The sequence below is a fragment of the Bolinopsis microptera genome, chromosome 7 (genome assembly GCF_026151205.1).
Source record: "Bolinopsis microptera isolate Bmic1 chromosome 7, MBARI_Bmic_1.0, whole genome shotgun sequence".
Lineage (NCBI taxonomy): Eukaryota > Metazoa > Ctenophora > Tentaculata > Lobata > Bolinopsidae > Bolinopsis > Bolinopsis microptera.
In genome coordinates this window covers 14,679,326-14,823,504 of record NC_087078.1, presented here as the reverse complement: position 1 = coordinate 14,823,504, position 144,179 = coordinate 14,679,326, and the positions used below count along the sequence as shown (strand labels likewise).

The 144,179-nt window shown below is 37.8% G+C and overlaps 4 protein-coding genes across 12 annotated transcripts in view; all 4 read right to left on the bottom strand.

Annotated features, from left to right (window-relative positions):
* The window catches only part of LOC134818933 (uncharacterized), a 16,872-nt gene extending 6,701 nt beyond the window's left edge, over positions 1–10,171 (bottom strand). Inside the window, exons 1-6 of one of the 2 annotated variants that reach the window (XM_063828657.1) lie at positions 9,974–10,171; positions 9,569–9,746; positions 9,313–9,363; positions 8,918–9,090; positions 8,171–8,284; positions 7,778–7,919 (exon numbers count right to left, since the gene is read on the bottom strand). In XM_063828657.1, coding sequence (XP_063684727.1) covers positions 7,839–7,919; positions 8,171–8,284; positions 8,918–9,090; positions 9,313–9,363; positions 9,569–9,746; positions 9,974–10,135 — 759 coding nt within the window. In that variant the 5' untranslated portion in view covers positions 10,136–10,171 and the 3' untranslated portion in view covers positions 7,778–7,838. The remainder of the gene's footprint in view (positions 1–7,777; positions 7,920–8,170; positions 8,285–8,917; positions 9,091–9,312; positions 9,364–9,568; positions 9,747–9,973) is intronic. The other variant, XM_063828659.1, reaches the window with a different exon arrangement.
* A 9,999-nt stretch (positions 10,172–20,170) lies between these two features.
* Positions 20,171–21,863, bottom strand: LOC134818189 (uncharacterized). Its single transcript, XM_063827630.1, has 2 exons — positions 20,773–21,863; positions 20,171–20,571 (listed from the first exon to the last, which is right to left on the bottom strand). Exons 1-2 carry the CDS (start codon positions 21,859–21,861, stop codon positions 20,494–20,496), a joined length of 1,167 nt encoding a protein of 388 aa, XP_063683700.1. The 5' UTR covers positions 21,862–21,863; the 3' UTR covers positions 20,171–20,493.
* A 17,900-nt stretch (positions 21,864–39,763) lies between these two features.
* LOC134818928 (hemicentin-1-like) lies at positions 39,764–135,960 on the bottom strand. Of its 8 annotated transcripts, none has more exons than XM_063828645.1 (56): positions 135,859–135,960; positions 135,557–135,585; positions 130,926–131,216; positions 130,465–130,630; positions 130,015–130,145; positions 129,242–129,411; positions 128,932–129,070; positions 128,051–128,136; positions 127,632–127,830; positions 127,013–127,143; positions 125,328–125,566; positions 124,876–125,065; positions 124,565–124,697; positions 123,823–124,070; positions 122,860–123,013; positions 121,158–121,301; positions 120,576–120,983; positions 119,484–119,717; positions 119,136–119,274; positions 115,796–115,947; positions 115,223–115,492; positions 114,854–114,997; positions 113,870–114,040; positions 113,568–113,722; positions 113,207–113,337; positions 112,795–113,012; positions 112,313–112,576; positions 110,996–111,169; positions 110,745–110,849; positions 109,414–109,598; positions 109,135–109,222; positions 108,734–108,869; positions 108,345–108,472; positions 107,125–107,227; positions 106,751–106,912; positions 106,478–106,590; positions 106,180–106,362; positions 105,817–105,915; positions 105,557–105,697; positions 103,419–103,544; positions 103,152–103,301; positions 102,063–102,235; positions 101,750–101,879; positions 100,616–100,742; positions 100,074–100,385; positions 99,442–99,881; positions 99,181–99,326; positions 48,276–48,420; positions 47,426–47,713; positions 47,028–47,235; positions 43,479–43,532; positions 42,712–43,245; positions 42,385–42,503; positions 41,910–42,056; positions 40,885–40,988; positions 39,764–40,598 (listed from the first exon to the last, which is right to left on the bottom strand). In XM_063828645.1, the coding sequence occupies exons 1-56, from the start codon at positions 135,912–135,914 to the stop codon at positions 40,449–40,451; spliced, it is 9,762 nt and encodes a 3,253-aa protein (XP_063684715.1). In that variant the 5' UTR covers positions 135,915–135,960; the 3' UTR covers positions 39,764–40,448. The 8 variants fall into 8 exon arrangements, 6 of the variants coding, with proteins under 6 accessions (XP_063684715.1, XP_063684716.1, XP_063684717.1 ...); XR_010160703.1 differs by lacking the exons at positions 39,764–40,598; positions 40,885–40,988; positions 41,910–42,056; ... (4 more) ...; positions 47,426–47,713; positions 48,276–48,420 and adding exons at positions 77,363–77,823; positions 78,603–78,703; positions 79,465–79,611; ... (4 more) ...; positions 85,230–85,517; positions 86,020–86,164; XR_010160704.1 differs by lacking the exons at positions 39,764–40,598; positions 40,885–40,988; positions 41,910–42,056; ... (4 more) ...; positions 47,426–47,713; positions 48,276–48,420 and adding exons at positions 77,363–77,823; positions 78,603–78,703; positions 79,465–79,611; ... (4 more) ...; positions 85,230–85,517; positions 86,020–86,164 and having other exon boundaries at positions 99,442–99,875.
* LOC134818864 (uncharacterized) lies at positions 71,893–73,213 on the bottom strand. Its single transcript, XM_063828557.1, has 2 exons — positions 72,301–73,213; positions 71,893–72,098 (listed from the first exon to the last, which is right to left on the bottom strand). Exons 1-2 carry the CDS (start codon positions 73,129–73,131, stop codon positions 72,021–72,023), a joined length of 909 nt encoding a protein of 302 aa, XP_063684627.1. The 5' UTR covers positions 73,132–73,213; the 3' UTR covers positions 71,893–72,020.
* Positions 135,961–144,179: the final 8,219 nt, after the last annotated feature.

Here is a 144,179-nt window from a genome sequence, read left to right as displayed (position 1 = left end):
TTGTTATTTATCAAGGCAAGATATACAAGCAAGTTATTGGGATCCCGATGGGGACTAATGCAGGACCTCAGATTGCTAATACTTATTTACATGTGTTTGAATATGAGTATATCAAGAAACTCATAGAAAATGGTGATGAGGTTGCACTTAAGAGTTTGGAAAATATATTTCGATATCAAGATGATCTTATTTCGTTTAATGATAGTGGTCTATTAGGGAATATTTTAGGAGATATCTATCCTACGGAGATGATTGTAAACTGTACTAATGTTTCACCGCGTAAGTGCAATTATCTAGATTTATGTATTAGCATTTACAGGGGCAAGTTTAGAGTAACACTTTATGATAAACGGAAAGACTATAGTTTTAATGTCATTTCTTATCCTTTTTTAGATGGGAATATCCCAAAGAATCTTTCTTACGGGGTATTTATTTCTCAGCTTGTTAGATTCGCTAACATTAATACCACAGTAGAGGGATTTTATAGTAACATTTGTGACTTAGTTAAGAAGCTTGTAAATCAAGGCTTTATTCCTGCTGCCTTGCGCAAAAAGTTTTTGAAGTTTTACAATTCTAAACTTAATATCTGGTGTAAATTTGGGGTAGATATTTACGATCGTGTTATCAAAATATTTGATTAGGAATGTGTAGACTGTTGATATGTTGGAGTAGTTCATATTTGTTTGTCCTTCATATATCGCTTTTATTAATTTGGACCTTGAATCTTGAGTGTAATGTGCCTTTTCTCTTCGGCTCACGCTTCCCGCGTGTGGTTGTACCTGGAACCTAGATTGAGTTCCTATTTTCACCTTATTTACATTATTTGAGTTATTTCGTGCGTGTCTAGGGATCTCTTTGGTGAGATGAGTTGTTGTATTAGTACTATTTAGTTGACCTAGTTTATATTCTTATTTTATTTTATCCTTTTCAGTTTTTAGATGATTTATGTTATTTGCATGCTCATGTTATAATAGAGTTTGAAGCATTGTTGCGTTTTGGGGCTTTGTAATACTATGACGGCATTGCTTTGAATTTGAATTTCTGATGATATTGATTTTCACTTTCAGTGCTATGTAACCTGGCAGTAACGTTGTAAAGGACTTTGAGGGGGTCTGTAGTCCCCCCGCATAGTATGTTTGTGTTTCACTGATTTGTAAACTGAAGACGTAAATAGTTCAGTATAACTGTATAAGTACAGGGTGAGCCAAAAGTCAGTACCCATACGTTGGGTCTTAAACCTCCGCTGTGTTTTAAATTTGAGAGTTGTTGCTTTGTAGATGGCATACTGTACCTACTTGTTCGAGGATTCCGTCGCCAAAATTTGAAAATTCGAATATTTTAAACCACGCCCATTCAATATTTAAACACCTATATTGTTCTCTCTGAACATGCTGGAGGCGTAATTTTTTCAGAGATGGTAGATTATTAAATGTTGCATCTGATCTGAAATTGACGTGAAACGGATTTGAAATGACGAAGTTATCAAGCATTTTGTGTATCTCGTTAACAAAATCGACTGGGTTTGGACCCAATTTGGACTTTTCCTGGACAGGGTAGCTTGGGAAAATAATTTTAAACCCAATCAGTCTACCCTATTAACTTTGAAACGACAACTGAACCCAATCGTCACTAGAAATAACTAACAGATAAACAGGTTTCCAAATACCGCTCTAGTTTAGCTGCTGCCTGGTTTCTAGTGCTATAATTTCGGAGACAAAACAGAGACAATATTTCATTAATGTTAATTTTATTAGGCTGGCTGCCTTCGAGCTGAGAAAAGTTGTTGGCAACTTGATCTTCTTCGACAGACAACACGTCGTCGGGAGTAGGCTCTAAAGTGTTTCGCCTTTTTAACGAAGAGAAAAACGCCGTGTAAGGTGGAAACACAGTCGACGTCAGCTTCTCAAGGTTGTCAAAGTATTCGTACGGAAAGAAACTTTTTGGGAGTGTCGCCCCGTATGCTCTAACGAACTGGTCGTATGTTGACCCGGCTGCCATTATATAGTTTGTCACATCCAGAAACAAAAGGTTCTCGCTGGATATGGCCGAATATGACGCTCCTCGTTTTATGATGTAATTCATATCCTCAACCTCGAAGAGAACTGAGAAAAGCTGGGTTTTCATAGGGGGATATCATATTTCTGGCCGCAAAATGTTAGCAACGGCATGTCTCTTCATAAATGTATATGACTTTTCAACTGAAATGTAATAGCAAGTCTACCCGAGAGAACTCGCAATGGATGTGTGTTTAGCTTTGATAGTTCATTGTTTGCGTTTGTTTGACTCCGCTGGATGAGTCACGTGACAGCTTTCCACATCAGCTAGCCGTTGACCAACCAATGAGAAATCAGCGAAAAATTTGGAACAATGTCTCCTCATAAATCTATATTACTGTTCGTGAAATGTAATAGCGAGTCTACCCGAGAGAACTCACAATGGATGTCTGTTTAGCTTTGATAGTTCATTGTTTGCGAATGTTTGACGCCGCTGGATGAGTCACGTTACCGCTTTCCACATCAGCTAGCCGTTGACCGCGAAAATTTTGACAACCATGCCTCTTCATAAATCTGTATGAACGTTTATCTACTGTAATAGTTGTTAAGTGTGAGACTCTTACTCTGTTGAAGCTTGTTGGGCATGTCACGTTCACTATATAAACTTTGTCGATTTATATTATATCATAACCACTTGTTTTAACTTTAGATGTGAGACTTGTCTATCTATAATTACCTTACCAGTAATTATTGCAGAGATAACATTTCATTAATGTTAATTTTAATAGGTAATTGTAATATAAAATAATTACTACTTAAAATCTCACACAAAGTCATCATAATATTTCTGCTTAAGCAGCAACATCGTAACACTTAGCGATGGCAAAAAGATAATCCAAAACTGTATCAAAACTGTCAAACTTAATTCTCGCGAGGGACTCTAGTTTTGGTAGTTCCACGTTGATTTCGGGTGGGCATGTAGATATAGGGCTTCGGTGAGGAGGTTTTGTGTTGCTGAGAGGTTTTGGTCGGCAGCTTCCCGCTTTAATTCTGCTCTGAACTCTGCTTCTCAGCTACTAAGTTGTCGTGGGAATGAGGTTTGGCACCGCTGGCCAAGGACTGATCTCCATGGTCAAGGATTACATGACATTTCTTGATTCTGTACTTCTGGCATCTCCAGGTAGAGGTAGTAGGGGTATCTCGATCCTTTCTCCGGGTGTAGAGGAAACTGTCTGTGTCCAAAAGTAGTTGAGCTCCTCTTTGTCCGCTGATGTACTTGCTGAAGGCAATCATGAATTGATACTGTGACCACCATCTCTCTTCCTTTAAATATTGTATTGATCCGAGCTGTATAACAAGCCTACTAATAGATTACAAGGTCTCAGGTGCCTTTCGATGGCGAGATCTGATCTAACAAGCTTACGTGTTCACGAAGCGTGCTGATAAAGATACGATCCACTGCTCCTCAAGCATCGAGATCCGACCCAAGGCTCGGGATCTGAACCATGGCAGGCCCTCACAAAGGATCAGAAGACACGAGATCTGACCCAAGTAACCTTTGTACTCGAGGATGCGACTGACAGGTGTCGATAACATCAGCAGAGACGCAGTAAAACAGTTAGCTTTAAAACGAGTGTATAAGACTTTCACAACAGCTTGTACAACCTAAAATATCCTTAAGACATTTGTGTTTTGACGTGGACGTTGTTTTTGCACCATGAGCACTTGCGGATGTTTTTACAAGAATAACACCAGCCGCTACAGCTACCACATTTTATTTTGATTTTATGACCAGAATTATCAGTTACATTTTCATTCGCTGCCATCTTGAATTAATTCTTATGCTTGTGGAGGCATTAGAAAATAAAAATGTATAATCTATCTATAACGTAAAATATATCTAGTGCAAATTATCAGATTTTTTCACGAGAACCGGAGGTCCTGTATGCTACAGAATCGTGATCTGAGTCTTATCAACGAGATCTAAATTGTAAAGTAAAATCGGTTATTTGTTAAAAATATAGGCTAAATCAGACGTTACAATAAAGTGCCCTTATCTTGGGCTTATCACTTATCAGTATGATAATATGTCTAGTTACAGTTTATTGAGTGAATATCGATGTTGTGATTGTATTTGTTTGTGTGATATTGTGTCGTTGTGTAGTTTTGTGTGGTGTATGGTGGCTCAGACCCCCATCGTTTAAAAATTGATTCGAAAAAAAACCCGATGCCAAATCGTTTTCTACTCTAATATTGAAATTGAATTGGAATTTCATGGCTCAAAGTCAAACCCGCCATGCCGTTTTAAAATTGATTTTTTTAAACCGATGTCAAATCAATTTTGATTGTGACATAGAATTGGAATTCCATCGCTCAAACCTGTGGTCAGATTAGAGCGAGGGTTAGCCGTTAGATGTTAGAGTTTTGAATTTGAATTTTCCGTCGTGTTTAAATAAGTCACGTGATCAGTGAAATTCGAGTGTAGATTGATTAATTATGATCATCTTGTTGATTACGTAATATGAATTTTTATTTTTACCCTTTATATCTATGATAATATGTATTATATCAATGCGACAATTTTTAAATTTAAATTCTACCCAACTTCGCTCTGATAGTGATAGTGATACAAAATTAGAAAAAAATCGATTAGATATTTAGCTTAAGTAAGTAGTTTGAAAGGTGCTTGGCAAAGTGCAAGCTAGGATGATGATTAATCAATAATCAATTATCACTCAACTGTCACGTGACTTTTTAAACACGTTCTCTAAATAGCTTGCCCTTTAAATCCTAGCCCTCTAATCTGATCCCAACCCTAACCCTAACTCTAACCCAATCTTTAACAAAACATATCTTCAAGCATACGTTACCCTTCTTAAGGGGGCATACCCGAAATCTGTCCAGACCAAATGACCTCATAGGCAGTTCAGTGACCTTCTAGCGCACCGTTTCCACACAAAAAAAAATTATTTTGAGAATTCCCATTTTTGTAATCGAGCATTTCCTGGTTAAGAGTGCAATTTTCGGAAAAAATTATTTTGTGGTTGAGACGCTATAAGTTAATCATTTCTTGCGGTATCGGGTTGAAATTTTGCTCGCCGTTTATACGCATCTATGTCAAGGTGTGTGTAAAATCTTGATATCATATCTAAAAAGGCTGGTGTGTTATGAGGTCATTTGGTCTGGACGGCACAAACCACTGTTTTGGGGTATGCCCCCTTAAGGGGGGTTCACCCTAATTTTCTTGTGAAATGTGATTTCGAGATAGCAATTTACCAACAAACTAGGGCCTGTGACCGAACTTTTGAGGGGGTTCCGGAGTCCGGGTTCCCAACGGTGCCCGCGGGAGAGCCACGCCCATTTTTGGTCCAAATTATGCCCAATTATGCCAAATCATCTTAACATGCTCAAAACCCAGATTTTAGGTGCTCTACTTGTAGTTAGTGGTACCCTGAACTCGTATATGAATTTTCATAAACATTCGAGTTTCGACAAAGTAGTTTCCAGAAAAACTTTGAAAAAATATGTCGATCCGAGTCACATAACAGGATCACACAACAGGATCAATTGAAATATGTAAGTTTTTTTCCCCAAAATTTTTAGAAACCTAAATTAAAAGTCGGCCTTTTTTGGCACCTTGCCCAGATTTTATGGGGGCGATACCCCCCCCCCCCCCCCCCCCCCCCGGCCCCCGTTTCCTGTACCCCTGGGTTTTATCTTTAAAGCGGTGTTATTAAATCTCAATTTATTATTATTATTATTTAAGACCGTTTAAACAAGACACTAATGCTTCTTCTGCAGCCAGACACAAAGGAGAAGAAATAAAAATGATGTTGAAAGTTTTGCGGGATGTGATTTTAGTATTGCTGAATCCTCTGATTCGTTACTGCATACAGCCTGCCCTTCAATACGCTCTGAACTTGGTATTTGGACCCTGGAAGAAATGTCGTGGTAATGATCTGGCTGATTGTTATGATGTTTTCATGAACCTCAGATTAAATGTCTTGTGGTACAACGGACTTCACTGGTTCCTCCTCAAGTTTAACAGAAAAGTTGACATAAGCGTGATCGAGCAGGAAAATGTTCACTTGTATACTGTTTCGCTTCAAGAGTTTGTTTTTGTGAGAATGATGCCTGGAGTCGATCTCTATGATATCGATAAGCATCCTTTCACCTTTTTTAGTTCCCATGACCATGCAGCACAGGTGCTTATCATACCACATGAATCAGTTTACAGGTACCTTATGAGAAAACCAGAAAGGAATGGCAGCAACATCACTATATTACACAATATTGGCAGGTGCGGCTCAACTCTGGTTGCATCTATGGTTTACAAGACCAAACAGTGCCAAGTTCTAGCAGAACCATTTCCGTTATTGATATTTTCGACCATAACTAACATTGCATCAAATGACCGTCCTCTAGACTGTAAAGATAATCTAAATTTTCTAAAAGCAATCTTGCTTCTTCTTTGCAAGGATCCAAACAAAATCTACTTTATCAAACCAACTGGAGCTTATACAGGAAACCTTGTTCACTTAGTCCACAGGACTCTTCCAGGAGTAAAAGAATTGTTTCTGTACAGGTCGTTAAAGCCGACACTCTCCTCATGGCATCGACTGTTTGGACAGGTTCTCATGCAAACTGTACCTTTGGCAACAAAAAGATACAGTTCGATCAAATATAAACATATTTTTGATAAAATTGGTGTTGCTAATTTAAGCGCTATCGAGACATGGTTTTTTGTCCTACTTTGTCAAATGCATACATTTTATCTGGAATCCCATGAAAGGAAAAGCATTAAGTCATACAGCTATGAGTCACTTGTACACGATAGGGAAGGATTTTGTAAAAGTCTGCTACATGAGATAGGAATCAAACAGGACTATGTTGCAGCTGCTCTTACTGCCATGGAGAAAGATTCTCAAGAAAATTCTGTTTTCAGTAAACGTAAAATCGGAAGAAATACTGGCTTTATTTCTATAGAGGCTTGTAAGTGGGCTAAAAAAGTGGCCAAAGATGAGTTTGGGATAGAGCTGAAAGGGAGTGATTGTGAGGTTTCCAACATGCCAAATCGTTGGAATTCTTAGAATTCTTGTTACAATTCGGGACACTATTTTCAATATGGAAAATCGTAGGACTGAAGAAAGTTAGATTAGCCTGTACTGTAGACAACATCTTAGACATCAGACGTTATTTGACAGGACATTGCGTGAACGGACATAATTTTGAATGAACATTAAAATGAACACTTGAAGGCCGATATTTAATTTAACTACCTTATCAGACATTCAAATGAACACTAGGGCCTCCAGTGAGGGCAAGGGGGATTGACCTTCAGTGGATAAATTAGTTGATAAACATTCTATACCCTCTGTAGACGAGCTGATTGAAAAGTTGAAGGATTAATATGATTAAAAACAGGACAGAATGTATCGTCCAGAATGTATCTGTCCTTAAAAACAAGAGCAAATTTTGTATCTTTTAGAAATATTTCCGATGTAGCTCATATTCTGGTTTTTAAAGCTAAGTTTTGTAAATTCTATAAGTTTTTACGATCATAACTTTTATAAATATTCTATAGATTTGTATTACAAATAATTATTAAAACCTTTGTCAAGAAGTTGTATATTATTTGTTGAAACACGTGAAAATGATAACAGGTTTCAATGCGACAAAGCTGACAGAAAATTGGCCAATCATTCTCAAATTTAAGGAAAAATATAGTTCACCTCCCAACAGTAAGCAGATCAATTAACCACGGTGAAATGATAAGAACTTACCCTCGCAATCAGTAAACTTTCCAGCAGACACTTCCTCAATTACATTCACATCTCCCTTTATCTAGAGAAACTTCTTCTGACAGAACGATAGCATCGTTTCTCTAAACAGGATTATTTCGTGTATCTTGTGTACTTCCATACTCTGTACAATTTTTGGTGTCATGTTGCAACAAGAGCTAGTGATAACTCGCATTAGGAAAAATCACGATATCAAAAGCCAAATCAAAGCGTAAAATTTGAAACGAGAAGGATCAATTGGATAAAAACAACTTTTTTTGCATATTATATATCCATTATCCATGCAGAAAATAGATTTGAGCCATCATTACGTGCACCGACAACATATACCAATATTTATTTATTTATTTATTTAATATATGAAATAAACCGAACCATGCAGAGAGAAGCTAAAGGCTTGGCGTGGCACACATCCGTAACTGCCTTGTCATAGAACACATTCACTGCCACTTCTACTTCACTGCGTGTCTTGAGGGTGAACTCTTGGCACTGAGAATCATCGTTATTACGAGGGATCGGGGGAAACCAATATATATAATATATATATAATATAATAGATATCTCTCTCCACCATGAATATTTATTTTATTAATATTTGTTTTATTAAAACCAATATCAGGGGATCAGGAATAGCAAGATTTGAAATCTGCTTAAGCGAGCAATCTTTTTGTTGCAAGTTCTCATTTTCGTGGGAATGTAACGCCGACTTATTGGGACAGTCATACACTATAATGATACATAAATACAATAGTAGTTATTGACATTGTACTTCAAACTGAACACGAGCATACACAGTTAAACAACTGTCATAAGAAATAGTTAGTTGTCGTACAACTACTGTTTGTACAGTAGACTGCCAAGTGCCAGATCATCAGATCATGTACAAATAAGAAGCAGTTACATAACGTGTAGCCTGTAGTCTGTACAGCTTGAAACTCGTGCAATATGGAGAATTTTATAAATAATTGTTTAGTACGTGTCTTTATCATGTAATTTATCATACCATTAAAATATATTGAATAATTTAAATTATAGACAAACATTTTAATATATAATTGATATAATAATTATTATTGACATGAATATTGCTCAACTAAAGTGAATTTGTTCAATATAGCAAACCTTATCGGATACGTCAACCAAAGCGTAATCAGTGTAATTTTCCAGAAGATTCCTGTAAAAGTTCCTGATATTGCGAGCCTGGGTTGCCGGGTCCCTGTTGTAAGGAGGAACATCCATCACTAGGGGTTTCTTGCGAGTAGACTGTGTAGGGGGTGAGGGTGCTGGCTTCTTGGCTGGGGTAAAGTGTTTTAAATAGTATTTGGCAGTAGTTGGATATAATTGTTCAATAAAACCCCGATTTACCGCGAAGTTTGGGGAAAGGAAAAATAATTTAGGTTCGCCGTAGATCAAGATTTTCATTGTGTTTACAATGTATTATTTAAAAGCATTCGATTGGGGTAAGGAAATGGCCGCGGTTATCCGGCGTTGTTATGTGTTTATTAACGGGCAATTACCATGCTGGACAGTGGACAGCCGTGACGCTTTCAAAATTCTTCTTGGAACCTCTATAAATAAATAAATTACCGTACGCGTAGGGCAATAAAAAGTACAAAAATACGACTTAAGGATAACGATGAAGGTGGGGAAATGCTCTTTTAACTGTTTATAGTTCAAAACACCATTAAATCCAGCATCAAGACTCTGAAAGATATTAACAATTTCAGTGGCTATTATAAAAATCTACAAATCTCCCTGATCTAAAAAACGTACCACCCCCATTCTTAGCAGCAGCAGCTCCGATATTCTCCTTGTTAGCCTCCTTCTCAAAAAGATGCCCGTTACTGATGTAGTCTCCAGCCAGAGGCTCTGTTTCTGTCACACTCATCACTTCCCGCATGTCTTCGTCTGATGTGGTGAAGTAGTCGCTTGTTGTCTTGAACATTCCGTTCTGGGGAGGGAGCATTGTTTATTGTTTAGTTACGATAAATTGCAGACATTGACAAAACAATCTTTTGTACAATTTGGGTAAATCCACTTATACATATTTAGCCACCTAATGCAATGTATGGTGTCATATTATATTGGGAAACTGATTTACAATTGCTTGAGGTTTGGTACGTTAAGCGAGATAAGTCTGATAACTCATTAACAAAATCATACACTTTAAAAGTATACCTTATCATAGTCTTTAGAAGTAGGTCTCACCCCGACAACATCTCTGAGTCCAACTGGCCAGTCATTGTCATCACTAGAGCCGGAGTCAGAGTAGGAGTCCTCTGAAGCACTGCTGGAGTCAATGTCATCGTCAGATAGCAGGTCGGGCACGTGACAGCTCATTACACGTGATCTAACTCATTGTGCTGTTACATTCATGATGCTATGAAGAAATGTAAGTTTTATTATTACAAAATATGTTGCAAATCATTATATTATATTGATGGATTAGAATAGAAATACAAATCGTGCTCTATAGCATGCATGTGAAATAACACAAGTATTTTTAGAATCGATTCTATTTTTATCGTTAAAATAAGATTATGTAAATTTATTGCATATTCAGTCATAAACTCTTAAAATTTTATCAATTAAATCAACTTGATTTTATAATAGAAGTTGATATTGTGGCAAAACAAAAGAATCTCAAATTTATAAAAAATTACCATTATTAACAATAATTAAGGTTTAAACACTTTATTAAATACAATCTTACTATACTTACCATTTCCCTGGGGGGTAAAAGGGATTTAGTTTTTCGTAGACGTCCTCCAGGCGAGTATCGCGATGAAACCGTGACAGTTCAACACGGCGACTGTTACACTATGACGCGAAAATCGCAGGACCTTTTTGACCATGCTGTTCCTCCGCAAACTCAGGCGGATTTTGAAGGTCCTCGAATCAGCTTAACCTTTAGACAGTTGGCCTCGGCACATTCCAGAAAATCTAGCAGCCATCAGCTGCGACCTCTACCCCATCATAAAGTGAACCAGACCAAACGAGTGCTGATACTGTCTGACAGCAAAAACTGTAATTTTGACTGTTCTCAATTTCGTTCACCTGTCATAGCGTTCCGGGAAAACTTATTTTTCCTCCGCGACTTAAAGGAACACCGGGAATCGATTCAACAAGCCGACATTGTACTCATAAGTGCTGGCATAAACGATATCCAGAAAAACAGAGCGAGTGCCGTCCTGCTGCATGATCACATCAGAAGTTTCATAGAACAGTTCCCGCGCACTATGTTCTTATTCGATGCAGTCAGTCCACTATCGATACATGCTGACCGATTCAACACCCACAACGACATTATCCAGTACCTTAATGAACTCATGTTTAAGTGCTCCCTTCACCATGACAACTTCAGACTCTTCGACAACTCAAGTTTTAGTCTCGCTCACCTCGCTCGTGACGGTCTACATCTTAACTATATTGGACAGAGTGTATTATCAGATTGCTGGGTAAACTGTGTGCTCATTGGACTGGGGTTCAGGCGAGGACCCCTACCTCTACGTGAGCACTTTAAACGTATGATATCTTATCCAATCCCTGGCCACTTTGGCACCTGAGCACGACGTATTTTATATCTTAATGTCAAATTATCATGACAAAAATATCGAATCCTGAACAACTTTCCAGACTCGCGCTGAGTCGCAAACAATTTCACTAATCAAACAAACGTAACTTATTTGAACAAACTCTTACAATATTTTTTCAAATCAAATTCAAACTCAAGCACAAAGCACATAATACAACCAACTACTTAAACGAACTTTTCCCTTATCCAGATTCCCTACCTTCTCACCTTATCTATCACACCTTATCAGCAAAACGCGAAATAAACCCTGCTTGATAATAGTCCACGTCCCTACATCATAACAATCATTTCATATTATCTAATTCCTAACCTCATGCCGTACTCAGACAACGACGACGCAATATTTACACGATATCTACACAGATATTTACACAGGGTACACAGTACTCATTATACATACATCACACATTACTGTACATTTGACTGATCTGTACATTTGACTCTGTACATTTGACTCTGAACATTCGACACATACATTACTGTACATATGGAAATTAGGCTCATGCACGGTGAGCTGCTGCCATCAAGTAATAGAAGAGAAGTTAAAGGTCAATCATAAAGGTAAAGGTGAAGTTTACTCAATTACTGTAGATAAGTCACGGTACTTTCTACACACAGGACTGAAAGTCTTCGTTAGAAGTATCTGACTAGGTCACGTTATTATTATCATATTTTGTATTAATAGTAAGTCTATACTCTCTTAAATATATCATAATATAACTATAATACTAACGAATATAATACATTATCTCATAGTTCTATGAACGAATCTCAGCGTTGCAACAAATGTAATACACGTATTCCTAAATCACGTTCGTTCCTAATTTCGCAGTCACTGCGACAAAATAAAACATATGAAATGCATGAAGTTATCTAAGTCTGAGGCAAAAATAATTGTAGATTCTGGCTCTGCCTGGATATGTTATGACTGTATTTCCAGCGCCTTACCAGTAAATGCATGCCCCTCGGCAAAGCCACCGAGACAAGGGCCCGTCATAGGTCCTAAATTTAAAGTCCAATGCACATGCTGCAATGGCTGGATTTACTCCCCCGCCAACCTGAAAACCTGCCACTGGTGCGAATCTAAAGTACATACCAAATGTCACTCCGACTTATTAGGATGCAGAAATTGCTGTGAAAATATGATCCCGGGATACTATGTACATTGCTATCAGCTATACTCATTACATACACATACTCACGCCGACGTAATCCACAATCCCTACGATCGCTATCAGTTGATTAACGAAATAGGAAATTCAATTGACCAAGATCAGGAACTCGAATATTGGAATGAGATTTCTGATATTTTAGTTAGCTGCAATTACATGGAGCCGACAAATGTAAGTTCGTCAGGACCATGTGATCTTAAGATATTTACCTTAAACATACGGGGACTTCTTAAAAACGTAGACAAATTAAGAGAAGATATATTCACGTACTCGAAGTATGATGTCCTTTGTTTTAACGAGACTAATCTCTTGCAGGATAAGCTTCCTAATGGTATTAATGACCTAGTGCTTGAGGGATTTTATGAACCACTGTTACGAGATCCAATACGTAGTTCTGGTCGTGGTGGGGGTTTAGCAATTTATATCAATACGCGCGTATGCGAGTCTGAAAATATTGAAAAATTCTTTCCCCAAAACTTTGATGTGACAGACAAGAGTGGTGAATTCATGTTGGTAAAACTCCATAACTGCAAAGGCTTTAACAAAACAAAGATAATCGTCAATATATATCGGTCACCAGCATCAAAAAATCCTGATAATTTTAACAAACTCATTGACTCCCTATTACACGGCATGGAAAGGCACTCGAGAAAACATACTATATTAGTCGGTGATTTCAATGTAGATCTTACACATTATGATACTGACAAACATAGTCAAAATTTGATTGAAACTATGACTAAATACGGTTTCTTTCAGCTAGTCTCACGTCCCACACGTATCACTGATCACAGTGCCACTCTTATAGATCATGTTTACAGCAATAACGTACAACACACACACAGCTGCAATGTTCTTACTGTTGACCTGTCTGATCATCTAGCCACTCTTGTTACTATCTCACTTGGGCAATACAGCCACATTGCAGGGAGTAGAAACAAACGACACAGAGTCGACCATGGAATGAATATTGAAAAACGTATGTTTAACGAGTCGAACAACCTTAAATTTATAGAATTAATTGGATCCGAAATGTGGGAGGAAGTCACACGTGAAAATTGTGCTGATGAACAATATAACAAATTTATTGAAATATACGGTCAGCATTATGATGAGGCATACCCAGTGAAAACCAATCATGTGCGCCGCAAATTTGAAAGGCAGGACCCCAAACCTTTTATGCTACCCTGGCTTGAAATTGCATGTGCTCGTAAAAACAAATTATTCCATGCCAAAATAGTGGACCCAACGGAGGAAAACTACAAGGCTTACAAAAAGCATAAGGCATTCTGCGACAAGCACGTCAATAAGGCAAAAGACAAATACTACAAAACACAATTTGATAAGTATAAAGATTGTTCAAAGAAACAATGGCAGCTGATCAACACTCTACTTGGCAGAAAATCTAAATCTCATAACAAAATTAAACTCCAAAACGCCGACGGAAATATCATAAATAGTGACAGTGATGTAGCTGAGCACTTTAACTCTTACTTCTCCAACATTGCCACAAAAATCAAAGATGCGATCAGCGCGCGTACTGTATTCGATCCAGGGGGTTTTAAACATTACCTTAGCAGCCCAGCTTCGCAGTCTATGTTCGTAAGACCAACTACCGAAAGTGAAGTTGAACAAATTATTAGCAAGCTTAAGAATAAATCCACTCAAGACACTAAAATTGAACCCCTAAAAATTGTAAAAGACTGCCCCTCCTTCTGTAAAGTCTTGTCCATAATCATTAACACATCATTTAGTCAAGGTATCTTCCCATCATCTCTCAAAATAGCTAAAGTTATACCAATTCACAAAGGAGGCAGAAAATCCGACGCCACTAACTATCGACCCATATCTTTGCTGTGCACCTTTTCCAAATTGTATGAAAAACTTATGCATAATAGAGTAATGGACTTCCTTGACAAGAAAGGCTCGCTCTTTGAAGGGCAATATGGCTTCCGGCCAGGCCGATCCTGTGAGCATGCTCTTTTGGATGCTCAACACACGATTCTGAATTCCCTTGCCAAAAAGGAAGTTGCTCTATTACTCCTAGTCGACTTTAGTAAAGCTTTTGACGTTTTGTCTCATGATGTATTGATTGACAAACTCCAGCACTATGGAATCCGTGGGCAAGCTTTGCAATGGTTTAAATCCTACCTGAGCACACGTCAGCAATATGTATGTTTGAATGGTATTAAATCAGCTCTTAAACCTATTACATACGGAGTTCCACAGGGCAGTATTATGGGACCTTTGTTATTCCTAATCTACATCAATGATATGCCAAATATCAACAGTATGATAAAGTTTATACTCTACGCTGATGATGCGAACATCATAATAAAAGGCAAAAATGCAAACGATGTTATACACAAATTCAACCAATTCTCCCACGAGTTTGTACGCTGGGTTGACTGTAATGGACTTGCACTTAATCTAAAAAAGACCTGCTATATGCTTTTCGGTGTTAGAAATACTGATAATACTCCAAATATTCATATTGCAGACACACAATTAGAACGTAAAAGGGAAGCACGGTTCCTTGGCGTTATAATGGATGATAAACTAACATGGTCTAAGCATATATAGCAGCTGTTAGATCAAAAATGATGCGGTATGTAGGAATTATGTATAAAATAAAACGTCACCTATCGATTCAAATAAGGCTACAGATATATCAAAGTTTTGTTCAATCGCATTTAAACTTCTGTTCAATTGTATGGGGGTTTGCAGCAAAAAATCACATTGAATCACTCTTCTCACGACAAAAACAGGGTATCAGGGCAGTAATGCCAGGTCACATTAATTACTTTTACAAAGACGGTCGACTGCCAGAACACACAAAACAATTTTTCAATAACAATGGTATACTCACGGTGCACAGTGTTATTGTAAAAAACACACTAATTCTCATGCACCGAATCAAACATTTCCGCAGCTCAGTCCCTCAACAAATCTGTATGACTATCCCAGAAAATGCACCCACTGCAAACTCAGATCACGTGACTGCAGCATCCTGGTTAGCCGAGTACAACACCACACATTTCAGATCTTCGATGTTCTTCAAAGGACCTTTACTCTCAATTTATGCTGTAAATGCAAATGTAAGCACCCTACCCACACTTTTTTCCATAAACCTTTTTAAATCGGCTACAAAACGCATGCTCTTGAACCTGCAGAGTGAAAATGACGATGACACGTGGCCCAGTTTCTTATTACATAATATTCCAGGTCTAAGAAGGTCACAACGTGTCTGAAAGTTACTGGACACAACGGTCATTATATCAGTTTAGTGAATTAGTTAATTAGTTAATTAGTAAATCAGTTATTAGTCATATGGTTATTATTAAGTACTATATATTATATGATATTACAAAAATAAACTATGAATATATATTTGCACACAAAAAAACCAGAACAAACTGATCACAGACTAGCGGCAACTAATATTAATGGATAAGCCACACATCCTAAATTCCAGGTCCATTATATTTACACTGCCACATTCCCCACTATCACTATTTTCCTATCAGCACAAACCGTAATTAATTGATTTCAACAATCACAAACACTACATATCCAAACTAATGGCATGGCATAGCAATATCTACGATATCCTAAATCAGTCCCTAACAAACTTAGCGCGAGTCTGAAGGGCTGTTGGAAGCACAGGGTGCTCCATATTTTGTTTTAGCAATAAACCTTTTTTTTTCATTTTCTTTTTTTATAAATTTATTAACTGCGTGCAAATTTGTGTTTCAGATTTGATCTATTTATGATATATATTTATGATTATGTAATAAAGTTATTAATATTATATTCGTAAACATTGGCTGGCTTACAAACCAGTCCCCAAACAAACAACAATCAATTTAAAGATAAAGTTATACTCACAATACAATAACACATAAGTGCTGACCTTTGACCGGCGATAATTTCGGCTCTAGGAACAATATTTTTCCATGGGACCAAAAGCAGCTGATAGATATCACTCCCTCTATCAGAAACAACTATACAATCGATTTCGAGAGAATTTTGACCCCCCCCCCCCCCCCCCCCCCGGCCCCCTTAAGATATTGAATCAAAATACAAATGATGTCTGGAAAACTGCACAAAAAATATCGAAAAACGGATCAGATTACCATTCCATAATAGAACCACGACAGTGCCCTCGGGATCCGGATGTATAACCCCAAAGTGGAGTCTTATTTCGGAACAACTTTTTCACGTCATTATATCATTTAACACAAATCTAACAGCAATTATTTTAATCGCAGCAGATTTATTAATATTTTGAATCTACAATGGATCACTACTGAATAAATGAATGGCAGTAATAAAAAGCTTTTACAATCAAAGCTGATGTGATTATATAAAAATCCACTTTTAAAGTACAGGTATCGGCCTTACAAAATGACAGGCCTCACAAAATGACAGCCCACATAGACCATGCTGTAGCTTAGGTTCCCTATACATTGAACCCTATTCCTTTTACTGTATGAAAGAAAAAGCATTAATTAACACTTCCCAAGGAATGATAATGACATAGAATCTATATTTCTTACATAAATATGGACGTTTTTGCTGTTCAGTCATTGCCCCGTCAAACTGTTACCCAGCATGGAGACCAAAGTTTAGAATTTAACCCCAGAAAACCAGGTACTACCATAACTTATGTCAATCAAAGACTACTCTGGTCAAATAAAAAACTGATTTAGTGACTTTGGTAGAAGAAATGACAAAAAAATGACCTAGCCTCACAAAATGACAGTGTTATGCCTCACAAAATGACAGTTTTATTTTATGATACAAAGATGGCATATTTATATTGGATGCCCCTTGCCTAATTATTGGTATTCTTAAACCCAGTAAGCTTATGATGAGCCTAAATGTGTTTGTTTGATCATCAATTGTGATCAAAATGCCTCACAAAATGACACCGAAAAGCCTTACAAAATGTCAATGTTTCAGATTGAATTACTTTCATTATCTAAAATGGATCAGAAACAGTCAATACAAGAAGGGGTTACAAATAATCATAATCTGACAGTTAACAATCAAGTAGCATTAAAAAAGTGCAGTTCTGATATCAAAACTTTGATTTCAAACTCTTTGATTTCAAATTCTGATTTCAAAACTCAACGAAATAAAGCTTCTATTTTGTGAAAGCAGAGAGTAATAACAACTCCTAAAACATGTCAAACGTTAACTAAACACTGAAAAGTGATCTATCCAGTCATAGAAAATATCAAATATAACCAAATACTGTGTTCAAGTATGAAAACAAAAAATGATTTTTACGCCTCACAAAATGACATTTAAAAAAATTTTTCAAAGTATAAAAAATGTTCCTTTTTTGATATATTCTAGTAAAAACAGAACTGGTATAATATAAACAACATATGGACATGTTCAAACCTGGTTGGTGGTTTTGTTTCACTGCCAAAATGGGCGATTTTCTCATTTTTACAATAACTCCCTTAATAATTACTCGATGGTCTTGAAACTTTCAGAGATGACTATAATTGTGATAAATAATAGTCTCAGGTCATCGGCTATGAATAATATTGTAAAATGGCCCAGTTATGTTGAAAAATGTAACATTTGGTTACACTTTTCAATGGCTCAGCCAATTATTAAATTTTAAAGATTATTGCTTCACAAAAATGTACTTTAGGTATTTGCTTAGCTGTGGAATGAAAAAAGGCCCACTTTTGATTACATAAAAAGGCCCAAAATGGACATTTTGTAACATCTTGTTTTCATGAATCTATCTTTATAGTTTGTTACAACCACAGCTAGTGTAGGATATGTATTTAACCCTCAAACCATGTTATTAGTGCAGCAATTCTTGTATAAATGCATTACCACAATATTGGTATATGGTTCATAATCAATAAAAGGCCCATTTCTTTGAATAACGTAACATGGTTACAAAAGAGTATGTTATACAGTGTTGTTTGATCTAGTATTGGTTTTAAGTTGGTTGATGCATTAAAATAAAGACATGAAACAACTTAACAAATTAAAAAAATGATAATTGGGACCAAATTATTGAATTTTGTAACAATTTAAATGTAATGTAATTTAAATTGACAATCCGCGACAGAACGCGGTAAATTTAATCAAATGAATATAGCTAATTAGATTAAAGGTTGGATATTTAAAAACTTTTAATTTATATATCAAATTTTATAGAAAATAGAAATTGGGCCCTATATATTGAAATTTGTAACAATAAAATGCCAGGTCACGAGTTTATCCACTGAAATGGCAGAATTCCATGTCCATCTATGGACTTACAAAATTCAATGTTTTGGGCCCAAGTACAAAATATGGTCAATAATATGGTTGATGGAACCCTTATGACCTAGGCAAACTGGTCTGAACTTCAAAAAATATAATATAGCTTGCCTAACACCCCTCACACTAGGATACATACTATATACTATACTCTATACATTTACTTTCTAATGTTACATTATTCAAGTTCCGCAGCCATTTTATCAAATTATACGAATAAGGATTGCTTTACAATTCTGTATGAGATCTAAAAACCATGTTACCAGTACAAGAATATATTGAACATTCCAGATATAATGAGCTTTGTAGTCAAAACATAAATATGTTACAAAATTCAATGTTTTGGGCCCAAGTACAAAATTTGATCAAGAATATGGTTGATGGAATCCTTTGTGACCTGGAAAAACTGGTCTGAACTTCAAAAACTATAATATAGCTTACCTAACACCCCTCACACTAGGGTACATACTCTATACACTTACTTTCTAATGTTACATAATTCAAGTTCCGCAGCCATTTTATCAAATTATATGAATAAGGATTGCTTCAGAATTTTGTATGAGAATCTAAAAACCATGTTACCAATACAAAAATACATTGAATATTCCAGATATGACCTTGGCAGTGAAAACATAAATATGTTACAGAATTCAATGTTTTGGGCCCAAGTACAAAATTTGGTCAAGAATATGGTTGATGGAACCCTTTGTGACCTAGAAAAACTGGTCTGAACTTGAAAAACTATCAAGAAGCTTCTCTAAAAACCCATTGAAAAAGTGTAACATAGAAATGTGTTACAAAATTCAATATCCAGGGCCCCCAACTAAACTGCTATATCTCAGGACCTGAATATGTTACAAAAATTCTGATTCAAGGGTGCCCTCAGTCAAAGGGTCTAGTTTTTGTCAGTAGTTTCAGTTTTTCTTAAAATGTTACAGATTTCAATCTGGGGGCCCAGAAGTAATGAGTGGGAAAAATGAAACAAAACCACCAACCAGGTTTGAACACGTCCATATATATCTAACAGTAAGACACGTGAAAGAATAATGAAACTTTTTCCCAAATCGGATTTGAAGTGATGCCGTTTTGGGTTGTCATTTTGTAAGGCACTATCTCACGCGAAATTGCCAAACTTTTTTTAATCATCCTTTTTCCTGTAAAAGCTATTCTAATCTTCAATCTATTATATTTATCTAACTGTCCTAGGTGAAATCAAATTTCTATAGGCTGCTGTTAAAAAATGACAGCCGTGACGAAATTGTCATTTTGTAAGGCATGTTTTTTTGGAAGATTTCAAAGATGACAATTTTTATCGCAAAATTTACGGTTTTTCAATCAAATCAACCCCCGGGAAGAAAAATATACCTGTTGAACTACCTATCTGGATAATAAAACAAGAACAAAACTCATTTTTGTGCATTTCAGAGCCATCTCCTTTTTCGTGTCATTTTGTAAGGCCGATACCCGTACTTTTTTTAATCAAATAATTTTACAAATTTTGATAAATAATAAATTTTTTAAATCATTCAAGTATAGATAAGAGTTTAGTTTGAAGATCAATCAGTATTTGTGTTTCAAAGTACTTTAAACTAAATGTACCCCTAAAGTTTGAACACTGCACTAGATCTTTCTTTTCAGATATTATTTTGTAGTTGCTTACAGATTTCGTTCAGCTCATTTTGCATTGATGCTAACTTTGCTAGCTTGGACACCTGAAACAGTACCAACGATTGTTAAACAGCTTGTCAAACAAATCAAAGATTGCTTAAATAACATGAAGGTAGCACATAATTTTGGCAATGCACCTAAATTCGACTTTTCGAAATGATCAAAGAAAGATAAAAGATCGATGTTTGAGAACTATTAGAAAGTAAAAATTGGTAACTTACAATTATAATTGCAGTGCTACGAACCTGATTTTCCTCCAAAAGTTCTCCCTTCGCTAATCTCTCCTCCAACAACTTAGCCTCCCTAATCTGTTTCATCAGCTTCAATCTCTCCTTTTCCAGTACTTCCTTGGTCCCCTTCTCACTCATTCCAGGTTTTCTTAAAGTTGGTTGATCAGCATTCAAATAGCTTGCACCTCTTCCTCTACCAAATGAAGAATCTGGCTGACGATTGTTTCTGTCTATATGTTCCGGCGGAGACTGGACAACATAGCTTCCTGGTCCTGTGTTCTGGTTAGTGACATGGTAACCTTCTTGTGCCTGCATGGTAGCAGCTCGACCACGTCCGTAAGATCTTGGTGTTTTGTTCGATTCAGTTGAGTTGATTGAAGCAGACTTACTTGAGCTTGAAGATGGTTTTCGAAGTGCTTTCCCAGCTGCAGAGGTAACATTAGACGAGGTTTCAACAACAAGAAGTGACGAACTTTGAGGTTCAGCTCTTTCAGGTCTCCCATTCTTTTTCTTTTTACTGGAATGAGGCTTCCTTGGTAGGACTGGTTGAGAATATTCCAACTGATCCTGGTGATCAATCGACTCATAACTGGCAGGTACAGTTTTGCTGTATCCATCATAAGAAACCCCATTATTATAACCACCCTTCCCACCTCCAGTCCCTTGTGCCATGGCAGACCATGTATTGGAACTGGATGAGAAAGAATTGACCACCTGATGCTCCTCCACCCTTTCTCCGTTCTCTGGAGATGAGTTGATGGTGAATGCTGTAGAAGGCATTTCTAAATCCCACTCATTTGATAGAGTAGCCTCGATCTCGACGGCCTGCGAGGGTGGGAGGTGAAGTCCAAAGTTCCGTTCAACCATCACCAGCTGAGGCTCAATTATGGCCTTCTTGTCACAATTCTGTAGATGTTCTTGAAATTGGGCCTTCAATATGACATGCTTTGCGTCGTATGGGCACTGAGAAAACTCTTTGTCTTTGTGGTTCTTTCGGCACTTGATAAGATGATACGGTAACCTCATCTGAGAGACCCTATGGGAGGGATCATAGGGACAAGTCTCTAGTTGCTCTCGGTCTGGATTGACAACAGCGTGCGACATAGCTAAAACAGAAAGATGACTGCATGTTAGAATCTAGATGACCTCCTCGTGACTTGTGGGTGCAATATAATTACTATAATTATTTAAGATGAAATATCATATCTAACTAATAATCCCAGAATGTGTGTTTTCTGTCTGTCTGTTTGTAATTTCCGAGCAGCTTAATCAAGAAAACGGTAAGAGTTACGTGGGCTGATTTTTTCGGTAAAGTGCCGACAAAACTCTGACGAAGTTAAATGAAAAAGGTTTTTTAAATCGGTCGGTGGTAAGTGGTTTAATTGACGGTTTTATACCACAAATGTTACATAAAATGGCTTGAGCAGAACGGCAAGAGTTACGGGGCTAGCTCTCTCTGCATAATATTATGTAGCGTATATATTACATGGCGTATATTAGGGGAGGGAGAGCTCAAACGGTCTGTTTGGACTGTAGAGAGAGTTCATACTTTCATACGACATTGTAATGCATGTTCACAAATATGATAGGCGGGTGTGGTGCATGGTGCTAAGGGTTAATTTCTATTGTTTACTTGATACCATTGGATACGACGTGAGGGCACTCCGAATAGAATTGCTCACCAAATGCGGGTTTTGACTCAACAGGTAATTACTCCTACCCTTTTTAACTGTGGCAGTGAAATCCCGGCCGAAGGCCGGGTTACACTAGTATTAATAATAATAATAATAAATTAATGTTATTTTTATACAGCATCAAAAGGTTAAATAATTTAAATTTAACCCTTATGCACAGCTGTAAATGATACTTAAATTAACGAGAGTGTGCACCTTTGCCTTAGACGGAGGTGGAACAAGAAACTGTTCAGAAAACAGGCGATAAAAACTGTAAAATATAACGTGACTAAATAAGGCAGATGCACCTAACAAGCAGATATCCAAGAAGGGTTAGCAGGTTTTCTAACAGAGGACTAGAGGAAAGGATAATGACTACAAGAAATCGCAGTATGAAACTCAACAGCCTAACAAATTTAAAAATCAGGTTTATAAAAATGAAATTCCCTGATATATTAAAAATTCTATAAAAACTCAATAAAAATTCCTTAAAAAATCCATAGAAATTGTAAAGACTCCAAATATACAAACAATCTGAAGTTTCCAATATACAATAAAAATTGATTGAAGAGGTTTACTGCAGAACAGTATCTGATGATAAAGATTATATCTGAAAATCCAATACAGTCATACCAAACAATATATTTGATTCAACTTTCTCTCTTTTAAAATTGTTTTGAAAAGTTTTGGTAAATTGTGCAAGAAAAAATCTTTTACTTTAATTTTTCGAAGAACATTTTTTTTTTTAGAACATTTGAATATAATTTGAAACATTACAGAAATGTTGTACAAATCGCTCAAACACACACACTAGGTCTTAATTCGGTTAAGTTCCAATCAAAAATTAAATGATTCTCAAAATGTAGGTGTCTAATGAAAATGTGATACTGTGTGACAAAGTTAAGAATGTCTTAGTGAAAGAGAGTTAACTGTCGATAAATTCATGTGAGGTACTATCGAAGTTCAAAATGTTGTGATGGGTGACATGATAATGACTGATAAGAAAAAGTTTTCATGTCAACTGTGCCATAATCCAGAACAGTGTGATGACTGTCAAAGTGTCGACCACTAGGTACTTGGACGAACAAGTGTACCCGAGGTGTTCTGAGATGGCATGCTCGGGAACACGAACGCGCGCTAGTCGCTAGGGCAAAAAAAGAAATGCACAGTAAGCAAGTTAAAAAAAAGGAAAATTAAAATGCCAAATGCAGTGAGCCAGTAAGGTGCGGTCGTAGGAGCAAGTGGCTCTGAAGACTAAAACTGATGAGACTGATGAGGCTGATACTGAAAATGAAGACTGAAAGGGGGGAAGCAAAGGAGAAGGAAAGGATGCAGGGGGACAAGAAAAAAGAAACAAGAGTGGAGACAAACCACCTGCTGAGGTCTGGCTAAAATCAGAATGCAGTGAGCGGCCCGTGTAACAAAATCGTCCGTGGCAGTCTACCCCGTACGCAGACTACGGTCCAAGATTTCAGGCGCCAGAATACACCTTTTGGTGCAGAGCTGGTCACGACCAGGGTCCTCTCGGATACCCCGTCTCGGAGGTCGGGCCAATGGAGCGATCCATTGCTGTACTAACAACCATTGTAACCCTATCACTCTGAAGGCCCCACAGTTCCTACATGGACGCACGGCCGGAAGCCCATGTAGGGACGGAAAGTCCCAAGAGTCGCTCATAGCATCCGTCACAGATCCAAAGCAGAAGGAGAAGGAAAGAAAGAACGAGAAAAGCAGAAGAGAGCTGGCTGAAGGACTACTTTCCATCTTCATCACGAAGGCTGTCTTTGTGCTTGAGGTTCAGACTGTACATTTCTCTGATGGTTGAGCATGAAAGTCTAATCAAGTTCACATCCTGCTCGTTAAGGTTACCGTAAAGATCTTCGGTACGAGAGAGAGTGTTGACAATGTTGTTCAGTCCGTTGTCATTGCTGTTTCCCAAGCTTTCACTAGCTCTGGTAAACTTGTCTCTGATAGCCTTCCCTTGTGGGCAGGAAGTGAGAAAGTGTGTTTCATCCTCTATGATCCCGGTTGATCCTTTCAGTTCACAAAAGGTGCAAGTTCTGCTCTCTAGAGGTGTTTTGTCGTATCTCCCAATTTCTATGCTGAGTCTGTGAGAACTGCACCTTATTTGAGCTGTTGATCTTCTGTCATTGAGAGTTCTTGCATAATCGAGGTAAGGCTCCCATGCAAAGACTGTTTTGACGTCCTTGTAGAAAGTGAGTTTCCTGCTCTCGTTAATCTTTGATCTCCAGGAGTCTGTAAAAAGCTTTTGAAAGTTATTTACCAGCTCGTCTGGACTGCAAGCGTCTGCAAACGCAGTTGCGTTGAGTAGAAGCGAAGAGTTCCTTGCATATGTTCTAGGATCAATGTTGTTGAAGCACTTGATGATGTTTTCTATTCCAGAGTACCACGAAAGATGCAAGTTTATTTGCTCAGTCATAGCAGCCTTCACCAGTTGAGACGATGGAAGACCCATTATCCTTTTGAAGTATTTGACACTTAGTTTTAATACTTCGATCAGTAGTGGGTACGAACCTGTCTCACCCCATGCAGTTGCATTGGTAGCCCGTCTGTTTATCCCAAGGAGGAACTTCAGGTGACGGAGGTGAACCTGCTCGATTTGTTGCTTTGCCATGTGGGTCATTGAGTTGTTCAAGTTTTGATCCCTCATGAGGCACGAAAGAACTTTTGTTACCTCTGGAAGAGTGGGTGCCCAGACTTGGCAGCCGTACAGTAAGATGGGCTTAACCAGTGAGTTGAAAAGCTTGTGGAAGCATGAGGCGTCAACAAATCTGCGATCGATTGTGCTTCTGAGGCTGAAATATGCTCCGAGCCCTTTGCGGTAAAGAGAATCAGTGGCTTGTCGGAATTTACCATTGCTACTGATAAGAATGCCAAGATAGCAGTAGTGGGAGACCATCTCGATGTCGTTGCCATGTGCTTTGGGACGCCAACTAGGGGTATCCGGAGCTTTACTGTTGAAAACCATAAACTTGGTTTTGGATATATTGATTTCCAGTCCCCAGTTATCGCAGTACGTCGTGATGATCGTGATTAGCTTTTGCAGCGATTCTTGGTCAAGGGCAAGAATAACTAAATCATCAGCCCAGGCTAGATGAGTTACTGAAAGTCCTGCAAGCATGGGGCAGTTGGCTAGGGCTTCGTTGAGGAGATCAGAGAGCTCTTTGAAGTACACCTTGAACAATTCTGGACTAAGAGGGTGACCTTGCTCTGTCCCTTTCAGGATACTGAAGGCTTCACTGATTTTGCCATTGATCTTTATATGTCCTTCCGACTTGCTGTACATGTCTTTGATGATGTTGTAGAACCCACCATTAACACCATAACATGATAGTTTGAATAGGAGGGCCTGTCGACATACAAGGTCAAAGGCTTTACGAAGGTCAATGAATATAGCAAAGACCTTCTGCTTTACTCTCTTGTACTTCTCAATGATCGATATCAGAGTGAAAATGTGATCATTACATTGGCTCCCTTTGGTGAATCCAGCTTGATTGGGCGGATCTGAATGTGTCGTTTGCCGGTGTGTGACAAGTCTCGATAGCAGCATTGTTGACAATAGCTTGCCAATGCAGCTGCAGACTGCAATAGCTCTGTAGTTATCGGGATTTCTAATGCAGCCTTTCTTGTGTAACGGCGTTATCACGCTTTTACTCCAAAGATACACACCTGTGGTCAAACAGAGATTGAAAAGTTTAAGAAGTAGATTTTTCATGTTCTCGTTTAGGCTTTTGATCATCTCGTTACTGACATGGTCAAAGGATGACGCTTTGCCAGTCTTCAGACTGTTGATGGCACCGTTCAGCTCTTCAATGGTAAAAGGGCTGTTTAAAGCTTCGTTTGGCACGGATCCTTTAGCAAATGTGTCAGCTTCTTCAAGAAGGGCTTTCTTAGTAAGACTGTCAACAGTTGGGTGGGAGTCGGAGTAAAGATCAGCATAAAAATTCTGAAAAGTTTGGAGAGATGTTAGACATGTTTTGAAGTGCATGTAAGTAGTATAGGTGCATGTAAGTAGTATAGGTGTTTCTGAGATCAGCATTGCTAGATTTATACAATGATATACAAAAATTGCTTTCGTTATTTTTTAACTTTACTTAGCTTTTCTACACGGAAGTGGGGTCTGTTTTGGAGCTGGAGAGCGTCTACTTCGAAGAAATTTAGACAAGTAACATCCGTCAAAGCGAGACGAAACTTTAGATACCAATATTTCAGTAACAAATTTTTGAAAAAGTTTTAGTTTGGTCCTAATTAGATCGCGTTCACGAGAGGTATACAACGAGTAGCAACAATTTGTTACCAAAAATTTTGTCTGACTAAGCTTATTATGATCTTGTACAAATTATTTCAAAATATTTGATATCGTATGATCATGAGTTATAAGCATTTAAGCAATAGATTACCCATTTTTCGTCTTTTTTACTTGATTCACGATGTCGATCTTTCGCAGCTCGGCGAGGCCCAGTGATTGCGATAAAAATTATTTGGGAATGAAATTAAATTATTGGATGCTAGGAACTAGAAATAAATATACTGAAATACTGTGATTCCATGGAGAGGTCTAATTCTAATTGGAACCATCAAGGGGAATGAAATTAAATTATTGGATGCCAGGAACTAGAAATAAATATACTGGAATATTGTGATTCCATGGAGAGGTCTAATTCTAATTGGAACCATCAAGGGGAATGAAATTAAATTATTGGATGCCAGGAACTAGACTAGAAATAAATGTACTGGAATATTGTGATTCCATGGAGAGGTCTAATTCTAATTTTGATTCACGATGTCAATCCTTCGCAGCTCGGTGAGGCACAGTGGTGCATCTCGCCGATCTACCGAAGGATTGATGCATAACAACAAGACACGCGCTAAAGACGCGCAGTTTACTGAGTGATGCCCACGATTTCTTTAAACACATTGATGTCATTATAATTTAGCGTGACCGGTGATAGTACGAGAATGGAAACACATGTATAATTTACTAAACAAGGATTCTACGTTAACAGACTTGACTTCAAAGATAAGTTCTATTAACTCTCGTGCTAACTCTCGTGCAAACTCTCGGGATTGTAATTATAATTATATTCGACTGAAAGAACGTGATAGATTCATACTGATCCATGATCCATCTCCATTATATAATTTTTTCTAAGGGGTCGTTCTCATATTACGTAAGATCAATATAATACTTGAGCAATTGTTTACAAAACAGTTCTGGTAAATCACCTTTCTTAACTGTTAACATCGTTAAATGGTAACTTAAAATATAGCGATGATATATTATGGTCAATGTCCCGGGACAAACAAAATTTTAAATAAAACCTTCAATGACAAACTGAAAGATGTTTATATAAGTCAAAACTGACACAGAACTCATATTTGTGATCTGGTATTGGTTACTTAAACTAATTTAATTGAACATGAAGTTTGACGTTGGAGCTTTTCACTTTACAGTTTAAAAAACCTTTTCTAAATAATTGAATAGGGTGAATACTGAGGGATCGTTCACATATTACGTAATCGTCTTTTGGAACATTTTTACCCGCCGCCCCCCCCCCCCCCCCTCTTCGTGATCAGTTTTACACATGGTTATTATGTCAAAATTACACTAGCGTAATCATTCGGAACCCCCCCTCCCCCCAGCTGATAACGTAATATGTGAACGACCCCTGAATAGTGAATACTAAATAGTGAATACTGAATAGTACATTAGGCACTTGCACTCAAGCCAGTAACAATATTAACATTATTAACATTTATTAATGCTTTCTTCACCCGGAAAACCCTGTTTTACTTCTCCCTCGGTGACACAAGACCGTGAGCCGTGACACTTAGTCACAATAATTAAGTCATAAGTCTTCTATTTAACCTAATACTTATAAAGTAAGCCTCCGGAAAACAGGTGCACGTTGTCGGGTGCACGCTGTCGGAAATGTTGTTTCTGTTGCTGATCCAAGATGATTCTTGTAGATTTGATTCAGCTCAGCAGTACAATCACTGTCTTCAAATAAATATTGTCCCAGTTCTGCAGTCTCGAGTGTTTTTGCCTAGAAGGCAGATCTGAAGAAATACGTGTTATATGCAACATTTGATAATATACCGTCTCTGAAAAAATTAGGCGTTCAGCATGTTCAGAGAAAACAATATAGGTGTTTTAATATTGAATGGGCGTGGTCTAAAATATTCGAATTTTTAAATTTTGACGACGGAATCCTCGAACCAGTAAGTACAGTATGCCATCTGCAAAGCAACAGCTCTCAAATATAAAACACGGCGGAGCTATTAAGGCCAACGTATGGGTACTGACTTTTGGCCCACCCTGTATATATTTATTTTATTTCAATTTAATTTAATTGAATTTATATTAATTCATATATGAATTAAATTCAATTGAGCTTACATTCTTTGGGGGGGGGGGGGGGGATTTTTTATAATTTTGACACGGGGATATACTTTAATATACTTTAATATACTTTAATATACTTTAATGTACTTTAATATACTTTAATATACCTACATTTTGTCCATCCAAATTTTGAACCATATTAAAGTATATTAAAATGTAGGTTTTTTTTCCCAATTTTGACCCGGGATATACTTTAATATACTTTAATATACCTACCATTATAAAAAATTATGTGAAAAATTTTGTTTTATTTAATGTATGGATTAGATTTATCTTTCATGTAAAGTTAGTCTTGTTCAAAGATATTGATACTTGACCAATTTATGAGCCAAAATATATGAAGTATGAGTTCAGGGGACTAGCAACTGGCTTATCTTCTAATCTACTAATTGTAGGTATATTAAAGTATATTAAAATGTAGGATTTTTTCCGATTTTGACCCGGGGATTTACTTTAATATACTTTAATATGGTTGCCCCCCCCCCCCCCCCCCCCATTCTTTATCATTTGTTTATGATAAACAGTTAAATATTGCTAACTGTACACATGTCCCTACTGCGTGTAGTAAGAAATTGTGTGCTATAATATGTAACTAAATGTATGTAACATGTTATGTTATGTTGGCTCGCCGCTCGCGTTGGAATGTTCCCAGATCGAGAATATTACTCTTTACCAAAATACACCCGTATGGTGTAAGTTACAAGATCACGAGGTTGATAATTTATCCACGTGACCGTTTGGCGCGCGGTGTGCACGTGGGCCCGTGGGAAAAATTTCTGATACATAGTTCAATAATGGAAAAATCAAATAAATGGAATGGAAAATGGTCACGAAAAGTCAAAAAATTCGACTATAAATTTGCGAAATTTGTGCTTAAAATTATGGTAACCAAAATTATAGTAACCAAAGTTATTGTGACCCAAATTTGTTGGCCCTAAGGTAGAACATATTGTTATTGTATATCAATGGATCAGTGGTAACTCGGTTCACTCTTTCCTCACTTTAAATTCTGATATATTTCTGCACGAAATTAAATTTCTAACTGTTTACTATTTCCATGAGGTTTAAAACATTAGGTCACCTGATCAAATCTTTTCTGTTTTCGCTCGAGCTCGCTGTTTCTGGACTGTATGTGCTCTAGGTTGACCTTCAAGTCAGTTATCTCCTCGCCTTGCTTTTGTTGAGCCCGCTTGTAGTTGTTAGCCAACGTTTCTTGATGTTCTTTCTCATCCTCAACTTCCTGTAACAAAACCAATTTCAGATATTGAATAATTCAGAAGACATGCTGTATTTCATAACTTTCATAGGATGATTTCATATTAGTGAGGCGTGAGCCTCCTCATAGTGAACCATGGAGATTATGGTAACCAATTATAGTCACCGAATTTATTGTGTCCAAACTTTGTTGGCCCTAAGGTATTCCACGAATGAGTGGTGAAAGTAGGTCATACCAGAAAGAATTATCTCAATCGGGCACTCAGTGACTCAGCTATTAAGGCCAATGTATGTGCACTGACTTTTGCCCCCCCCCCCCCCCCCCCCCGGCCCCCCCCCCTCCTATATATAGTTATACCTCGAAAGTCAAGATGGTTGCACAAATCAAAGTAGGCATTTATATAACTTGCGACTAACTATCTAACTAATATTAGTTAAGTATCCATATAATCCGGACGAATACATTTTTTTCACAGTGTACGCTAAAATTTGTATCATATAGATACTGCTGTAACAACTAAGTAACTCGGTATGAAACATGTTATTTCTGTTTTTCTCGATTTAATACATATTTATTATACACAGAAGTCCACGTACAGACAATAAATGGATATAATGTCATGCGAAGTTGTGTTTACCCCAATCCAAACAAGTGATAACCAGGTAAAATTCGGAAATGGACGTGTGAGATTGTTATCCTGCAAATGCTAAAAAAGTAGATTTTACATGTAATAAAATCATTGCCGGCACCGTAACCGTAAATTGTGAATGACTTGCTTTCATAGTAGCGCTGTGTTGCCCTGACAACCGAAATTCCATCCGAGATCGACCAGTAATCGCATATAGTACACCATATCAAAAGATGAAAGTTTAATAGCAACACATTCCAGAGATTAGGTATATCATATATGTGTGTGTGGTAAACTATATTATATAGTCTGCTAGAATTACATTCCGTTCATATAATATACAGTATACACGTATAATACATGTATAATATTCAACAATTTCGTTAATTTGTCTCCAAATTACACCAAATTTTATAGAGATAATATATCTGTGTCAAACTAAGATAAACTAATCAGTTTCGTAATCTTTGGTTAATTACAGAGGGTGACTGGTGTCGCACGCCAGGAGCTAGTCCATAGCATCGTAGCATGTCTCATTAAGTGGTACCAAGCATGTTATGGTGATAACGATTTCATTATTTCAAATGAATTTTTAAGCTATTTCAAATAATCAAGGAAAAATTAGTACCAGAATGCTATGAGATCTGACGGTGTCTTTTAGTGCGCTCATCGGCCTAGTATGCAGCCCCAGTTAATTGCATTCTGATTGAAGAAGGTCCCCTTGTGATCTGATAAGCCCAGGAGGAGCATTGAAATGGTGTGGAGGTTGAGGGTAGATTTCGCCATTTTCTTTATTTGGAAACGGAGGGTAGTAAACCATATCCGATGGCTAAATCGATGGTTCATTCCAGTATAGCCGTATAGGTATTATGACAATCAAGGCTAACCAACCCTGAAACGCTAACACCGCATAAGTTTGCTATTCATGTAAAAGTACCAAACATTTGAAACCGACCAAGCGGTGTATGTGACTGTCCGCTCTAGAGTCCCCCGCTCTAGAGTCCTACAGTCTTCATAGTATGGGTCCTATAAGGGAGTTCCGCTATAGAGTCTTACCCAATCAATTTGCAAAATTGCACTCAGCAATTGGCCGAAACTAATTTGACCGCATAAACAAAATTAGTTTTTTCCGCCTAGAAATAATTTTGAACATTCCGTGCCAACAAACCTCAAAATCGACTTTTCCATACACCTCTAAGTCTAACTATGAACCGTATGAACATATTGAATTTACAATACCTTGTATGTTGATACACTTTTGATAAACTTTGAAGATAAATGTATTGATTTTTTTTGTATTTGCGTTTCTTAACTTATACATATTTGCATCTGAGATTTTGTGTTTAAATATGTTCAGTTCATTACAATTTACAATGGTATAATCGCGTATTATATACGCTAATGTAACTGCGTATAATGCGATTACACTCGAATCCGAGTTCGATTATTACAGTTATTTCACGAGGCGCAGATAATCGGGATTTGACCGGGATGACCGGGATGACCGGGATGACCGGGACCAAAACTGGTATTCTCATATTTAAAGCTGCAACTTTCATTAACATTATAATTGAACAATTTGAATAAGTAATAACTAGAATATTAAATTAGAAAAGACTAGAAAAAACCCGTCAATATGGGGCATGGGCCTAATGTACTACACCAATAATGTTCATGTACTGATTACTCAAGTTCACCCTCATTCCTCATTCCTCAATCAATGATCCCTCAAATTATTCAACAGTTTTATTCTCCAATTCCAATTGACAATTATTCCTCCCCAACATTTTCAATTTATAAAACAAACACTGCTCACAGCTCACTTTGTTATCATTAGATTTTCAAGTCTGCAAGTTCTGCAGTTGTAATTGTTTACATTCCATCTCTTATCAGTTATCTGCATAATGCAATTGCACATGATTAATTTACAGACAGGATTTACACACACAATTCATTTCACATTTGATGAACAGCATCAATTATGGATTGATGATACAAGATTTTACACTCATACTACATAACAGGTCATGTGACCACCTGGTGTCAAGTCAGGTGACATAGTAAAGAGTAGGGACAGCTCCTTATATGGCATAATTGTGTTTTTAAGTTCAGAGAAGTTCTGCACTCTGCCGTTTATTGCCTTTTCTTGTTCTGTTCTAATTTACAGTTTAAAATCACAGTGAATGAAATTTTGTAAAAGATCTCGGTCAAAATCCCGGCAAATTTGAGTGATTGACCGGGACCGGGACCAAGAATCCTGAATTAACCGGGACCGGGACCGGGATCATAAATCAGCATTTGACCGGGACCGGGACGAAAAAATGTGACTTGACCGGGACAGGGACCGGGATAGCTCAAAATTGCCAATCCCGGTACCGGGAATCCCGGTACCGGGAATCCCGGTCGTTTACTGAGGGTGGGGGGGGGGGGGGTTCACACGGATTTTTTGTGAAACTTGGTTTCGAGATAGCAGTTGACCAACAAACTAGGACCGGTGACCGAACTTTTGAGGGGGTCTCGGACCCCAACCGCCAAACGGTGCCCGCGGGGCAGCCACGCCCATATTTAGTCCAAACTAGGCCAAATTTAGCCAAATACCCTCAACATGCCCAAAACTCAGATTTTATGTGCTCTACTTGTAGCTATAAGTGATCCCCTGAACTCGCATATGAAATTTCATCAAGATTGGACAAAAGATTACTGAGTCATGAGATAAAAACTATATATCTAAATTTGGCCTAGTTTGGACTAAATATGGGCGTGGCTGCCCCGCGGGCACCGTTTGGCGGTTGGGGCCGGGACCCCCTCAAAAGTTCGGTCACCGCTCTTAGTTTGTTGGACAACTGGCTCGAAACCAGATTTCACAGCGTGGTCAGCGGGGCCCTTCGTTACGCCACTGACTGTGATATATATATTAACAAAGTATATGTACCGTTGTAAATCATTCGGTGTGGAAGATTGTTCCTGCCCATGTATAAGTATTGCTCCTCCACAAGTTCATCTAAAAGGGTCAGCGCATCCTCGACTGCGTCGTCATGTATGGCTCCTCCAAACTCAACTACTTTCTTTATAAGCGTGCCACACTTCTCTCCCGCCGTTTTGATAATGTTTTTTGCAGTTCTGCTTACAGGTGATCCCCATGGAGCCCAGTATATCCAATACCCTATTTGGGATACCTGTTAAATATATTTTGTTTAGCATGTTTAGAATATTGATAGCTGAACTCTAGCTTGTGAGCCACTGATTCAACCAAGTTCATAATCATATAATAAAACTATGTTTCTCTGAAACTGAAGCCATGATCTAATTTAAACGTCGTATCTAAAGGGGAAAATAAATTTAACTGGTGTTCTATTTCCGTAATTCATTTATTACGAATGTTCATTTGAACCAGTTATAACATCGAAATCACATATTCTCGTTTAACCAATTATTATTCACCAGATGCTGCTAGCATAATAGCTATTATGATTTTTTTTTCGATTCCGATTGGAAGCTGTGTAATGTGATACGTGCACATGATACAATATAGTGTGTAATATATAGTGCGGCACTGCTAATCGTTTTGAAACTTGCCGCCAGCCAGTCTGAGGTGACTCATAGTCTATGCTGATAATAGCTTCGCTTCCCTTGCGGGATATATCTGCAAATTATCAGCTCTCAGTGTCCACGAGTTTTAGTGCATTATATATACTATAAGTATAGAATTCCCGGAACGTATTATAAATATAGTGTGAATATAATGTATTTTAGTGTTATGTTATTAAGATTACGGACTGGAACATTATTTATTACTCGTGTAACAATAGACAGATGATAATTTCTGATTATTCTGATTTCTGCGACAAATGATACTGAACTGTTAGAATAAACGACGTTTCAAAGTAACAACTTCGTATTCATGCTGACAAAATTGGTAAACAATATGTGAGAAAACTGTCTCATAAATGTGAGAAAACTGTCTCATAAAATTTATAAATATTATATTGTTATGGAATGGAAACGTTTTAACCTGGTAAAGCTAGACCACAATTCCAGTCTACGCCCTAGTACAGTGTACACAGCATGAAGGATTTGTTTCGCTTCTCAAATTAAAGCCATATAATATGTATATATGTTTAACTTTACTCGATTGATGGCTAACTGTGATTAATCATTACAGAAACTATAATGAACCTATAATAATAGTATAGTGTAGTGATCTCTGTAGTTGTCTTTTTGAGTTTCTACCCTTGAAACCGTGTACATAACTAATTAGTGATATCAAGCCGCAATCTGAAATATGTCGAATCTAAAAATCGCTTAAATCTTACCTAAAAATGGCAGTTCAGCCTGAGTGTGGACATCGTTAGAAGTTAGTAATCCAATTCTGCGAGAGAAGATTTGCCCAAAATTTTTTACCATACTTCCTGTTAATATATAAGTAGTAAGTAAGTAATACCAACCTTATTATTACAGACTGTTCTCAGTCTCTGGTGTCGATCACCAGTGCTGAGTGCCTCTGCCGCACCAAAACAACTTGCAATTCAAAAAGGCTTCCGTATGTTTTTTATGCGGGCTACATCGTAGAATACACATGCTAACACCACTAATTTCGCAGCGGCTTTTAATCTCATGCTGCAGTGTAAATAAAATAGAAGTACTAATCGCGAAAAAATGTATACGACCACACAAATTCAGGTTATCCCATGCTGGTATAGTTAGTTAATCTAAAAATAACCATATAATAAGACAAATTAACTAATCTCCATGCCACATTCTTGGTAATTACGGAAGGTACGAAAGAAACATCTTTTATTTATAAAATCACTCACTCACAAAATTGCCGACCCATTATCTATTGAATGTTGAACAGTTGAAGTGGCGAAGATCTTTTAAACAACTTACAACTTACAATTTACATATCAACATTATTGCTGCAGCAGATACAAATAATAACATTATTATATTCACACTCGCTTGAACAATTAAATTAATTAGGAAGTTGAACCCTCAACTTTTAGTTTTACTGTTTTTGGCTGGTTACACACTTGTGTAACAATGTGGCTGTTGGAATGTCCGAAGTAAAATAAGTGTTGAGATAAAAAAAACTGATAAGCATCTACTCCAGGACCAACTGCCAATGAGCTTTGAAAGGTTGACACAGTAAATGGACAGAACTTGTGACGTAAATAAATTTGTTCATGTTGACCTCCAACTCCGACAGAATAGTAGATCAAAATGATTTTAGCTCATTTTAGCTCGTATTCGCTACAAACTACAAAACTTAACATATTTTCTAAGTTCCAATACAGCGATCACGACTGTTCTGACAAAGCACTAGCAACTAGGAAGGTTCTTTAAAATTCTTTAAAGTGTCATAATTACTAAAATCTCTTCTTAACAATCAAGTTGTTGATCCTAGTTCTATACACCTAAACGAGTACAAAATGACAGCCTTTCAAGTTGAATTTATCGATATCCAGCTCAGCATACGGCTTTTTTTAACCAATAATGGGTATATACCGATGATCGGTGAACTAGTAGATATTCGATTATATTACCATGAAACATAGTATTGTAGTTAAAAATCTTCCTGAATGTGTAAATATAACATAAAGAAACACGTACTAGTTTGCTGAAACGAAAAGCAACTATTTAATTAAAATAAATGAACAGTATTCAAATACACAATTAAAAATACAAACTCCAACATAATCGACAGACAAACTCAATAAATGAAGATTTCGTCGTGAAACGAGCTATATATACAGCTATAACGTAGCGCTCGACTCCAGTCTGAACCAAAATTAAGTCGCGTTCGTAGGAAATTGACCACCAGCTGCTGGTGGTTCGAATGTTGGTTTGCACACTACTGTGGTTGCGAGAAGCATTATTTGATGCGCGCGCGACCCAGTAGTGCATCGCGCTACAAATTCTAATTGGAACCATCAAGGGGAATGAAATTAAATTATTTGATGCCAGGAACTAGAAATAAATATACTGGAATACTGTGATTCCATGGAGAGGTCTAATTCTATAAATTTAATTGACGATGTCAATTCATGGCAGCTCGGCGCGGCACAGTAGCGCATCTCGCCGATCTAGCCAGAATGTGTGAGAAGCCTTAGAATGTGTGAGAAGCCTTATTAAGTGCGCGGCGCGGCACAGTAACGCATCGCGCTACAAATTCTAATTGGAACCGGCGCGGCCCAGTAGTGCATATGCATTGCGCTACAAATTGTTTACATTCTTGCAATGCACGTTGCACAGGATAGGAAACCCACATTTCATATAGTACATGTACACGTTTTAGTCTATGTCATAAACGCCATGAGTTGGCGCAGCAAATTTTTCCCTCCGATTTTGATAAATTTGGTACTAAAAATTGTTTAAAAATGTGAATAGAACAATCCTATTGTGTAGCAATTTTTGTTTAAAATGTTGTATATAGCCGAGTTGGACTGTTTTTGGCGCACCTATAATTTTCACAGTTCCAGTCTGCAGTCATTTCATATTTAAAAATAATTGTTATAGCTCGTTGTAATCAACTCAGCGGGACGAAACTTTTAGTATCAATATTTTAAGTGTTAAGATTTAAACATTATTAAAGGAACATAATTATTTTCATCATTTTTTAAATCTGAAATTTTGAACAAATTTGTAAAAAGTTTTTAATTTGGTCCTAATCCGATCAAATATTATAATTTTAATTTTGTACCAAAAATTTCGTTTGACTTAGCTTATTAAGATCTTGTAGTGCGATGCATTACTGTGCCGCGCCGCGCATCAATGAGGCTTTTCACAGCGAGAAGATCGGCGAAATGCGCTACTGTGCCGCGCCGAGCTGAGATGAATTGACGTCGTCAATTAAATTATGAATTAAGATCTTGTACAAATTATTTCAAACTATTTGATATTGTTTGACTTTGAGTTTTGTCATACGTTGTATGACCTAATACTAATACATAATAGTAATAATGACCCACCACGCACGAGTGCGCGACTCCACCTGTATCGTCAGGGCTCCCCTGTATATTTCACCGCTCCTACTAAATCGCTCGCCCAAATTTAAGAAAATTCTTGTGAAAAGGCCCTTTGGGTGTGAAATTGATCTGTATCGGTGTCTTTTTGGACGCTGATTCCGAATGGCCCCCATGACGTAGGGTAAAAATGCTTCCCTGGAGAGTTATGGGCAAAAAACCGTTTTGGTCACGTGACAGGCCAGTAAAACATTTGACCATTGTTAATGATCTGGCCCGGCGCGCGCTACTTCGTAGCACTTGCCATCGAGAACTTGCCATCGAGAAGAAAGCGGCGCGCGCTACTTCGAAGAAATTTAGACGAGTAACATCCGTCAAGTAAAACATGAATTCGAGTGTCTAGGCCGGCTCGGGTTAGGGTTAGGGTTGTGGTAAGGGTTATGGATAGCTTCGGGGTTATGGTTAGGGTTGGGATCAGGGTTTATGTAAAACCGTTTTGTACGGCTGCAAAACCATAAAAACCAAAGTCACGTGAAATTTGAAAAGCGACCGTAGGGCCGGGTCACGACGTGATACAACTTAATAATGAGTTATACGCTTAATTGATTATGTCAATTCATCTAGCGGGAAGCATAATTGAGTGCGCGGCGCGGCCAAGTAACGCATCGCGCTACAACATACATAGTAATAGTATTAATATTATATGTAGTCACACGCTTTCGCCCCGATACCACTAAGTGAAACGACAAAGAGGGTCACGACGTGATACAAATAGTATGTACGCGTTCTTCACTCTTTAAGTAATTCTGACGGGATATATCTTTATAAACCGTAACCCTTCGTTTTGTGCTTCGAGTCAAACAGGAAAACTATAACCGTTGAAGAACTTAGGCATTCAACTTCGATTTACCAGCCAGAAATAGTCCTAGGGTAAATTACTAAATTCCTTGCTCTACATTTACGATCTTGAATTTTTCAAACTGGTGCATGGCAGGTTGAACTTGAACACTGCCAGTAAAGGGCACATATTTATTGACTGTCCAGCCACAAGCTCTTTCCTACAGGGAGTAAATCTGTTTATTAGATCGAATATTGACGCAAATTATGACGACCCATATCGCCACTATTTGATTTGCTTAAATCACAGAGATAAAAGTGTTAACTTCATAAATTCGGTTTGCTGTTGGTTTATTGGAAGGAGTTTCCAGAACAAGGAACCCCTATTCTGGGAGCGATATCTTAAACATCTTAAGCTTTTCTTATTAGGTGAAAAACCGGATATTATACGGTGCCTTAAAGACGTTATACCTTGATGACCATTTTATACCCAAAGTTCTGGATCCACTATACACTCTTGTTTAATTATTTTCTCGAAATTACAGCCGTGCCTTACCTTAACCCTTTATTTCACAAGTTGTAGCCAGTGGAGTTATCTCCACTACTAGTATTGATATAGAGTCACATTTAAAACCTGTAGTATCTCTCCTTTTTCTCTCCATCTTATGTGCAGTTTTTTACTCTATATCCACTGACTTTATTCGACGTTTTATCTAAAAGAATAAAAAATTGTGTGCGTGTGTTTTTATATTTATTTTGCTACGGCGCATGTGAAACCCCAGGGCATCCAGCACCGGAGAAGCTGAAATGACACTCTCTGAACCCTTGGTGCCGCTCAGATTTTCCCTCTTGGCTGGTAAGCGGAGTCATGATCGATTAACTCAGCTTCTTCGGTACAACACAGACCGGAGGGTATTATTAGCCGCTTTGCCGGTGGTATCCTCCTGGTGTCCTGGGGTTTGGCAGGTTCCTCATTTAAAAAAAGAGAAAAAAAAATATTAAAAAAAAAAAAAAGAAAAAAAAAGGGCTTCCGGGAGTTAGTCAGTAGTATATATTTCTCGGTCAGTAGTAAATATTTCTCGGCTGTAATCGGGTTTCCGTTTATGAGTTTGCCAACGAAAACAATGCCTTGAAATTATATTGTTATCTTACCGGTTATTTGCTATGTGATTCAAATTCAAAAGTGGTGCACAAAATTCTTGGATGATTCCTATCTATTATGTATGGTTCCTTTAGTACAAAACAAACGCATTTTCTCAAATATGTTATCAAACTTTCATAATCACAATTTAGCAACAATACAAAATAAGAAGTGATAAATAACAAATAATGTAAGTTTGATACAAATACTGATGCCTCGGAAAATTTTAAAATCACAAGTCCTAATGGCTCAATAATATGATTCGGTTGTGCCAATTTATCATACTAGATGGCGTGTATCTACAAATATCTACAAATACAAAACGTGTTAATTTCTTACTTACAAAATTTTGTGAACTTGTCAAAAATAAATTAAGTGTCTGCTATCTCAAAATTTTGAGACAGAAAAAATAAAACCGGCCTAGAAAAATAACTATTATGCAGTAATCATCACCAATGGTCAGAAAACTAACGTCCAATAATAATAATTTAAATCATAACAGTTTTAGTATCAAAAAAGTCAATACCCGTCCAATGTATTTTTGCTGAAAAGTGCACTGTGAAATCTACTTCTATATATAAATTCTTTAAAAACCGCATCCAGTCTTAATCAACATAATCCAGTCTCAGTATACATATTACTCATTACTGCTTTTGAGAGTATCACTATTTACAGTATTAAAAAAATTGTTGTCCAATATTTTTCTTTCTCATCTGAAAAATAAAAATGCATCTCAGACTCTACATCTCAGGATCTATGAATCGGCTTTTATTACCAGTCTGAACTGTAACCTTTAGCAGGCTGTTCTCAATCAAAATTAGACGGCACGTGTGGGTCAGGACTTTCTCTAACATTATTAGTTGAGGCCAGCAGTGAGAGTCGTCTCGTTGGCTCAGTTCTCTCGTCTACAGCGGGGAGACCACCACTGCTCGTCAGATCCGTTCCGCTCATGTAACCCTGTCAGAGAAAGGAATGTGAATATTTATATTATTCCAACAATAGTTCAATATCATCGACCAAGGTTCTCTACTTTGTTGAAATTGTCCCTACAAGAACTGTCCCAAAAAAAACTGTCCCGGAACAAAAACTGTGCTCTAATTCTTAAAATGGTCACTAATTGAGCATGATTACTCATGCTGGTTAACACACAGACACTGATGATATTACTGATGATATTACTGGTGATATTACTGATGATATTACTGATGATATTACTGATGATATTACTGATGATATAACTCACGCTAGGGCAGGGGGAGGAGCTATCCCACGGTTCATTAAAATGGTTTGGGATTAGCCCGATAGTTCTCTCATCATCCTCGATCAGACCTGCTTTTTGAGAGTAACCTGAACAAATGATAGTTACTTAGTTAGTTAGCTAGTTTCAGGACTTGTATTGTAACTAACATTTCTCAATACGCTGGGAAATATTAGAGAACAAAAGCAACCGTTGAAAATTGACAACATTTATAATTTTATCCAGGATTGTTTGCTACAGACAAAACTGATAACAACGTGAAAGTGAGTGTTAATGGTAATGTTGCTGATGACAGCGTTAATGATGACAATGTTGATGATGACAGTATTGCTGATGATAGCGTGAAAGTGAGTGTTACTGATGACGTGTTACTGATGACAGTATAACTGATGACAGTGTTACTGACATGAGTGACACTCATTGAGGGTTGCTGATGACAGTGTTACTGAATCAGTAACACTGTCATCAGTAACACTGTCATCAGTAATACTGATGACAGTGTTACTGATGACAGTGTTACTGATGACAGTGTTACTGACGACAGTGTTACTGATGACAGTATTGCAGAGGATAGTGTGAAAGTGAGTGTTACTTATGAGTGTTGCTGATGACAGCGTTAATGATGACAGTGTTGATGATGACAGTATTGCTGATGATAGCGTGAAAGTGAGTGTTACTGATGACGTGTTACTGATGACAGTATAACTGATGACAGTGTTACTGACATGAGTGACACTCATTGAGGGTTGCTGATGACAGTGTTACTGAATCAGTAACACTGTCATCAGTAACACTGTCATCAGTAATGCTGATGACGTGTTACTGATGACAGTGTTACTGATGACAGTGTTACTGATGACAGTGTTACTGATGACAGTGTTACTGATGACAGTGTTACTGATGACAGTGTTAATGATGACAGTGTTAATGATGACAGTGTTGCTGATGACGTGTTACTGATGACAGTATTACTGATGACAGTATTACTGATGACAGTGTCTTCCCAGTACCTGAACTGTCACTGTTGATGTTGAACTCGTTCTCGTAGATACTTGAGGGGAGAGGAGGAAGGTTTCTGGTTCTGTCCAGTGAAGGAAGCTGGTTGTTCCGGCTGGAAACTTTCGGTACAGAGAATATGGGGTTCTCATTCAAGGAGGCTGGAGTAGCAGAGGATGTGTCATTTGTGGTGATAATATTATTGTACGAGACAAATTAAACACATGCTATTTGCGGTGATAATACTATTGTACGAGACAATTAAACACATGCTATTTGTCGGTGAAACCAACATTTTCTATAAATGCCCAAAATTCTTATTGTATTTAATATCAGAGTTCATATATATGGAAAAAACCAAGTTACTGTAACCACGCAAACCAACTTCGGTCGAAGTTAACAGTGGTCGAAGTTGGGTGTTGGCTCCATCTTGGTGACAGTAAAGATAGAACCATATTTACAACCAATCTGTGATGATCGAAGTCTTACCTGAGGGAACTCTGTTGAGAGGGGGAAGTTCTTTACTAGTTCTATCCGGCATCAGGAATAGAGCAGGATTCTCATCTGGTGGTTCCACAGTCGGGATATCGTCATCACATTCTATACCACTGAAATTAAGTGTCGTGTTATAATGTGGTAGGTGTGGCGTGCGCACTAGATGCGTCAAGCGTGTGTTTATCTAGTTAAATATCTTTTAAACTCGATTGGTGAATGGTTTGATAATATTGGTAGTGAATATCGATTTAGTAACTTCGTGGGTGAGCTGTTGCAGGGTATAATCAGATAATTGTAGTAGAAGTGGAATTAGTTAGTTACTTGATTGTGGCTCTGAAAGGTTGGACAGATATGATCGGTGATAGGTGTTCTTGACAGAAAGGTTGAAGAGGTGTGATGGGTGAAGGGTGTTCACGAGAGAAAGGTTGAAGAGGTGTGATGGGTGAAGGGTGTTCACGAGAGAAAGGTTGAAGAGGTGTGATGGGTGAAGGGTGTTCACGAGAGAAAGGTTGAAGAGGTGTGATGGGTGAAGGGTGTTCACGAGAGAAAAGCTGAAGAGGTGTGATGGGTGAAGGGTGTTCACGAGAGAAAAGCTGAAGAGGTGTGATGGGTGAAGGGTGTTCACGAGAGAAAGGCTGAAGAGGTGTGATGGGTGAAGGGTGTTCACGAGAGAAAGGCTGAAGAGGTGTGATGGGTGAAGGGTGTTCACGCGAGAGGGCGTAGTGAGGTGAAGTATGCTCATGGGAGAGGGTATAGCTGAAAGGTGAAGTGACAGAGTTGGGTGAGGGGTGCTCATGGGAGAGGGTGTGATATGATGCCATCCTCAGCTTCTTGGGAGTGTAGATTACATCGTGCCTGGATATAAGGGATGGTATTGGTTCGTTTAAAGATTTAATGAAGAAACTTTATAATGAAATGAATTTCGAAATTTGAAATGAGTGAAGTGATGTTGATTGTCATTTGACAGATTTTGCATATTATGTGATGAGACAGAGAAATGAACTCCCTCAACCAGAAAATAACAACTGTATAATTAAGAAAATATATTATCATATTCAATATGTATAATCAAAAAATAAAATACACACCTCTCGTAGTCCATATCTTCGTCCTCACACGATTTAACTTCTCCGAATATGGACCTGGAAAAATAAGTGTAATAATCTGAAGAAAGTTCAGGAAGTGCCGGAAGTTGTAACGAAATGGTAATGAAACTTGCAACTTCATTTCAGTTTATATATTTAGCAGTTACCATGCATAGAATATTCATAGAATCACAGAAATAAACATGTAAGAGCTAGAACAGAATCACAGAAATTACACATAAATCTATTTAATCTATTAAATTACATAATTTTCACACAAGAAAGTGTAAAGAAGAACCCAAAAAAAGGGGAGAATCTATACATGATAGGTAAAATAAAATACAGTATTTTCCAGATTCAATAGCTAGAACCCAAAATCCAGGATGGTCAAGAGATTAAACACATAAAATAAGAGTAGTGTCGAAAAAGTTGTATATTAAGGAGTACGTTAAGTTGGGAGAAGAAGAAGAAAAGGACCAAGCTCCGAGGAAACTTACCGATTGTTGCACCGTCAGGATTTCTCATCATTACCATCCACCCGATTAATGACCCGAAGACAAATTACCATTTTACTGATAATTGAGTACAACCCAGATTTAAATGCTGACTTATTACACACAGCTGCTGACATGCCAGTTAGTTACTCCGTTATAAATTAGGATATCAGCTAATTAACAATAAATCAGTGTATCTAAACAAATAACACAGTGGTTAATGAAATAATAAAATTTTCTTGGCAAATCTGACAAATGATTTAACAAACCATGATGGATTAAAATAAATCTTAATTTTTTAGCACTCTATTAAAATCCAATGAGAAGTAAAGAAATTAAAGAGTTCTCCTTAAAATTTTCGTTATAAAACTTTTAAATTGATTGTGTAGTAGTTTTATCGCAAAATCAATTAAAATTTTGAGCAAATTCTTCGTACACATTCATTCATGCAAATCTGATATATAATAGCCGTTAATACAACTCAAATAAAAACTGTTAAAAATTCTTCAATTCACTTTCGTCTGTTCACTGTCCTTGAATGAGTTTAATATTTCGCATTGTGATCTTGACCTAATTACTTAAAATGTTCTTTCTTTTCATCTATGAATTTTAGCAGAAGCTTTAGTGAGCGCAAACTGTACTGGCGGTCGAATCCTGCAGGCAGATCTACTTGTTAGCCCGGAATATGGTATGAAGTTCCGTTTTAAAACTCGACGGGCTCGTCACTGCACGGGCACTGGATGTGCACGTGTGGTAGCACGTGCACGTGCAGTACAAGCCACGTCACAGCACGTGTTATATACGGACCACGTACATTGCACGTGACATACGCGCACTGCACGTGGTTAACGTTTAAACAGTGCTTCACGAGCACGGGATAAGAAGGAGATGCGGTGCTTGCAGGATTCTAGTTCAACTCTTCTCTACTTCATAGAATTCAAAGTACTTAGCTTGTTATGAAAAGAATTTAGCTTGAAGTTGTTTTGTAGGATCAAAGAAATATTTTAACAAAGAGATAAGCTGCAAACGCGTTTTCAGCTTGTTATGGTAAAGTTCGTAAGGATGTGCGCTAAAAGATACATGAAAAGGATGTCAGTTTGGGGCTTACTTCAAAAAGAGGAGGTTTTAAGAGAACTAAGTTCTAGAAAGAGCATGAGAATTCCTATATCTAAACGTATGTTTAAACTGAAGAGAGATCAGATAAACCGGTCACAAAGTTTAATATAACTGTTATATGTGTATATACGGCAGTTATAAAATAGTCCAATATTATAATTATATCTCGGAATTTACTTCATATCAATTGTCAAATAAACCATCTACAATAGTACAATGTAGATTCTACATAAAATTAAGTTTTAAAATTCAAATGCTAAAAACTAAATATTAATCTCAAATACATGCTTCTCTTATAGCTAAACAAATAATGAAGGATATAACTATAATGCAGCCCCGACTATAGAGTTACTGATGGGCGGAGCTAGACATGGCTCTGAAAGGATAGATACGAACTGGAGGAGGTTCATTGCTGGTTCCGGCTACCTGGTATCTAGAGGTTGGCACATTAACACTTGCTGTAACCATCTTGCAGGAGACCCAATTTTTAAACTTTTGACAAGTAGTCATGGATCTGACGACATTCCCGTCTATATAACTTCCGCCCCGGGGTTTGAGACTTGGAATACCTCAAGGGCCCCATTAGAAACAAATTTGGCTTGGGTAGAAATTTTGGCTATGGGGCAGTTTTGCGCAATTGACCACGCCCTTTTTTGGCGCTTTTGCAACTTTAGAATCAAAATAACTCCGCTTCTAATTGGAATTAGAAGCTCAGCTTGGCTTCAAAGTTGTTCAGAATCATCACATTCAGGGGGGTAGAGCATAATTTTAAAGTCAACAGACATCGGGTTGTTGAGTTATGTGACCACACCCTTATTTACCCTCGCGAGTCGTGATTTTCACACTAAATACGAGATATCTCGGCTTCTGATTGCGCTACGTGCTCATCCTGGGCATTAAAATGTTCAGAATCATCACATTAAGTAGGGTAGACCACAATTTCAAAGTCCTCAGATGTCAGGTTGTTGAGTTATTAGGCCCCAACCTGTTTTTACGCTCTCGCGGGTAGCGATTGCAGCGCTTAAAATCAAAATAACTCAGCTTTCAATTGAAGTTAGGAGCAAAACTCGGGCAGCAAAATGTTCACAATCATCACATTGAGTGGGGTACAACGTAGTTTCAAAGTCCTCAGACGTCAGGTTGTTGAGTTATTAGGCCCACACCATAATATTTACGCTCTCGCGAGTCGCGAGTCGACACTTAAAATCAAAATAACTCGGCTTCTGATTAGAGTTAGGAACTAAACTTGGGCATAAAAATGTTCAGAATCATCACATTGAGTGGGATAGAACGTAGTTTCAAAGTCCTCAGACGTCAGGTTGTTGAGTTATTAGGCGGAACCCTATTTTTATGCTCTCGCGAGTCGCGAGTCGACACTTAAAATCAAAATAACTCAGCTTCCAATTGAAGTTAGGAGCAAAACTCGGGCAGCAAAATGTTCACAATCATCACATTGAGTGGGGTAAAACGTGGTTTCAAAGTTCTCAGGCGTCAGGTTGTTGAGTTATTAGGCGGAACCCTATTTTTATGCTCTCGCGAGTCGCGAGTCGACACTTTGTTTCTAATGGGGCCCTTGAGGTATTCCAAGTCTCAAACCCCGGGGCGGAAGTTATATAGACGGGAATGTCGTCAGATCCTTGACTAAAGTAAGTTTTGCGAATATTCGGGAAATGGTGCTGGAAAGATCAAAAAATTGGGTCGCCCCCAGACTGATCTTTCTCGAACCACAGACAATTATCTAATTATAGAGCGAATTTGACAAAAAGGTTGCAATCAGCGTATACCCATTAGGGATAACTAATCGATCAGATGCTTTAATTAGATACGAACTGTGACAACACGAATCACGGTACGACACGAACAGCTATAAAGTGGGATACGCGTGCACGCGCTGGTGCACGTGCACGTGCAGTGTGCCAGGGATATTATAAATAAAACTTACGCCTCGTTATCGTAGACGTGGTTCTCAAGGTCTCGCTCTGAATCTTCTACAGGAGTTGGAGGTGGTATCTTATCTTCTTCTGGGTGGAGCGCGTTCTTCCGCTTCCTCCTCCGGTAGAGTGCGAACAACATGACAGCCGTGCAGACTGCTATTATAAATACTAGCAGACTGCTGGCACTTGCTACTGTCACTACTTTTACTGCTGACTCTGAAAACGGGGGGTCATGAATCATGATTACAAGATAGAATGCATCTAGCTTAAATTTAGCTTATACCTAGTTTACTTACTTTAGGTTACTTTAGGTTTACATCAATTAAAAAGAACAATGTAATCCAGAAACGTTAAAGAACCAGGCGGCCAGCTAAGTGTGTAGTAAGGATCAGTTGACAGGACTCACCAAGTACGAGTTCAGTTTCCATGATAACAGGTTCCCCGACACCATTGCTAGCAACACAGGAGTATATACCCTGATCATCACTGGTAGTGATGTTTATCAGCACCAGACTACTTCCCGGCTCGTTGTATATCGTTACTACTGAACTTGTTTCGTCGCTAGGGAACTCCTTGCCTGACCGTCTCCAGGTGATGGTTGGTTTGGGAACTCCTGAGGCCTGACAGAGCAGCTCTATACTCTCTCCTGCTTTGTCTCCACCAGTTGCTACTATCAGAGTTATCTGCGCTGGTTCTGGTAGAGGAAGACACGGTTAGTTGAAAAGATATTAAAGATGTGAGGAGTACTAGTGTTTGAACTTGACAAGAATAATATAACGATTAAGGGATCAACCACATGTGATGAATATGAGTTGAAGTTGAGCGTTTCGTGATGACACGAAATCTAGAGATGCTGGTCACTATGGTGAATGGTGAAGCTGGGAGAGAAGTGAAGATGGGAGAGATGTGAAAGTTGTTGGGTCTGTCAGCAGTGGAGTAAGCAAAAAGCAACAATCGGAAAGAGAACAAGCTCAGCACCGCAACCTATCCAATATATTAATGTGTGAAGTGGGGCGGTTGTAATAAACTGATATGTATAGCTGATTGGTGACCAGTCCGACTTGCTAATTTGCTTGCAAAAGCGATAAAATTAAAAAGGATCGATCAATCAGGAATTGCACTGAATATGAAAAAAGGTTTTATTGGTCAGTAAGTGAGAGCGTGTGAAATATATCACAGCATGAGATGACAGTGATAAAGTGAAATGTGAGTGAAATAGTGAAATGTGAGTGGGATAAGAAAGTTGCTACTCTAACCTCTTATTTGAAGGTAAGCAGGTTGAGATATTTGATCGCCCTGCGGGTACTCCACCTTACAGTGGTACGGTCCCATATCTTCTTCCGTTACACTCGATACTGACAATTTGTACTCCACAAACAGGTCCTTTTCCTCTTTTGTCATCTAGAAAATGCAGTATTAGTGGTTCTGATACGGTGAAATTAAAACGGACAACAACTGTTGAGCATTCTAGTGCTATCGAATCAACAAGTATGACTTTACGTAATGGCACATTGGTGGGGTTTCCTTTGTAAATGAACAAATGCCTAGCCCCAAACCAACGATGCGTACCCTCAATTTTATCAAAAAGACCCACCGAGAACCACTCTACGTACCCCTCTGACCGTTCCCTTCCAAATTTATAGGTCCAACTCGAATCCCCCTAATATTTCAGCTCCATAAAACTAAAGTTCGAGTATTGATAGAAAATATACATTCTGGGTACTTATTAATTAAACTATCTTATGTCCGAATCTTCTCTTAGGCTTCAACGGAATTTTTTATTTCCTCCAACACTTTTGTACGAGTTGTGATGATCTATTTTATTAAATACGGAACAGTACTAGTAGCATATTAAAACATTTAATATTCCAAATCATTTACGATTTACAAAGGGTTACACAAGTATGAACGAGTACCCTTTGTACTAAAAGGTTTTGTACTAAAAGGTTTTGTAGTTTGCATTAAAGCATTCAAACTTTAAACTATCGCCTAGGAGGCACTCTATAACTCTATAAAATTGTAGACTGTAGACCATCAATACTGCACTCAATTCTGGTAGGAATCCACCATTTATTGGTGTCGCACCAATAAATGCAATTTACTGAAACTCGAAGCCCGAATCTCAGTTGCATAAAAATTACACATTCTGTGGTATGACTGTGAACTAATTACACCGGGCATTTGTACGCATTACTACATTGTTACAATAATCAGTTCAGACGGGGGGTGGTTTATGACTTTTGGGTTTTGGCTAATTATGTAAAATTCAGTCATTTCTTCATTTCTTTACCAATACAACCATCGTTTACTCAATATTCTCTAATAGTTGATTTAAACTTTTGGCTTTTGTTTGTCTATTACATTTTTTTAATAGAAGGTCTTGAAGATTGCAGGAAATGGATCTAGTCGCCGACCATTTCTGACTAATGAATATAATTAAAAGTAAATTTATGAAAATCATCACACCTGCGCTGCCGCACACTGTTAACTTAGATTGGCTAGTGGTATCAACTTCTTATTTTGTAATCAACTTCTTAGGATAATCCATGTAAACAGAAATTAGTTGTGCCTTTTATCAACACCTGCTTGTATTTTGTGACCGTTCAGTCTGCTAGTAAAGTACTGAGTTCAATTTGTTATCATTGTACTGTAACTATATTTGATAAAAGCAGTCTGTGTTAGGAATATTTGGTCTGTCGAGCTTGGGGCGTGTTCATTAACCAAGGTGAACACGTGCCGGGTGCCCACATGGGCTGAACACGTACCCACGTCCCACATGATCTACAACGGATTAGTCTACTACTTAAAACTTGCGAACAAATTAATGGTCTATTATACCGGCACCAATACAGCTGTGCCTCAGATACGAGCAGACGAGGAACCAGCTGGGATCATTTTGGGATTAATATCGCAAATTTCTGTTATAACAGAAATTTGCGATGTTATAACAGAAATTTGCGACTATAAATAGTTTTACGATCCAATCTTTGTAACGTAATTTCTATTGGTCAGTCTAGTACAGACAGATCCGTCTAAAAAAATCGATCTGCTGACACTCAAAGCTTTCAGAGGTTTTTTGACGTTTTTGAGTCCCATTAGGTGCCCTTTATGGCTGACCAACTTTTCCAAACTTTTCCACTTGTCTTAAGGCCACTTTTTGCCACTTTACCACTTTTTACCACCTTTTTTGTTTGTCGAATATCTTTAGTTGTGAACATCGTAAAATGTTGCGGATCAATCGAGTGTGTTCATATTATCAGGAAGAAAAACTTTTGTTCAAACAATTTTTACGTCAGATAATAAGTTAATTGGATAATTATCAATTAACTAATTAGCAAAATTCTAAAAAATTTTTATTGGCTAAAAATGATCGGAATAGCTTAAAACACGGAGAAAAGTAGTTTTTAGAAAAAAATTTTTAAATTTTTCACTTACATTTTTTTTCGAGAATTAAAAAAAAAATGTCCGCCAAAAGTGATCAAATCGCATGAAACACGGATAAAAATGCCTTTCTAAAAAACGTAGTGAATTTTTCTTTTCAAGAATACTTAAATCGCCAATATTTGTAGTTGGAGTTCAGTAAATCTCGGCAGATTTTAGTAATCAGGAATTAGTATTACTAAGTGAAGAGGTCTGAAACTGAAAAACGTTAACCATACGATCGCACGGCGATATAAGAGTTTCATAAACTAATTTTCACAGAAACTGCACCAATGGCACAGTCAAGATCGAAACGATAGCCTGCTGTCTGTCATTTTATTGATTTCAATGATGAATCAGTGGGGTTAAGATAATCACATTTGTAATAAAATATAAATAAAACATCTCTGTACCGTCAATTGTGCTAGTCTAAACCAGCCTACCTGTATTACCAGACCTCTTCTTTTCCTCGACAATCAAACCAAGTTGCTCATATCGCATTTGGTGGGTGATGTAAGTAGTAATGCGCTTAGTCAATAAAAACACCGTGATTTTTATTAAAAGGAGATGATGAAGCAAGTATTCATGACACAAAGAAGAATGGTCGGTGGGGATTGGGACCCACTTAAATCACCTTAACACAGTGCCCTCGGTAATCCATCCTGTCATTCAAATCACCTTAACACAGTGCCCTCAGTAATCCATCCTGTCATTCAAATTATTTGTTATATAGTAGTGTTGTAGGTATTGAAACTTATACATAACGAGCTGTATTCAATCAGAATAAGACACAATACGTGTATATTATATGGCTCTTAATGAGAAACCCGGTATAGAGACGTTTTAAAGTTTATCACGAAAAAGTATATTTGGCCTCATTACATGGCTCATTTACAGTTCGAAGAAGGCAAGAACAGATCAAGGAAACTAAGGAACAGCCAGGTCCAGAAAGAAAGTGTAAATACACCTTCCAACATCAACTGTGACTTGTTTTGTATTGTACTGCATACCGCTTCATTTGCTATGCTGGATCGGTGGATACCTCAAATCACCCCCATATGTCAGGGTCGGCTAAACGTAAAATCAGCAAGGGTAACATACTGGCAAGGGTAAGATGTAGATACAAGTGACGGGCAAGGGGTAGTAAAGGACCGGTAATAATTAATTCAGTGAAATATTCCACGAGAGTCAGGATATTTTGGAAATTGCTAATAGAGACAGATTCTGATCAGGAAGGATTGTTAATGTTATTGAGGGTGTTGATTTGAAATCCGGACGTCGTGAGGTAAAAATACAGGTTCTTCCCGTAGGATATTCGGGGCTATGATGATCAGCTCAGGATTAATGTGGGACAGATGGACGGGCATTGAAAAGAGCGAGTTGAAAGCTTTCTGGTCTTTTCTTGCCTTCTTTGAGCCATGAAGCCAAGTAGACGTTTTCGTGATTAACTGTAAAACCTCTCCATACTGGGCCTCTCACGGGAGAAACGAGAAGTGTACGATATAGAACGTTTCATATACCTCATTAAGGGCCATAATATAATATACACGTATTGCATTGTGTCGTTTTGTGATTGAATACAGCTCGATATGTATTACTACTTACATCACCCACCAAATGCGATATGAGCAACTTGGTTTGATTGTCGAGGAAAAGAAGAGGTCTGGTAATACAGGTAGACTGGTTTAGACTAGCACAATTGACGGTACAGAGATGTTTTATTTATATTTTATTACAAATGTGATTATCTTAACCCCACTGATTCATCATTGAAATCAATAAAATGACAGTACAGCAGGCTATCGTTTCGATCTTGACTGTACCATTGGTGCAGTTTCTGTGAAAATTAGTTTATGAAACTCTTATATCGCCGTGCGATCGTATGGTTAACGTTTTTCAGTTTCAGACCTCTTCACTTAGTAATACTAATTCCTGATTACTAAAATCTGCCGAGATTTACTGAACTCCAACTACAAATATTGGCGATTTAAGTATTCTTGAAACGAAAAATTCACTACGTTTTTTAGAAAGGCATTTTTATCCGTGTTTCATGCGATTTGATCACTTTTGGCGGAAATTTTTTTTAAAATTTTCGAAATTTTTTAGTCTCGAAAAAAAAATGTAAGTGAAAAATTTAAAATTTTTTTCTAAAAACTACTTTTCTCCGTGTTTTAAGCTATTCCGATCATTTTTAGCCAATAAAAATTTTTTAGAATTTTGCTAATTAGTTAATTGATAATTATCCAATTAACTTATTATCTGACGTAAAAATTGTTCGAACAAAAGTTTTTCTTCCTGATAATATGAACACACTCGATTAATCCGCAACCTTTTACGATGTTCACAACTAAAGATTTTCGACAAACAAAAAAGGTGGTAAAAAGTGGTAAAGTGGCAAAAAGTGGCCTTAAGACAAGTGGAAAAGTTTGGAAAAGTTGGTCAGCCATAAAGGGCACCTAATGGGACTCAAAAACGTCAAAAAACCTCTGAAAGCTTTGAGTGTCAGCAGATCGATTTTTTTAGACGGATCTGTCTGTACTAGTCATCGAAAACAAATTAAAAATCACTATCATCCAAATTATATAATATCAGAAAATAATTATATAAATCAGAAATAGGAAAGAAAATCTCCATAATTTTGGTCAATCTTATTATAACCCTGCAGTTCCACGGCTCAGTTTTGCAACCAGATTTGCTCACATTTTTTCTCACATTGAAATGAAATTCAAAATTATTTCTCCGCACGGAGAAATATTTTTGATATGACCCAAAACTCCGTGAAAGCAGTTTTGTTTACAATGTAAACATTATAATGCGCCCACGTGCGCGCGCAAATCTGCGTGCAAAAATACCAACCGTGGGAACGTACATTGTAAACAAAACTGCCTTCGCGGAGTTTTGCCTTTCAAAACTCTTTTCGCGGAGTTTTGTGTCCAATCTGGTCGCATAACTGAGCCGTGGAACTGGGCTGTTACAGCCCAGTTCCACGGCTCAGTTAACGCTATAACGTGGATGGTTTGTATAACACAGATAGTACCAGCTTGCTTCTCAACTCCAAACCAATATTGTCCAAGGTGCCTTTTGTTTGATAAACTTCTGTAATTATGTTGTTGCACTTTTCTTTGTAACAATATTGACGTCATTTTTTTCTCACGTCATTTTTTGTGCTGGATAGAATTATCAAGGGATACATCTTGAAGAACTCTTCATATTTTCTCCAGAATCACTGAGACTCTTTGCTCTTTTCCAAGGAAGTTGAATTGTGAGAGATGATGTAATGGTGGTACTTGGGCTACTTATCTAACATTTCATAGATTGTATTATCTGAATGTTTTACGCAGTAAGGTCACTCGGTTTCCAAAATCCCACATAATTGAGTAGGAAAGGATGAAATATTATACAATATATACGTATGAGTATTGCTGAAAGCACAGTGTAAGGCCTACACGGACCGCCTCTAACTAGCCAATCCCTGTTACCCTCATCCTATTCTAACTTGTAGTGTACAGTGTACAATGTAACATTGTACATCATAAGACAAGTATATATTATATATTAAGGAATTAACATAACCCCTTACATTCAGCTGTACCTCAGTAAGTCAGAGTCAGACTGCTACAGTCTTCCTTTCTCCTCCCACACGCAGTGTTGAACTAACAACCCCCCTGCGTATTGACGTTTTACGCGCAGAACCCTGGTGGCAGAGGTTTAACGCACGTGGCCTCTTCCACTTGAGACGCAGCTTCTTAAACGTTAGTTATATTGTACAGGGTGGGCCAAAAGTCAGTACCCATACGTTGGCCTTAATAGCTCCGCCGTGGTTTTATATTTGAGAGCTGTTGCTTTGCAATGGCATACTGAATATACTGGTTCGAGGATTTCCGTCGACAAAAATTTGAAAATCGAATATTTTTAGACCACGGCCCAACAATATTAAACACCTATATGTTTTCTCTGAACATTGCTGAACGCACTAATTTTTAGAGACGGTAGATTATCAAATGTTCATATGATCTGAAAACATGAGGCAAAACGGATTAGAAATGACGAAGTTATCAACATTTTCTGTATCTCGTTAACAAAAAAAATTGACTGGAATCAATATGACACCGTGACACACACTCTTAATTGGGCACCCTTAACAATACCCTCATAATGTTTAACGGGGTAGTTTAACGGGGTCACCTTATACACGTGTATTAGGTAAACCAATCATCTGATCACACTAATGAATAACGTCGTATGCTTCATATCTCGTCACTGAGAAGTCTACATTTCTAATTCTTTCAGGAACAAACTAATTCGAATGGCCAAAACACAATTCAATAACATTTAGCTTGATCCGACTATCCAAACTATCAAATAAATGTGAAATGAACCTCATTTGAAAACAATAACAGCGAATATTTTTTCGAGTTGACATTCCCCGAACCAGTGGTGGTACAAAGTCATACAGAAGAAGTATTTAAAATGTGCACTCAGTGACTGAGCTATAAAGGCCACGTATTGGTACTGACTTTTGGCCCACCCTGTACATTATATAGGTATATTATTATTATTTGTTAGGTTTATATGTATAGTTAGTTTGATAAAATATTATATTATACGGCCTATTATATGTATATTATTATTATCTGTTCATAATATTCCTGTTATTCCTTATATTTGTCCCTATAAATAATAAATTCTGAACTGACGTTAAAGTGCAAAATTTTATTATTCCATACCAATTTCGCTTGAATGACTTATGTACATCTTTCTTTGGGTATATTTTTTTATTGAACCTCTAAAAACTTAATCAATTTTGAATTTATTTATTTATTCATTTTTAGCTAGTGACTTGATCTCAGTTAAATTAATAATCTTTGTACACAGAACCAAGCGGCCCACAATGAATTACCCGCTAATTACCGAAACTAAAATGTGGATTGAAGTTGTCCCCTCTGATACCCAGATGTTCATTTTCATAATCCTTTTTAAAGTTTGTGGACAGTCGCTATGTTGGAGGCTGTCACTCTAGACTCAAGATATTATGTTCGAAAGTGATATCGAGAAAGTTTAAATAAAAGTGCAAGTGAAAGTGACAGTGAAAAGAAAGTGAAAGTAAAACTGTTGGGTATTTTGTGGTGTCGCTCTGATTAACGGGATGCTCTTGTCATGGCATGTAATGCTGGTATCTGTAAGATCCGCTAATATAAATTGAATTTTATAATTATATTGTTGTATCAAACAATATTGGGATTATTGACTTATACTTAATATTGCGTTATTCGGTTTTTCAGAGTAGTAAAAGATTCTATTAATGGTTTTAATAGATTGATTTAAGCTTTACTTTTAGACCAAGACTTAGATCTTTACTATAACATTCAGCGTGCATCAATTATAAAAATGTTCTCGAAGCATCTTACACCGTAGTCCTTTACGCACCGTTTCCACACAAAAAAAATTATTTTGAGAATTCCCATTTTTGTAATCGAGCATTTCCTGGTTAAGAGTGCAATTTTCGGAAAAAATTATTTTGTGGTTGAGACGCTATAAGGTCAAGTTCGGAGACAACCTGTACATTTTTTACTTTTTTAGAAGTGTGTGGTGGAGCCAGCTCAACACAGAATGAAACTCCCTGATTATATGGCTGACAAAACATTTTTCAGGACTTTCTCTGAGTAAAAAAACAAAATTAAAAGGTTGAACGGTTGAGCAGATACAGGTGGTATTAAACAAACCCTTAAAAGGTGGAGATTTAAGGTGGAGACTGGCTCTGGTTGAAGAAACTTTTGATTAAGGTGGAAAAGGTTATTGGTAACACAAACTACATCAAATTTGCAATCTGATGGTTTTTTCAATATTTTATTTAAGTGCTCAACCGAGGTGGAGAAATTAAATGCACTTTTCAAAGCTGCTCAACCGGGGGTGGAGAAAGGTTTAGAGAGTTCTAGGTTAGCTAGAAAGTTGCGTCTCGGCCTTTTCTACTTCCCGTTAAATTTTGTTTTTTCCATTGACGCTCAACAGGGTGGAGATCTTTCATTAAGAAACAGTAAAAAGCCTGTCAAACATGCCTAAATTCATTGGTTTTATCACTAATTTTAATCTGCTCTGTTAACTGCTACTGTAGGGGATCATAAAACTGTTACCTCTTCTGTCTTAAAGCAAAGTGTTCTAGAAAATGAAAAAACTATCAAAGTTGTGAAAAGGTGCTCAACAAGGTGGAGAAATTGTTGATTAAACATCAAAACATTAAAAATGCATTAAAACTGGCCCCACCGGGTTGAGTTGAGCTTTGGCAGTTGATTTCTGGAAGAAATAACATTGGGTGACCCTTTAGCATGTATACAACTCATCAAACTAGCCATCAACCACTCAACCGCGGTGGAGAACCTTGACTTCTGAGGTCGAATTTACGCCCAAATTTGCCAAATTTGAGTCTCCACCTATGTTGAGTGTACTTTTCAGCAAGGATGCCTTGTAATATGAGTTGGTAGATGATTTAAAATCATTGGTATTGCAAATGGACTGCCACAGTCACTCTACAGCTCCTAAACTACAGAATAACAGATTTTGAACTGCATGTTATGCTGTCTCCACCTCGGTTGAGCCGATTCTGAGGATCCTGTTCTATGAAATATGATTGGTATAACCCATAATATTAAATATTAGGACTTTGGAGCAATTAAAAAGCATGAGAGGGTTAGTTCTAGTCACTTATATTAGCTCATGTAGTCAGTGAGCTGCTCCACCTGTGTTGAGCAGACAAACCTGCTCAACCGGCACTTTTTGAGTACCCACCTGTCTTACGTAACTTTAAATTGTGAAATTTGAAGTAAATATTTTTTTCATAAGTGATTTACAGCTCCTTTATTTTTGTAATTTTCAGGTGGCCACTGTCTCCACCAAGGTTGAGTTATTTAAATTTTGAACCCAGATATCATTATAGAAAGATTAGGAGTATAATATCTGAAGAGCCTGTACCCCTTGGACTTTCAGAGGAATTATAATTAATTTTACCGTTTGTGGCAGTGAAATGAGTGTAATAAGTGACTGATTTTATGTACAGGTTGTCTCCGAACTTGACCATAAGTTAATCATTTCTTGCGGTATCGGGTTGAAATTTTGCTCGCCGTTTATACGCATCTATGTCAAGGTGTGTGTAAAATCTTGATATCATATCTAAAAAGGCTGGTGTGTTATGAGGTCATTTGGTCTGGACGGCACAAACCACTGTTTTGGGGTATGCCCCCTTAAGGGGGGTTCACCCTAATTTTCTTGTGAAATGTGATTTCGAGATAGCAATTTACCAACAAACTAGGGCCTGTGACCGAACTTTTGAGGGGGTTCCGGACTCCGGGTTCCCAACGGTGCCCGCGGGAGAGCCACGCCCATTTTTGGTCCAAATTATGCCCAATTATGCCAAATCATCTTAACATGCTCAAAACCCAGATTTTAGGTGCTCTACTTGTAGTTAGTGGTACCCTGAACTCGTATATGAATTTTCATAAACATTCGAGTTTCGACAAAGTAGTTTCCAGAAAAACTTTGAAAAAATATGTCGATCCGAGTCACATAACAGGATCACATAACAGGATCAATTGAAATATGTAAGTTTTTTTCCCCAAATTTTTCCCCAAAATTTTTAGAAAACCCCCCCCCCCCCCCCCCCCCAAAATTTTTAGAAACCCCCCCCCCCCTCAACCCCCTCCCCCCCCCCCCCCCCCCCCGGCCCCCGCTTCCTGTACCCCTGGGTTTTATCTTTAAAGCGGTGTTATTAAATCTCAATTTATTATTATTATTATTTAAGACCGTTTAAACAAGACACTAATGCTTTTTCTGCAGCCAGACACAAAGGAGAAGAAATAAAAATGATGTTGAAAGTTTTGCGGGATGTGATTTTAGTATTGCTGAATCCTCTGATTCGTTACTGCATACAGCCTGCCCTTCAATACGCTCTGAACTTGGTATTTGGACCCTGGAAGAAATGTCGTGGTAATGATCTGGCTGATTGTTATGATGTTTTCATGAACCTCAGATTAAATGTCTTGTGGTACAACGGACTTCACTGGTTCCTCCTCAAGTTTAACAGAAAAGTTGACATAAGCGTGATCGAGCAGGAAAATGTTCACTTGTATACTGTTTCGCTTCAAGAGTTTGTTTTTGTGAGAATGATGCCTGGAGTCGATCTCTATGATATCGATAAGCATCCTTTCACCTTTTTTAGTTCCCATGACCATGCAGCACAGGTGCTTATCATACCACATGAATCAGTTTACAGGTACCTTATGAGAAAACCAGAAAGGAATGGCAGCAACATCACTATATTACACAATATTGGCAGGTGCGGCTCAACTCTGGTTGCATCTATGGTTTACAAGACCAAACAGTGCCAAGTTCTAGCAGAACCATTTCCGTTATTGATATTTTCGACCATAACTAACATTGCATCAAATGACCGTCCTCTAGACTGTAAAGATAATCTAAATTTTCTAAAAGCAATCTTGCTTCTTCTTTGCAAGGATCCAAACAAAATCTACTTTATCAAACCAACTGGAGCTTATACAGGAAACCTTGTTCACTTAGTCCACAGGACTCTTCCAGGAGTAAAAGAATTGTTTCTGTACAGGTCGTTAAAGCCGACACTCTCCTCATGGCATCGACTGTTTGGACAGGTTCTCATGCAAACTGTACCTTTGGCAACAAAAAGATACAGTTCGATCAAATATAAACATATTTTTGATAAAATTGGTGTTGCTAATTTAAGTGCTATCGAGACATGGTTTTTTGTCCTACTTTGTCAAATGCATACATTTTATCTGGAATCCCATGAAAGGAAAAGCATTAAGTCATACAGCTATGAGTCACTTGTACACGACAGGGAAGGATTTTGTAAAAGTCTGCTACATGAGATAGGAATCAAACAGGACTATGTTGCAGCTGCTCTTACTGCCATGGAGAAAGATTCTCAAGAAAATTCTGTTTTCAGTAAACGTAAAATCGGAAGAAATACTGGCTTTATTTCTATAGAGGCTTGTAAGTGGGCTAAAAAAGTGGCCAAAGATGAGTTTGGGATAGAGCTGAAAGGGAGTGATTGTGAGGTTTCCAACATGCCAAATCGTTGGAATTCTTAGAATTCTTGTTAAAATTCGGGACACTATTTTCAATATGGAAAATCGTAGGACTGAAGAAAGTTAGATTAGCCTGTACTGTAGACAACATCTTAGACATCAGACGTTATTTGACAGGACATTGCGTGAACGGACATAATTTTGAATGAACATTAAAATGAACACTTGAAGGCCGATATTTAATTTAACTACCTTATCAGACATTCAAATGAACACTAGGGCCTCCAGTGAGGGCAAGGGGGATTGACCTTCAGTGGATAAATTAGTTGATAAACATTCTATACCCTCTGTAGACGAGCTGATTGAAAAGTTGAAGGATTAATATGATTAAAAACAGGACAGAATGTATCGTCCAGAATGTATCTGTCCTTAAAAACAAGAGCAAATTTTGTATCTTTTAGAAATATTTCCGATGTAGCTCATATTCTGGTTTTTAAAGCTAAGTTTTGTAAATTCTATAAGTTTTGACGATCATAACTTTTATAAATATTCTATAGAAATTTGTATTACAAATAATTATTAAAACCTTTGTCAAGAAGTTGTATATTATTTGTTGAAACACGTGAAAATGATAACAGGTTTCAATGCGACAAAGCTGACAGAAAATTGGCCAATCATTCTCAAATTTAAGGAAAAATATAGTTCACCTCCCAACAGTAAGCAGATCAATTAACCACGGTGAAATGATAAGAACTTACCCTCGCAATCAGTAAACTTTCCAGCAGACACTTCCTCAATTACATTCACATCTCCCTTTATCTGGAGAAACTTCTTCTGACAGAACGATAGCATCGTTTCTCTAAACAGGATTATTTCGTGTATCTTGTGTACTTCCATACTCTGTACAATTTTTGGTGTCATGTTGCAACAAGAGCTAGTGATAACTCGCATTAGGAAAAATCACGATATCAAAAGCCAAATCAAAGCGTAAAATTTGAAACGAGAAGGATCAATTGGATAAAAACAACTTTTTTTGCATATTATATATCCATTATCCATGCAGAAAATAGATTTGAGCCATCATTACGTGCACCGACAACATATACCAATATTTATTTATTTATTTATTTAATATATGAAATAAACCGAACCATGCAGAGAGAAGCTAAAGGCTTGGCGTGGCACACATCCGTAACTGCCTTGTCATAGAACACATTCACTGCCACTTCTACTTCACTGCGTGTCTTGAGGGTGAACTCTTGGCACTGGGAATCATCGTTATTACGAGGGATCGGGGGAAACCAATATATATAATATATATATAATATAATAGATATCTCTCTCCACCATGAATATTTATTTTATTAATATTTGTTTTATTAAAGCCAATATCAGGGGATCAGGAATAGCAAGAATTGAAATCTGCTTAAGCGAGCAATCTTTTTGTTGCAAGTTCTCATTTTCGTGGGAATGTAACGCCGACTTATTGGGACAGTCATACACTATAATGATACATAAATACAATAGTAGTTATTGACATTGTACTGAACTGAACACGAGCATACACAGTTAAAGGGGGCATACACCAAATCTGTCCAGACCAAATGACCTCATAGGCAGTTCAATGACCTTCTAGCGCACCGTTTCCACACCAAAAAAAATTATTTTGAGAATACCCATTTTTGTAATCGAGCATTTCCTGGTTGAGAGTGCAATTTTCGGAAAAAATTATTTTGCGGTTGAGACGCTATAAGTTAATCATTTCTTGCGGTATCGGGTTGAAATTTTGCTCGCCGTTTATTCACATCTATTTCAAGGTGTGTGTAAAATCTTGATATCGTATCTAAAAAGGCTGGTGTGTTATGAATTTTTAAAGTCAAAAAGCTAAAATTGTCCTTTTCAGGCTTATTTTAACAAAAAGACAGTCAGGGAAGATCAGATTGATTTGATGCTTGACATCAAATTGTTCTCTGAATTCTGGCGCAGTTTTTGATGCCCTCAAAAATGTTTTTACTCATTCAGCTTCAGATCTATTGGACCTCAAAGCCAAACAACAAATTTAGGCACATTTTTCGTTTTTAATATTTACTGATTTTTCTAAAATTTTGATAGGAATGTGCTAGTGACTTTTTGAAGGGTGCAAAATAACCGCAACTAGCACATTTATATATGAGTTATGAACAACAAAACACCCTTAAATGCTTCCCTTTGAAGTTATGGGAGAAAATGAGAAAATGTGATTTTTTATCTGCTAAGCCAAAAAATCCCATTTTCTCCCATAACTTCAAAGGGAAGCATTTTAGGGTGTTTTGTACAGTAAAATTTTCACTTTCAATATTTTGGACTTGTAAAATTTTCGAAATTTGTAAAGAAAAACCACTATTTACCACTTTTTACCACATCGAATCTCCGCTAATAAAACGACTTCTGAATTTCGTAGAAGGTTCTAGATTGAACCAATGTGTTCAAAATATAAAAGAGAACAACTTTTTATATGACAACCTTTGGATTAGATAATTAATTGATTTATTAATTAAATAATAATTAAATTTTTAAAAATTTCAAAATATAATTTTTATCAAAAATATTTGCCGTGACGTAAAACGTAAAATGAATTTACTTGAATAACAGAACATACACCGTCACATAGATTAGATAACAGATTAAAAAAATCCAGATAAATGGAATAAATGGTAAAATATCCAAATTTGTACGATACTATTATAGCTTATAACTATTTACACATCATATCTCTCGACTTAGTGTTGTGCTTAACTAGATTGTTAAATTGGTTTGTTTGGAAGCTTCAGCTTTACTTTATGTTGACTTCTCTTCGTAAAAAAGTTGAATCTGCTAAAAATCGAGGACTAAAATCACACGAAATAGTTAATATTTTGACAAAAGAAGAACACATCGTGTGCCTGATACTGTACGCGTGCAGATTCTATGTGAGTAGCTGTCAACTAATATACAATAATAGTAATATGTTTTTACCGTTTTACTTTTAAGTTTTATGTCAGCGGAGAGCGCAACTAGAGGCATTCTTAACCAATACAATGTTTTAATTTACCAGGCGAATGAGGAGTTAGTTTCGGTGAATAGCTTTAAGAGGGCGAATGATCGACAATGTAAATTTGTATGGAATGAAATATGGAAAGGGTTGCTGTTCCCAGGTACTATTTAAACTATTTATCTTTTAAGTAAGTACACTAACTTTTAAACTATGCCCAGCAAATTTGAAACGGATACGTACAGTCCTATTCTTTATCCTGACGCCTCTCATACCTTGTATAAATAAACAAATCAATGCACCACAGGTTGGATCAACAACCCCTGGTCACTGAACGAAATTAAACGGCAGTACAACGGCATGACTGATTCAGCTCAGAGTGACGTCTTGTGTTTATTATTGCAGACAGTGACCATAGACCAATTCCAAAGATTCATATAGGCATCATGTAGCCTCCAGGCTCGACAAACCCCGACAAACCCCGAGAAACCCCGACATATCCCGACAAACCCCGACAAACGGGGTTTGTCGGGGTTTGTCGAGGGGTTTTGCCTCGGGCCTTCTTGTATAGTGTTTTTCCACGTAAAGCTTGATGACTCCGTCTCGGCTTTTTGTTGGGAGACTCAAAAAAAAAAAAAAAAAAAAAAAAAAAGCCTCCAGGCTCGACAAACCGGAAACCCCGTCAAACCCCGTCAAACCCTGACAAACCCCGACAAACCCCGACAAACCCCGACAAACCCTGACAAATCCCGACAAACCCCGACGTGTCAAGATATGTCGTATCATGTCGGGCCCACCGGCTACATGATGCCTTCATATCTAGCCTAGCGGTTAGAGCATCCGCCTTCTGCGCAGAAGGTTCAGGGTTCGAATCCCAGTGTCACCTAGTCTAGGGAGTAGCTAAGGATCCATTGCATTGGATCTATGCGATCTCAACAGTCGACTCAACCGAATGATAGGAAACTTAATTGAGGGTTAAATGAGGAGGGGTACCTGTTAAAAGTTCAAGAAACTTCCTAGGATACCCCTTCAGTGCATACTGTAAACATAGTGCTATTAACTATTATATCGGCCAATGAAGAGGAGTCCGTTGTAACAGAGTCAGGACCATCTTTAGTCCACGAACACAGTTTAAACAAATGTCCATACTGTAACGTAGAGATCGCACCAAATGATAAATCCTCAAACCGGATTACAGACATGCTAAGTTATTGTGCGGGGGAGGGGGGAGGTGGTATAGTACACATACGTTAGGCTCTTATTAAGTTACTAATTCGCTCGCCCAAAAATTTCACGTGACTTTCTCCGTAGCTTAGTGCACTAGATTCCCACTATCGGAATCGTTCTGAATAGCCGATCCATACCTACTCCGTGGATCCGACTGGTGGTGTCTGATCCAGTGAAAGCGTGGCACAGAAATCGTGCAGAAAGCCCAATTACGGTATCCTAGCACCCTGTCACGTGATAAGCGATTAGGTAATCATTGATAACCCAATCAATTTCGCTAACGAGATAAACAAATTGCTTGATAACTTCGTCATTTTCAATCCGTTTCGCACATCGTTTTGCAGATGTTTTGATTTGCAGAGAGGCAGTTGAGTGGTCTAATCAAGTTGATGTTTCTGTAATTTGTGATGATACTGATTTGCTTGTCATTTTACTGCACATGACAAAACACTTTGCATTTGACCACCAACTGTTTTTCACCACCAAAAGCTACATCTATGACATTGAGAAAATTCGAAGTGCGACTGGTAGGAGGTACGTAAACATGATACTGCTGCATGCCACGCTTTCACTGGATCAGACACCACCAGTCGGATCCACGGAGTTGGTAAGGATCGGCTCTTCAGAACGATCGCATCCATCGATGAAAGTGTAATAGATGCTTTTTATTCGGCAAATTCTACACCAGCTACCATAAAGCATGTCGAAGAACTTTTGATGCTGCAGCCGATTTCATCAAAATCGAGATCACTAGATGAAGATAGACTTTCAGTTCTTGAACAGAAGTCGCAATCTTTAACAGCTCCCGCCAACATCTGGGGCAGCTGAACAACATTCTTATCGTGTTTACCATCAGCTGCAGGCGTGGGATAAGAATGACCTAGATCCAATAAGTTGGGGATGGAAGATGAACAATGGGACACATGTACCAGTGACCACTCTTATGAGTACAGCTCCGAAAAAGCTCATTCAAAAAATCAGTTGCAACTGTTTAAAGTCAGGTTGTGGCAATGCTTGTTCATGCAGAAAAGCAGGAATACATTGTGGATCAACCTCAAATGTCAGAACAATTGCACCTATGTGCCAGCTGAGGACTCATAAGTTAGACTCTTATCTAGTATATATGGTTATATAAAGTACTACTTCGATTTCCCGATTAATTTAATGAAAATTTGTTAATTATTCGTGATACGTAATTTTAAAATATTTTGATCAAAAATAATTTTTATAATTTTTGAATATTTGTTTAATAATCGAATTAACTAATTAATTAATTATCTAATCCAAAGGTTGTCAGATAAAAAGTTGTTCTCTTTTATATTTTGAACACATTGGTTCAATCTAGAACCTTCTACGAAATTCAGAAGTCGTTTTATTAGCGGAGATTCGATGTGGTAAAAAGTGGTAAATAGTGGTTTTTCTTTACAAATTACGAAAATTTTACAAGTCCAAAATATTGAAAGTGAAAATTTTTATAAAAATTAGTTCATTATACGTGGAATGTAATCGTGAACATTTTTTATGAAAATATATTTTTGAAATATTTGAAAATTTATTAATTATTTAATTAATTAATTAAATAATTTATTTTTGAAAAAGTTGTTGAAGAAAAAGTTGTTCTTCTTTGTTTTCTTAACACAATGCTTTAAACTAGAGTCTTCTAGGATATTCAGAACGTGACTTATTTACAGAAAACCAAAGTGGTAAAAAGGTGGTAAAAAAGTGGTAATTGTGGATTTTCCTGAAGTCGAGGATTTTGGGAACTCTCTGGAATGATTCCTGGGACCTGTCCCGACCATATCCCGTTAAAATCGCTTTGTTGCGAATTTTGTCCGACAAAAAGACGGATTTGACTGTACTACAGGGAAATCCGTCTGAAAAAATCGATTTGCCGACACACAAAGCTTACAAAGGATTTTTGACGTTTTTGAGTCCTAATAGGTGTCCTTTATGGCAGACCAACTTTTCCAAACTTTTCCACGTGTCTTAAGGCCACTTTTTGCCACTTTACCACTTTTTACCACCTTTCTTGTTTGTCAAATATCTTTAGTTGTGAACATCGTAGAAAGTTGCAGATTAAACGAGGGTGTTCATATTATCAAGAAGAAAAACTTTTGTCGATACAATTTTTTCCTCAGATAATCAATTAATTGGATAATTATCAATTAGCTAATTAGCAAAAATTAAAAAAATTTTTATTGGCTCAAAATGATTGGAATAGCTTAAAACACGGAGAAAAGTAGTTTTTAGAAAAACTTCGAAAATTTTTCACTTACATTTTTTTTTCGAGACTTGAAAAAAATTTTCGAATTTTCGAAATTTTTTTCGCCAAAAGTTATCAAATTGCATGAAACGTGGAGAAAAATGCTTTTTAAAAACACTTCGTGAATTTATGTTTTCAAGAATACTAAAATCACTTATATATTTGTAGTTGGAGTTCAGTAAATCTTGGCAGATTTTAGTAATCAGGAATTATTAAATCGAAATAGATAAAAGGACTGAAACTGAAAAACTATAAATTTGTTGTTTGGCTTTGAGGTCCAATAGATCTGAAGCTGAATGAGTAAAAGCATTTTTGAGGGCATCAAAAACTGCGCCAGAATTCAGAGAACAATTTGATGTCAAGCATCAAATCAATCCGATCTTCCCTGACTGTCTTTTTGTTAAAATAAGCCTGAAAAGGACAATTTTAGCTTTTTGACTTTAAAAATTCATAACACACCAGCCTTTTTAGATACGATATCAAGATTTTACACACACCTTGAAATAGATGTGAATAAACGGCGAGCAAAATTTCAACCCGATACCGCAAGAAATGATTAACTTATAGCGTCTCAACCGCAAAATAATTTTTTCCGAAAATTGCACTCTCAACCAGGAAATGCTCGATTACAAAAATGGGTATTCTCAAAATAATTTTTTTTGGTGTGGAAACGGTGCGCTAGAAGGTCACTGAACTGCCTATGAGGTCATTTGGTCTGGACGGCACAAACCACTGTTTTGGTGTATGCCCCCTTAAACAACTGCCAAAAGAAATAGTTAGTTGTCGTGATCCTATTTGTACAGTAGACTGCCAAGTGCCAGATCATCAGATCATGTACAAATAAGAAGCAGTTACATAACGTGTATAGCCTGTACTCTGCACAGCTTGAAACTCGTGCAATATGGAGAATTTTATAAATAATTGTTTAGTACGTACTACGTGTCTTTATCATGTAATTTATCATACCATTAAAATATATCGAATAATTAAAATTATAAACAAACATTTTATATAATTGATATAATAATTATTATTGACATGAATATTGCTCTTGAAACTAAAGTGAATTTGTTCAATATAACAAACCTTATCGGATACGTCAACCAAAGTGTAATCAGTATAATTTTCCAGAAGCGTCCTGTAAAAGTTCCTGATATTGCGAGCCTGGGTTGCCGGGTCCCTGTTGTAAGGAGGAACATCCATCACTAGGGGTTTCTTGCGAGTAGACTGTGTAGGGGGTGAGGGTGCTGGCTTCTTGGCTGGGGCAAAGTGTTTTAAATAGTATTTGGCAGTAGTTGGATATAATTGTTCAATAAAACCCGATTTACCACGAAGTTTCGGAAAAGGAGGTTCGCCGTAGATCAAGATTTTCATTGTGTAAGTGTTTACTGTTTACAATGTATTATTTAAAAGCATTCGATTGGGGTAAGGAAATGGCCGCGGTTATGCGGCGTTGTTATGTGTTTATTAACGGACAATTACCATGCTGGACAGTGGACAGCCGTGACGCTTTCAAAATTCTTCTTGGAACCTCTATAAAAGGCATCATGTAGCCTCCAGGCTCGACAAACCCCGACAAACCCCGACATATCCTTCAACAAACCCCGACAGACCCCGACAAACCCCGACAGACCCCGACAAACCCCGACAGACCCCGACAAACCCCGACAAACCCTGACAAACCCCGACATATCCCGACAAACCCTGACAAACCCCGACAAACCCCGACAAACCCTGACAAACCCCGACATATCCTGACAAACCCTGACAAACCCTGACATATCCCGACAAACCCTGACAAACCCCGACAGACCCCGACAAACCCCGACATATCCTGACAAACCCTGACAAACCCTGACATATCCCGACAAACCCTGACAGACCCCGACAAACCCCGACATATCCTGACAAACCCTGACAAACCCTGACATATCCCGACAAACCCTGACAAACCCCGACAGACCCCGACAAACCCCGACAGACCCCGACAAACCCCGACAAACCCTGACAAACCCTGACAAACCCCGACATATCCCGACAAACCCTGACAAACCCCGACAAACCCCGACAAACCCTGACAGACCCTGACAAACCCCGACAGACCCCGACTATCCCGACAAACCCTGACAAACCCCGACAGACCCCGACAAACCCAGACATATCCCGACAAACCCTGACAAACCCCGACAAAACCCCGACGTGTCGAGATGTGTCGTATCATGTCGGGCCCACCGGCTACATGATGCCTTATAAATAAATAAATTACCGTACGCGTATGGCAATAAAAAGAACAAAAATACGACTTAAGGATAACGATGAAGGTGGGGAAATGTTTATAGTTCAAAACACCATTAATTCCAGCATCAAGACTCTGAAAGATATCAACAATTTCAGTGGCTATTATAAAAATCTAAAAAACGTACCACCCCCATTCTTAGCAGCAGCAGCTCCGATATTCTCTTTGTTAGCCTCCTTCTCAAAAAGATGCCCGTTACTGATGTAGTCTCCAGACAGGGGCTCTGTTTCTGTCACACTCATCACTTCCCGCATGTCCTCGTCTGATGTGGTGAAGTAGTCGCTTGTTGTCTTGAACATTCCGTTCTGGGGAGGGAGCATTGTTTAGTTACGATAAATTGCAGACATTGACAAAACAATCTTTTGTACAAGTTGGGTAAATCCACTAATATTTAGCCACCTAATGCAATGTATGGTGTCATATTATATTGGGAAACTGATTTACAATTGCTTGAGGTTTGGTACGTTAAGCGAGATAAGTCTGATAACTCACTAACAAAATCATACAGTGCTTTAAAAATATACCTTATCATAGTCTTTAGAAGTAGGTCTCACCCCGACAACATCTCTGAGTCCAACTGGCCAGTCATTGTCATCACTAGAGCCGGAGTCAGAGTAGGAGTCCTCTGAAGCACTGCTGGAGTCTATGTCATCGTCAGATAGCAGATCGGGCACGTGACAGCTCATTACACGTGATCTAACTCATTGTGCTGTTACATTCATGATGCTATAATGAAGAAATGTAAGTTTTATTATTACAAAATATGCTGCAAATCATTTATTGATGGATTAGAATAGAAATACAAATCGTGCTCTATAACATGCATGTGAAATAACACAAGTATTTTTAGAATTGATTCTATTTTTATCGTTAAAATAAGATTATGTAAATTTATTGCATATTCAGTCCTAAACTCTTTAAATTTTATCAATTAAATCAACTTGATTTTATAATAGAAGTTGATATTGTGGCAAAACAAAAGGATCTCAAATTTATAAAAAATTACCATTAACAATTAAGGTTTAAACATTTTATTAAATACATTAAATATCAATTTAAAGATAAAGTTGTACTCACAATTTAAACAAAAAATGTAATGTCACTATCTCTATAACTTTTAAGGGGGCCGTTTTTTGACGATTTTTTGAGATACAAGATTTTCAAAATCGAATAAAAAATTGTAAGAGGCCTATCTCAAAATTCGACTTAAGTCAAATCTTATAAATGATCCCTAGAACATATCCTGAAAGTTTGAGGGTGATCGCTCAAAAATGTAGGAGAAGATAGATTTTTAGACCCGATTTTCAGAAAGCGCGATTGAAAATTGCTCCCGCAATACAATTACACATAAGCGCTGACCTTTGACCGGCGATAATTTTGGCTCTAGGAACAATATTTTTCCATGGGACCAAAAGCAGCTGATAGATATCACTCCCTCTATCAGAAACAACTATAGAATCGATTTCGAGATAATTTTGATAAAGACCCCCGGCCCCCCCCCCCCCCCGCCCCCCCGGCCCCCCCCCCCCCCCCCCCCCCCCCCCCCCCCCCCCCCCCCCCCCCCCCGGCCCCCCGGCCCCCCCCCCCCCCGGCCTCCTTAAGATATTGAATCAAAATACAAATGATGTCTGGAAAACTGCACAAAAAATATCGAAAACCGGATCAGATTACCATTCCATATAATAGAACCACGACAGTGCTATCGGGATCCGGATGTATGACCCCAAAGTGGAGTCTTATTTCGGAACAACTTTTTCACGTCATTACGGGTATATGGCCCCCAGAATATAGGTCGTTTTTTGAGCACTTAGAAACAGGTGTTAAAACTACTTCTAAGCATGTTTAGGGCTGTAAATATGTACATAATAACCCTTTAAATGTTTCTTGGGTAGTTGAAAATAATTATTAGGTTTTTAAGTGTATTTTTTTTTCACCTGTAAAAATACCATTTTTTAACAGGGCCCCCAGAATATAGGTCCAAACATCTGTTCCTAAGTTGTTCTAAAATTGTCACAGACAGTTATATGCAGTCAGAATATGTTGCTGAGACTGTATTGATGATGCCAATGGCTCCAGATACTAAATTGAAATGGTTTAGAGTATACTTAATAGCAAAAAATCAAAAACTACGGCCCCCAGAATATAGGTATGCAAAAATCGTCCTCAAATACTCCACCTTCATACATTTTGATGATGCCATCTCTTCAGCATATGTTCTTTAAAACTGTTTCTCATCACTACCCCACATTCCTTAATGCTCAGGGTGACAGAGAAAATGCAGAATCTTGGTCGCTATTTTTTTTTTAAAACCTATATTCTGGGGGCCATATACCCGTAATGAGTAAAATCTTTAATTTTACTAGTTAAAAAGCTTTCATGCACTCATTTAGTAGGGATCTTAACTAAATACTTAAATAAGATTGAAGGAGTGTCCCTAGATATGATTGAGGGGGGCTGTTTTTATCTGTATCAATACAATGTGCACCTCAATGACTGTAAATCAGACATTTTTGGCCGCCAAATTTTTTTAAAGGCCTAACTCAAAATTCTGTCCCAAAACTTAAGGTCATGAGACAATTCTACGTTGATTCTGAAAATTTCATGTGAAAATATTGAAACCCTATTGAGTTCTATTGTTTTGAGCGAAGTCAGTTTGAGATATGGGCGATTTTGTTCATTTTTAGCGATTATTTGAACACAGAATCCACAGTTAGGTAGATATTGAGCTGATAATCATAGAGAATGTGTAATATATGCTTACCTTCCATATAAAGTTGGTTTCATTCAAAAATATTGATATTTGACCAATTTATGGACCAAAATCGATCAAATTTGGTGCGTATGCCCAAATATGGGCATATGGTTTTTGTTTTTATCCCATAACTCGGCCAATTTTTATCCAATTTTGATAAAACTTGATATGTGGGTTCAGGAGACTAGTAGCTACAAGTAGAGCATCCCAAAGCATGGTTTTGGGCATGTTCAGGGTTTTTGACCAACCTATATTCTGGGGGTCGTATAGACCTATATTCTGGGGGCCCGTAAAATTGTGGTGGCCATAACTTTTTTCCAAATTGTCAGTTTGCAGATGTCTCGATGAAAAGATAGCTTAAAATAATACTTATACTCATACCAGTAGTCTTAATGGCATGTGTTGGACAGATTTTTGTCATGACAATTTTTCGCCATATTTACCCCTCTAGAAAATGACAACATCGTTTAAATCTTTCGCTGTCATGACCAAATATACCAAAATACCTCATGTAGGTCCAAAATTTTTATCCAGAAACATTAGTTACATGTTTTACTCCAACATAGCAGTAACAGATCCCATTAGTATCGCTTATCTTGGTTAGAACTGTATCCACTAACATGACCTATATTTTGGGGGCCACCTATATTCTGGGGGCCGTATATCGATTAACACAAATCTAACAGCAATTATTTTAATCTCAGCAGATTTATTAATATTTTGAATCTAAAATGGATCACTACTGAATAAATGAATGGCAGTAATAAAAAGCTTTTACAATCAAAGCTGATGTGATTATATAAAAATCCACTTTTAGAGTACTTTTTTTAATCAAATAATTTTACAAATTTTGATAAATAATAAATTTTTAAAATCGTTCAAGTATAGAGTTTAGTTTAGATCAATCAGTAATTTGTGTTTCAAAGTACTTTAAACTAAATGTACCCCTAAAGTTTGAACACTGCACTAGATCTTTCTTTTCAGATATTATTTTGTAGTTGCTTACAGATTTCGTTCAGCTCATTTTGCATTAATGCTAACTTGGCTAGCTTGGACACCTGAAACAGTACCAACGATTGTTAAACAGCTTGTCAAACAAATCAAAGATTGCTTCAATAACATGAAGGTAGCACATAATTTTGGCAATGCACCTAAATTCGACTTTTTCGAAATGATCAAAGAAAGATAAAAGATCGATGTTTGAGAACTATTAGAAAGAAAAAATTGGTAACTTAAAATTATAATTGCAATGCTACAAACCTGATTTTCCTCCAAAAGTTCTCCCTTCGCTAATCTCTCCTCCAACAACTTAGCCTCCCTAATCTGTTTTATCAGCTTCAATCTCTCCTTTTCCAGATCTTCCTTGGTCCCCTTCTCACTCATTCCAGGTTTTCTTAAAGTTGGTTGATCAGCATTCAAATAGCTCGCACCTCTTCCTCTACCAAATGAAGAATCTGGCTGACTATTGTTTCTGTCTATATGTTCCGGCGGGGACTGGACAACATAGCTTCCTGGTCCTGTGTTCTGGTTAGTGACATGGTAACCTTCTTGTGCCTGCATGGTAGCAGCTCGACCACGTCCGTAAGATCTTGGTGTTTTGTTCGATTCAGTTGAGTTGATTGAAGCAGACTTACTTGAGCTTGAAGATGGTTTTCGAAGTGCTTTCCCAGCTGCAGAGGTAACAAGAAGTGACGAACTTAGAGGTTCAGCTCTTTCAGGCCTTCCATTATTTTTCTTTTTACTGGAATGAGGCTTCCTTGGTAGGACTGGTTGAGAATATTCCAACTGATCCTGGTGATCAATCGACTCATACCTGGCAGGTACAGTTTTGCTGTATCCATCATAAGAAACCCCAGTATTATAACCACCCTTCCCACCTCCAGTCCCTTGTGCCATGGCAGACCATGTATTGGAACTGGACGAGAAAGAATTGACCACCTGATGCTCCTCCACCCTTTCTCCGTTCTCTGGAGATGAGTTGATGGGGAATGCTGTAGAAGGCATTTCTAAATCCCACTCATTTGATAGAGTAGCCTCGATCTCGACGGCCTGCGAGGGTGGGAGGTGAAGTCCAAAGTTCCGTTCAACCATCACCAGCTGAGGCTCAATTATGGCCTTCTTGTCACAATTCTGTAGATGTTCTTGAAATTGGGCCTTCAATATGACATGCTTTGCGTCGTATGGGCACTGAGAAAACTCTTTGTCTTTGTGGTTCTTTCGGCACTTGATAAGATGATACGGTAACCTCATCTGAGAGACCCTATGGGAGGAATCATAGGGACAAGTCTCTAGTTGCTCTCGGTCTGGATTGACAACAGCGTGCGACATAGCTAAAACAGAAAGATGACTGCATGTTAGAATCTAGATGACCTCCTCGTGACTTGTGGGTGCAATATAATTACTATAATTATTTAAGATGAAATATCAGATAAAATATTTACTGATCAGTAGATCAAGTAAGATACGCAATTGTAAAAATGCATATCCTATTTGATTCAACTTTCTCTCTTTTAAAATTGTTTTGAAAAGTTTTGGTAAATTGTGCAAGAAAAAATCTTTTACTTTAATTTTTCGAAGATGTTAGACATGTTTTAAAGTGCATGCAAGTAGACGTATAGGGGTGTTTCTGAGATCAGCATTGCTAGATTTATACAATGATACCAAACAATTGCTTTCATTATTTTTTAACTTTACTTTGCTTTTCTACACGGAAGTGGGGTCTGTTTTGGAGCTGGAGAGCATCTACTTCGAAGAAATTTAGACAAGTAACATCCGTCCAATAAAAAGCGAGACGAAAGTTTAGGAACCAATATTTCAGTAACAAATTTGAAAAAATGTAAGTTGGGTCCTAATTAGATCGCGTGCACGAGAGGTATACAACGGGTAGCAACAATTTTGTACCAAAAATTTTGTCTGACTAAGCTTATTAAGATCTTGTACAAATTATTTCAAAATATTTGATATTGTATGATCATGAGTTATAAGCATTTTCAGCAATAAATTACCCATTTTTCGTCTTTTTTGCTTGATTCGTGATGTCAATCTTTCGCAGCTCGGCAAGGCCCAGTACAGTGATTGCGAGAAAAATTATTTGATGCACGGCGCGGCCCTGAAGTGCATATGTATTGCGCTACAACCTTTTTACATTCTTGCAATGCACGTTGCACAGGGTAGGAAACCCACATTACATATAGTACATGTACACGTTTTAGTCTATGTCATAAACGCTTGTCATACGTTGTATGACGGCCGCCGCGCACGAAGTGCGCGGCTCCCCCTGTAGCGTCGAAGACGCTACAGTGAAGACGCTATAGTGAAGCGACCGTGGGGGTCACCACGTGATTCAAATAAACGCCATGAGTTGGCGCAGCAACTTTTCCCCTCCGGTTTTGATAAATTTGGTACCACAAATTGTTTAAAAATGTGAATAGAACAATTCTACCGTGTAGCAATTTTTGTTTAAAATGTTGTATACAGCCGAGTTGGACTGTTTTTGGCGCACCTATAATTTTCACAGTTCCAGTCATTTCATATTTAAAAATAATTGTTATAGCTCGTCGTAATCAACTCAGCGGGACAAAACTTTTAGTATCAATATTTTAAGTGTTAAGATTCAAACATTATTAAAGGAACATTATTTTTATCATTTTTAAATCTGAAATTTTGAAAAAATTTGTAAAAAGTTTTTAATTTGGTCTTAATCCGATTTATCAATAAATATTTATATAATAATTTTGTACCAAAAATTTTGTTTGACTAAGCTTATTATAAGATCTTGTACAAATTATTTCAAACTATTTGATATTGTTTGACTTTGAGTTTTGACATGCGTTGTATGACCCATGACCACGCACGAGTGCGCGACTCCACCTGTATCGTCAGGGCTGTATATTTCACCATATGCCATAGTAAAACGACCGTAGGGGTCACGACGTGATACAACTTTGAGTTATAGGCTTAATTGATTATGTCAATTCATCTAGCGGGAAGCTTGTAGCGCGATGCACTACTGGGTCGCGCGCGCATCAAATAATGCTTCTCGCAACCACAGTAGATCGGCGAGATGCACCACTGTGCCTCACCGAGCTGCGAAGGATTGACATCGTGAATCAAGCGGGAAGCATAATTGAGTGCGCGGCGCGGCCAAGTAACTGGTAACGCATTTCGCTACAACATGCAACTTGTAATACAAGTTATAGGCATTTTAAGCAAGAAATTACCCATTTTTCGTCCTTAAATTTTTACATTCTTGCAATGCACAGGATAGGAAGCCCACATATATAGTATTAATATTATATATATGTAGTCACAGTCACACGCTTTCGCCCCGATACCACTAATATAAGTGAAACGACAAAGAGCAAAGAGGGTCACGACGTGATACAAATAGTATGTACGCGTTCTTCACTCTTTAAGTAATTCTGACGGGATATATTTCAATATTTTTAAAAACCGTAACCCTTCGTTTTGTGCTTCGCGAGTCAAACACGAAAACTATAACCGTTGAAGAACTTATATTATATATAGATAATGAGAGAGAAACAACTGCAAGCCAGATCCAGGAACCAGACTCCGAAAGTCTAAGGGCGGTTCCCGGGGCTGTCGACCCAGGGTGCCATGCTTGTGGTAAATGTTATGTTTGTAAGCAAAATTTCCTGTCCCCCTGTTCCAATTTTAGTAGTCACCATTCTAAACAAGTTTTCCCTATAACTAAGTATATATCTTGTCAGAGTTATAACCTCATTTATTTAATGGAGTTTAAGACTTGTAAACAGTCGTATGTCGGTTATACTACCTCAAATCTCCCTAAGAGATTCTCTAACCATAAGAGTCACATAAAGAAAGGTATAAGAAGTTGTAAATTAGTTAACCATTTTTTAGATATTGATCATGATTTAGATTTTAGTACCATAGCCTCCTATAATTCCTCACTCAGTAAGCACCTTTCTGTCATTATAGTAGACGCTTTAGTATTTGAGCCTAATATTAGTAAAGCAGACAAAGAAAAGGCTATGGAAGCTAGAGAGGGGTTCTACCAGACCCAATTGAATTTGAAAACCCTTGAACGGTTTGGGGGTATGAACACCCTTGATAATAACCATCTACTTTTTAAATCTGCCGGAGCTTAGTTTTAGTTTTAGTATATTTTGTAGATTTTATTTAGTTATACCATTATTCCAGAGACGTGCATATTACATTTTTTACTTAAGTATAAATTTTACAGGTTTTTGTTGTGATTTTAAGTGATTTTCCGAGAATCAGTTATCAGTATTTAGATAAGAGATAAGATAAGAGTACATTTTAACGGCTTTCAGTTTCTTTTTTAAATTTCAGTTCATCAGATTTTCCCACTGCTTTTAGTTTGTATTTATTCTCAATTGTATATGATTCGTATTTGTTGTAGTTACTTTAATGATATAATTTCTCAGAATTGATGTAAATAAACGATGCAAAGACTTTCGAAGATCTAATCACAACCGCTTTCTTTTATTGTGTAGAAGTCCAGCCATGAAATATATATATATTAGGCATTCAATTTAGTAATTTACCCTATGAGTATTTCTGGCTGGTAAATCGAAGTTGAATTTCAACTTCGATTTACCAGCCAGAAATACTCATAGGGTAAATTACTAAATTCCTTGCTCTACATTTACGATCTTGAATTTTTCAAACTGGTGTGGCAGGTTGAACACTGCCAGTAAAGGGCTTTCGGGAGTTAGTCAGTAGTATATATTTCACGGTCAGTAGTATATATTTCTCGGCTGTAATCGGGTTTCCGTTTATCATTATGGGTTTGACAACGAAAACAATGCCTTGAAATTATATTGTTATCTTACCGGTTATTTGCTATGTGATTCAAATTCAAAAGTGGTGCACAAAATTCTTGGATGATTCCTATCTATTATGTATGGTTCCTTTAGTACAAAACAAACGCATTTTCTCAAATATGTTATCAAACTTTCATAATCACAATTTAGCAACAATACAAAATAAGAAGTGATAAATAACAAATAATGTAAGTTTGATACAAATACTGATGCCTCGGAAAATTTTAAAATCACAAGTCCTAATGGCTCAATAATATGATTCAGTTGTGCCAATTTATCATACTAGATGGCGTGTATCTACAAATATCTACAAATAAAAAACGTGTTAATTTCTTACTTACAAAATTTTGCGAACTTGTCAAAAATAAATTAAGTGTCTGCTATCTCAAAATTTTGAGACAGAAAAAATAAAACCGGCCTAGAAAAATAACTATTATGCAGTAATCATCACCAATGGTCAGAAAACTAACGTCCAATAATAACAATTTAAATCATAACAGTTTTAGTATCAAAAAAGTCAATACCCGTCCAATGTATTTTTGCTGAAAAGTGCACTGTGAAATCTACTTCTATATATAAATTCTTTAAAAACCGCACCCAGTCTTAATCAACATAATCCAGTCTCAGTATACATATTACTCATTATTGCTTTTGAGAGTATCAGTATTCACAGTATTAAAAACATTGTTGTCCAATATTTTTCTTTCTCATCTGAAAAATAAAAATACATCTCAGACTCTACATCTCAGGATCTATGAATCGGCTTTTATTACCAGTCTGAACTGTAACCTTTAGCAAGCTTTTCTCAATCAAAATTAGACGGCACGTGTGGGTCAGGACTTTCTCTAACATTATTAGTTGTGGCCAGCAGTGAGAGTCGTCTCGTTGGCTCAGTTCTCTCGTCCACGGCGGGGAGACCACCACTGCTCGTCAGATCCGTTCCGCTCATGTAACCCTGTCGGAGAAAGGGATGTGAATATTTATTATATTATTCCAACAATAGTTCAATATCATCGACCAAGGTTCTCTACTTTGTTAAAATTGTCCCTACAAGAACTGTCCCAAAAAAAACTGTCCCAACAAAAAATGTGCTCTAATTCTTAAAATGGTCACTAATTGAGCATGATTACTCATGCTGGTTAACACACGGACACTGATGATATTACTGATGATATTACTGATGATATTACTGATGATATTACTGATGATATTACTGATGATATTACTGATGATATTACTGATGATATTACTGATGATATTACTGATGATATTACTGATGATATTACTGATGATATTACTGATGATATTACTGATGATATTACTGATGATATTACTGATGATATTACTGATGGTATTACTGATGATATTACTGATGATATTACTGATGATATTACTGATGATATTACTGATGATATTACTGATGATATTACTGATGATATTACTGATGATATTACTGATGATATTACTGATGATATTACTGATGATATTACTGATGATATTACTGATGATATTACTGATGGTATTACTGATGATATTACTGATGATATTACTGATGATATTACTGATGATATTACTGATGATATTACTGATGATATTACTGATGGTATTACTGATGATATTACTGATGATATTACTGATGATATTACTGATGGTATTACTGATGATATTACTGATGATATTACTGATGATATTACTGATGATATTACTGATGATATTACTGATGATATTACTCACGCTAGGGCAGGGGGAGGAGCTATGCGGTTCATTAAAATGGTTTGGGAGTAGCCCGATAGTTCTCTCATCATCCTCGATCAGACCCGCTTTTTGAGAGTAACCTGAACAAATGATAGTTAGTTAGCTAGTTTCAACACTTGTATTGTAACTAACATTGCTCAATACGCTGGGAAATATTAGAGAACAAAAGCAACCGTTGAAAATTGACAACATTTATAATTTTATCCAGGATTGCTTGTTACAGACAAAACTGATAACAACGTGAAAATGAGTGTTAATGGTAGTGTTGCTGATGACGTGTTACTGATGAGTGTTGCTGATGACAGTGTTACTGATGACAGTGTTACTGATGACAGTGTTACTGATGACAGTGTTACTGATGACAGCGTTAATGATGACAGCGTTAATGATGACAGTGTTACTGATGACAGTGCTACTGATGACAGTGTTACTGATGACAGTGTTACTGATGACAGTGTTACTGATGACAGTGTTACTGATGACAGTGTTACTGATGACAGTGTTACTGATGACAGTGTTACTGATGACAGTGTTGCTGATGACAGTGTTGCTGATGACAGTGTTACTGATGACAGTGTTACTGATGACAGTGTTGCTGATGACAGTGTTACTGATGACAGTGTTGATGATGACAGCGTTAATGATGACAGTGTTGCTGATGACAGTATTACTGATGACAGTGTTACTGATGACAGCGTTAATGATGACAGTGTTGCTGATGACAGTATTGCTGATGATAGCGTGAAAGTGAGTGTTACTGATGACAGTGTTGCTGATGACAGCGTTAATGATGACAGTGTTGCTGATGACAGTGTTTATGATGACAGTGTCTTCCCAGTACCTGAACTGTCACTGTTGATGTTGAACTCGTTCTCGTAGATACTTGAAGGGAGAGGAGGAAGGTTTCTAGTTCTGTCAAGTGAAGGAAGCTGTTTGTTCCGGCTGGAAACTTTCGGTACAGAGAATATGGGGTTCTCACTTAAGGAGGCTGGAGTAGCAGAGGATGTGTCAGTCATTTGCGGTGATAATATTGGGGGGGGGGGGGGGGGGGGCAACCATATTAAAGTATATTAAAATGTAGGATTTTTCCCGATTTTGACCCGGGGATATTCTTTAATATACTTTAATATACCAACATTATACTTTAATATATCCCTATCTCCTTGGAGGCCTACATCAAAAACTGTTGCCCAAAATAAGCTTGAAATGCAATTCTTAATCGATTCCAAAAAGTTCTTGAAAAAATATTGAAAACTGATGGAGTTATTTCAATTTCAATTAAGTCATTTTGGCTAGTATTCCGAACCGATATATTATGTGCAATTTTCCCAATTTTGTTCATGGAGGTCTTTTTACTTAGTATCCACTATATTCAACAAACACTGAGTTATATCTTTCACATAGAGTTAGTCTCATTAAAAAATATTGAAATTTTATCGAATTTGGGCAAAAGCGAATTTAGGCAAAAGCGTATGCCCAAATATGGGCATATTTTTTAAGCTCATAGCTCAGCCAATTTTTGACCAATCTGGATGGAAATTCATGTACTAGTCCTAAAACAGGCTTATCTTGCGAATCTGAGTGATAAATATAGTTCATCATGTAAATCTTAACGAAGAATATAAATCTTCTAATTGTAGGCATATTAAAGTATATTAAAATTTAGGATTTTTTCCAATTTTGACCCGGGGATATACTTTAATATACTTTAATATGGTTGCCCCCCCCCCCCCCCCCCCCAATATAATTGTACGAGACAATTAAACACATGCTATTTGTCGGTGAAACCAACATTTTCTATAAATGCCCAAAATTCTTATTGTATTCAATATCAGAGTTCATATATATGGAAAAAACCAAGTTACTGTAACCACGCAAACCAACTTCGGTCGAAGTTAACACTGTAGTTAGGGCAAGAATTGCTGTTTATGGGTCAATCTGTGAACAAATTCGTAACAAAGGTTTGTCTACAGGAATGTGTTGTCCATAGTCCCAGGAACCACAAAAAAAACCGTCCAGCTGAAACTTTTGGGCAAAAATGTTTACAGTCATTTTTCTCCAGGAACCCAAACGCCCCACCCCTAATATTGGTTATTCGGCTCCCGAAGGTCTTGAGATCTCCATAGGGGTTGCAAAATGACCGCAATGGCCACATTATGGCAGGCGAATGATCGTTTCAGAACGATTGGAGCTTTATTTTTCGAAATAAATGGAATTTTTCGAAAAAAAATACACCAAATTATTTTTAACGCTTATTTCAAATCTATTTAAAAGCTCATCTACAAATAACAAATACAGTTAATCTAAAATGTGTTTTCTCAGTAAATACCATGACAATTATTAATACACATTCAACCAGAGTAGTATGTACCGTCGAATAGCTGTCTGGGGGTTGGTCAATAATCTGTTGTTTGTTAGTTAACCTTGATATTTGTTAATTGAAGTTATTTCCCGAGTAAGATTTGAAATACGCGTTAAAAATAATTTGGCGTATTTTTTTCGAAATTTCAATAAAATTGAGAAAAATTTCGAAAAATTCCATTTATTTCGAAAAATAAAGCCCCAATCGTTCTGAAACTATCATTCGCCTGCCATAATGTGGCCATTGTGGTCATTTTGCACCCCCTATGGAGATCTCAAGACCTTCGGGAGCCGAATAACCAATATTAGGGGTGGGGCGTTTGGGTTCCTGGAGAAAAATGACTATACAAATTTTTGCCCAAAAGTTTCAGCTGGACGGTTTTTTTTTGTGGTTCCTGGGACTATGGACAACACATTCCAGTAGACAAACCTTTGTTACGAATTTGTTCACAGAAAAATCTACTCTTGCCCTAACTACTGGTCGAAGTTGGGTGTTGGCTCCATGTTCGTGACAGTAAAGATGGAACCATATTTACAACCAATCTGTGATGATAGAAGTCTTACCTGAGGGAACTCTGTTAAGAGGGGGAAGTTCTTTACTAGTTCTATCCGGCATCAGGAATAGAGCAGGATTCTCATCTGGTGGTTCCACAGTCGGGATATCGTCATCACATTCTATACCACTGAAATTAAGGGTCGTGTTATAATGTGGTAGGTGTGGCGTGCGCACTAGATGCGTCAAGCGTGTGTTTATCTAGTTAAATATCTTTTAAACTCGATTGGTGAATGGTTTAATAATATTGGTAGTGAATGTCGATTTAGTAACTTCGTGGGTGTGCACTGTGCTGTTGCAGGGTATAATCAGATAATTGTAGTGGAAGTGGAATTAGTTAGTTACTTGATTATGGCTCTGAAAGGTTGAACAGATATGATTGGTGATAGGTGTTCTTGACAGAAAGGTTGAACAGATATGATCGGTGATAGGTGTTCTTGACAGAAAGGCTGAAGAGGTGTGATGGGTGAAGGGTGTTCACGAGAGAAAGGCTGAAGAGGTGTGATGGGTGAAGGGTGTTCACGCGAGAGGGCGTAGTGAGGTGAAGTATGCTCATGGGAGAGGGTATAACTGAAAGGTGAAGTGACAGAGTTGGGTGAAGGGTGCTCATGGGAGAGGGTGTGATATGATGCCATCCTCAGTTTCTTGGGAGTGTAGATTACATCCTGCCTGGATATAAGGGATGGTATTGGTTCGTTTAAAGATTTAATGAAGAAACTTTATGATGAAATGAATTTCGAAATTTGAAATGAGTGAAGTGATATTGATTGTCATTTGACAGATTTTGCATATTATGTGATGAGACAGAGAAATGAACTCCCTCAACCAGAAAATGACAACTGCATTATTAAGAAAATATATTATCATATTCAATATGTATAATCAAAAGATAAAATACACACCTCTCGTAGTCCATATCTTCGTCCTCACACGATTTAACTTCTCCGAATATGGACCTGGAAAAATAAGTGTAATAATCTGAATAAAGTTCAGGAAGTGCCGGAAGTTGTAACGAAACTTACAACTTCATTTCAGTTTATATATTTAGCAGTTACCATACACAGAAAATTCATAGAATCACAGAAATAAACATGTAAGAGCTAGAACAGAATCACAGAAATTACACATGAATCTAGTTAATCTATTAAATTACATAATTTTCACACAAGAAAATGTAACGAAGAACCCCAAAAGGGGAGAATCTATACATGATAGGTAAAGTAAAATACAGTATTTTCCAGATTCAATAGCTAGAACCCAAAATCCAGAATGGTCAAGAGATTAAAAACATAAAATAAGAGTAGTGTCGAAAAAGTTTTATATTAAGGAGTACGTTAAGTTGGGAGAAGGAGAAGAAAAGGACCAAGCTCCGAGGAAACTTACCGATGGTTGCACCGTCAGGATTTCTCATCATTACCATCCACCCGATTAATGACCCGAAGACAAATTACCATTTTACTGATAATTGAGTACAACCCAGATTTAAATGCTGACATATCACACACAGCTGCTGACATGCCAGTTAGTTACTCCGTTATAAATTAGGATATCAGCTAATTAACAATAAATCAGTGTATCTAAACAAATAACACAGTGGTTAATGAAATAATAAAATTTTCTTGGCAAATCTGACAAATGATTTAACAAACCATGATGGTCTGATGATGGATTAAAATAAATCTTAATTATTTTGCACTCTATTAAAATCCAATGAGAAGTAAAGAAATTAAAGAGTTCTCCTTAAAATTTTCGTTATAAAACTCTTAAATTGATTGTGTAGTAGTTTTATCGCAAAATCAATCAAAATTTTTAGCAAATTCTTCGTACACATTCATTCATGCAAATCTGATATATAATAGCCGTTAATACAACTCAAATAAAAACTGTTAAAAATTCTTCAATTCACTTTCGTCTGTTCACTGTCCTTGAATGAGTTTAATATTTCGCATTGTGATCTTGACCTAATTACTTAAAATGTTCTTTCTTTTCATCTATGAATTTTAGCAGAAGCTTTAGTGAGCGCAAACTGTACTGGCGGTCGAATCCTGCAGGCAGATCTACTTGTTAGCCCGGAATATGGTATGAAGTTCCGTTTTAAAACTCGACGGGCTCGTCACTGCACGGGCACTGGATGTGCACGTGTGGTAGCACGTGCACGTGCAGTACAAGCCACGTCACAGCACGTGTTATATACGGACCACGTACATTGCACGTGACATACGCGCACTGCACGTGGTTAACGTTTAAACAGTGCTTCACGAGCACGGGATAAGAAGGAGATGCGGTGCTTGCAGGATTCTAGTTCAACTCTTCTCTACTTCATAGAATTCAAAGTACTTAGCTTGTTTTGAAAAGAATTTAGCTTGAAGTTGTTTTGTAGGATCAAAGAAATATTCTAACAAAGAGATAAGCTGCAAACGCGTTTTCAGCTTGTTATGGTAAAGTTCGTAAGGATGTGCGCTAAAAGATACATGAAAAGGATGTCAGTTTGGGGCTTACTTCAAAAAGAGGAGGTTTTAAGAGAACTATTTTCTAGAAAGAGCATGAGAATTCCTCTATCTAAACGTATGTTTAAATTATAGAGAGATCAGATAAACCGGTCACAAAGTTTAATATAACTGTTATATGTGTATATACGGCAGTTATAAAATAGTCCAATATTATAATTATATCTCGGAATTTACTTCATATCAATTGTCAAATAAACCATCTACAATAGTACAATGTAGATTCTACATAAAATTAAGTTTTAAAATTCAAATGCTAAAAACTAAATATTAATTTCAAATACATGCTTCTTTAGCTAAACAAATAATGAAGGATATAACTATAATGCAGCCCCGACTATAGAGTTACTGATGAGCGGAGCTAGACATGGCTCTGAAAGGATAGATACGAACTGGAGGAGGTTCATTGCTGGTTCCGGCTACCTGGTATCTAGAGGTATGCACATTAACACTTGCTGTAACCATCTTGCAGGAGACCCAATTTTTAAACTTTTGACAAGTAAGTTTTGCGAATATTCGGGAAATGGTGCTGGAAAGATCAAAAATTGGGTCGCCCCCAGACTGATCTTTCTCGAACCACAGACAATTATCTAATTATAGAGCGAATTTGACAAAAAGGTTGCAATCAGCGTATACCCATTAGGGATAACTAATCGATAAGATGCTTTAATTAGATACGAACTGTGACAACACGAATCACGGTACGACACGAACAGCTATAAAGTGGGAAACGCGTGCACGCGCTGGTGCACGTGCACGTGCAGTGTGCCAGGGATATTATAAATAAAACTTACGCCTCGTTATCGTAGACGTGGTTCTCAAGGTCTCGCTCTGAATCTTCTACAGGAGTTGGAGGTGGTATCTTATCTTCTTCTGGGTGGAGCGCGTTCTTCCGCTTCCTCCTCCGGTAGAGTGCGAACAACATGACAGCCGTGCAGACTGCTATTATAAATACTAGCAGACTGCTGGCACTTGCTACTGTCACTACTTTTACTGCTGACTCTGAAAACAGGGGGTCATGATTACAAAATAGAATGCATCTAGCTTAAATTTAGCTTATACCTAGTTTACTTACTTTAGGTTACTTTAGGTTTACATCAATTAAAAAGAATAATTTAATCCAGAAACGTTAAAGAACCAGCTAAACGTGTAGTAACTTAGTAAGGTTCAGTTGATATGACTCACCAAGTACGAGTTCAGTTTCCATGATAACAGGTTCCCCGACACCATTACTAGCAACACACGAGTAGATACCTTGATCATCACTGGTAGTGATGTTTATCAGCACCAGACTACTTCCCGGCTCGTTGTATATCGTTACTACTGAACTTGTTTCGTCGCTAGGGAACTCCTTGCCTGACCGTCTCCAGGTGATGGTTGGTTTGGGAACTCCTGAGGCCTGACAGAGCAGCTCTATACTCTCTCCTGCTTTGTCTCCACCAGTTGCTACTATCAGAGTTATCTGCGCTGGTTCTGGTAGAGGAAGACACGGTTAGTACTTGTAATATAACGATTAAGGGATCAACCACGATGTGATGAATATGAGTTGAAGTTGAGCGTTTTGTGATGACACGAAATCTAGAGATGCTGGTCACTATGGTGAATGGTGAAGCTGGGGGAGAAGTGAAGATGGGAGAGAAGTGATAGTTGTTGGGTCTGTCAGCAGTGGAGTAAGCAAAAAGCAACAATCGGAAAGAGAACAAGCACCGCAACCTATCCAATATATTAATGTGTGAAGTGGGGCGGTTGTAATAAACTGATATGTATAGCTGATTGGTGACCAGTCCGACTTGCTAATTTGCTTGCAAAAGCGACAAAAAGGATCGATCAGGAATTGCACTGAATATGAAAAAAGGTTCTATTGGTCAGTAAGTGAGAGCGTGTGAAATATATCACAGCATGAGATGACAGTGATAAAGTGAAATGTGAGTGAAATAGTGAAATGTGAATGGGATAAGAAAGTTGCTACTCTTACCTCTTATTTGAAGGTAAGCAGGTTGAGATATTTGATCGCCCTGCGGGTACTCCACCTTACAGTGGTACGGTCCCATATCTTCTTCCGTTACACTCGATACTGACAATTTGTACTCCACAAACAGGTCCTTCTCCTCCTTTGTCATCTAGAAAATACAGTATTAGTGGTTCTGATACGGTGAAATTAAAACGGACAACAACTGTTGATCATTCTAGTGCTATCTAATCAACAAGTATGACTTTACGTAATGGCACATTGATGGGGTTTCCTTTGTAAATGAACAAATGCCTAGCCCCAAACCAAATTTATGGTCCAACTCGAATCTCCCTGATATTTCAGCTCCATAAAACTAAAGTTCGAATATTGATAGAAAATATACATTCTGGGCACTCATTAAACTATCTTATGTCCGAATCTTCTCTTAGGCTTCAACGGAATTCTTTATTTCCTCCAACACTTTTGTACGAGTTGTGATGATCTATTTTATTAAATACGGAACAGTACTAGTAGCATATTAAAACATTTAATATTCCAAATCATATTTACGATTTACAAAGGGTTACACAAGTATAAACGAGTACCCTTTGTACAAAAAAGGTTTTGTACTAAAAGGTTTTGTAGTTTGCATTAAAGCATTTAAATTTTAAACTATCGCATAGGAGGCACTCAGGCACTCTATAACTCTATAAAACTGTAGACTGTAGATAATCAATACTGCACTCAATCCTGGTAGGAATCCACCATTTATTGGTGTCGCATCAATAAATGCAATTTACTGAAACTCGAAGCCCGAATCTCAGTTGCATACAAATTACACATTCTGTGGTATGACTGTGAACAAATTACACCAGGTATTTGTGCGCATTATCACATTGTTACAATAATCAGTTCAGACGGGGGTGGTTTATGACTTTTGGGTTTTGGCTAATTATGTAAAATTCAGTAATTTCTTCATTTCTTTACCAATACAACCATCGTTTACTCAATATTCTCTAATATTTGATTTAAACTTTTGGCTTTTGTTTATCATGTAGATTACGTTCTTTTAAAAAAGCTCTTGAAGATTGCAGGAAATGGATCTAGTCACCGACCACTTCTGACTAATGAATATAATTAAAAGTAAATTTATGAAAATCATCACACCTGCGCTGCCGCACACTGTTAACTCAGATTGGCTAGTGGTATCAACTTATTATTTTGTAATCAACTTCTTAGGATAATCCATGTAAACAGAAATTAGTTGTGCCTTTTATCAACACCTGTTTGTATTTTGTAATCGTTCAGTCTGTAGTTTAGTTTGTTACCATGGTACTGTAACTATATTTTATAAAAGCAGTCAGTGTTAGCAACATTTGGTCTGTCGAGCCTGGGGCGTGTTCATTAACCAAGGTGAACACGTGCCGGGTGCCCACATGGGCTGAACACGTACCCACATGATCTACAACGGAATGGTCTACTTAAAACTTGAGAACAAATTAATGGTCTATTATACCGGCACCAATACAGCTGTGATTCAGATAGGAGCATTGAGGAACCAGCTGGGATCATTTTGGGATTAATATCGCAAATTTCTGTTATAGTTTTACGATCCAATCTTTGTAACGTAATTTCTATTCTTCAGTCATCGAAAACAAATTAAAAATCACTTATATCATCCAAATTATATAATATCAGAAAATAACTATATAAATCAGAAATAGGAAAAAAAAATCTCCATAATTTTGGTCAATCTTATTATAACGCTATAACGTGGATGGTTTGTGTAACACAGATAGTACCAGCTTGCTTCTCAACTCCAAACCAATATTGTCCAAGGTGCCTTTTGTTTGATAAACTTCTGTAATTATGTTGTTGCACTTTTCTTTGCAACAATATTGACGTCATTTTTTTCTCACGTCATTTTTTGTGCTGCATAGAATTATCAAGGGAGACATCTTGAAGAACTCTTCATATTTTCTCCAGAATCACTGAGACTATTTGCTCTTTTCCAAGGAAGTTGAATTGTGAGCGATGATGTAATGGTGGTACTTGGGCTACTTATCTAACATTTCATAGATTGTATTATATGAATGTTTTACGCAGTAAGGAAGGTCACTCGGTTTCCAAAATCTCACATTGAGTTGGAAAGGGTGAAATAAGAAAGGGGGAAAAGGCCCACAATGTTATCATTTATCATTCTGCAATCCGCTCCTAGTTTTTGCTGTTTTCTTCTAATCGGAATTTGTTTCAAATCAGAAGATGATCGGAGAGTTGACAATAATCTTCTCAGCTCTAGCTCTCCTTGCTAACACCCTTATCGTGGTAAGGGACCAGTCAATCACTTACTTTCCTACATTACAATAGCCTATCGTTGTGAATAAACAGGAACTTTTATTTCAAAATTTAAGTACGTTCCGTTTCAACTTTTCTAAGATTACTGTTGCCTATTTTTGTTGTTTTAATTTAATGAGTGTATAACGAACTTATTTAATAAATTATATAAAGAGCTCGAACCTCAAAAACAAATTTTTAAACATAGTTTTTATCCTTCCAGGTGGTAATTTTGTACCATCACAAGAAACTAACAGTGATGTTATCCTTCATTCTCAACCTGTTAATACTGGACGGAATATTCGCTCTGTTTGGGGCAACCTTCAGAGGTCCTGGAATTATCAATGAGGACTTTTATCAGGTTAATGTTATACGGTTAAGATACTTTTTGTTTGGAGAAAAAACTAAAAGGACTATTTGAAATACCGATTAGGGGCTAAAAGTAATCCTAGGCGTTTGAAAATGAAGTATCAGAAAAGGTCTCAAATTGCCGTTCCCCAGATGAACAGTGTGACCAGAGCTCTGTGTCCCATGTTACCCTACCTTCATAACCTGGATCCCTCCTCTCTGCTCCCTTGCTATCTTCCTCATCACTATCGACAGGTAAGGGAACCATCCATCCTACCTCACTTTCACTTTCACTTTCGCTTTCACTTTAATTTCACTTACACTTTCGACGGCTTTTTTCTTGAAATGTCTTGCAAATTTTACTTTTCAAAAGCGTTTATGGTATATTTTTATCTGAATCGGAGCCCTTATATCTTTAACAACAATATGGAATTTCAGATATGTTGCAATTAGACGACCACTCAGTTACGCCAGCATCATGACTCCCTGTACCTGTATCGTCCTTATAGCTACTACTTGGGCAAGTGTTTTACATCATTTCGTTCCAAAATTAAAATTCGTGGGATGTTTCGTCAAAACTTAACTGTTTAGCGTCACATTTTTCCAAACATTTTCACGTTATGTATTAAACCCAAACCCTAGCAGGCGATCCAGGTGATAAAGTTTATAGTGGAACTTTACCTGGACACCTACACAGATATCCTAAGTGAGAGATTTGACCCGACCCTGAAAAGATGCGAGTTTGACAGCAAGTTCTACATCTTCATCCTACACATCATCTACACCTACTACCCCGTTTCTTTGTTTGACTCCTCTATATTGGTATATTCTATGAGAATTTGGAAGAGTATGAAATAATGCAGGAAGCTATAACTCGGAATAAGGAGCCTGCTGTTAAGTAACGAGAATAACACTGTGAAGAGAAGGTATTAAGATAATAATAACCCTTGTCATCTCCATTACTGTTGTTTTTTTGTAGCCTGGTCCCCAATTTTTACAGCTTGGCTGAGGGGGAATTTGTCGTGTATCAGGCCGCGGGTTTAGAGTTACTATTGTATGTTTTATTTAATTAACTGTGGGATTCATTGTGTAAACGCTATGAGACACCGTTAATTTACAAATGTTACTTAACTGTGTGTTTAAAAGAATTGTTAATTCTAAGCTGTCGAAAGTAACGTTGGTTATCGACTTTTGGTTTTGAAAGTGGTTTTGTCTTACGTTTCTATTTGTTGTTCAAACACTCTCTTCGAACCATGAAACTTGTATCTTTGTCGTATAGTAGTAGTAACTAATGTGTAGTATTAACTAATGTGTAGTATAAACTAATGTGTAGTATTAACTAATGTGTAGTATTAACTAATGTGTAGTATCAACTAATGTGTAGTATTAACTAATGTGTAGTATTAACTAATGTGTAGTATTAACTAATGTGTAGCAGTAACTAATGTGTAGTATTAACTAATGTGTAGTAGTAACTAATGTGTAGTATTAACTAACGTGTTTCGTTTCGTACTTACAATATTGGTGGGAGGCGGTATAGATTATACACTATACAGTATACAAGTCACCATGTCCAAATTCACTTTATCTCACTGTGCCACCGATATGAAGCTACGTACGTTCGCAGAAAAGCTAATTAATTTCAGTTTCTAGCTAAAAGTAAGTCCACCTCCCGAAAAACAAAGCATACCATTTAACACTATGATTAGAAGTAGACACTTAATTAAGTAAACAAAAGCGATAAATTCGCTTAAAATTATGTAGAAAAATAATTCCACCTTTAATAGTAAAACTGTACGCTACGATGTGTCCCATGCGGTAGATAACAATTACACTGTCGTAGAAAATTATTTTCCATGTACAGACCCTCCTAACATCTGGACTAACATTATCTCCGTTTAAATGTAGTTCAATCATTTTTAGTCAGAATATAATACTAATAGTATGTGACAACTTCGTGCCCCCTTGGCGGGTCCCGGGGCGCTTATATTAGGATATTTTTAATATTAGTTGTTCAGTTTAGGTTGTGTTTGAGTGGTGTTCTCTAGGATATTCGCTTTTTGAGAAAACTGAATCTGCCAATTAAATAACTTAAAGCGCTGGAGGTTCCTAATTTAAAACAGCTAAATAACCACGGTTTGATTAGATTATACGGGTTTTAGTGCGGTTTAGAAAGTTAAAGTTAAGTTAAATGAACTGTATAATGTACAATTATGTTTGAGCACATATAATTTCCTTCATAAGAGGCAAACGTTGCTATTTCTGTGGGAGTAATTACTGTATCAGTGATTCAAGACTCTCTACCGGCAGCTTAAAGACCGCTACTATCCGATATTCAGCAAGCAGCTGTTATTTACAATCTTAACGCACTACACAATTCAATAATTCTTGGGTATTTTTGTCTCGTCTATATAATCATATTACTGATACATATAGTTATATTCCTGATACAGCTGTGCATGGTATACCTTACATTTAGCTGAGTGTTGGTAACTCAAAGTCTCGCTTAAGTGCCAAATTTAGCTGCTAAATTAAAAATACGGACAGCTGCTGTCTTGTACAATTATCGCGATCTTTAATGATATATTCTCAATAATTTACATTTGTTGAAAAATAACATATTATGTAATTTTCGAGCTGCTTCATTATGATTATACACATTGATAACGAACGAACGGTTTTGGATATTTTTGTGGTAAATGCTGAAACACAAGAAATATTTGCTAGAAATCCACGTGATTGCGCGTGAGTATGGTAACGGAATATAGGGTCGACAATATCTGCTCAGTAATAATAACATAGCTTAGGTATACAATTTTAAGTAATATTCTATGAGGGCAGATGGCAACCCATCGCAGGTCAACTACTACTATTACTAACTAGATAATACATCTGAAGCCGAGAAATGACAAACAGTCTGTGCTGAGATTTCAAGTAACAGTAACCGTTCCAGTGACAACCAACGATCAGAATTTGGCACGAAGCTTACTAATTACTGTCATCTGTAACTTTTTGCTTTCTTTTTTAAGAACACATAGGGTCACTGGAGTTTCTGAAATATTGTTAAAAAGGTTGCGTCCTAATAATCGTACTAGGGTTTATAGTGGCCGTATAGTGGCTGTATAGTGGCCGGCGGCCGCGGCCGGCCGTATAGTGGTCGTATAGTGGTCGTATAGTGGCCAAACCTAATCTCGGAAATATCTACTGACACTATTTTTCCCTATCATTGATCTTGTTTGGAAAAAAAATTCGATGTCCCTTAATCAAGATCGAACCGAATCCCGCTTAGACCAGATCATCCTTTGTCTTACCAACGATAGTGGTTATTTCAAACAGTATCGCACCACTGTTGCAAACATCACTGAAGTAATACTACCGTAACTGCTAGATGTTGTTGTTTACATAGCCACAATGGGATCGACAGGACGTTACATCATACAATCGAATCTGTCTATTCTACTAATAACCAGGCTACAGTTTCCCTAATCTGACAATTCTGATATATGCACCTGCCACAACTATCAACCCTTGCCATGTAACTAGTGGGATCAGGTTGCTTTGAAACGAGCTTTTTGAAACAACCCTCTAGTTTTTTAGTGTCAATATAATTTCTGTACAATTTCTTCGCGTATCGTTGTAATTTTTTGTTTGGAAATCAAACAGTATTCGTATCTTGCAATGATTGGTTACCTTTATCCTGCCCCGGAACTTCGTGCCCCATGCAGGATAATCCAAAGGCTAGCGCCTTATTTTAATCAGGGTTTTATTTTAATTAGGGTTTTTTAAGTTTTGGGTAGTGTAATGGTTAGAGTTCCAGCTAGGGTTACATTCATGGCTGAGATAATTTGGGTGTCAGAATTAGGACTAAGGTTATGTAGCTTGGGCTGCCAGTAGAGTATTATAAATTGACCTATACCTGCTATTTACGATCTCCCATCTGCATCTGTGCTCACGACGTTCAAATCTACCACGCACTCGCCACAACTTGTTTTCTAGTAACAATAAATATTCAAATATTTAGTATCAAGATAGTGAGACTAGACTAGATTCGCTCACAAACCATTGGGCTGCCGTAACATGCGAACCTAATCGCGCATATTATATATATATGACAGACTGTAACTCAGGTTAAATCTAGGACCCCAGAGGAGATTTTCTTTACGAGGGGTGCAAGACAATGGGTGTAGTAATTTTATTCTAAGTTAGGCTCTTTCTTCTGTAGCATATTGCGAGGTGCTCCTTTTCCCACGCTCTCGTATCTTGAACAGAATAAATAACGAAATTGATTCGACGAAAGATGTCGAAAAATCTCAGTTTGCAGTGTCCTCTGTGATGGAGGAGGATTTTAATGAGGAGGAGGCGTTTATAATGACTTCAATTCGCATCGACCTATTATACTAACTAAATTTTCATAGTGTAGCTGCGAGTGATCGTCATAACAGATGATTCGGGGTACTGACAGTTGTCTTTTCTTCTTTTTGCATTTCCACTAATACGTTTTGTGGTGGTTAAAGGTACTACGTTTGTTAAGTGTGACCACTTACTTATTTTCATATTTGGGTTTAGCAATACCTTCTTGAAACCCATCATACTTATATATAGTCAGTCTTTCATGAATGACAACCAATTTGTCCAACGAAAATTGTTTACCTCCCGTCATACGCTGCTGTACCACCGCAAGAAGGCCGTAACAGTGATGTTATCCTTCATTCGAACCACTGCGATATTGACGGGATAGTTCGCTCTGTTTTGGTGCAGCTTATACCGGGGGCCCGTGATTATTGACACAGAGTTTATTACGTAGGAACAATGTTTTTTAATTGCTGCAAATCACGTGCATCACATCCGTCAATGATTGATAGAATACTGCCAGAGTTTTCAAAACACTAAAGTTGAAGTTAACTATGCATTGTTTGGTGTGTTCCATAAGAACGGTTGGGCTGAAGACCCTGTGTCCGAATGATGCCTTTCTTCTTCACCTGGATCCTGCGCAGTGCTCTGTTGCAATCCTCCTCATTACAATTGACAGGTAGATGAACCTGATCTTAACCTCTTTTTCCGTATCTTGAGAAGAATTTCCGCAGATAACGACGTGTTTAGTGAGATTTTTTGTTTCTACATTTTTCGTTCTCTTGATTTTTTGCAGGACATAGCAATCCAGAGACCGTTACGTTACAAGCAGTATATCATGACACACCGTAGTAACAGGAACTCTACTAGGATGAAGTGTCCTCTGGTGATGGAGGAGGCGTTTCAATGAGGAGGAGGCGTTTTAATGACTTCAATTCGCTCGACCGTATTAACTACTAATTTCATGTGTAGCTGCGAGTGATCGTCAGAACGAATGATCGGGGTACTGACAGTTGTCTTTTCTTCTTTTGCTTTTCTCACTAATACGTTTGTGGTGGTAAGTACTACGTTTGTTAAGTGTGACCACTTACTTATTTTTCATTATTTGGGTTTAGCAAATACCTTCTTGAACCATCTTTACCTTATATATAGTCAGTCTTCATGAATTACACCAATTTGTCCCAACAATATTTTTACTCAGTCAGTCCTGCTGTACCACCGCAAGAAGCTAACAGTGATGTTATCCTTCATTCTGAACCTGCTGATATTGGACGGGATATTCGCTCTGTTTGGTGCTGCTTACCGGGGCCCCGGGATTATTGACACAGAGTTTTACGAGGTAACAATGTTTTTTAATTTGCTGCAAATCACGTGCATCACATCCGTCAAATGATTGATATATTACTGCCAGAGTTTTTCAACAATAAAGTTTGAAGTTAACTATGCAGTTTTGTGTGTTTCAGAAGTACGGTTGGGCTATGACCCTGTGTCCGATGATGCCTTTCTTCATAACCTGGATCCCTGCGCAGTGCTCTGTTGCAATCCTCCTCATTACAATTGACAGGTAGATGAACTGATCTTAACCTGCCTTTTTCCGTTTCTTGAAGAAGAATTTCCGCAGATAACGACGTTGTTAGTGAGATTTTTTGTTTCTACATTTATCGTTGATCTTGATTTTTTGCAGGTACATAGCAATCAAGAGACCGTTACGTTACAGCAGTATCATGACACGCCGAGTAACAGCAACTCTAATAGGAGGACTCTGGTTGTTCCAGCTCCTCAAGTTCCTAGTGGAACTCCTCCTGGATACCTTCTCTGATCTGCTGGTTGTCAGCTACGACACCACCCTTAAGAGGTGTGACTTTAACAGCAAGTTGTACATGTGGTGGATACATCTTGTCTATTTTGGACTACCCTTCCTGGTCATGACATTCCTGCACGTGGGCATATTTATAGAGATCTGGAAACACATCAGAACCAGAAACTCTAGAAACAAGGAAGCTGGACTCAAAAACAGATCTCAGAACCTCCAGAAAAAAGTTAAGATGGCCGTCACTCTGACTCTGATAACGTTTGGTTTCTTTGTCGCCTGGTTCCCCTTTGTGTACAGTATGACAGAAGGGCTGTTCTTCCAGATAAGGAGGCCAGGGTTCAAGGTTACTATTGTGATGTTTTATTTTAATTTGTTGTGGGACTCAGTGGTGTACGCTATGAGGACTCCGGCTATCTACAGACTGATACTACATTGTTTTGTAGGTAGGAGACTTATTACCAGAAATAACAATAATACTACTGATTATACCACTAACAACACTAACAATTACAGTGAAAGTACCATGTGATTCATTGCTGATTGATCTTCACTGATTTCAATTTCGATAGTTTATTTAGTTTCACGATTGAAATGACCATAAAGTAATATGGATTTTTTATTACTCGTTCGGAGCTGTGGTTAAAATCACTTTCACTTAATATAGATTTCAGGATGCTAAAAACAATTCCTAGGATTCTAATTTTTCGACACGGCACTCATTTTACATTTTGTTTTAGCTCTGAAAATTACTAAGTGACAATCTATAAATATTTGCGAGGTGTTAGCGCAATCCAGCTGCTAAAATCATAAGTTCCATTATTCCGCCGCAACTGTGACTAACAGCTGCAAAACTGATCCCTCCCGTACATTCCGTCTCAAATCCAAAGTAACAAAGTAGGGTAACAACTAACATCCATTATAAACTTGCTCCTTTAAAATCAACTTGAGACTTTCTGAGAGATTTGTGCAGACTTTGATGATAGTGGTTTCATTTCAGAAATCAGAATTAAGAGTCAAGATCGCAGACTTCAGATAATGATTTCTGACCTGTCATAGTTCTTAGCTTGATCATTTGTCTTTTTTGAAATATTTTTATTTTTTCAACTTTTTAGGTCATTTATATCAGAAATACATTCAATTAGGCGAACGGTCCAAACATCTGGCGAACAATTGAACAAGTTTTGACGTAGAAATAGTCTAGACGCGCTAATGGCATTTTCGCACCTACATAAACAATACCAACTGAGAACTGAGTAGCTAACTGTATTTTTTATTAAATATAAAGATCAACCTTTAACTTTCATTTCCAGATATTATGTAAATAAATGCAAATAATTCATTCATGTTCAGATCCCTCAATATTATCTGTTCAAGGCAACAATTTGAGTATGTATTTATATAGAAATGACTCTTCGTGATTTTTACTTGAAAAGAAATCAAACCAAGTTGCATTACGATGTTAAATTCAAAAGAACAGCTGTCCGCCTCTAATCTAGCAAAGGATCAGGTTGCTTTAAATAAACGTAAATGATTACGCTAAATTCTCAGTTTTATGATTTGAATAGGTTGGCCCGTATTTGCGAGCTGATTTCCGTGAAGTGTTAATGCCCTGTAAACCACCGAGATCTTGGTAGCCATGTTTTGTCAGAGCGCTATGATATCCTTCAGTTTAATAAAATTATATTAACTCTTGTGATTTAAGTTAAAATAACGATGATTGGAGAACTTACAGTCCTATTTTCTGCAACTGCTTTCCTTACAAATACTCTAGTTGTGGTAAGATTAATATTAATATTACCTAAAGAAATATCTTTCATTTCCAATTTCCATATTCAAATATCGTCTTGTTATATTATTGAAAATTTCTTATTTCTTTTCATAGCTTGCATATTGTGCAACCACCGACTTTCGTCGATCAAGAATCATGTTATTTGTTCAATTTCAGGGAAGGTTCTAACAGAATAGGGTATTCCAAAACCTAACCTAATGTATCAATTTTATACTTTCTAGCAGGAACCCGTATAACCCTAAAATGGTGTCAAGATCACTCAAGAGACTAAAATAATTATTACCTATTTAATTCACGTTTTTGACACCACTTGGGAGTCCAAATTTTGGGCTCTAAAACTCCTATTACTTGGCCAATTTTTTATTTTTTCATGCTGATCTGAAAGGCATAAAAGCATTTGACCCAGTCAAAAAAGTTTCAGTTGTATATCTTTTACGGCGGAAAGTCACATTAAAGTTGATGCCGTGGTGTCAGTAAATGGCACGGATCCATCCATATATCCATATATATCGTCTCGCCTTATATATAGTAAGATTTGTATCACTCAGGTGGTTCTCCTACGTTACCGGAAAAAGATAACCGTAATGTTATCCTTTATTCTAAATCTACTGGTTCTTGACATGCTTTTAGCTTTGTTCGGAGCCACTTTGCGGGGCCCTGGAATCATTAATAAAAACTTTTACGAGGTAAGATATCATGATGTAATGATATTCGGATTTAAGCACTTTATTCTATTATAGGCTGCATTTTGACATATCGACATATTCTATAAATGCCAATTAGGTTGTCGGCAACTCGGTAATGTAGCTACACCCTGTTAACGCACGGTTAGGAGATGTTAACTTAATTTGAAGAGCCTGGTTACTTGAAAAGATCGTTAATCAAAATAAGGATTTCAAGTATAGGACGGTCACACGAAGTAAGGCTGTTAGAATTAGAATGTTTATTCATAGCGGCAACCGCACTGTAAAATTTACAGATCGTCACATTCAGATCATGTGCCTTAGTTAACCACTTACTTGTAATTGTATGTTTATAGGTTATATTTAACCGTGCATTAACCGTGCCTTAAACGACCATAATTGTTGCTTATGGGCAGTTTGTGCGTTAACCGTGCCTTAATTAAGTGACCGTGCCTCAACCGTGCCTTATGTAACCCTTGTGCCTTAACCGTACCTTAACCGTGCCTTAACCGTACCATAACTGTGCTTTAACCGAGCCTTAACCGTGCGTAGCTACATTACCGAATTGTTAAGGTAAATATACTAGTAAAATATTTAAATTTACCACAATGCAATTTTCTTCAAAAGGAAGCAATATTAAGGCAATGCACATAAACATTTAAAGTTAATTAAAACCATGCAGTCTCATCCTAAAACTACAGCTGCATCTTCTGACAGCAATAAAATATCTCATCAGATGAACAACTTTACTATAACCTTGTGTCCGATGACACCTTACTTCATATCATGGATTGGAATGCAGTGCTCTGTAGCGATACTCTTCATTACAGTTGACAGGTGTGTATTGTAATCTATCTTAAACGTGTGTTTGATATTGCAAGGTAACACACGGTAAGAAGACTTTTCAGTAAGACTCGATCTGACTTATAAATTTAAGACTGGTTAGCCGTGATCCCAACTATCTGTTACCGCAGGTACATAGCAATCAAGAGACCGCTACGTTACAGCAGTATCATGACACGCCGAGTTACAGCAACTCTAATAGGAGGACTCTGGTTGTTTCAGCTCCTCAAGTTCCTAGTGGAACTCCTCCTGGATACCTTCTCTGATCTGCTGGTTGTCAGCTACGACACCACCCTTAAGAGGTGTGACTTTAACAGCAAGTTGTACATGTGGTGGGTACATCTTGTCTATTTTGGACTCCCCTTCTTGGTCATGACATTCCTGCACGTGGGCATATTTATAGAGATATGGAAACACATCAGAACCAGAAACTCTAAAAACAAGGAAGCTGGACTCAAAAACAGATCTCAGAACCTCCGGAAAAAAATTAAGATGGCCGTCACTCTGACTCTGATAACGTTTGGTTTCTTTGTCGCCTGGTTCCCCTTTGTGTACAGTATGACAGAAGGGCTGTTCTTCCAGATAAGGAGGCCAGGGTTCAAGGTTACTATTGTGATGTTTTATTTTAATTTGTTGTGGGACTCAGTGGTGTACGCTATGAGGACTCCGGCTATCTACAGACTGATACTACATTGTTTTGTAGGTAGGAGACTTATTACCAGCAACAATACGAACAGTAACAATTTCAGTCATTAATTATTAAGTTATTTAATTATTAAATTATTAAATTAAATTAAAGAACTAAAACTTAAATTTTAATAACTTGTCACAGACTTGGTTTAAAGTGAAAGTTTAATATTATTCTTTTGTGATCGATTCTAAGGTAAAATTTTTATTAAGCCAGCCAGTAAGTAACTCCTCTACGGGCGTGCTCCTCTAATTTAAAACTCAATGAAAACAATACCTCTCCTACCCCCCTCCCCGCCCAACCATCATCGTAACCACCAAAAGCAAAAATCACTTACATCTTTCCTGTTGTCGTAGTCTTGTATCTTCTCATCCCCCTTGTACCAGGAGACTGTGTTGAGAGGGTATCTGTCTACAACACAAGTAAACTCCACACTAAGTCCCCGCTGTAATAATATCTGTGTCCGGGGTTCACTCCGTATACCTGAGATCTTGTTTATTAACAAACATTTTAAAAGGTTAAAAATTTAGAATTTTTTGTTATTCGCGCCGCCTTGTCGCCATGATTTCCGACAAAAATCAACAAAATGGGAACTTACCAACAACAGTAAGTTGTGCTTTATCAGAGTCGTGCATTCCCCCGTCATACTCAGCTACACACCAGATGTTACCCTGGTCTGCCTCAGTCACGTTTCCTATACGCAGCGTGGAGTGGGTTCTCTCTTTTCCATCTATGTCTATTATTCCTACTCCGTAAGTCCGGCCGGATCTGTCCCACCGGATTAGAGGTGTCCGGGTAGCGGAGCAGGACAACTCCACCGTCGTGTACCGGACTGCTATCGTGTCTATCGGTGATTTGTACACGTAAAGAGGGTCGAAGTTAACAGGATCACTGACCACCTCGGAAGCTTGTCCGTCCGAGCCCTCCCAGGTGGCAGAGCACGTGATCTCCAGGAATGCGATTGGGAGTGTAACAGTGGAGACTGTCAGGATTGTCCGTGTGTCTATTAGATCTTGCTGCTTTGCCGGGTCACTGGAACTAGGGTGTTAGGTCTAGCACATTTGTAAACGACAAATAAAACAGGATATAATATTATATGGTCTTTCTATCCATTCTAACTCATAGCAAACTTCATATTCTCACATTTTTGATCTCTATAAAATATGTCCCTAATTTGTTTTTCTTTCTTTAATTATATATTTATATACTTCTTTAATTCTTAACACTTACTAGTTAGAAGCAACAAATATACTGTAGACTTCTGAAACTGTAATCTCAGTCCCATTAGCAAGCCACTTCATCTCCGCCTCCGCTTCTCCCCTAGCTGTACAGTTCATCTCGTTAGGCTTCCCAATAACTGCCGGGGTCACCAGTGGCAACTCCTCGATCCCTCTGAATCTGAGGAAAGCGTCCTCAGAAAGATGGGAAGCCAGAGAGGGGTAGTCTGCTTTACAGGAGTAGGGAGCTACATCACTGTCTCCTACGTTGCTGATAGCTAGGTAGGACACTACTTCGTCACCTACTGTCTCCGGGGCGGAGACTCTGAGAGAGGGCGATTAGTTAATCAAGGTTACATTTAGTTAATTAGTTAATTAATTAGTTAGTTAATTAATTAAACAAGGCCAGGTTACAAACTATTTATCTATTTATTGAAGAAGAATACTTCTACCACTTTATGCATTCTATAAATGATATATGTCGAATTCTGGGCATTATTAATTCAAATTGCTAAATTTTAGAATTTAAGTAAAAGTTACGAGAAGCAAACTAACCCGGAGGTAATAGTAGAACCGGATTTGAACCAAGAGAGGGTGGGGACAGGTTCGGAGTTAGCTTTGCAAGTAAAGGTTGCCGTATCTCCAACCTTTACAATCGTTTGAACTGGCGGTTCTGTCAGACCTGGGAAATGGAGACTGTTAATTTATTGCTTGAAAATTCAACTCAATATAACTTTTATTGAATTATGTTCAATCCGTTTAGACCACTTTCTAACAATCACCCGTAAACTTATTTTTGTTGCTCAGAAAGGAGTTGTTCAAAACGAGGAAAGGTCCTCATGGAGATTTTTTTGTTGATATTTCACATAAATAATTAATTTTAAACCAAAAAAAACTTTTCAAATTTGTCATGTCCAGCATCACATAATAATAGTGACTCGGCCGTACATCATGTATTGCAACATCAGCGTTATTATCACTTTATCACGAACAGCGTTATCAATCAAGTGACATTATTAAAGATTAAGTTTGTTGGTGGCAGGAATAGTCGCATGCAATGCTGAATATAGTGAATATCATTATTGATGCTACTCGAGAGTCGCACAGTTACACAGGTCAACCACTTCTTATCGAACATCGTGGCGATGAAAGTTATATTCGTTGTCATATGATCATATTAACACTGAAATATTCAAGATCTAGCATGCATAACCAGCCAAAGATTCTACGTTCAATGAATGACCTATCATAGAATGACATCTTGCTGTCTCCAAATTTCCCACTCTAATTTATTTTGATTGCTATTCTATTGTTTGATAAGGAACGATTAATGGAGCAATCATAGTAGTGCATGTCAGCCGGCGAATTTCCAAGCAATCATTAGAATAGTCAATCCGATTCAATATAGATGTAATAGCAATGGCATCTTTTATGAGTAACGAATTATCAAGTTTTAGCAGACTTAGAGGAAAATCAAATGTCCGTTTTTAAAGCTCTGTGATTCCAAATATTATATTCTTTTCTGCCAACAATTGATCATACATTTTTAACGAACAAAAAGCCTTCCATTTTCAACTTATATCAGAAAAACGATTTTCATCAAAATCAGACAACAAATAAAAGAAAATGGCACGGCTTGAAGGACCCAACAAAATCAGTAAAAAATATAAAACACAAAACAAAACTTACCAATAACAGAGAGTTTTCCAGGAGAAGACTCAGTGGTACCACCCAAGAAGAGATTATCAAGTTCAGCAGGATAGTCGGGTACACACGTGTAATCTCCGTGATCTTCACGTGACAGGTCGCTTACTGTTATCTGTGGAGGGGAGGTTGTTTAGTCATACCTGCCATTTCAAACAATACTTACATCAAGATCCGAGAGGTGCAAAAAAGCTTCTTTCTTCAAACATTTAGTTTGGAAGGTGTACTTCAAGAGACTGTTGCCTTACTAGTTACTAGAAACCAGTTCACACCAGAGTGTGCATCCTCGGGCCCTTACCTTGCTCATGACAGTGGAGTCTGACGGGTTGGTAACAGTGTCCTCGACTCCCACTACAACTCCGCCCAGTAACCAGCTGAACTCAGTAGGGTTGGGGTTCCCAGCAGCTACACAGGAGAAGGAGGCTGCTCCTCCTACCACTCCGTAAACTCCCACAGGGGGTGTGGTCACTTCTGAGGGAGGAGAGGGGTTAGGAGAGGGTTAGGAGAGGGGTTATGAGAGGGGTTATGAGAGGGGTTAGGAGAGGGGTTATGAGAGGGGTTAGGAGAGGGGTTATGAGAGGGGTTATGAGAGGGGTTATGAGAGGGGTTATGAGAGGGGTTATGAGAGGGGTTAGAAGCGGGGTTAGGAGAGGGGTTAGGAGAGGGGTTATGAGAGGGGTTAGGAGAGGGGTTAGGAGAGGGGTTAGGAAAGGGGTTGTGAGAGGGGTTAGGAGAGGGGTTGTGAGAGGGGTTAGGAGAGGGGTTGTGAGAGGGGTTGTGAGAGGGGTAAGGGGAGGGGTTATGAGAGGGGTTAGGAGAGGGGTTAGGGAAGGGGTTAGGAGAGGGGTTAGTCGGACTGTATCTTATACAGTATACACGGATAAGCACTGTAACGAGTGTCTTAAACGTTAACTGTTTAACAGACAAGAGCTAAATATTTCAACTTATATGCACTAGGTCGGCGTAGCGTTTCAGCCACACTTCAGCTTTGGAGGATATCAGATATATTTTATGGCTGATAATTTGATGTGTCAGAGAAGGATAGTCCTCAAATGATTAAATTGTCACCTTATAATTATTAATAAGTGTCGACGGTAGTAAAACTGGGTCACCATTCAAACCGGAGATGTAAAGTTAAACTATAGTTCTATTTTTGGCAGGACATGTATCTAATTCAATTTTAGTTAGCTGACAGTTGAAGTGGCTATACCACTATCAGTTAATCTATGTGGATGATTGAAATGCCTGCTTTAACCTTTGGAATAGGACTATCTTTTGACATAGTTTATGATTTGACACATCAATATCAAACGCTGGGCAACAAATGATAATTCAGTAACTTTACTGGGATTTTAAAACTTACAGTAATTTCTCCCGTGAAACTTACTTAGTACGGTGACGGAAGCAGGTTCAGATTGGTGAGTTTGTCCCTGGAAATCAGCGATACATCTAAACTCCGCTGTGGTGTCATCCTCTACTACTCCCGCGTATGAGAAAGTTGTGGTGGTCAACAGCGACTCAAACACGTTTTCAGATTCTGAAGTGATGGAGGTGGTTTTCATGAATTCTCTCTAGTGTAAATTACCATTGTACAAGCAACAAAATGTCCTACCTGTATCAAAATATTTCCTTGTGTTTGAGCAATGACACTCACCTCCATTAATATCATCTCCATTACGAGTCCACTTGAATGTTGGCTGGATGTCTCCAGTAGCCATACACTGGAACATCACACTCTGGCCCAGCACAGCTGTCCCTTGTGAGGGCGAGGTGGAAACACCTGCAAGAGTTTACTAGCGGATCAGCCACGGAGGGTTCTATCACAGTTGTGACGTCATCACCAGTGTGATGACGTCACAACCATGTGACGTCATGTGATGACGCCACGTGGTGTTATGTTCTGTTAGAACAGATGGTGGAATGTTGTAGAATCATAAACGAGATAGTTTAGATTCTGATAGAGATAAAGATGATAAAGATGTGTAAGTAAATGTGGGGTTTACTTCAGAATATTAATGTTTGACATGCAGTTACAGATGGTACAGGCAAGAACATGTAGAAATAACAAATACACATCATATCTTGATGAGTTCATTTAAATTAATTGGTCCAAATTTTGTTTTTTTAAATTATGAAATGTTGTTTGTTTTTATTATCACTTGATGGATTATCGATATGTGAAAAACCGATATTTAGTGATATGTTTTGGAAGGTCGGTCGTTTCGTCAAATGTCTGTTATGTCTACGGATTTTTGCAAACGTTTGACCCAAAATCTATTGAGTCAACCGATGGTAGGGCTGCAGTGAATAATACTTCTGGAATATAGTGAGTTTCAGAAGTGGTAATCAAACGATTGTAAACCATTTGATTACAGATTATGGTAAGATGATGTTGTCGTCATAACGTTACTCGCGCTGGTTCGCATATCAATCCCCGCCAAGTTCAACAGAACAAAACAATACAACAATTGAAAAGTGTGCTGGATGAGGCTCAAGTCAATGGATTACATGACAAAATAAATGATCTGGGAATGGCATGATGACGTCTGTCAACGTCACATTATGACAGCATTTGCTAATGTATTGCAACATCCTGTCTAATGAAGATGATGAGGTGAGTCTGAGAACATTCCGGAAACCAGCATGTCCACAAAACTCTGACACAGAACGAGATACGATACAGAAAAAGTGCGATGAGAATGAGTAAAGCGTAAAAGTACAGGCGAGAGCAACAAAGTACATCGCTCGCAGCTGCACGAAACTATAGAACAATGGATCAATAGAGAAAAAGCTTGTTAACAATACCGCCAAGTTAAAAAGAGGCTCCTCACTATGTATGAAAACAATATGCTGGTCCAATGGAGACTAATATCAGTCCAGCGGTTGTTTTTTGTTTTGACAAGCATTTTCAGAGTAATGCAATTTCTTGATTGTGTTCAGTTTTGACACACGATACCACGTGATCAGCCAAAGCACGACTTCTATTCAAAGGAAGATGAGATTTATCGTGCACTTTTAATTATGTGTTATTGTTTTGAGGGTAAGTTGAAGCGGAATAGTGCTTCAACCACCAAGCCCTCGTGTTATATTGGCAAGTAAAATCATCAAAAAGCCGATCTGTTGATAATGATACTTATGATGAATAAGTTGCATCATCAAACAACCGGTGAGAAAACACGGACATTCCAGCCAACTGATGATGTGCTACGTAAAGCTTAGGGTTTAAACTGTTGTTAAACTCAACTGTTGTAATGATGGGAGTTATGCAATCATTTAGAGATGATGTGGGAGCTGGTTGCAAGGGCAGCTGGTTACTCAAGTACATAATTTGTGAGAAGCTCGGTACGCTCTTTTGAACACTTGGTTTAAAGCACTCCAGTTAAAAAGGTTGATGAAGCGGTGAAGTGGAGTATTATACTGTTACTGTATTAATAAAATCTGCTCCACGGAAAACGATGAGAACAAAGTGGGGTTCAACGTCACAATACGATGAAAACATAAACTACAAAAACAACCGATAACGTTTGCAGCGACTTACAATACTCAACTACCCATGAAAAACAAACAGTGCTGTCATTCATACATATAATAACACCACAGAACAACAAGTGAACAACAAGCGAACAACAAGTGTTTGTCACCCGACGACTGTGGGGACAAACAGTAGAACCAGTGTTCGAAAATGTTGAAAAACGTGGCGAACTTTTCCACCATTTTCACCATTTTCTTACACCCGCTCAAACAACAAACGAACAACCCCTGAACAATCCTCAGAACCTTCCCGGTACTTACCTCTAACGTGGATATCAACTGGAGCAGAGGAGATCTCGCCCTGTGGATACACAAGTGTGCACGTGTACTCCTCATCATCAGTGAAGGTAACATCAGACAGGTTCAGGTCTGCTGAGCTGCCTCGTTGAACTTCATCTGTACCTGAAAACGGAGCTTTTTAATTCACGGATATCTTCAAACTTAGCACGGGCACGTTTTTGAAACTATAAAGATTAACCTAAATATACTTTACTAAGGTGCTATACTGGTGAAGCACTGACCTTTGAACCAGACTATCTCTGGGTCCCCACTACCCTCACAATTGAGAGAAGTGCTGCTTCCCAGTGTCACGTGTCTCGTCACTGGCTCAGTCGTGAATCCTGCGGTAATTATGTTATATATTTTATAATTCACTGATTTCGACACTGCTATATTATCATAACAACCAATTTGAGAACACGAAGGAGTTTCTTTATTTCGCACCAATGTGAGTGCAAGAAATCTCGAACAAATATCTTCAAACGATGCGACTATTGACTAATATTAAATAAATAATGTTCCGATACTGATACTGCATCATCACTTATTGTATGCTCAAATATTCCTCAGAAACGTTAATAAAACACATCTCGGGTAATACTCACGATGGACAGTGAGAGTGACCTCGGCAGAGCTCGTTACACCCCCGTAAACAAACTGACCGACAGTAGGGAATGTGGACCTACACCGGTACTGTCCCTGATCCAGATCAGTCACAGGTTCAAATACCAGGGTCGAGGAGCTCTCTCCTTCCATTAGTTCATCTCCGTTGTACCACGACATTACACCTAGTAATGTGAGTTCTAAGTGAGTTTTTAAAGAGTTATCATGATGAAAGATAATCAATCAGTCAGTAACTTCTTCTAAAGATATAGCTGTGAACAATTAAGAATCAGGTTTTACCGGAAGAGTCGACTTTACAGGTAAGAGTTGCGGTGAGGGAGCTTACAGCTGCAGTATCTACTGGAGCTAACAGGATTCTTAGTACTGTCAGCTTTCCAACCCTACTCGTTAGACTGAAACAAAACGGATCAGTTGTAAAATCACTTTAATGCTCGTAATCAAGCGAGTGGTTTTTGCCATTTATGAAATGTGAGCCAATCAAATTTCACTCAGACAAAGTTTTCTGCCAGTCTATTTAAGATGATTTCATCCAAATTCTCTAACTAAACCCACCTGAGATCAGGACTACTGAAATCAGCAGTACACGTGATACTGGAGTCATCATAAACACCATGTTGCAGGCTGTTCAGAGTGAGGATGGAGGTGGTGTTGGGAGCCGTATAGGTTGTGTCAATAATTACAATACTGGACAGGCTCTCCATCGCTGTGTCACGGCTGAGGTTTGCAGTTGTTTAATTTGTTAATTGTTTAATTGTTTAATTGTTTAATTGTTTAATTGTTTAATTGTTTAATTTGTTAATTGTTTAATTAGTAATAAGTTAATTTCGATACATTCTAAGTGGTTTACGAGTGAATCGACGAAGATTTATTGTTGAGAAAGTAAAGACATGAAAAACTTGAATAGAAACACTTCTAATAACAATTACTTTTGCCATGTGATAGCTGCGTCTGATTCTCCGTGAAGGATGCAGGTGAAGGTTACAGAGTTATCCTGGATACCTACACTGTCTGTGGGCTCCACGTAGAAACCTAGTGGAATAACGAGTTATAACCATTTTCTTCGTACTGATCAGGTGCGCTTGATTTCTCTGTGACTATGTGAACAAACTCATTAAACTGAAACTTTAAGCAGACCTTTCAGCTGCAGAAACCACATCCACAAAGGACATCTCTAATTCTCAGGACATCTCTAATTCTCAGGACCTTGCCCAGCTAACTACTGGCTCCAGGCATGGATGCAAACCGAAACACGTCACAAAAATCTTGATATACCACTACCAGCCACTCATTAGTTTAGTTGATTCAGAGGAATGAAGTACCAGCAAATTGCAATTAGTAGATTCAAAGAAATAAAGTACCAGCAATTAGCAATTAGCAGATTCAGAGAAATCAAGGACACATGACCAGTTATGAATGGAGCCGGATTAATATCCGCTGCTTATAAACATCTTTACAGTCTGTAATGTTTTCTGTCAGAAGGGTGTTAATGATAGCTAGTCTAAAATAAGATGAATGAAATGGCACCAGTGACCAGTGACGATTGGATATGAGGGCAAGTGTTATAATAATTGAAACTTCTAAAGTTGACCTGATATGACCAGTGACGATTGGATATGAGGGCAAGTGTTATAATAATTGAAACTTCTAAAGTTGACCTGATATGATTCCCTCTTTTCCATCTATATTTGAAACTCTACCAGTTGTTCCACCCCGATAAACTTTTCCAGGAACGATCTTAAGAGCTGTTCCATTGCTTGTGTTATCAGTAGTTGCCAGTTCATCAGCGGAAACATGCTCTGGTATACTAGTTGTGAGGAACGAGACTTCTTCTAAGTCGTGATGGAATGGGGTGTGTGGTTGTGAGGAGTGCGATTTGAGCGGCGTTTTTATGGAATGTTCTCTTCTTCCCCATTTATCTCTTTTTCCTTCTGGAAACCGGTTTGTTTGCGCAAGATTTTTCTGACAAAATTTTAAAATGCTCTTCTGAATATTTTCGGAACGAAATCTAGAAATCCTAGTAAAATGATAGATCATAGCGGAACATCGGAAATTCGTCGAAAATCCTACAATGCGAAAAATTAACGAATCATTTAGTCCACCTGGAAGTTATATAATAATAATTAATTTTTGAAAATTAGTTAAGTACCTCGGACACTAAGATAAGCCTCGCTGGAGCTGATACGACCCTGTTGGAACACAAACTCACACTTGTAGTTACCCTTGTCAGGGAACTCCAAACTTGGCAGTGTTAGGGTAGACTTTGCGCTCACAGTACTGGAGGGAGGGGTTACAAAGATATTTAGAGATTGTAATAAGAATCTAGCAAAGACTAAAGTGGAAAAGAAGGAGTTAATAACGGAAAGTGTTTGAGAGATTATTTTATTAAGAGCTGATAGACTATAATAATAATCAATTTTACACTAAACAACCCTGATGTGGGACTATGAGGGTTAAGAAAGAACTAAGTCATCAATATTAATTATAGAGAATTAAGACAGATTTTAATGTTGAGTCTCTAAAGACATGTTGGTTAACCTGATGTCGGTAAGATCGGTGATAATATCTCCATCCTTGTACCAGTTTACTGAATCAGGAACACCGTTACTCTCACATATAAACTCCCCCTGTCTACTTTTCTCTATCGCTTGCTCAATGGGTTCTTTAGTGAGCTCTGAAACGAATATTCGGTTAGTTGAAGTGGAAACAACTTTTACAAGTTAGCACTGTTATTTTAGATTAAATGACGAGAATCTCCCCAGACGAGACTCCCTACCCCTCCCTGTCCCTCCCTAGCCTGTCTCTCCCTGTCTCTCCCTATCTCTCCCTGCCTCTCCCTACCCCTCCCTGCCCCTCCCTGCCCCTCCCTGCCCCTCCCTACCCCTCCCTACCCCTCCCTTGTAGTAGTGAGAGTACTAAGCAGTGAAAGTGAAACCCACCATATACTGTAAGAGTTGCTGGTTGTGAGTCGTGTTCTCCTAAACCACCGTAGTCCGCAACACATTTGTACTGCCCCGCATCCGACATCTGCAACAAATAGATCATGTTAGACCCTGAATTTTGAAGTTTTCTGCCAGGCTTAAAAATCATAATCATAATGAAATCCTTGAAATAATTGATTGTCATGAATTTGTCTCAGAATTGTCTCTATCGTTCATGGTATTTCCAAAGACCATCATCTACAATTCTTATCCGCTCTAAAACTCATAACACGTTACCTTTATATCAGTGATGAACAACTGTGAGGTAACACTGTTGTCACCAGCTGTTAACTCTGTCTTTAGATCCGGTGCTGCAGCTCCGTCTTTCTGCCACGTGACAGTCGGGTTGCCACTAGCAACGCACGACATAGTCGCGTCGTTTGTCTTGATACCGACTGTGTCTACAGGGTCTTCTGTTACACCTGATGAGTGGATGAGTGAACGGCTTGTCGTTTATTTTGGGGCTTGACATTTTTTTGACAGGGATGTGCTCGGAAGTTTTACGGAAGTTTTGTCAAAAGGATGCTATTTTGTTTAATGCGGAGAAATTTGTGGGGCTGATTTTTATGCAACCAGTTGGTTTTTAACGTCCATTAGCTTGTTCAATTCAAGTGCTTTGGACAAAGAGAATGTGCTTTTAAAGGAAGAAAATCAACATTGAATGAAAAATAGATCATCGCTTGCAAGACAAGAATCCTGAGTACAGAATTTTTATTTTTTGATAACTTGATTTATTTTTCTGATAAAATCAAATAGGTTAAAATTGAAAAGATCACAACATGTTTATCATAACATGGGTGCAGAAATCATTCAATGTTCATAATGGATCATTAATTTCTCAGCGCATTGTTTGCTTAGATAGAATCAAAGACTTCTAATATAGTGCGGTCTTTCAAGAGTATACCGTCAGAGTATTTCAGCTGCATGCTGTTCAAATGTCGTTTGTCGTGTTAACAGCGCGTGCAGTGTAAGCAGTACTATGTGAAGTATATATATGTTGTATAATTATATAATATATGCAGTGTGAACTGTGTGTATTTGTATGTAGAGGTTACTGGTTATGAGGTTGAGGTGTGTTGGTGTATCTCGTTGTGAGTTCCCCTGAAATTACATGGTTAAATGGTAGTAGACACACCCTCATTAACCTCATTAGTCATTGACCATCAAAACTACTGAATCTTTACTTAACCGTTGAGTAATTTAAAAGCAGGTACGTGAACCGGATGGTGCAATGCAGGCGATGTACAGTTATGATATGAATTATATGCAGGCAGCAAAAATATGCCAAGATGTCCCGATAATACATGCTTCTAAATCTTTGCTAAGCAGGATAAATTGTCCCCTCAAATCAGAATTGGAAATTCAACATTTTAATATTCAGGGCATGAAGGGTTGGCAAGTGTTAAAGGGGCTCTAGAAAAGTAGAAAATGCTCGGACTTTCGAATGTAAATAGTTCCCAAATCTTAAGTTGGAGGATTGAAAATCTGGAATTTTGAAAGTTTACTCCACCCCGTCTAACAAGGAGTTATAACTATAACACCTAGTATGACACCTGAGTATAACTTACTGAATACAGTGATGGACTGTGCCTCAGAAATGATGGACATAGGATCGGAAGAGGTGTAGTCTACATGACACGTTACTAGCGCGGGATCTCGTACTGATATCGGATCTGCAGGAGGAGGAGGAGGGTCAGGGGGGTTATATCTTTAATCATTAAAAGAAGGTTGGAAGAGTTTAAATTTACATGAAGAAATTAGTGATCAAATTATTGGAAGTTGAAGCTACATGAATGTTTAAAAGAACTAAAGCACTAACCGATTGTCAAAGAAGCAATGGTTAACCAGTTGCTTTCCCCGTACTCAGAACTACTGCTCGCCATCTCCACCTCACCATAAGACCACGTGATCTCAGCTTCTCCACGTGACACACATTGGAATGTTGCTGGGTAGTCCAGGACCACTAATACCGGCTCTGGGGCCTCCCAAATACCTGGAGGGGAGAGAGTTGAGCTATAGATCTAACTTTAACTGTTTCGTTCAATTCTTTCGTGTACTGCAAAGCTAGAGCTAAAATATTTCAATTTGTAATGGCGACTATTGAATCGCGGCGTCATTTGTCGGAATAATTGCATTTTCGTCCAAATTGCATTTTTTAATGACAAAACCGGTGATGTCATTACAATTTCGGTGATGTCATTACAATTTACAGTTGGAACTTGTCGGCGCTAAAATGATTGCAGTTACAATTTCCGAGGAACCTGTTGCTCGGATGTTGGTAATATTTGAAAGGTTCTGTTAAAATCGTTCTCTAATACTCTAATACGAAACGATATTGGGTAAATCAAATGAATACTTCCATCAAATCCTTTAAAAATAAATAGGTTCTGTGACGCAGAAATCAAAATAAAAGGTTCTGTCACCGAGAAATCAAAATTTTCCGACAGGCGTGACGTCTGCATTGCACTTACGCTATAAAAATGGAAGCAAGTAGTTTTGGGAATAGGAAATGTCTTAACCATACCATTATTTATGTGTTATATCATCGTAAGTATAGGGCTATATATGATTATTTTTAATTTTTAAGTTGAGGATTTTCTTCGTTATACAGTAAAACCTCGATTTACCACGCAGTTTGGGGGAAGGAAACATCCGCGGTAAACCGGGGCACAGTAAATCGGGGTTTTACTGTAGCCACTTTCAGGTCAATAAAGTAATAAGCAAACCGTAACCGACATGTTACAGGAGAATTCATATTTTGTCTTGATCATAGAAGCATAGGGGACAATGATATAAATTGTACTTTTCGCATGAACCCTTTTATTCTCAATACCTCTTTCAACCACTCGATTTTCGATCCATAATTTGAATGTTGGTTAGTCTTAGTATAGTTGTGGCCCATTGTATACATTTATACATTAATAGTAAAAAACCATAACCAATGACCAGTTTAAATAACGCTTGATAGAAAGGACTAGACACTAGTTGAGACTATCAACACTACAAATCTATTACATTTATTGAGAATTATGTAATGTAACGTGATGGAAATATTTTAAACGGGCATATCCTTTCCAAACCCAGGATTCACTACATTCAATATAATATTTAGTAAGTACTCGTTAACCATTCTCACCTCTAACAAATACTTTAGCTGGGGTAGAAGTGATCTTTCCCTGAGAGTAAGAACCCTCACAGTAGTAGAACCCAGCATCGTCCCAATCCACTTTAGACAGGGCAAACTCGCTCGTTATGGTTTTACCCTGAGTGGAAGTAACTCCGGGGCCAATAGGACTGTCGTTGTGGTACCACGTGATGGCAGCGCTGTCGTTCAGTTGGCATGACAACGTTATGTTGTTCTCAAGTAAAACAAATTTGTCTTCAGGGTGTCCTATTATTCCTGGAAGTTCATTTAATTTTAGATACTACGTAACTTGGTAACTATGGTTCGCAGAAACTGGAATGATGGCAAAATTTACAAAAACGTGACTATTTAAGCATTCTAACTATTTAAACATCATGTTTGTTGAATACATCCAGCTCTAGCTCTCCAGTTCCACAAACAAAGACAGCCAGCTGAAAGAACAGGAAAGGTGTAAAATCTATACTATAACTTACTGTAAACAGTAAGGGTAGCAGAGTTACTCCTCACTTTCCCTCCCACAAACTCTACACTCAGATCCGGTTGATACTCGGCTTCACACGCGTAACTACCATCGGTGTCAGGGGTAGCGTTAGTGATGGTCAGCAGGGTGTTGGAGGTATCAGAGCTGGTGGTGGAGGTGATGGTGTATCGTGCATCAGAGTCCGGGTCCACTTTCACGTCGTTATTGTACCTGAGGTTGGAGGGTTGGTTATTTAGTGTTCAGGCAACGTTTTATTTTGCGGATAGATAGTTCAAACTATACTTTTATAACAAAACCTTCTCTAAAAAAGCCCGGCCGGCTATAAGCTCACTTAAGCTGGTCGGTATGTACCTATTTCTCTATTTGCCCAAAACATTCCATCGCCGAATAAGAACAGAACGTACCAGAGGAAAGTAGCAGGAGCAGGAGCGGAACAACTAGCTGAAGTGTTACCTCCATCTACTGCTATTCCGGACATGGGGTGCACTAGGATATCCAGCACTGTTACCCTCACTTTATCAGTAGTTAGCGAACCCTGCAGGGTTTATGTGGTTATCATGAAGGGGACCAGGAGGAAGGTGATTACTGATAATATTTCCGTCGTCAATTATACTAGTCGTTGTAATTTTTATAACCTTGCCTAATACCTATAATATTAATACTTATACCTGAAAATGGATATAACTCCTATGATACTGGACTGGCCCGATAACGTTTCAATCAGTGGATAACACACCTTAACCTACCAGATAACACCCTATTTACCTGTTCCCAAGTAAGAGAGCAGTAGTAAGATGTCTGATCAGAAGTCTGAGCTGACTCTATAACCAGAGGTGAGGCACTGCTGATCAGGGTGGTGTCTTTGTACCAGGAGATAGCAGGCTCGTTGTTTCCCGCACAGTACAGCGTTGTGGCATAACCTGGTTATATGTTATACAGGGTTACATTAGGTCAGATAACGTTAATCTCGTGAAAATAGTATGAATTAGGCTTATATTTCCTCGTAGAGATTGAGGCAAAACGGGGGAAACATTGAGAAAAATCCTTTTAAAATAATAACAACTCACCAATAACAACAGTCCTATTTTTGGGATGAATGGAAATGTCGTTAACAATAACCGGTACTGAGTTTGAGGTCAGGCTGCCACCGAGAGTGTATCCAGGAGTCTCTGGGTACACCACGTGACATTGTACCGAGGTGTTTGTCGTTACCCCTGGCAATATCAGCTCCGAACTCCCTGCACGGAACCAAGTTAGAAATGGAATTTAAAGTTAATGTCAGAGTTGATCACAGCATTTCTCTGACGTCAAAAATTTCAGTATGAAGTGGACAGGAAGAATGAAGATTGCCTTTTCTTCGGAAGAAAACTCTGATCATAGACCTGTCCGAGAATTAGATGGCGAAAATTAATTATATTATTTCCAACGACTCCTCTAATGTGTCGAATCAAAGAGACGGTTTCCTGTGAGTATATTAATATTATATATAATATATATATACACATATAACTACTATACTATATAAGTGCATAACACATGAACTGTGCGTCACTGTGTGAACCAGCGGATTACAAAGCTACCAAGCTTCCACTTTCTCGCTTTATATAATACGAGGTGTAGAACTTTGTAATTCTTTGAAAGCTTTACTTTAATCTGAAAGCTTTCTACTCGTTTCCCATTATTTTAGCACAAAGATTATTCGCCCAGTTGATCAAATATGTGACAATATTGCACTGTATATTGGCTCTGGTTGTCAAGAATAGTCGATTTCATTGTTTATCAGCCAATATAACGGTTTCTGTTTCGCATTTCATGATTATTTTCACCAAGTCACTTTCATTATAAATGTTCGACAAATTTGAACAGAGTAGTGACTGGTAATGCACATTCTCACATTGCATTTGATAAAACTTTATTTTTGTACGTTTTGAATTCTTCCAACTTCAACTACTCCACCATTAATTACTTCTTATTCTACTTAAACTGAATATACCCTAAACTTTAAAACAAGCGCGACACGTGCAAAAACAAAATGACACAACACAACGTACCAGGAGTATTGACGATGTTATCGCTGATAATGTCTCCAGTATCCACGTAGGACCACGAGAAGGTCGGGTCCTGATCAGCGGTACAAGTCAAAGTAGCAGATTGTCCTGAGACTAGAGTTACCGAGCTCGTTACGCTTTTTATCTCTGAAATTAGTTATTAAGGTTATTGATCAGTCTTACTTGATTGCGATTTTTATGTTCAATTGATATTTTTTAAATTTTATCAATTAAACTTAATATGGTTATTTCAGGTCTCCTTTAGTTCAATTGCATTACAATTTTGTCTTTTGTAGTAATAATATAGCGCTAATCCTGGCTTGTTAGATATTATTTCTATTTTTAAATATACATTAAAAAGTAACCACTCACGGTCCACGTAAACGAGAGTCAAATCCGATAAGATTTCATCATCTGGATCAGCAAAAGTGGCTTTGCAGCTGTAGTTCTTATTTTCAGTCACTTCGGTTAGTTCCAACACGCTGGTTACAAGAGTTGTTGCCGTCGGCACAGAGTCCACTTTTACCTCTTCCTCGTCATTGAGCCACGTGACCAACATCAAGCCCTTGCCGTGAACCTCGCACGTGAGCGCGGCGTCATGTCCTAGAACCACCATTCTCTCGGTCGGTGGAGTCTTGATAGCTGATTAATTGAGAGCAGATTAATTTTCCTGAGGCTATGAGAGTTAATGGAACGAAAAGGCCGCGACAGACTGGCAGAAAGAATAAAGGTGACAATATGACGAAGTCACCCAATCTGCCATTTCGGACGCAGCTCCTCCGATCTTGTTAAAATTGTCATTTGAGGGTCCATCCAATTTAAATGATGCAGTCCAACCTTCATTCCTTGACAGGTCTTAGACCGTAGAACAGGGCACGAGAAACTAGTCGTATTTTAACGGTAGAGCAGTGCTTGCTACTAGTGAGTGACAGGCTAATAACCTACCTCGGATATAAAGAACGGCGGTGGAAGATGTTAGTGTTCCAACATCCCCGAACTTGGCGTCGCACCAGTAGGGACCTTCGTCGTTCAGTGTCGTTGCGTCCCAGTTAGCAACAGATATTGCTCCGTCGTTTGTTACCACAGGTCCTGTTTTCCTGGAGAATAATCGGTCGTAAGTCGTTAGTGTAATTCTGGACCTTCACGTTTGCTAAAAAAAACATTTATTTAAAAAAAAAGAGAAGCTGGACCTGGATGGCCCACGAGAGGATGGCATGAAGATGCTCTGCACTGCCTGCCTCTGGGGTACTTTTATTTGTCGATGAGCCCGCGTACAATTAATATATAGAATAGAGTTCTCTTTAATCTTACATCATAGTTTGATATAGAACTATAATAAAGAGTGCAATTTCCGGTGTCGAATCAATTTGTTAAGTTAGAGAATTCAAACCTGCCATGCGGCACGCGAGCAAGGATGGATAATTGGTATGACATATATGATTTTGCCTGATTTACGTCGAAACTTCACTTCAAGGCGTTTTATGGGGACCAATGAGAATCAAGCCTGATGGATTTGTTGCATGCTGTCAGATAAAGAGACTTTATCAATTTCAGATAATCTATCATGTCATGCTATTGCTGGATTACGTCATCCGTGGATCGTATAAAACCCATCCACCACCCAGTCAAAGCTTGATACGAGCATTCCTGTCCACTCTAAATGATATTCACAATAATGGCTGTTATAGAAGCTTTTATTAGACCATAGACTCTAAGTTAGGGCTTTATCTGCATATCTTATTATACTGTTTACCTAAGAGCTTTTTCAAAATCTTAGTCTGTTGTATTATAAGTATAACCGTTTCTCTCCTGGTTAGATCGAGCTAGATCGATCTAGATATCGCCATTCGCCCTGCGATTTAGTTCAAATCAAGCTCCTCGCATGTTTCATATAATATAGCGCATGCACTTAAGTAAAATGCAAGATATCACCTTTTCACGTCTCTCCATTGTGTACCAACAACAATAACTTTAGACCTTCGACTCTACTGACTACTAGCTAAAGTCTATACCTACTTAGCGATTGTCTGTTAATGGCTCGTTGTAAGTTGTAACACCTAGACGTTTAGATAACTGTCCCTAACTGACTCTAACTGACATTAATAGAGTTGGGGTGGTTTTCTGATCTTGAAACTTGTCGCCTGTTGTCCAATCAGGACCGAGTTGCAACTTGAACTTACAAAATGTTAAGACGTCAAAAACGCGGAAGGCCAAAAGTACGTTTCGCCGCCCAGGTTTTAGCCAAGTCCACAATTTAAGTTATCTCAATTCTCACGTCATAGTTTTCACGTTTTTGATCTTTTTTGTTCTTTGGAGTTCTAAAAGTCACAATATGTAGATCATATTATATAGATTTGCGCAATGCGCGCCTACAATCTACATGTTTCATCTACATAACAGTATAAACACCATATTCCATAACAGGCGTGCTTTAGCTTCAGAGATCGAACAAAACTTTCCTTCAGCCGCTTTAATTTTTTTTTTTTTTTTTTTTTTTATAATTTTTTTAAATATGCAACCTACTAAAACCAATGGAGCCCTCCTCGGGGTCATTCCTCTCGCATTTGCGAAAGTCGTCCCAAAGGTGTAAAAGGAGGTCAGGATTTGTACTCGCCAAGCTCTTACATCGCTAATTGTTGACCATCGGCCTTCACTGAAGGTAAGTTTCTTTAGAGTGGAGGCCAACCGTCAGCTTGGGATGCAGGGCCAAGCGGGAAACAACGTCAAGGCCCCTTTCTACTTAGGCCATGTTGGTTTTGGCAGATACTGTGGTAATAAAATATAAAGTGAATGAGTGAAATGAAGTGAGTGAAAAGGGTGTAAGAGAGGAGGCTGGAGGAGCTTGTAAGAAATTTAGGAAAGGAAGGAAGCAGGGCATGTACTACAAAAAGACAGCTACTAGTAGTACTGCAAGATTGTAACAATAACTGATAAAAATTAAATAACTTAGACAGCAATAAAAATGGAGTGGACATAATACCCTAATCGGCCAAGATCGACACAATAGAACTTCTGTGACCTATTTTATCTCCTTGAAGTGATAGCTTAAGAAGTTTGATATACCCCTGCCAGATCGGCAAGTCTCCTGCCTGAAATTTTTTGCTAATGTACCATTTGGCAACGATATTAAAATAATTTATAATTTGTGAAGTGTGATTACAGATTATAAAATTAATTTTAGTAGGATCTTCGTAATTTCTATCGATTTTCCTTTTAATAAAGTCTTCAAGTATTGTGATGAAGCTATTTGTGTGAATACAATGGAGGTAAATATGAGGAATAGTTTCTAAATATGTTTTACACAGGCTACACATGGGAGTATCTGTAACAATTTTCATCTTATGTCTCATGTATCTACAAGTTGTGATCCTCATTAAAAGTTTGTACTGAAATTGAATCAACTTAAAGTTTTTAGATACTAAGAAAAACAGGTTGCTTAGAACGACTGCCCAGTCGATGGAATGACTGTTCAAGTCGATAACCCACTGACGTAAAGGAGACAGCTCGTTTGGGCAAATAGAATCGTACATTTTATCCCGAATTTTGCTTCCCTTCACCTGCCCAGTTGCAGAATGTAAAAATTGAAGTTTTATATTCGGGTCAACAAATTCGATATTCCTTGAGTTAATCGTGGGACAGTTATATCTCCGTATCCCCATGATAATGTTACAGTAATCAATTTTGGAAATCGTATTCGGAGACAGCTCCCACTTGTTCATGAACATATCGTAGTTAAGGAGTGTACTTTGGTCTATAGAAAGGAAATCTGAGATGTAAAATATTCCCCTATCAATAAGATGATTGTTCCAAAGTTTGGACCCGATGCCAGTTATTGCTGGGTTGGACCACACACAGTGATCTATAGAACCCAAGGCTGCATTAGCCGAACTAATCTTCCACTCAGTGTAGCAATCAAGTACGTCCTGTGTAAAATTACAGTTGATATTTGCGAGACCGTTTTCTACAGAGATGGTGATATGCTCGGGAAATTTCAGTTGCATTATCATAATATCTTTCCAAGTGTGGTGAAAGGAATCATTTAGTAGCTTTGAAATAAGACTAGTTTTAAGACCTATAATAAAATCGGATAAATAAAATAGTCCCAGGCCTCCATGTTCCTTGTTTCGGGTTATGATTTCACGTTTTATTTAGCAAAAGTAATCTGGTTTATACGCTTTAATTTCTTGATGAGCGTAATGAGTTCGTTCAATTTGGGGCCAATCATCGATCCAAAATTTTCTGAGGGGATTCCTAAACACTTTTCAATATAATCAGGCGCACTTACCAAGTGAAGATAGGTTGAATGAAGCTCGTTGTTCTGCAACTCATGTCCGCACTATTTCCCGCTTTAACGTATACATCCTCTGGCTCGTAAATAAAGGAGCTGACAGTTACGATGGCAACCGAACTATCGAGATTCCCCCCTGCAGAGATTAATTTTGGTCAATGGTTTGACGAGACAATAGATCAAGTCATGTGATAAAAGTTACAGCGAGATCTTAATCCGTAAGATATGATATCATTGTTCCTGATTATTTACAAAGTACTTCATGACTACCTCGCCTATAGAACGGACTTAAAATTGTGAAATATTTCGGTTTTATAATAGCTCTATAACCCAGATATCACGAACCTAGCGTGTCCAGTGAAGGAGAATAATCCACTTCACAGTAGTATTCCCCAGCCGAGCTCAACCCCACTTCCTCCACAATGAGAGTAGCCACGTTGTTGTTGGTTGTGACCCCGGAGACAGACTCCGTGCCGTTATGGTAGAACTTGAGACTGGCTGGGTTGTCGTGAACCTTGCAGGTGAAGGTCAGGGCGTATCCTAGGACTGTGTCTGTGTCTTGGGGCACTGCTGTGTACTCTGTGGGACGGTTTATTTTATATTGTGATTCTGAGAAAAAAGAATTTAGGTTTTAACCTTTCTGTTTTAAAAGATGTACCAGCTTCTTTCAAATTTTCCGATTTATATCATATTTTCTTCTCCGGTTGTGTCTTTAGTCACGATTTCTTTGATTATGATCGCGCCGACATCGCTACCTACACTGTATATCAACATGCAAATCGATTGACGAAATAGAGGTGTCGATATAAAACTTGTAAGTCAATATACAGTGTGACCAATGATGGCCCATCATTTTAACTTGAATTTGGTCACGGGATTAGGACTCACATTTTAATCATCACTTATATAACCTTATAACGATCAAACGAGTGATTGGATATGTCAGGAATACTAACAACATCATTTTAATTACGTTAGTTTTGGCTTTTAACAAGATTATATCTTTTTAAGTTTACATAAAAGATAATTTAACAGCAGCCAGGCACTGTATCAACTAATTTGACGACGGATGGGACAAACTTAAGTTCTTTGACATTTCTCATAATTAACATTTGACGGTTTTTAATTTTCAAGTATATAATATTCCGTTCGCATTATATAGGGGATGGTCGGTACCACTACCGTACCATCTCACAAAAACCTATTAATTTTAATCGAAATTCTTATAATTTGAATCGTAGCAATTTGTTGAAACAACCGAAGTTATGGTAGATTATATTAGAGTGTTCGTTGGTCGGAGGCAATTTGAATTAAAATCATAAACCTGTAGTTCACGAGCAATCATCACGCTGATTCATACTTTATTTTGCTCTTTTGATGTCACACTACAGAACAAGAAGTCAATATTTGCATCCCAAGTTACGTCACAAAACTAACCTAAAACAGTCAAATCAGCAGAGCCTGACACAACTCCCCCAACAGGACTCTCGAACTGAGCAGAGCATTTGTATTTCCCAGTGGTCATCACATTAGTCAGAGTTAACACCGTCGTTGTGTCGTCACCACTTGTCGTCGTGGCAACACTTGCTGTTGTCATGTCAACTGCCTCGTCGTCACGCGACCAAGTGATACTGGATGGGGCCTTGTCGCCGCGAATAACACAGGTAAAACGAGCAGTGTTAGTCTTCACGGCTGTTGTCGCTACCGGGTGGCTTTGGATGCCTCTAACGATCAGGGAAGCTATCTCACTCTGATGAGTTCCCAGGTCATTGTAGTCAGCAACACACTTGTAGTCGTCTGTTGTAGTCAAATCCACTGATGACAGGACTAATAGGCTCTTGTAATCTGAGGTAAATTCTTGTAAATTATTTAATCATCAAAAGAGACTCTATGACAGTATTATACGTATAAACCAGATTACTTTTGCTCTACTAAATTAGTTACAACGCTAAATGAAAACGATTGCTTAGCCCATCAAAATATATAGAAAGCGTTGCTTGTATCTTTGCGATTACTTACCGTTAAGAAGTGAGCCCTGGCCCAAGTCCTGGCCCCCAGTCTTGTACCAAGTTATGGTAGGACTAGGAGGTCCCGTAGTCAGACAAGTCAGGGTAACGTCCGAACCCTCCTCTGTTATAACACTTTCTGGGGACTGCGTGACTCCTGCAGGTTGGTGCGGGTTAATATGCAGGGGATATATTTACTTGATTCTTTAATTGGTAATATCTGTTGGGAATCCTACTTTGAGGTTTGCTTTGCAATTTTTTAGGTTACTGTCAGTTTAAATCTCTTGATATTTTCAATTTCTCGAACTTTTTCATCTTTACTTTTACATTTATTTAAGCATTTTCGTTCTGTTTAGTGCTTTAGCTTATCAAACAGCTCCTTTTGTTGCAGCCCATTTTTTTATACGCCTTACAATTTACACCTATTGTCTATTGCAATCTACATGACTCACTTATAGACTATGATTTTCTATACTTTTTCTTGTCATAAATTCATAATAGCAGACTAACACAATAAATTCATAATAACACAATGGACAAAATTACTTTTCTCATCCCAGTCCAATCATTGAAATCTCTCTGCTTGTTATGTTTGCAGAATCTTAGAGTCTCCAATCTCCTAGACTTGAATAGAGTGCATGTCACGTGACATTGTATCATGTCACGTGAAATTTTAACGGTCGTGAGAGTTTACACAGAGTACATGTTGTTAGATTCCAGTAACCACCACGAACATTACTATTACACTCCAGTTTTGATTATTGTGCTTTATAAGGCAGTTTAAAGTGATGGGTAATTGTTTTTTTTTTCTCACAGGAGGACGAAATGTCTGAGCGATAAATTTGATGCAACACTTCATTATTAGTGTTAAGTAACGTTTCGGAGGGCAATTTATTATAGGAAATTTGAGCAAACCTCAATAATCTTTAAGTAAGTCTATAACTAAATTAGTATCCATAACGTCCTAAGTAAGTATGCTTCACTGTACTTATTAAAAACAACAAACTGACAGTGCTACATAAAACAAAGTTGTTCATTTTAGTACTCTAAAGAGCAATAAAGCTGCTTCACTGATCACGAAATTACGTTAAAGCTTATAATAAAAAGAGATGAACAGTGGAATTTCGTTTTTAAGTTATTTATTTTAATGTTAATTGACCGACAAACGTGGCAGTCATGCAGCAATCTGGAGATCAATATTAAATATTTTCAAGCCAACTTTGAAATGTAATCAGCATGATTGATGAAACTTTATTAAAAGCATCTAGTTAAATGAATGACATACTTGTGCTTTAGTTTATGAAATATTGCTTGTAAGGCTGAAGCGAGTTCGGTTATATGAAACGAAGCTGAAGCGAGTTTGGTTTATATGATAATTGTAAGTAGATCGGCTTTTGTCTCAATGTTTCTCTTTCTTCGCATCAGAATTCAGAAAGATAACACTGATTAGATATGTAATGCTGTTGAAAGAGTAGCGAATGCTAGAATCTGCTAGTGTTCAGCTTAAAATGTTCGATTTAGAGTGATAGTTAGTCGATGACATGCGTCATTCAGAATCTGCTTTGCCCTGTGCATGATTATGCAAGTTTGATAGATATTAGATAACCCTGAAGAAATAATTTTAAACCAATGCTCAGAAAACGCTATCAACTAATTATTAAACTAATTAGTTAACTAATTAGTTAATTAGTAGATCCACCCCCTCTCTAACATACCTCTAACACTGAGAGTAGCAGGTTGAGCAGCGTAGGTGGGGTTAGCGTAGTCAGCGTAGTCCACAACACATTGGTACACTCCAGCAGTGATCCAAGTCACACTGTCGAGGTGTAGAACAGATACTCCTTCTGTTACTGTGATTGAGGAGGTACCCTGACAAAAAGTGGTTACAGTTTAACTAACACCTCATATTAGGGTACATGGTTCGGGAGAAGTTGGTATCACTCGTTTTATCACATTCAAAATCATACAAATGTTGCTGGCACCACTTGTTTTCCCCGGTTGTTAATATATTTTCTGCAAGTATGATTATAACCTCTGCACTCTGCAGTATGTGCTCACTTTGCTCGGTGTCAAACTAGCTATTTACGGTTATACAGTCTTTGCCTCATGAAGATCAATTATGAAATTAAACGGTGCACATGTATGTGCGAGATCTGCAACGTTTAATAAATGTCCACTCTGGTAATTATGTTGTCCGGACCAGGTTAACCTTGTGGCTTGTTGCCTGCACTGAGTAAATCTACCTGCACAGTGCACATTTCTCAATGAGATCGCTCGCAGGGATAACCACTTATTTGTTCAGAAAAAGAAAATAAACCTTGAACACTTTCAAAGATATTTCAAAGATATTTTAAAGACATTTAAAAGATATCTAAAAGATATTTCTCAGCTAACAGTGCAGTTATGCCATCTGCAGCTAAGTTATCTGCTGTGCAGTTAGACTATTTATGCATATAATATGCAGCTTAGGTATCTGCAATGCACTTATATCATCTGCAGCTATACAGTGTAGTTAGACTATCTGCAGTGAGGGGCAAATAAATTAGGGGCAAACAAATTACATTAAACTTTCTCAAGGCATGGTCTGGACCGATTTCAACTTTAGAATGAGACAATTGGATCACTCTGTTGATAATTAACCGATTGCCCAAAACTGATACATATTGAAAAGTAAGTACCGTGATGTCAGTTCCGTTGTGAAGCCAGGTGATAACTCCCGTCTGTTCAGTTGGGTCACACTCCAGCACCACGTCGTTCCCTATAACTCCGGTACTGTCCTTCGGAGCGCTCTTAACCCCCAGCACTCGGATGGTTGCGGAGGATGACGTCACTGTGACGTCATCGTACCGAGCAGAACAGTGATAATCGTCAGTTGTTGCAGAGAGGAGGGAGATTGTCAGATTACTGCTCGCCTCGTATCCGAAAGCTGCAGAGAAATCTGGGGTTCATCATTTAGTTCGGTTGGAAATTGGTTTAGCTTGGGCTCTATGTATTAAAACCTCTTGTTAAATCAGGTTTCTTGTACTCAGTTGGATTCTCTTGCAACATGAATGTAAAATTAATTTGAAATACTGTGGTTATCGAGCTGAAAAACTATGAGAACATTACGTATTGCTTTAAACGACCTGTACGGAGCAATTTAATTTGTAAACCTAAAGTTCAAATAGCCATTCAACCTGTTTAGTCGTTTAAAGGTATAAAAGGTTTTTAACCAGGTGTTTACCCTTTCGAAATAGCGTCAGTCGTCACTCGGACAGATCATCATTGGTCAAGTTGAGCAAGTTTTAAAATGTTTCCACACCATAAATAGCAATACTCTAGCTTGAGAGCCCAGTTTTAATACTGCTTTAAAAATAGCCGCAGTACCCGCCTTTTCATTCGAATAAAACAAATTCCGCACGCTCTCCCATTTTTGCAAACCTTTGGAAGACATGCTGACAGTAGGACCATGATCCAGCTTGGTGGTACCCCGGTACCAGCTCAGTAGAGGAGCACTCTCTCCGATAGCAAGACAAGACAGGGTCGCAGATGTCATGTTTACAGTCGTCGTGTCCTGGGCAGAGTCATCTTTACTGTCACTTTATTCTCATAAATAATAAATATGTATCCAAAAACCTTCATTTGGTCATGAAATGTCAACAGGTTAGTCGACAAAAAGTTGCATCCTTCAGTCTGCAAACCTAACTAGCTTAATTTAATACTACCTTGATAAGATTGGTACGCAAACTTACTTCAGGATGAACCTTGAAGCCCCGTACAAAGAATGTGGACGTTAGACTTTTAGCTGATTTGCCCGAGAACACAGCCTCACAGTTGTACGATCCTGCATGCTCGAAGTCAACTGGAGAGAGGACCAGGAGGGAGGTTGTAGGGTTTGGGGAGGAGGTAGTGGGGGTATCCATTTCAGTTGTCTCTTTGAACCTGGTAATGGTGTTTCTCGTGAAATCTCGAATTGCTTCGATAGATTGATTGATGCAAGACGTGATGTCTTGACGCTACGAGTAAAACCCGAAGTCTTACATCTCATAAAGCTATAATATCCAATAAATATCTTCGAGTTGACAAATTCATATTATCAAAACGTAAACTGTCCCATGTAATGTCAAAGCGATTATCAAATGTTTACCAATACTGCAGAAATTCAAATGATTTTAAATGCTTAGCTATCGATCATAAAACACACCATTTGAAAGAATCAGGAGCCAAGTTAGCGACACAAGTTAGAGTAGAGTCAGTTCCGTGCACTGCAGTCTGATCGAGGGGGCTGGTTTTGATGTACTGAACAGTGAGATCTACCTCTCCAGTACTGGTTCCTCTAGCTTCGTAGTGCGCTGTGCACGTGTACGAGCCCGCGTCGAACCTGTTCACCGTCCAGAATACACTGGAGTCTTTTCTATCTGCTGACGTTTGCAGCGTACTCCACTGAAATATAAACAGTTTTTTTTTCAAACACTGATTTAAGTACGTCAATCTACTATCCTGTTATAAAATTTATATAAAATACATTTTTTTTAGTCCAGCGATATTTTCTACTGGAATCTGGATTATGTCTAAACGAATCCAGTTGCTCGTGATATTTTAGTTTATAGCGCGGTACAGAAGGTGTTGTTTAAAGGTCAAGGTGTGTTTTGATTCTATTGCTGGTCAAAGAGCATTCTGCAGAATATTTTACCATAATTGCAGCTTTTAAACTGTGTCTCACCTTCCAGTGCATATTGCAGCGCCTCAGCTATCAGTGCAAAGTGGCGTATTGTTGGTATCCTTTTTTGCTAATTACGTTTGGGCACTCATGCTTATTTTGGTATAACCCATGATTGGGCAGTTTGTAAAGTTTGTGCAATATTTCCCCTTAAAAAATTTCTTATGTCCTAAAAAAGGTCGAATCTTCTTTAGATTTCTTCTTTGGCAAAAAATTTACTCCAAAATCCAAAATTTTCCTCACAGATTATTTGCCGATCTGCCGTCTTTCCGAATGTGGGTTTCTAGCTGTTGCAGCGATTTCACCAGAATTCTTCAGAAGGTTGCCATAATCCCCAATTTTATGGTTCACATAATGGTACCCAATTCACAAGGCTGACTATTTGGATTAAAATTGGCAGGGAAAATCAGCGTTATTTGACAGTGACATTGGGTATTTATGTTTTAATTGCGAGCGCGCATTATTCGAGGTTGAGAAACCCAAATTTACCTTGTTCCTAGATTCTGATAACTTCAAATTATTGAATCTCGCTCAATAAAGATCCAACGATATTACATATTATTACGGGGCTCAAAACAATGTACCACTAAAAGCACGAAATTACAGTGGACTTTTAAGATTCTACAAAAAGGCTTCAAATTTAGAAACCAATCTTTCACGTCCGCTCGACATGGCATCCTTGGAGAACCCGGTGGAATGTGGATGTCCTTGCTGTACGGCAGTGTTAAACAAGGAACTGAAACCGAGGGGTTCCGTTCAGGCCCTTCACACTTTGTTTCTGTCTAGTTCTAATGTACCGTCACAATAGTGACTTTAATATATATATATATATATATATTATATATACTATCTAGCTAACTCAGAAAGTAAAATTGGGATCTTAATTTTTTCGTGTTCGTCGATAGAGCAACGTGACCGTTATGTACTGGATTATTTTTAATTTTTGATCTAACTTCCCCCTATTTGCAATTAAATAAACTTTGAATTATTTTTTATAACGAACATCTTGAAAACAATAGATTTGGGAATAGGAGTTTATATTATAATAGGCACCCCTCTGGTCCCCACTTGAGTTCTTTCAAACCATAAGCCAGTATCATGGACAAATTCTCTTAGTATTCTTTACATCTATAATTTCTAAACAGATAATAGGGTGCCATTAGGCTTACCTGGGAACTGTCCGTCGTGTTGGGATCATTCCATGTCCAGGAATCAGGAGCAATGTTTCCAATACCAGAACACGTGATTGTTGCGGAATTGTCCTCCACTCCTAGAGCAGCTCCGGACGTCCTCCATACGTCTGGAAGGAAACAGATTTTAGTTGAAGGTTGTAAAAAAGATCTTTAATTACGTTACGTTTAGCTACGTATAGCTATACGTAATTTGTTGCAACAGTTATATATTTATTACACTGAACCTTGCGGTCATTTTAATTTAGCTCAGAGACTATTTCTACTTTGTAGCATTGTTATCATTTACGTAATAGCTTTCTCAAAATTTGATCGCTCTGTTACGCTGCAAGATGATTATGATTTCATTCTTAGAAGATGCAATCAGTTTCGATTGTAATTTAAAAGATGCATGTTTTTCAGCCAAGTAGCTGATCTTGCAATGTCCCGCTTGGGAAAAGGTTGATGAATTGGTCTAGATAAAGCTATAAATAGGTCTAAATGTTCCAGCCTTCAAGGTATAAGCGATCGTTCATACCGGTAAGAAATTAAGTTGAACTTTCGGAAAATTATGGGTTTTAAAGACCCAGGACATGGCTCAAAACCAGAAAGCACTTACAGTTCAAATTAAGTTGAGTAGAGCCTGTTATGGTCGAGGTTTGCTCGTCGAACTCGATAGAACACTCATAGACTCCCTGATCAAAGAGGGCAGGTACTGGCAGCGTCAGAACACTTGTTGTGTAGGGTGCACTGTAGGTTGTCTCGGTGGTTACCCCCGCACGCGTGGTCGTGTCGTTGTGGTTCCATGTTATTGTAGCCTGGTGATTGTGTTTAGTTGACTGTTTAGATCCGTGAGATGAAATCATTTCAATCTCGCGCTGTGTCAGTTTCAGACAGTTATTTTTGACGAATCTTACGGAATCAAGACAATACTGAGTAAACTTTTATCAGATAATAGCTCGAAATACAGTCTCAAGAGCTATAGTAAAGTACAATTTTATCAGATAATAGCTCGTAATTGAAAAATATTGGGATCACCTGTATATCTCCTCTAGCAACACATGTCATAGTTAGCTGGTTTCCCAATACACCCTCCACTTCGGTGCCTGATATACTGTTCAAACCTGAACAAAACTGCAGTTACCGATCTGTTATCATTGTCCTTTCAAATCAATCAAGCAACTCTCAATTGACAATTTTCCAGATTTTTATTGACAACAGATTCCATTTTTGTATAATATATTTCTGAAAAGACAGGTCGCAAACCTTCGAGAGAGTGCTTGCGACTGCTTGCGGACATTACACCGGTACAAAACAACAAATATGAAATACTACCTCCAGTCTTGAGACACTGACCACTTCTTGGATACCGGACGGACTTGGCGGGGATCGACGACAACTGTCGGCTAGATATACGCGGTTTGTTTGTGTGTCAGTCGGTGAGTGAGTGGGGTGGGTGAGTGACTGATTTGAGATTTTGTTAGTTTTATTTTTGGTTTTATTTATTTATTTATTTTTTCCAATATTTTTAGGAGGAAAAACGAGGAACGGGAACACAAAGTTTTACCTAAAACTTTGATTTTTGTAAAAGAAAGATGCTTCTAACCACAGTATACATGCAAAAGAAATAAGATACAACCACATAAACATAGGAGTGTTTGTAAACATAGGCTTCTAAACAATAACCAACCAACTGGTCGCATAATCAGCCAGCTAAAAGAACACGCGCCGGAAAATTTCTTACCGTAACGGGCTTCAATTTAAAGGAAGTCTTCATGCAGAAGAATTTAGGGGCTAAGTTACTAGGATCGGAGAAGAAAGAAGATCTATTCTACAATACTTATGATGCTTTTCAGATAAAATTTCGCTATTTAACTAATCATAAGATCACAAGAAACCCACCGAGACAACCCACTAACCTCTGATGTTGAGGGTGGCGTTGTAGAGGCTATCATCAGGAAACCCTGGGTAGGACGAGGTACAGAAGTATTCTCCCTCGTCGGTCCAGTCCAGATCAGTCAGGGTTAGCACGCTTGTGGACGCTTGAGTCGAAGATTCCTGCAATATTTGTTTAGTCCAGCGATATTTTCAACTGGATTATGTCTAGACAGTTTGACTGCCAACTATTTAGCCTCGACTTATTATACAAGTCATGTGACTTTTTTTTGCTTATTTGCCAGTCCGATGACTTTAACTGTTATTTAAACGCAAATACGTAAAGCAAATCACCTCAGACTCCATCGTTGATCCTGCTAGCGGTATGTCAGGAGCCTCGTACCGGTACCAGTTGATGGTGGTTTTGGTTCCCGGGTAAACGTTCTCCACATAGGTAGCGGCACAGGACATACTCACTGAGTTCCCCACCACACCTACTGCACTTTCCTCGATACTTCTCATTCCTGGGGAGGAGTAAATGTTAAAACTTTTCACTCATTGGGAGGAGTTCAATATAATATGTGAATATGAGCTCCTAGCAAGTTAATTGCCAACTATCTTAAACTAGTCTCGACCGGACCTATAGTTCAATTTCACAGTAGGTTCCACAGCCAATTAATTGATATGAGAACATGTTGGCACTTGGCAGTAGGTTCCGTAACCAAATATGTAAGTGCTAAGTTCCTCGTGTCATGTAAGAATCGTTTCCAATACCAAACTGTCACGACACGATGACATTATCGTTTCTGGTTAGTGGTTTTCAGACGTCCACTCATGATTCTATTGAAAGCTGATTAACTCCGGCTGTCATTGCCAGCTATCCCCTCCAACCACAAAGGAACACGTCAGAATAATCTACGCAGTGGAACCTAGCAACTATTTATAACAGCTTCATCAATCTCACAGGTGTCAATTCGTTCTCGTCTGATATATACGCATCGATAATTTTAAGACGCCTTGATCCTACATCCGACCAGATCTAGTTCCTTGCATCTTGGAAAGAAGATTTTTTTCGAAGGTTCAATTCTCGTTGAATTTGAATTTCTTTATTTTAAACATAAACGAACCTAGAACATGCAACAAGAAAGGAGCTTCCGCTTTTCCCTCGTCAGTTTTTACGAGACATTTGTACCAGCCCTCGTCTGCAATCTCTAGATCAGTTATCGTGAGCTCTTTGTTGCCGTTATTAAGCTCAAATCTGCGAGTGGTATAACTTTTAAAATGGGATTTTCTATCAATTTGGAGGGGTTTACCACTTATCGACATTCGACTCATTGCTTAACGTCACCAGTTATCATTTTTATTCATTTAAATACGGTGTTATATAATACATCTGAGTAAAATTGACATTTGATATCGATCTTGAGATGGTTGTTATTACCTATTTAACAATTTCCATCAAATTTGGTATAAACAAAGTATACAACTGCAGTCTTACGCACACTATATCCACCACTACCAAGGTTGGAAAAATGAAAATCAATAAAAGCTAGCACATAGCATTACTTAGTGCTTACCTATCATGTGACAGCGGCATTGGTATACTCCTGCTGTCCATCTTGGCCCAGGTAATGTCTTCAGCAGCGGGAATGGGGTTGCCGTTCACAGTGACACTCAGAATTACACTCTGACCAACTGCTTTAAAAGTCATCAGTCCTGTTACTCTAAATATCTCCGGTTCCACTGAGGGTAGGTTATGGCATAAGTGGGGAAAGAAAGCTAATGGACAGGATTTAAAGCTAAAGACAATAAAAAATTTGTATACTGCATATGCCCCGCCAATTCGCTGAACAATGGTAATTGTAAGGCGCAGTGGAAATCGCCCAGATTAGCGAATAATCTATTCGGCGGACTAATGGGGTATTGGGGTCATGTGAGAGCTTAAAAGCTTATGATACCAATATCTAATTTATTATTTTCTTACTAAAATCATCACATATAATGATAATCTATTTATATTTACCCTAAAGGCACTTACCGACGACGTTCAATGTCATGCTGACGCTCTTGCTGACCCCGTTTATCATGGCAGTACAATAGTAGGTTCCAGCATCGTCATACTCCAGCTCATTTATACGGATTCTAGACTCGTTTGTTTTGAGATCGTATGTTATCAGTATTCGATCCTCGGGCATGTTTCCTTGCATCTTTATCCAGGTTATGTCATCTGCGGTGGGGCGAGGGTCTCCCCTCACAGTGGCGTACATTGTAACTCCGCCCCCCACAAACCCGATCAGGTCAAACGTGTTGGCAGTCACAAACAAATCCGCTGAAAATTCCCTTGTTAGTTAGTTTTAGGCCGAACCTGATCGTCCCTGTTCATCAGTTGCTGATATTGACTCGTTAAAAATTCAGACGTGATGATTCTGATAATTTCTGCGCTTTCTTTTCCTTATTTTTTATGCGCAGGGACATATTTTCGTAGATTGTTGAGAAAAAAATACTGATAATTGAAAGGTTGCTATACATTCGCATTGGAGTTAGATTGAATAGAGAATTTGGCTCATGGACATTTTCCAAATAGTGTTAAGGTTCGTTTTTATAGTGACAGCATAGTAATTGAAAGTTGAAACTATCTCCTTCGATATATTACATTAGTGCTTTTCATTCAAAGAAGTAAAACCGAATCTTTTATGTCATGTTTCCAGGGTTTGGACTGGAATTGCCAGCTTAAAGAACTTCCATCGCATTACATTACACAATTTTCTCAATAAATGTAATAGATTTGTAGTGTTGTAATTAGTTTAAAACTATTAATCTAGTAAGTTCAGAGTCACCACCAATCGACGGTACAGTGTTGCCGTGATAAAGAAGCATTTAGGCTCAAGTATTTTTCGCGCATAATCTATAGACCTGTACCTGACATGACTGAGATAAGGATAAAGGTGTCGAAGAGAAGCGTGGGTGCTAACCACATACTATCTTCACGTCAGTAAACAGACAGAACAGATATGAAGAGTGGGTGAAGTGAACAGCGTGCTGTGCAAATATCGGTGGAGCCAATCTCATGATCAAACTCACTCAGCAGGGGGCACCTTACAGCCTTGTTGAGAAAGCAACTCCGATTTGTTACCAAGGCAACTACGCATTGTTACCATGGCAAATACAGTTGTCACAAATGGGCATTCTTGACACGTGGTTTGTTAGGTTATTATCAATATCAACTGTACGCATGGTTCGAGTCCTAAGGCCTAATGAAATTGCCCCTTATTGCCGATCTAGTCAAATTTCACAAACCCCAACCCATATCTCTGCTATATCACACTTTGCTGTTTTACAGTAGACGTGCGTTGGTTTATTACGTTATATCAACATGTGCGCACAAGCTACCATCTTCTTATCTAATATATAAGACTATCATCGATCTACCAAAATATAGTCATCCGTTCATTCAACCCACCGATATAACAAAGAAACTAGATTTTTGACAGTTTATCATATTCGACACGATGTTAGCGCGTTGTTACCACTACTTGTTACTATAAAGAAAGCTAACTTAACTTTAATCCAACGAATTAAACTGTTTAGTTTTGCTACACACTACCTTATTCAGCAATTCTCCTAACGAATTAGTTTAAAATCATACTTACTTGACGCTGCATTGATGAGCAACGAAATACAGAGTATATATCTGATATTTAAGATCATCCTCTGGTCGTCAATTCGTCATTAAAAGTGTGCTATATGGTAATTAGGAGTTAACTTTGAAATCAGCTGACGCTTGTAAATTGTAAAGCTATACATAAACTTTTAGCCTTTTTTCCTCTACACAAAGAAATGAACCATCCTGTCAAATCATTAAGTCTTATATGCAACTTTACCCTCTACCTAAGTTCATCTCAAAGTAAGCATTGGCATTGGCAAACTTAACAGAGGTTAGAGGTATCAGGTAAATGTGCGATTACATTCAACCGGTCTTATTCTCAATATAATATGATCAATAAATTCTCAATCTAAGTTTTAACCCTATCTGACAGAAAATAAACTGTCAGTTAAATTATGAATATACATTATACAAACTACTAAGTTATCATAGCGACAGCTCTTATCGTCCTCGTACTTATAGGACGACACGAAACAACGCTGTGTCACAATTCACAAACTAAGTGCTGGTAATAAGCCTCGATTATATTCGGTAACGTAGGAAAACAGTAAGTATGAAATCATAACAAACTTTATCGTCATCTTGCTATCCAAGGTCGGATTTCAAACTATGACAACATGTGCAACAAGCAGTTTATGCGAAAGGCAAAATCAAACGGAGCCAACTGAAGAGTGAAGATGTCACGTGATAGATAAATAAGCGGCCCATACGATTTCACTGCCAAGTCGTCAATGCCCAAAGAGCGGCGTATTTTCAACAGCTTAACATTTTAAAATTTTTAAACGCGGCAACCTCTTAACGAGCACCAAATTCGACTACAATGGAACTGTCAATGCTCGTGAAAAGTGCGTACTGTTCTGTTGATCACGCAGTGCGTCACCGGCCTTGCATATTAAACAAATATCACGTGATATGCAGCAAAAACTTGCATTTGCGTTGTTCCATTCGAAATCATGGTCACATGCCAAACGGCTTACAAATGCACAAATGAGAGTGATTCAGTCAAGGCAGTTTGTCTTCAGCACTGCAATTTTCCCTTAAAGTACAAAACTGCTGGACATGGATGCTTTTCAAGATTCGAGTTTGAAAATGATCAAATTGACACTTGACAGTCATGCTTCATCGTTTACACTTTAGTAGTCAGCGCACGATTGAAAATCACTTCATGTATCATTGAGACACATAACCGTGGTTCTAGATTTGATCACATGATTGGAGAGTTGATGGTTTCAGGTTTGCTATAAAAAACCTGATGTGTTATAGCACTGCAGAAACCCACCCAAGATTTAGACTAGACTTGGCCATCAAAAAACAAAGACTATTTTAGACGTAATAGTTTTATACAATTCATAGCCGCTTTAATTGAGAGATGCAAAACTTCCTATTTCGATGTCAAACTTTTAAGGATTTGTTTAAAACGACCAGTGCAGACAGCAATTAGACGCGTCAACCAAACAGACAACCAAGAAATGAACTGATATAGTGCGCGCACACGTGTTCTCGGTGTGGGTGCCCTGCGCAAGAGGCGTAGTGAATAGACTTGTAGTCTGTACGCCATTTCACATCACACAACTCTTCTACTGTTCTATAGTCATTCTAGGCCACAAGACCCCCAATTCTCTCGTGACGCGTGATATCGCATCGTTTGACGGAGATCATCCTATAGTCCTTGGATAGCCTTGAGAAATTTAGGACTTGAGAATAAAGAATGCCATTCAAATCGTTAATTAAGTTTAACCTCCTTCGAACTTCGTTGGTAATGATAGCTCATTTTGGGGTTCGCTTTAGAGTTTTTAATAAAATGTATAGCCTACCGATTAATAACTGTTAGCTTTTTACAATTAAAGATGACTACGGCGACTAAATGATTTGGCATCGAGTTCTGAGCATTAATAAGTGATCATTGATAAAGTTGAAATGTTATTATGTTTCTACCGATCAAATCCGAAGGTATTTTGAGATGTTCGAACAATTTCTTAAGAAGCAAGCAAAAAATGTCATAATTACGCAAAAAAATGATTCATGACTGTCACACAGACCATAATTCCAGCGGACGTCTGCGATTGAATAGGATTGAACAGTGCTTGTGAAGCGATAGGTTTTAGATTAATTCGTCAAGTTGAACACTTGTAGCAATGTGACTATTTAATTTGCTGCATTCAGCATTGGCCACGGTAATGCTGCACTAGCGTATTTCATTAAGCAGGAGTGCGAATGCACGAGTCGTCTCTGAAATGACCGGCAATATAGAACGATTAAGATTGGACAAAAATGACAAGAATGTAAATTAAGGAGTCGGAAATGCTTCTCCTCGCCGCCTCCTCGTTATATTTGGAGTTGCTTGGGCGTCGACATGATTTACATTTGATCATCAACTGACGTATATTCTGCATTAGAAGATCAAAACAATGGCAATGTCATAAGCAGTGTTGAGAAAGTTTGCAAAGTTAAAAGATAAGACCAGAGTGAAGTGCGTACAATGCAGTGCTTGTTTTAAAAGATTATGTGCGTTACTCAGTAACTGGCAACGTTGTGAGTATGTGGCTCACTATGTGATGTCATACCGTGGGCTTTTGTTTGTGGTTTCTTACTAAGTTATTACTCTATAAGTATAAGCAATCGTGCACGACATTTTGCTCCCCAGCAACTACAAATGTTTGATAACCGTAAAAGGACAAATAAATCCTCGAAGATCTACTTTATTAGTTGTTTTAAATTGGTTTGATGGCGCAAGTGAAGCGCGTCAGCATATTTTAAGTAAATGTTTGTATATGCTCATACTTAGACTTTAGAGCCAAAGGCGTTTTACAGGACAACTCAACGTCATGACTTTATAAAAAATCAATCCTTTCAATTTTATTTATTAAAATGGACTGACGCGGACAGTAGATCCACTGACACATTCGTTACTTAGGAGTTGGAAAACAAAATACAAAAAGCAAGTATTAAAAAGGAATGACAGTTAATCGCATAAGTCATTACAATAATCTAATAAAATAACTTACGTGTGTTTTCGGGGTCCCATTCCTCACCACTGCGGAGATTTTTCATTAAATTTGAAATCAAACTCAAAACTTGACATTAGGTAATAAATTTCAATTAATTATTTTCCGATACATCTTCTGAAATGATTTTTCTCATCGTTCATGTCATATTTTGATTAAAATATTTTACAAACAGAAGCTCTGTCTAGCCATGCTCTTACACAGCCATGCTCTTGTTATAGCATAAAGGCCATTAAAATCTCTAAAATTTATATAAACCCCAACAATATGTTGGACCATATATTTGTTTTAGTTCCACTTACTGTGAATAATCAAGTTGAAGCAGAAGTAAGATGGTAAGTTGTAAGACCTGCCTCATCAGACTGTCATGTCGCTCCAGCTCAGACAACTTTTGAAACTTGCTCCTCGCTAGAGAGTACAAATAGTTGTTATCGTTACAGAGTACTGGATGTTAATCAAGAAGTCGAACGATTCTATTCAACAAGCAAGGAATAAGTATGTCCGAGTTTAATTTCGAGACAGGCAAAGAAGTCCAAAATATGACCAAGTCATGAAAGAAGTTTATTTTCTGCTGTGTCCATAGATTTTATAAAGTTAGTACAATTTTTAAAATGGTCATATTGACTGCCAAGCCTATGTTTTGTAAAGTCGAAAAAACTGTTTACATATTTCATCACTTTACTTCAAAACTATACACTGAAAGAAGCTCTTAAAAATTGACTGATTGCGATTTGCAATTTTAACCGCGTTCCTGGACGAGTTTTGTTGCTACCTCATCCATCCTCCTAAACTAAGGATATTCTTTATCAATATCTACAAAGCTAAGACGTTTAACTTTCTTATTACGTATGTGTTACGAATTCATGATGATAGATAGAGTTACAAAGATTCTTTCCCATAGGTTAACTGATCAATTACCAAACTTATATCATGATCAGATATTAGATGGGCTCATGAAACAAGATAAGTATTTAAATTTTTAAAGATATAGCGAAAGTGCAAATCGATATTTGATGTCTATAGCTAAAATGAATAATTGCTGTGACATAATCTGAAGAAACGAATTTCAAAGCAGTCTCATAATAAGGACTTAATAAAGTTTGACTATGTAAGATCAATAAATTTAATGAAACTGAATCAAGTTCTATTTAAATTTTGAAAATTCGTATCTCAATCGAGAGGGGGCTGATGAAAACTATGTGTTTTAAACGCCTTGCAGTCTACTGTAAGCTTTAGATTATCAAAACTAAAATACCAGTAAAATGGATTGAGCCGGCAGTTGCAAGTTAGAAGAAGGAAGAATTAAAATACAATTTTATGGGAAACTTTAATTGTGTCATCCATTGACATTGTGTCATCCATTGACATTAAGATTTTGATATGATTAGGAAAATATAAGAGATTTTCCTATCAAGAGAGCAAAATTGAGGATACTACATTCGTGAGACTAACATCGAGCATGTAAACCATAACTCTATACTCTATAGTGCTCAGTCTTTCATCAGAAACTCTGAAAAACGATTGGTTGAGCATGAGGTCTCATATCACTGGGAAGCCAATCAGAACTGCACGATTCTTGAGCACTGAAATTATTGGGCTCGACAAGCAATGATTTGCTTATAATTGCCGTGAGTTCCTAACTTGGCATCAACAGCTTTTCTAAATTACCCGTAAACCAACGCATGCATCCAACTTGAGTTTTACTTTATAGTTATACTGTAACTCAGTATAGAAGTTAAGGTGCAGGCTCAAGGATAATTTACACGTTGATGTTTTAAACATTTCATGGCAGACTGGTATTTAAGGGACTACTGTAGTATATATAGTTCGATATCTGTACCGCCACCCTATACTAGAACCAATCAAGACAAGGAAAAGCAACTCCCACTTTCAATAAAACACCATTATTACGAAGTGTTTATTTGGGATCTTTTAAAAAACATCCATTGAACAATCGTGATCATATAGGTTCTTAAACCACGTAAAACAAAACAATCGCCTCAATGTTTCAAGTGTGGTTTAAGATCATTTCAAACTGATAAAACCATTGATAAACTAGAGTAACGTCTCAAAAGAAAGCAACAATTAAATTGCATACTACGTGTTTCGGATGAGTACGCTAGTTTGTGATGAAGGAGCAGTTACTAGCAAGCACATGGAGAAATAGTTTTAAAACCAAGTACATTAACATTGTCTACTTTAGACTTTGTGACCGGTAACTGTGAATTGGAGTAATTGAAACGGAGAATAATGAATACAGTTATATGCGTTTTCGTAAACGATAACTTGATTAATTAACTGTTAAACTTATTAAACTGTTTAACTGAACGCGAGTATTTGGATTTTGACCGTTGCGCATGTCAGCATTTTTGCAATTCAACCGACGGTCAGTTTGACAAATCCGCGGGACAGATTTAAATGTTCAGATTATAACTATTACAGGGTGAAACTTTCTATTACATTCTCTTACATTCAGGGTGAAACTTATTTCTCCCTGCACTGCACTCTGTTTCCTGATAGAAATTTGACAAACAAATTTGACAAACAAATAAAAATGGAAGTAAACCAAGCTTGCAGTTTTATGTCATTGACTTCCTGAGAAGTGTTACCGGGCGGCGCTCAGCCTGTCATTCCGCCGAATCTCTATTTTATATGTTTATGAACATGATAGCCTGGGGTCCCCAGGCTAAAAAAGTGTTAATCAGTTTTCGTTCTTGGTTACTGAACTTCTTTTCGCCAGGTAGATTCAGAAAATTGTTTCGCTAGTTAAATCGATATTTGTTGATGTATCAAATCCAGAAAGAGAAACCAAACCTTCCAATGTAACTGATAAAGAAAGAGAAACCTAACCTTCCAATGTAACTTATAATGAATAAAAATGGTGGATTCGGTTTTATTTAGAGTATTTACGAGCTTTGATTGATCTGCCACATAGGTTCTCGGAACCAATTACCATCTAGATAACATACGGTGCCCTGCAGCCAATCAGCGTTATGTAACAACTTGACTTCTAGATAGCCAATCACCATCTATAATCCTCATTGCTTGACACGATGCTTTTTTTCCCCTCAATATTTGATTAAATTATACAAATATGCTCATTTGGTACCATAAACAATAAACATCATAGTTAGGGAGTTAACAAATCTTAAACTATACTTTTCATTCGTTTGGATCAGTATTTGAGCTTCTTATCCGGAGCCCCCCCCCCCCCCCCCCCCTTCATCCTCCTACATAGTAGGGTTCTGGGGTAGCCGTTACACCCCTGGAAAGAGACTTATTCAGATCAGTCCCTGTCTAGACTCTAGATTTAGATGATAAGCTGTCGACCGGCAGTAGCTTTAATCTTCACCGAATCAAACACTTGTCAATAACACTATTATTCAGCTATAAGGGTGGAGTAGAGGTTTGATTCAAAATTCGATCAAATTTAAATTAAAATATGATTGTATTAATCATGTGTCTAACAGCAAAATACACCTGTCTCTGTTATCTTCAGCCACTCCTTGTCATCAAAATAAGACTGATCCTGATTCCTGAGCAACGTTCTCAATAGAATTATGTGTGCTATTTTGTATGTATATGTAGTCCTGAAGTATTACATAGTGTTTCATTCAAAAGGAAATTATCCTGATGTTCTTAACTTAAGCTTTAATCTGGACACTCAGTGGCTCAACTTTTAATTTCCTTTTAGTTATCCACCCCTGACCCCTCCCCTCTCTCCCCGTGTAAGAGTTTAGCGAGATCAAAGCTATGCAGTGGGTGTTGCAATAGACCTTGTCTAGTCTGAAATAGAAAGCTATTTAACCATTGGTTCTGGTACCCTTATTCTTCGACAAACTTGTCAGATACTGTCGATCGTAGATGGTAGAATTAAAGTGGTTCTACAAAATTCGATCAAATATTAAGTTAGAGTGCGATAGTATGAGGTATGTGGCTCCCCATTCTAAACGTGACACGTGACAATCTGTTTAGATCTTTGTAGATCGCATATATATATATATATATGAATATTCTGTCTGTTATATCACAATATTCAGTAGGTCTCTTTTTTTGTATTAATCATAGCCAGCGTTCTCTTCTATCTTACAGTCATATTCATACTGTTGACTTTTTGTGTTCACGTACCTTTTGTCTTCAAATACGTTCATTCTGAATAGTTCGTCCCAAGACAATTTCCGGCGAACTATTTTTATTTATATGTTTTAGATGTTAAAATTGTTGTGTTAAAATGAATAACCTTCATTTCTCAGTAGAATAATGACATTTACAGACGAAATATTCGGGGCGATAGAAATCAGTTCCTGCCTTATAGGTGAGACATAACCATTATTTTATCCCAAGAAACATATTACAAATATGCAAATAAATTACTGGCAGTTGGTCAGCTAAAAATTATAAGTAATAAATTGAAGTTTTTTGCTATGAGACAAAACATTAAATAAAGATTAGATTTGAAACAGATAATTTCCCAGGCCTGGCGCTGAATTCGTTGTGTCTCCCGTCATTCTACAGACGATCAGACAAAGCTACGTTTCTCCTGTACCTGGTGGCGTCAGTAACAGACATAGTGACCTGCCTCTGCTGTCTCCCCTCTGCTATCAGCATGGTATACAGCAGGGACCCTGTCCTTCTCTCCAGCCCCCCGCTTTGTATCCTCACCGGATTTCTCTTCAATGTGTCCTCCAGAATGTCTGTGTTTGTGGTAGCCACACTAAGTGTGGTCAGATGGATGACTATCTGTGATCTGGTACCTCGTCCCACGAACCGCAATATTCTTCTCTCCGTCTTCTTATATCTCCTCTTCCAAGTAGCCCAGGCAGCCCTCCCCCTCTTCTTCAGCACCAAGTCTCCCCCCATCTACTTTGCTCCCCAGATAGGGGCCTGTTCCTGGGGCCTACCTGATCTTAACTTCCTGGATTACAACACAGCAGCATACAATGTAGTGTCCTACTCCCTGGTTATAATAACCTGGGTCCTACCTGCAGTCCCTGTCTTTATCTGCAGCGGATATATCCTGATGATCACCATCAAGCACCGGAGCCGGATGAGTAGGTACCAGAAACCTTCCATTTCCTGTAACCCAGGCTCCCATCTTCAACAGCTCTCTGCCTCTGTAAACCCAGGAAGCTGGACGGACAGAGCTGCTGCTATGAGCAAGGCTTCCATAACCATCGTCCTCTACACAGTCACATACGCTGTCTTCAATGTCCCTATCTGGCTCTGCATCTTGGTGGTTCTCCTGAGCATTGACGATCACATTACTTTCATTGGCAAAGTGGTGTACGTCAACATATTCCTCTCTCGGCTTAGTGTCGTTATGAACGCTGCTGTGAATCCTGTCATCTACATTTTGAGACTTTCTGAAGTGAAGGAAGACTTAGCTGGGCTGGTCTCAATTGTCACCCAGCAGGATGAAGGTCCCAAAAATGGGGATTCCAGAGACAAAACCGTCGCCGATAAGAAAAGACCGAGGGCTACTAGAACTAAATTGTGATGAACAGCATTGGTATAACGTCTTGAAATGAACATGTGCTGTTAATGTATGTTTAACTGTGACACCAACTGTTATCATTACATTGTCATTAGAGTATTAGGCCTGATCAGTGATCATTAGCTTTCTTGTTTGTGCTTTAAAAATCTAACATTTTTGAATGGTTATTTTCTAAAAAATACGTCATTGTTTTGATATATCATTAGATCTGTATGTTGGTCTGGAAAACATTGAAAGTTGAAGAGTTTTTCGAGACTCAAAAAACTTATTGTTATTGATAGTGTGAAAAAAATTGGTGAATTAAAACATCTGGTCAAGAATCTTGACCACCCTGCAAATTTCATTATCAATAATTATTTGTTGTTCAATGAATCGCCGTTCTTGTTATACTTTTAACAGTTGATACTTGTTTTCATTTAAATCATAAATGATCGAAGTTTTAATCTAGATTAAATTAGTATAATAGATTGTTCTGCAAAAAACATGAACATTTATGTCCCCTCATTGAAAAGGGGTAAAAACATTAACAAGTGAAAGGATCTAAAATTATGTACTCAAAATCACGATAAAAGCGACTAACGATGAGCTTTAATTACTGGTAATTGATAATCCTAATCTGCAAAGACTACCGAGTCCATGAATCCGATGCCTATGGGCATGGCGATCCCTCCTTCGCTGTTTGCAACTCATGGGTTCATTTCACAGTGCTGTCATGTATTTACACACATTTCATAAGAATCTTAACATGATTATCGTTGATTCTTATCATCTTTAACATTGAATTAGAATAGTTTGGATAAATGTAAACCTGCTGAACGGTCTTTCCGTGAGTCTAAATAAAAAAGCAAAAAGTAAAGGGGGTGTAAGGACTGACAATCGTGCTTGCAAGCACTGTGACACAAACCTCCCCCTTAAATAATCTACTTGTTGATACGTGTAAACTAGTGTACTGCTGATAGTTTAATAAAAATAATAGGGATTCGTGTGCTTATTATGTGGAAAGTTCTAGAATTAGAACGAGCGATCTGGAAGAATCATATTTGTTTTAGTATTATATCTTAGTGCCATGTGATTCCGAAGAATAGTCCACCTTTTTCAAAAAGGTTGCACTGAATTGTCCTCCGTCGTGTTATTCTCAGTTTCAAACTATCCCGGAGTTAAAAAGATAATCAGAATAATGTGGTGAAAAAGAGAAGAAACTAAAAAAACTTAGTTTTGTACAGCACTGATCGTCTGATCCAGGACCCGAGTTAGGAAAATTTCGGAATTAAAACCAAATCAGGTAAGGAAAAAACCAGTCATGCAACAAAATAAAACACTGAATTTTTCAAAAGTAGCGGAATAGGGAGGAATAAAATTAAGAAAATAATCAAATATAATTCATATCATACACAATATTATACATATGCATATCACGATAGTTACAGTTTCTATGATATTCAAACAAGCGTACCAGAGGCACATATTAGGTGCGATGGGTGCGGGATCGCACAACTTACCGTTTTCCGCACATTTCCGCATAATTTATTGTTTTCTGCACACCTCCGCACATTTTGTAATTTTCTGCATATTTCCGCATAATCTAGCATTTTCCGCGTAATTTCGCATAATTTTAAAATTTTCGCGTTAAGATTTTCGAGTGTAAAAACCAAAATATGTTAAAAGTCGGGCCCTTTTAGGACCGTGACTCAGGCCCTTTTAGGACCGTGACTCAGGCCCTTTCGGGACCGTGACCCGGGCCCTTTTGGAACTCATACCTAGGCCACGTGACCCAGTTACCACGTGACCCAGGCCCTTTCAGGACCCTGATCCAGGCCCTTTCGGGACCGTGACCCAGGCCCTTTCAGGACCCTGACCCAGGCCCTCTTGGGACCGTGACCTAGGCCACGTGACTCAGTTACCACGTGACCCAGGCCCTTTCGGGACCCTGACCCAGGCCCTTTTGGAACTCATGCCTAGGCCACGTGACCCGGTTACCACGTGACCCAGGCCCTTTCGGGACCATGACTCAGGCCCTTTCGGGACTGTTACCCAGGCCCTTTCGGGACCGTCACCCAGGCCCTTTCGGGACCGTGACCCAGGCCGTTATGGAACCCTCGTTGTTACCGTACTTCGATCATACCTGCAGCCTTTTTTATCGGGTAATGAGCTCTATTCGTTGTAGCATTGGCTTTTTTATAGTGGGCTTAATGGATCTTGGATCAAATGGTTTACAAGTACTGACGATCAATGCCAACAAGCGTGTCACATATTTGCGATCACGCATGGGATCTGATCGACTCTATCAAGAGGCGTCTTCAAATAACTGTCTCCTGATCTCTACCAGATCAAGTCACTGTTCTCAGATAACTGAATCTCAATATAGGTTCAATCATGGTCTTAGTAAAGAACTGCACCCTCAGTAACACATAAACAGACCTATTTTTGATAAGAGCGGCGGTTATACGTTTAGAATTTCCAAAGTCCTTCAGAAAATGCAAAAGAAAACCGCACAATTCTCGCACAAATTTCGAAAAAATCGTCGCACATTTGCCGCATAATTGGTAAAAATTTACCGCACCTTACCGCACATTTTACCTTTATAGTCGGGTGCGGTACCGCATAATTTCGATTTTTTTACCGCACCTAATATGTGCCTCTGAAGCGTACTAATACTACTTGGAAATGAGCTTTAAACTTTTTCGAGGATTGGAATAATCAGCTGACTTAAAATAAGAACTTGATTTTAATTATTGCTCATTAAAGCGATCCATCAATCAAGTCAAATAAAATCATTTTCATCAGTTTATCTTTAATGATAAAACTGAATATCGAAATCTTCAATAGATTTATAAAATCGTCTCGGTCTACACAATAAAATAATTGAATTACAAATTATCAATTATATGGAATTCGAATTACTAATTTTTTAGCATATTTCTTAAACGGTATTCCATAAATTCCCATTGAGTTTTTCCGAAGGTCTTGACATCAGAACTCATATCTATTTGTAATCGAATATCTCACGTATACTTGCAGTGAAGCACTTACATGTACAGTGAACCAAAAATTAAAATATATCACAGTAAAAAATGTCTATACCGCGAACCTCTATACAATTACACCGACGTCATGCGGTTCTTCGAAGAA

Excerpts from the sequence above, each read along its gene's own strand:
- LOC134818928 (XM_063828645.1), bottom strand. The coding sequence starts at position 135,914 with ATGAGGCAGGTCTTACAACTTACCATCTTACTTCTGCTTCAACTTGAT. Across the intron at positions 115,493-115,795 it reads CGCCGTTCTTTATATCCGAG|CTATCAAGACTCCACCGACC; the intron begins GTAGGTTATTAG and ends TCAATTAATCAG. Across the intron at positions 113,338-113,567 it reads GCTCTCTTACTTGGGAACAG|GGTTCGCTAACTACTGATAA; the intron begins GTAAATAGGGTG and ends TAAACCCTGCAG.
- LOC134818189 (XM_063827630.1), bottom strand. The coding sequence starts at position 21,861 with ATGTCGCACGCTGTTGTCAATCCAGACCGAGAGCAACTAGAGACTTGT. Across the intron at positions 20,572-20,772 it reads AACTTTTGGAGGAAAATCAG|GTGTCCAAGCTAGCAAAGTT; the intron begins GTTCGTAGCACT and ends GTACTGTTTCAG.
- LOC134818864 (XM_063828557.1), bottom strand. The coding sequence starts at position 73,131 with ATGGTTGAACGGAACTTTGGACTTCACCTCCCACCCTCGCAGGCCGTC. Across the intron at positions 72,099-72,300 it reads AACTTTTGGAGGAAAATCAG|GTGTCCAAGCTAGCCAAGTT; the intron begins GTTTGTAGCATT and ends GTACTGTTTCAG.